Source organism: Anolis sagrei, chromosome 6, assembly GCF_037176765.1.
Source record: "Anolis sagrei isolate rAnoSag1 chromosome 6, rAnoSag1.mat, whole genome shotgun sequence".
In the NCBI taxonomy this organism is placed as follows: Eukaryota; Metazoa; Chordata; class Lepidosauria; order Squamata; family Dactyloidae; genus Anolis; species Anolis sagrei.
In genome coordinates this window covers 23,407,973-23,552,151 of record NC_090026.1, presented here as the reverse complement: position 1 = coordinate 23,552,151, position 144,179 = coordinate 23,407,973, and the positions used below count along the sequence as shown (strand labels likewise).

Genomic DNA, 144,179 nt, shown 5'->3' with positions numbered 1-144,179 from the left:
GTAGGTTAATAGGTACCGCTTCTGTGGGAAGGTAACAGTGCTCCATGCAGTCATGCTGGCCACCTGACCTTGGAGGCGTCTATGGACAATGCTGACTCTTTGGCTTAGAAATGGAGATGAGCACCAACACCCAGAGTTGGACGCAACTGGACTTAATTCAACACCTTTTACCTTTACCTTATAAGGCTGATGTGATCCTCAATTAAAATGAGTTTGACAGCCCTGCCTTATAGCGAACCCATGAATTTCATAGGGTTTTCTTAGACATGGAATTCTCAAAGGTGGTTTTGTGGGTTCCTGCTTCTGAAATCCAGCCAACAACACCTGGTATTGATGTTCAGAAGCTATAGTAAAAAACCACAAGCAATGGTGAATGGTGATCTGGGAGTCTCACAAGAGCTTAGGACTAGCCATGATGGCTGGGGATTCTGGAACATATAGTTCAAAAGTACTTTCCCCATCTCTCTTAATGGTTGATCCTTACCAGAACCGGAGTACTGAACTGAATGGCCTGAGGCCAGTCAGATCCAATATGGGAGCTGTTGCAAAAATAAATATATACAATGAGAATCCCGGAGGCTTTATGAAACCTACCCAGAGGGTTGTTCACAAAAGGTGCTGCATTTTGTGATAGTCACAAAGGACACCCTGTACTGCCAACTGTCTCAAAAGTCCCCTGGGGTGGAGAAAGAGTACTATAGTGAAACAGGGAGTTTCCCAGGGAGCAAATCAGGATGTCACCAGATAGGGCTGTCATTCTACCTGCTTAAAGCAATCAATACTTCAAGGTGTCATCTTCTCAAGAGGCCTTTTAGTTTGGGAGTCCAGATTCTGCTGATTTCACACTTCTGAGTCCTGGTGGATCCTTGTTTTCCAGGTCAACAAAGGTGTCCTTTGATTATTGTAGCATGCGTTCTTGCCACTGCCCTTTTGCATTCTTGCCATTCTCATTAAACACATTAATTGTGATAGCTAAACAAATCACCCAAACTTCTCCTTACTCCTCCAGCCCCGAAGTGCATATCCAGTTCCAGAAATGATTTGACACTTTCTATATCAGTTTTTCAAGGCTTGTGGAAATTCTCTTTTTGGACTCCAATTTCCATGATTTCCCAACCAAATGGTTTATGGGAGTTATAGTTCAGCCTAACTTTCCTAGTGTGGTTGTTGTGTGCCTTAAAGATATTTTTGACTTATGGGGACTCTAAAGCAAGCCTGACATTGAGTTCTTGGCAAGATGTTCCACTGTGCTTTGGATTAAACGATTCCCCAGAAATTCCAGCTTCCAGTTATGACCCAAAACTCAGTCCCTGCTCGTTACTACTGTACCTTACCCAGAAGTCTTAGTGTTCTACCTCATATTGCTCTTATCTCCATCTGGCACTTGCACTTAATCAGCCCTGCCCTCAATTAATTTCTACCACCACCACCACCCCCCCCCCCCCCCGCCACACACATACAGATACACAAGCCTGAGCCCAGAACTGTTTTACTATTTCAGGTTGTCTGTTTGATGGTTTTTTAATATTGTGTTATGCTGTTGTTTGTTTTATTTTGTTTTTGTAGCTGTTTTATGAATCTTAATGTGTTATATTTTAACTATGTTTGCTTGAGCTTGACCCCATGTAAGTTGCCCAGAGTCCCTTCGGGGAGATGGAGGCTGGGTACGAAAATTAAATTATTATTATTATTATTATTATTATTATTATTATTATTATTATTTGAAACACAACAAGATGAGTCCACAGCAGACAAGATCACTCTGCTGGCTGTTGTATTGGATCACATGACGGACACTTCCCAAGTGTCTAGTAGGCCTGGGTAAAAACGCAAAAATTTGTTTCTAAAATCGATTTGTAATTGGGGGTTTTTTTTGTTTCGATATTTAAAATAATTACAAAATTTTCCCTTAAAAAAGTTCGGTATTAACGAAATTTCGTTAATATTTACAAAACATTTTGTAAAGATGGCGCCCTTTTTTTTTCAATATTTTTTCAATATTTTTTTAATTTAATTATTAATTTAGTAGAATAGGGAGGAGAAATTAACATTATTATTAAGGAGGGAAGGCAGGCACTCACTCTGGCGGGCCCTCTCGCTCGCCGCTCGCCCTCTCGCTCGCCGCTCGCCCTCTCGCTCGCCGCTCGCCCCTCTCGCTCGCCGCTCGCCCCTCTCGCTCGCCGCTCGCCCCTCTCGCTCGCCGCTCGCCCCTCTCGCTCGCTTGCTCAGCCGGCGCCGAGAGAGGAGAGCTCCCAGCAAGCATCGCCAGGTGGCCATCTTATGTATTTCCGAAATGGACGGAAATACAAAAATTTTTGGCGCCTGCCGTTTCGATATTTAAAAACACTTCCGGGTTTAAAAATAAGTTTTGTAATCGTTTTGTAATTGCTAAAATTAACGAATATTTAACGAATTACAAAATTAACTAACGAAACCGCCCAGGCCTAGTGTCTAGGACTGTGTGATGTGCAGATCCCAATAGGGGGTGGCCTTTTGCAGCTGGCTGATGGTAATCTTGTCAGCAGCGATTGTGTTTAAGTGCAGGCCAAGGTCTTTAGGCACTTCATCCAGTGTGCTGATCACCACTGGGACCACCTATACTGATTATTATTATTATTATTATTATTATTATTATTATATTGCTTCAGAGGGGGTTGCATTTGTCTTTCTCTGAGGCTGGGAGTATTTGACTTGTCCAAGGTCACTCAGTGGTTTTCCATGGCAGTGCCCTCCAGGGTCCTAGTCCACTTTGCCATGCAGACTGTTATACCTTACAGTCAGTTCAGCATCGTGGAGCCCCCAGTGGTGCAGTGGGTTAAACCCTTGTGCCGGCAGGACTGAAGACCGACAGGTTGCAGGTTCGAATCCAGGGAGAGCGCAGATAAGCTCCCTCTGTCAGCTCCAGCTCCTTATGTGGGGACATGAGAGAAGCCTCCCACAAGGAAGGTAAAACATCAAAAACATCTGGGCGTTCCCTGGGCAAGATAGCCAACTCTCTCACACCAGAAGCGACTTGAAGTTTATCAAGCTGACACGAAAAAAAAGTTCAGCATCCTGAGAATCCCAAAATAACACAGGGAGATGACTTATAGCAAGTCAGATCCTTGATCTGTTTTGCCCAGTGTTGCTTGTTCAGATTGCCACAGGCTTTCTGGCTTTTGTGGCAGAGGTCTTTCCCATCTCCTGTAACTGAAGTCCTTCCAAACTGAGGCAGGATTAAACCTCAGGCATTGTGCAGGCAAAATGAGCTCTCCCTCTGTGTCATTACTTGTCTGTGGTCTTTTTAAAAAGCTTTCTAGGATTTTTAGCTACTTACTAAAGCTTCAAAGTGTATGGGCAACGTTTGCTGAGATTTCAGAAGCCAAGCACAAAGGGCAGGAGCAACTTGAGAAACTGCAAGTCACTTCTGGTGTGAGAGAATTGGCTGTCTGCTAGGATGTTTATTTATTTACTTACGATATTTCTACCCCAACTTTCTCAAACCTGAAGGTGCCTCAAGTGGCTTTACAACATAGGCAGCTATCTGATGCCATTAAAACAATGGAAAAATTATAATGAACATTTAAAACAGAATTATAAAATACATACATTAAAACCTTTAAAAACATATGAAGCCACTACTTTCGCTATTAGCCTAGTCGTCCAAAAACATTGTCTAAGCCATTCCAGTATTTGATTTCACATAGTTCCATGTCTATCTATTGTACTAGGTTCTCAAAGGCTAGTTCAAAAAGCCATGTTTTCACTTTTCTGCGGAAGCTCAGGAGGAAAGGGGCTGATCTAATATCCCTAGGGAGGGAATTCCACTGCCGAGGGGCTATCACTGAGAAGGCCCTAGGGGACGCCGGGATGTTTGATGTTTTACCCTCCTGTGGGAGCTGTCCCTCATGTCCCTGCATGGGAAGCAAGAGCTGAGACAGGAGCTCACCCCGCCCCTTGGATTGGAACTGCCAGTCTGTCGGTCTTCAGTCCTACCGGCACAAGGGTTTAACCCAGTGGTTCTCAACATTTCTAACACTGTGACCCCTAAATATTGTTCCTCATGTTGTGGTGACCTCCAACCATAAAATTATTTTCGTTGCTCCTTTATAACTGTAATTTTGCTACTGTTACGAATTGTAATGTAAATATCTGATATGCATGATATTTTTGCCGGAAGGCGGGACCGCGGCCTAGCCGAGGGAGCCTTTGTGTGAGGAGAGCCCTCGACTGGGTTGCGGCCTTGCCGGAAGGCGGGACCGCGGCCTAGCCGAGGGAGCCTTTGTGTGAGGAGAGCCCTCGACTGGGTTGCGGCCTTGCCGGAAGGCGGGACCGCAGCCTAGACGAGGGAGCCTTTGTGTGAGGAGAGCCCTCGACTGGGTTGCGGCCTTGCGGAAGGCAGGACCGTGGCCCAGTTGAGGGAGCCTTCGCACGAGAAGAGCCCTCAGCTGGGTTGTGGCCTTGTGGAAGGCTGGACCGCGGCCCAGCCGAGGGAGCCTTCGCGTGAGGAGAGCCCTCGGCTGGGTCGCGGCATTGGGGGTGGGGCCTAAGGAGGCGGTCGACCCCCCTGGGGGTTGCAACCCCCAGGTTGAGAACCGCTGGTTTAACCCATTGCGCCACTGGGGACTCCAGTACTGCTGCTAGACTGATACATGAGTATAAACAGCAAAGTGTTATATGTGAAACAGGGATGTGGTGGCAAACTGGGTTAAACCACTAAGGTGCAGAACTTGCTGACCCTAAGGTCAGACGTTCGAATCCACGGGAGGGGTGAGCTCCCATTGTTAGCCCCAGCTTCTGCCAACCTAGCAGTTTGAAATCATGCAAATGTGAGTAGATCAATAGGTACCGCTTCAGTGGGAGGGTAATAGCGCTCCATGCAGTCATGCTAGCCACATGACCTTGATCTTCGGCTTAGAAATGGAGATGAGCACCACCTCTCAGAGTCGGACTCGACTAGACTTAATGTCAAAGGGAAACCTTTACCTTTATTGCTTGCAAAGAAGGATAATAGTATCTTATGTGGAACTGCCCTTCATCATTCATGCCATTCCAACAATTGGGAATTAGAGAATGGAAAAGGGGAAAGGTCTGGGCTGGGTGGTGATTGCCAATTGTGGGGCAAGGGACTAATCTCTCTGCACTGAGGATTGAGCAAGGGTTTTCCCATTTTCTGCCAAACCACTACAGACAGAGCAAAGCCCTGAGGCAGCTAAAATGCCTTTCATGAGCCAGGGACCCTGGAGCAAGACTCGTGCAAGGCAAGCCTGATTTCGCATCCTTTAATGTGTATTCAACATCAATAAAAAAGAGTTCACATTTGCCTTGAGACCCGACACTGGAGAAATTTCCCATTACCCCTAAGGCACGTACCGCAGTGGTCGGCAACGCAATTACCAGTTTAGGACAGAACAGTGGCAGGGAGCCAAACCTCTTCCTCTTCTGTCTTCAATTCGCTGGCTGGTTCCAGAATAACTCTTGAGCTGCTTGAAACAAAGTGCTTCAGATCACTGTTTGTGAAGATCAAAAGCCTGCAAAAGACGGCACTTGGAGAAGTTACCTTTTTAGACAATTCCATTTTAAAAAACTATGTTGATCAGCTATTCTGTTAGTTGGTGTCCAAAAAGGAACATTCCCTAAAATTTGCTTAGTGCAAATGGACATGTATTGAACTGGATAAACACTATTTGTTCTCTCTTTGAACTTATTTGGGCCTTTTTTACATACATTGTCAGTCATATAATGCAACTTGAGGCCCCTTTTACACTGCCATGTAATCCAGATTATCAAAGCACATAATCCACATTATCACCTCTGAACTGGATTATATGAGTCTACACTGCAATATCATCCAGTTCAAAGCAGATAATCTGGTTTTTATATGGCAGTGTAGAAGGGGCCTGAAAGTGCTTTGGACTGTGCTCAATGTAGACTCTTATAATGCAGTTTAACAATACTGAACTGTGCTATATGAATCTACACTGATCATGGAATGCAGTTTCAAACTATATTACCTGGCAGTGTAGGTGAGGCCTCAGTTTTGAGCCCCTTCTACACTTCCATATAAAATCCAGATTATCTGATTTTAACTGGTTTATATGGCATGTAGATTGATATAATCCAGTTTAAAGCAGATAATGTGAATTATCTGCCTTCATAATCTGGATTATATGACAGTGTAGAAGGGGCTAACACTACTGAAAACTTTGGGTCCTTCCTCACAGCCACATAACCCAAAATATCAAGGAAGATAATCCACAATATATGTTTTGAACTGGACTATCTGAGTCCACACTGCCATATAATCCAGTTCAATGTGGATTTTATACAGCTGTGTGGAAGGGGACATTGAGGAAAGCCCAACAAATGTTCTTTTCCATTTTTTCTCAGAGGTTCTAGGATTGTCCTATGGTAGTTAAAGTGGCATCAGACTGCATTGACTTTACAATGCAGATGCACATAGTGGGAAAGATAAACTATCCCTTCATATTCATTTCATTTAGCTGCTAGCCCAGCTGTTAACTGTCAGCAAACTTGTCTATCAAAGATTTCTATGATCTTTTTGAAAACCATTCAAGTTGTGCCTATCGCTGTTACGTGTGGGAAGCTCAGTGTGTAAAGATGCCAGGAGTCCACAAAAATCCTTTAATGTAGCTGATTCTGGAATATCAAAACAGGAAATAGTGGGAGGGAGCAGAGAGAAAGTTTTTCCCCCTCAAAAATATGATACGTGGTGCGGAGAATGAGGATAAACAAATATAATTTGTTTTCTTCCCCTCTGCCACAAAAATTGGAATTTGGGACAAGTCAGTGAAACTGTTTGGCAAGAGGCTGGAGACAAAGGAAAGTATTTCTTTTCACACGACGTGTCGTTAATTTATGGAATTTGCTACACAGGATGTGGCCATGTCCAATGGCTTTGCAGAAGGATTAAGCAAATCCATGGAGAAACAAGGAAGGCTACCAGTCATGAGAGCGATGTGGGTCAGTTTCAATGTTCAAGGGCACAGCAAAATGGCCAGGAAGGACTTTTGGTCAGCGTTAGAGGATGTGCTCTCTATTAAATGTATAGTACACAGACAGGACGTATAAATTTGGCTGCCTGAGGCACATCAAATCAAAGTATAGCCAGCCCTTCACATTTGCTGGGGTTAAGGGCAAATGTGAAGGGCTGAAAGGGCTTCCCCATGAAAGTGAAAAGGGCTTCCCCATGAAAGTGAAAAACTGCATTTTTTCAACCTGAGGAAACACATCTCTAGGAATTTCTAAGTCTTCCACTAGCTTGTTACACTCCAGGCCAGGAAACACCTCAGTACTTAACCCCCACACTCCAGTCTAAGTTAAATCAGCAAAGCAGTTTATTGAAGATAATATAAAAAGCACTGTAGCAAAAATACATGAATGAAAAGTAATGCCTCCACCTTCGTAACTCCTCAACAGATGGCAGTACTGGTATGCGGCAGGTACTGGCTTGTTCAATAGACTCTTCTCTACAGTTCCATTTTGGCGGGAAGCCTTAGCATTGAACAGTTGTGTTGTTAAAGTGCAAAGTATGGAACCCTGTGCAGATGGTCATTCAATGCAACTTAAGCAACATGCAGTCATTGAATTTTGGACAGCAGATCGTGTCACCCCAAAGGAGATTCATCAGAGAATACAAGCTGTTTATGGTGATTGTGTTGATGTGTACTGTGCATTGTTGGGCGAGTAAGTTTAAAGATGTTGAGGTGGGAACATCTGACTTGCATGACAAACAAAGAGTTGGATATCCTGTGACAGCAACCACGGAGTTTCTCAAGAAAAAAGGTTGACAGATTGATTCAGGATGATCGTTGTATCACTCAGATAGAAATTTCAAGCATAATCGGCATTTCACAAGAACGTGTGGGTCACATTATTGCTTTGCTTGGCTATCGGAAGATCTGTGCACGATGGGTACCCAGGACGAGAGAACTGTGAGATGCTGATTATGGAAACAGAGTGTCAACTTCTTCCATGACGGCTTCAGAAAACTTGTTCCTTGTTGACAGAAATGTATCCAACTGTCTGGTGATTATGTGGAAAAGTGAATAGTGGTAGTTAAAGAGCACATTCTAAGGATTATTTCTGTGTTTGGTTTATTAAAATATTCCCATCCAAACCCAAGTAACAAAGGTGGAGGCATTACTTTTCATTCAACCCTCATAGTAAAAACTTCAAAATCTATATGTATAAAATAGTCCAAAAGTTTCAAGGTACAAGAGTAATCCAAAATCCCAAAGCAACAGGATATCCAGTACAGGAATGCAATAAAACCAGGAAGTATAAGGCAGCATAGAATCCAGAACAAAAATCCAGGAACAACCCTTCAAACTTGGGAGCATGAAACAAAACCAAAAACTTGGAACTAGAATTCCCTCAGAAAGCTTGACGAGGACTTAGCAAGAGCTGTTGCCTTCATTACCAACATTGACCAGACTGGCTGGAAAATCCCACCCCCCACCTCAGCCTCTCCAATACACACATGAAATCATGCCTCCTCCCATGACTTCCTGATGCGGGTCTCTTCTCTAACAAGCACTGTGACCTTCGGAGATTCTGTTGAACAGCACAAAGTTTACGAAACCCGAGTCTCCTATCAATGAGCTCATTATCTTGCAACTCATTATTCTCTGCATCTGGGCTTTCAGCCTCTGAACTCATTTTCCTAGAGAATGACTCTTCTGCACCATCTAGGCAACTCTTTGAAATGTGACCTTCACTAACTGCTGAAGACACAGAGTGATCGTTTTCAGGACTTAAAATCTCATGTTGGCTTGCAAGCCCAGAGTTCCCATGATCCACTTCACCATTTACATTGATATCAGCCACAACTGTGGGCTGAACTACAACACAGCTGGCCATAGAATCATATTAGAGGACCTAGAGATCCCTATCATAGAATCATAGAATCAAAGAGTTGGAAGAGACCTCATGGGCCATCCAGTCCAACCCCCTGCCAAGAAGCAGGAATATTGCATTCAAATCACCCCTGATAGATGGCCATCCGGCCTCTGTTTAAAAGCTTCCAAAGAAGGAGCCTCCACCACACTCCAAGGCAGAGAATTCCACTGCTGAACGGCTCTCACAGTCAGGAAGTTCTTCCTCATGTTCAGATGGAATCTCCTTTCTTGTAGTTTGAAGCCATTGTTCCGCGTCCTAGTCTCCAAGGAAGCAAAAAACAAGCTTGCTCCCTCCTCCCTGTGGCTTCCTCTCACATATTTATACATGGCTATCATATCTCCTCTCAGCCTTCTCTTCTTCAGGCTAAACATGCCTAGCTCCTTAAGCTGCTCCTCATAGGGCTTGTTCTCCAGACCCTTGATCATTTTAGTCGCCCTCCTCTGGACACATTCCAGCTTGTCAATATCTCTCTTCAATTGTGGTGCCCAGAATTGGACACAATATTCTACGTGTGGTCTAACCAAAGCGGAATAGAGGGGTAGCATTACTTCCCTAGATCTAGACACTATGCTCCTATTGATGCAGGCCAAAATCCCATTGGCTTTTTTGCTGCCACATCACATTGTTGGCTCATGTTTAACTTGTTGTCCACAAGAACTCCAAGATCTTTTTCGCATGTACTGCTCTCGAGCCAGGCGTCCCCCATTCTGTATCTTTCTAGAACACCTATATTGATTTTGTTATGGTTTTTATTGTATTGAAATTGTATTTTATGGTCTTGGCACCATTTGTAAACCGCCTCGAGTTGCCTGCGGGCTGAGAGGGACAGTATATAAATATAGTAAATAAATAAATAAATAAAATCTCTAAGTCCTCTAGTATGACTGATGTAAGTTGACCATTGAGTCACATTGGAGGAAGGATACATTCCTACAGAGAACATTTTAATCAAATCAAATCAAATTCGCAAAAATCAAAACCACAAATATGGAAGGATGGCTGCAATGCATAACTATTTGCTCCTTTGTCATGATATCTCAAATCCTGCATCTGCATTGAGGCAGCTGCCTCACTCCTTCTAATGGTAGGGTCAGCTTTGACACTTCTGTCCCCAATATCAGCCACCCGAGACAGCTGCCTTGCATTGCCTAAGACAGGGGTTCCCAATTTTTTTTTTACCAGGAACCACTTGAACAGGGATCACTTGAACAAGGACCATTTTGCAACATTAGTACCAAAAGGGTTACGAATCAGTTTTTGGTCAACTTTAGATTCAGCTTGGTTATTTGGGGTGCTGATTCAGAAAATTGCATTGGATAGACCACATCAGCTCTAGTTTCTGATACAAAACATATGTCATCCAGTAGTTGCCATCTGCTTGCCCACAGAAAACTGTATTTAATAATCTAGTGCTGATGTGGTAGTAGTAATCTTTCGTGGCTAGTCAGCCTCTCCCCTCCTGACATTCCCATTGCCTTGGCATTATAAGAGGGTTTCGCAAGACCCGTTGCTCTTGTTGCTGCGTGGTTTCGAGGCAATGTGGTAGTAATGGTGAGGCTGTGGACCATGTTTTCGTTCTTGCAGACCCTGGGAACCACTGGGAACCCTTCAAACTTGGGAACCAATAGCCTAAAAAACAAGTGGCCTACAATGCATTTACACTGTCGAAATAATGCAATTTGGCACCATTTTACTTGCCATGGCTCATCATTGTGGGATTCATTAATAATAATAATAATAATAATAATAATAATAATAATAACTTTATACTGCCCTATATCTCCTAGGGGACTTAGAGCGGTTTCCACATATGCAAAATAATACAAAAATATACAATATAAAACAAAAACATAGGCATAAACTGTTAACACAACATATACATTAAAATAAATTTAAAACCAGTTCCACTCTCTTCTTCATGCTAGGTAAGCTGCCAGGGCAAAGATTTCAATAAGAGCCCTGGAGTATTTGGAATGGTCTGGGTCACGGCTAGTGCAAGGAGAAGGGAAAAATGGGGCTGGCTGAATGCTATAGTGCAAGGATCAGTCTCAACAATGGCCCTACTTAGGGGACCGGGGCCACTCAATTCCAGGGCCAGTTAAAGGACTATAAAAAAAGGTCTGGGCCAGAAGAAAAGGTGCCCTCAAATGACAGGGAACTGGGGAATGGATGGGGTATGATGCAAAGTCCTAACTGTTGGACCAAGGGCTTGAGATTTGAGACTAGTCATTATCGAAGGCCTGATGAAACCACCAAGTTCTTACAGAAGGAGGTGAGAGATGGGGCCAGCCTTATCTCCTTGGGGAGGGCATTCCAGAGGCAGGGGGCCACCAACAAGAAGGCCCTCTCCCTCATCCCCACCAACTGGGCTTGATACAGCAGTGGGAGCGAGAGGAGGGCCTCCCCCGTGGATCTTAGTGTCCGTGCCGGTTCATAGAGGGAGATGCGATTGTGGAGATAGGCGGGGCCCAAACTGTTTAGGGCAGTGGTTCTCAACCTGGGGTCCCCAGATGCTTTTGGCCTACAACTCCCAGAAATCCTAGCCAGTTTACCAGCTGTTAGGATTTCTGGGTGTTGAAGGCCAAAAACATCTGGGGACCCCAGGTTGAGAACCACTGGTTTAGGGCTTTATAGGTCATCACCTGCACCTTGAATTTGGCTCGGCAACTTATTGGCAGCCAGTGGAGCTGTTTCAGTCGGGGCGTTCTGCGCTTCCTATAGCTAAGGGAGTTATTGTTCGGTGAGGCACCAGCCATCACTGGCAGAGAAAGCTAAAGACCTTGTAAAAGTACAACTCCCATGATTCCATATCACTGAGCCATGGCAGTTAAAATGATGTCAAACTGCATTAATTCTACAGCATAGATGCACCCTGAGTTGAGACACATGACAAGACATCGGGGAATTGGGAAACTGTGATTCCAGGCACAATCCTTGTCACTTCTGTATCCCATGTTGGATTCAGGGCACTGTCCTCGGTGGGGAGTTTGCAAAGCTGCCAGTGTGCTTCAAGCAGGTGGTTCCGGAGACTGGGGGTGTGTGGAGCGGGTGGCATTTTCTGCCTCTTCCTGTCCATTAATTAAAGATCGAGGAGGATGTAAATCAAAGGGGTGACAGTGTGACAGGCCTGGCCTTCATCTGGCTCCCAGCTGCAGGAACCGGCCTCAAAAACCTCCAGTCCCCACCCTCCCAAATGCCACATCCCTTTTGTTTTAATTTGCCTCTGATGGATTACAGAAGGGATGGAATAATAGGGGACAACCCCCCCCCTTCCCGAAGCGTAAATGAATCACAACTCCCAGAAACTCTCAGCAAGAATGGCCCTTGTCTGTACTGGAAGATTCTGGGAGCTGCAATCTGAAAAATAGTTACCCTATATACTCAAGTATAAGCCAAGTTTTTCAGTCTGTTTTTTAGGCTCTTGGCTTATACTTGAGTCAAGGTTATTTATTATTTTACTCTGTTGTTATTATTGTTGTTGTTATTGTTATTATTATTATTATTACATTTATTATTCTACCCTGTTTATTATTAGGTAAAGGTAAAAGTTTTCCCCTGACATTAAGTCCAGTCGTGTCCTATTCTGGGGGTTGGAGCTCACATCCATTTCTAAACCGAAGAGCCGGCATTGTCCGTAGACACCTCCAAGGTCATGTGGCTGGCATGACTGCACAGAGCGCCGTTACCTTCTCGCCGGAGTGGTACCTATTGATCTACTTACATTTGCATATTTTCAAAGTGCTAGGTTGGTATTATTATTATTATTACATTTACATTATTTTACTGTATTATTATTTTATTACATTTATTATTTCCCTATTTATTATTATTATTACATTTATTATTTTACTCTATTTACTACTGTTATTACATGTATTATTTTACTCTATTATTATTATTATTATTATTATTATTATTATTATTACTCAAGTCAATATGTTTTCCCAGTTTCTTGGGGGGCCTCAGCTTATATTCGGGTTGGCTTATACTCGAGTATATACGGTACTTGAACAAGAATATGTCTACATAGTAGAATTAATTCTGCTTGACACCACTTTAACTGCCATAGCTCAATGCTTGGGTATCCTGAGATCTGTAGTTTTGCAAGACCTTTAGTCTTCTCTATTAAAGAGCGCCAGTGCGTCACCAAACTGCAACTCTCATGATTCCATTGTTTTGAGCCATAGCAGTTAAATAGATGTCCAACTGCATTAATTTTACAGTGTATACATGTGCCATATGTCTCATAGAAACAAAGTTGGCTTTAGTTGAAAAGTCAACTTAAGCAAAGTGTGGGTGTATCCACGTAGTAGTTTAAATGCAGTGTGATACCTCTTTAGCTACTATGGCTACGAGTCCTGGGATTTGTAGCTTGGTGAAACTACAAGGCTAAAGTCGGTTACCTTTCTGAGCTAGGCTACAACTCCCAGGATTGTGTGTCAACTATAGAGATTGACGTTGCATCCCGAACTGTAAGGCTTCCATAGCATTGAGCCACAGCAATTAAATTGGGGTCAAAATGTACATGTGTACCATGTGTACAGAGATATTATCAGTTCTTGAACACAGCCTTGCAGAATGTGGCAACTATAGAGACGGATGATGCTTCTGGAGGAGTGACGTATAGTCCTGTGATGCACCAAAACTGGCATCCTTGCCACAGTCGGAGGCCATTGGGTGCCATCAAAAGGTCTTGGTATTGAGATTTCCAACCCAAACCACTGAGCTTTCTGCTTCTTTGCCCACTACAGGGGCCTCAAATTCCCCTTTCTGATCCTCGCTAGCCTCCACCCCCGCTCAGTCCTGAGTAACTCAATCCTGCAAGCAAATCTGGGAGGAATCGCTTTACCTCCTCCTCCTCCACCCGACTCGGAGCTGCCTTCAACTGCACCTGGCAGAGCCTGAGCCTACCCTGATCCCATCTCTGTTTGAAGCCGGGTGCCTGGGATGCCATGCATGGTGCCTTTTGTTCCGCAGCATCCCATAGTCTCCCTGGCAGGGCTATTTCTGTCCTTTCCTGCTGTCCCTTCCAGGCTCGAAAAGGGAATGCCGCTGCATGTGTTCAAAGGGATTGGAGGGATGTCTTTGAGATGAGGACTGAAACAGAGGTGACCCCAGAGAGGGTGACCTACAAGTGGGGAAGGGGAATACTAGGCCAAAGTTCAAGCTGCACAACGTACCTAGGAAAAGTCCCTGTTTAGGGGTGCAACTTTCCAATTTTCCCAGTGAAACTTCGAAAAGTAACTGCTTTGACACTCAGCTTCTAGAATCCCCTATTACTAGAGTTCTGAAAAGTTACTGTGTTGACTGCAATTGCCAGAATCCCTTAGTAGAGCTTGAAAAAGACACTGCTGTGGATTGCAATACCTAGAACTCCCCATACAGCTTGGAAAAGTCCCTGTTTTGGACTGAAACTTCCAGATTCCCTCAGTAGAAGTAGAAAAAAGTAGCTGTATTGGATTACAACTCCTAAAATCCCATAGTTGAGCTAGAAGTCACTTTTTTGGACTGCTACACCCAGAATTCCCTAGTACAGTATGATGTGCTGGTCAATGACCGTAATAAAGTTTTGTATTGTATTGTAGTACAGTATGGGAAAGCCACAGTTTTGGACTGCTACTCCCAGAATTCCCTAGTACAGTATGGGAAAGCCACAATTTTGGACTGCTACTCCCAAAATTCCCTAGTAGCTTATGGGAAAGCCACAGGTTTAGACTGCAACTCCCAGAATTCCCTAGTACCTTATGGGAAAGCCACAGGTTTAGACTGCAACTCCCAAAATTCCCTAGTACCTTATGGGAAAGCCACAGGTTTAGACTGCAACTCCCAAAATTCCCTAGTACCTTATGGGAAAGCCACAGGTTTAGACTGCAACTCCCAGAATTCCCTAGTACCTTATGGGAAAGCCACAGGTTTAGACTGCAACTCCCAGAATTCCCTAGTACAGTATGATGTGCTGGTCAGTGACCATAATAAAGTTTTGTATTGTTTTGTAGTACAGTATGGGAAAGCCACAGTTTTGGACTGCTACTCCCAGAATTCCCTAGTACAGGATGGGAAAGCCACAGTTTTGGACTGTAACTCCCAGAATTCCCTAGTACAGTATGGGAAAGCCACCGTTTTGGACTGCAACTCTCAGAATTCCCTAGCACAGTATGATGTGCTGGTCAGTGACTATAATAAAGTTTTGTATTGTTTTGTAGTACAGTATGGGAAAGCCACAGTTTTGGACTGTTACTCCCAGAATTCCCTAGTACAGTATGGGAAAGCCACAGTTTTGGGCAGCAACTCCTAGAATTCCCTAGTACAGTATAATGTGCTGGTCAGTGACCATAATAAAGTTTTGTATTGTATTGTAGTACATTATGGGAAAGCCACTGTTTTGGAGTGCTACTCCCAGAATTCCCTAGTACAGGATGGGAAAGCCATTGTTTTGGGCTGCTACTCCCAGAATCATTCAACTCAGCTTGGAAAGGTCCCTGTATTGGACTCCCAACTCCTAGAATACCCTAATAAAGTTTGAAAAGTTATTGCCTCACACTGCAACTCCCAGAAACTCCAGCTGAGCTGTAAAGAGTGCATGGGGTGGGGTGAGGATCACTGTTTTGAACTGTAATCCTTGGTAGAACTTGGGGAAATCACATTTTTAAACTGTAATTCCCAGAATCCCCCCATCCCCCCGCAGAGCTTGGGAAAATTGCTCTTTGGGTTGCAATTCCCAAAATCCCACAGCAGAGCATGGAAGAAATCAACATTTTTGGGCTGCAACTGCCCAAATACCCTCAACTGAAAGGGGCATTTCACAACAAACCCTGGAAAAGTCACTTTTGTCTGGGAGATACTGGTATTTGCAACCCCAAACTGTGACTTTCCTGAACTTTGCTGCAAAGAGCATCCACCACGAAGCTGTCTTCTGTGGCAGCGTCCTTGGGTGCAACTACACTGTAGAAATAATGCAGTTTGACTCTGATTTAACTGCCATGGTTCAGTGCTATGGAACCATAGCAGTTATTGTTTTACAAGGTGCCGTTGCCCTACCAGACTACCACTCCCATGATTCCATACCATTGAGGTAAGATATTTAAAGCAGTCTCAAACTGCATTAATTGTACAGTGTAGATGCATCCCACAAGGGTGTTGTTTTCATGACTCTGGAGCAGAGAGGCCTGCCTTGCCTCTCTTTCGAACCTCGTTTCCTCTGCGTCGTATTCAGATGTATACCTCCTTGCCACCCTGTTGCTAAGCCGCAAATGGATTGTTGTGGCAACCCAGTTGGCATTGCCCTTTGGGCACACGCACAAGTACATCTCCAAGTGTGATGGGCGTGGGAACAGCCAGTCCAGAGTGTGAGGAATGTGTTACACAACCCTCCAGATGGAGCAACACAGCCCTCCTGCCAGCTGTGTGTCAGACAATTGGAAGTGCCATTCATTTGGGGAGGGGGGGGGGGTCCATGTCAAGAGAATGCATACATGTGTGTGTGTGAAACACACACACCAGAAGACATTTATATGCTTCACACATACATCTGCTCTCATCTGGTGCTTCTTTGTCTAGTTCGGGCATGGGCAAACTTGGGCCCTTCAGGTGTTTTGGACTTCAACTCCCACAATTCCTAACAGCCGGTAGGAATTGTGGATTATCTGTTTTGACAATCTAGATTATATGGCAGCGTAGCAGGGGCCCCAGTTCAATGCGATCTATCTGCATTCTGAGGCCCCATCTACAGCTAGATATATACTGTTCTAACAGTTTGAAAACATGCAAATGTGAGTAGATCAAGAGGTACCGCTCCGGCGGGAAGGTAATGGCGCTCCATGCAGTCATGCCAGCCACATGACCTTGGAGGTGTCTACGGACAACGCCGGCTCTTCATCTTAGAAATGGAGATGAGCAGCAACCCCCACAGTTGGACACGACCGGACTTAAGGTCAGGGGACAATATTTACCTATATCTCAGGATCTGATCCAATATTATCTACTTTGAACTGGATTATATGAGTCTACACTACTAGATAATCTGGGATCCAATCCAGGGATATAGGGCCCCTTCTACACTGGCATATAAAATCCAGATTATCTGCTTTGAACTGGGTTATATGGCAGTGTAGACTCATATAATCCAGTTCAAAAATGTGGGTTATCTGGTTTGATTTTTAAAACATTTTTTTATTGTTTACCCCACTCCCACCCTCCACCCCTCCACCCTGGGCATATAATTTATATAATAAACTACAGAAATTACATTTGAAATATCAGTCTTAGTCTCAGTTTTTCCACTCCACATTTTAATACATTCTCTAAATAATTTCTAACTGGATCCCACATGTTCTTAATTATTGCAACATTTTCTATTTTGTCTATATTGTTCAATTTACAATTTGTTATTTCCACATTTAGCATATTTACTATATAGTTATATCAATTTGTCAGAGTCTGCTTTGTTTTATCATACCAACCCGTCACGCACAGACTATTAATTTGTCAACCACTTTTCCCTTTTGCACATTTAACATTCTATTAATTTCTCCTTCAATCGTTCTCCAGTACTCCTGTACTCTGTCACGTTCCCATTGGGAATGGGAATGAGGGTTATCTGATTTGATAATCTGGATTACCATATATGACAGTGTAGAAGGGCCCCCAGTTCAATGCAGTTAATCCGTATTCAGAGGCCCATCTACAGCTAGATCTATACTGCTCTATTTCTCAGGATCTGATCCAACATTATCTGCTTTGAACTGGATTATATGAATCTACATTGCCAGATAAACTAGGATAAGGAAATAATCTGAAATCTGATCCTGGGATATAGGGAACCTTCTACACTGGCATATAAAATCAGCTGATGCTGATTTTATATGCCAGTGTAGAAGGGACCCTAAAGCCAACCTTAAAAACTCTGGCATAGACACTGAGAACTGGGAAGCCCTGGCCCTTGAGCGCTCCAGCTGGAGGTCAGCTGTGACCAGCAGTGCTGTAGAATTTGAAGAGGCATGAATGGAGGGTGAAAGAGAGAAACATGCCAAGAGGAAAGCGCGTCAAGCCAATCCCAACCGAGACCACCTTCCACCTGGAAACCAATGCCCTCACTGAAGATGCAGATCAAGAATTGGGCTCCACAATCACCTACGAACCCACCAGTACACTGACCTTGGAAGACTATCTTACTCGGACAACGAGGGATCACTTAAGTAAGTAAGTAAGCATATAAAATCTAGATTATCTGCTTCGAAGTGGATTATATGGCAGTGTAGACTCATATACTCTAGTTCAAAAATGTGGATTATCTGTTTTGATAATATGCATTATATGGCAGTGTAGAAGGAGTACCAGCCTACAGTGCCATATAAGCCAGTTCAAAGCAGATAATCTAGATTCAGAAACTGGATTATATGGCACTGTAGAGGCAGAGCTGCATCATATAGCTTCACCCTGTATCTGTACTGCCATATAATGCAGTTTGAAATTGCATTATATGAGGCCCCATCTACATTACCATTATAATGCAGACTGAAATGCATTATATGGCTATATAATTTAGTTTAATGCAGTCTAACTGCATTATATGAGACTACACTAAACAGATAATGCTCTTCAATCTGCATTATATGGTAGTATAGATGAGGCCTCTTATAATTCAATTCCAAAGTGCATTATATGGCAGTATAGATTCAGGGTGGAGCTACAAGCTATATAATTCAGTTTTAGGCCATATAATATAAATATATAAATTTTGTACGTATGCATGTATAAAGTCTGATGTAAATATTCTTAACCAATCGTTCCTTTCATTGTGTTTCCGGTGTGTGTACATATATTTGTGTGCGTGTCTCTGGGTATGTGTGTGAGAAAGAAATTTTTAATAGACCTGATCCTTTATTTACACATTATCATTGATGAAATATTTGTGGGGTAAACAAGTTTTAAACAAGATACCATCAAGGTTCAACCCTTCCAACTCTTTCTTGCCAAGTTCTTTATCTCAGCCGTGTGGGAAATGCCTGCTGGTTACTCAATTCGGACAGGAAATCACTCTGCACATGCTCAGCAACACCCTCCTTGACCCTTACTTCTCGCATTTCTAGCATGCTAGCACCAAAGGCAGATTCGACCGCTGAGACGAGGCTTAAATTAAACACCAAGGCCAAATGTATGTGTGTGCGCACGTGTGTGTATTTATACGTGAAATATAATACGTGTGCGTGCAATATAATATATGTGTGTATATGCGAAGAAGCAGCGGCTTTTGTGCTAAAGGCAATTCAGGCAGCTGTTGCTGTTGAAGTTTGTGGGTTGGGGCGCAAGGGGGGAAGCCTGGCTTGGGAGGGAGACGCAATTGGCATGTGTATGTGTAGGAGGGAAGTGGGGGGCCCAATCCTTTGGTGTTGTATTAACCTTTGATGCGCTATGCATCCATAAATCTTTGTTTCAATAACCTCCATCTTGTGTGCTGGAGGATATGTTCTCTTAAAAGAGAGTGCTAAATCAGGATGGTGGCGGGGGGCTGATGAATGGGGGGGGGGGTGCAAATTGCTGACAATTTTGCCTGCAGCAGACGTTCCTTTGGAGCAGCTGCATACGTGTGTCTATCTGTTTGTGTTTGATTCTGTGTGTTTGATAGAATAGGAAACTATGTGGCGGTCAAAAACGTATCCTTTAAAAAGCCCAACATGTTTTGCCCTTGTCACAAACTAGGAGCTATTCAATTGTCAAAAATTTCTAGAATTTCAGTACAAACTCTATAAGTAAGACCATTAAGTGGTGAAAGACAAGCAGAAATGACGGTAGGCCTATTAGGTCAGAACTTTCGAAACTGTGGGTCCTTGCCTTAGGCGATCCCTCGTGATGGTCCTCCAAGTTCAGTGTCCTGGGGGTGGGTTCGTAGGTGGCTGTGGAGCCCTATTCTTGACCTGCATCTTCTCCCACAGTGAGGGCATTGGTTTCCAGGTAGAAGGCGGTCTCGGTCGGGGTTGGCTTGACGCGCCTTCCTCTTGGCACATTTCTCTCTTTCACATTCCATTCGTGCCTCCTCAAATTCGGCAGCACTGCTGGACACAGCTGATCTCCAGCTGGATCACTCAAGGGCCAGGGCTTCCCAGTTCTCAGTGTCTATGCCAGAGTTTTTAAGGTTGGCTTTGAGCCCATCTTTCAATCTCTTTTCCTGCCCACCAACATTCTGTTTTCCGTTCTTGAGTTCGGAGTAGAGCAACTGCTTTGGGAGACGGTGGTCGGGCATCCAGACAACATGGCCGGTCCAGCGGAGTTGATGGCCTAGGACCATTGCTTCGATGCTGGTGGTCTTTGCTTCTTCCAGCATGCTGACGTTTGTCCGCCTGTCTTACCAAGAGATTTGCATGATTTTCCAGAGGCAGGGCTGATGGAATCATTCCAGGAGTTGCATGTGACGCCTGTAGACAGTCCACGTTTCGCAGGCATATAGCAGGGTTGGGAGGACAATAGCTTTATAGACAAGCACCTTGGTATCCCTACAGATGTCCCAGTCCTCAAACACTCTCTGCTTCATTCGGAAGAATGCTGCACTCGCAGAGCTCAGGCGGTGTTGTATTTCGGTGTTGATGTTGACTTTGGTGGAGAGGTGGCTGCCAAGGTAGCGGAAATGATCAACATTTTCTAATGTTACACCATTAAGCTGTATCGCTGGCATTGGAGAGGGGTTGGCTGATGTCTGCTGGAACAGCACTCTGGGTCATGACACATTATTGCAGTGTTTCTGGCCCAACTTATCTGTCCGAACGCATCTCTCCTTATGAACCTTCCAGAACCTTAAGATCATCTGAGGAGGCCCTGCTCTCGGTCCCACCTTCAACACAAGCATGTTTGGCAGGGACAAGAGAAAGGGCCTTCTCAGTGGTGGCCCCTCGGCTATGGAACACCCTCCCTAAGGATATCAGATTGGCCCCCTCCATTTTGGCCTTTCAAAAAAGAGTCAAGACTTGGCTTTTTGTGCAGGCGTTCGCTAATACAGTGTAATAGACATAGGAAAACGGAATGGTTGACGATGTGACTGGACAATGTTTTAATAAGGAGACCCCAATGATATGTGTTTTTATTTGACTTTGCTATGGTTTTATATTCTCAGGTTGTTTTATGGTATTGAAATTGTATTTTATGATCTTGGTACCAACTGTACACCGCCCTGAGTCGCCTGCGGGATAAGAGGGATGGTATAAAATATAGTAAATAAATAAATAACTAATAAATTTCTCAACCTGGGGGTTGGGACCTCTGGGAGGGGTGCAGGGGGGGGGATTTGTAAAAAAGACACCATGATGTAACTGGGTTGACTGGAAAGACATGTATCAGCAGCTGATTAGCTGAGCATGCCAGGAATCAACAAAACAACAATGTATATGTGTGACTTGCAAACTCTGTCTCAGAGTAAGTTACTTCATGCTGTATTACTATGTCAAGAAGACTTCAAAATTATGAGAATTGTACTTTTATTTCTGTAATTTCGAAGTCAAAACAACAATGTATATGTGTGACTCATAAACTCTGTCTCAGAGTAAGTTACTTCATGCTGTATTGCTATGTTGAGTATTACTATGGAATCAGGGGCCAGGCCAGAACAGAAATGGGCCCATCCTCACTATGGTGTAATTTTAGATGCGGATTTTAGTGTACTTGTAGATGCATCTTAAAGGTTACCCTTTTGGAGGGGGGCACAGTACAGCCTGTGAGGGACAGGAAGGAAGGGGAGAAGGGCCCAGCCAGAGAGGGCCAAAGGCAAGACCTCCCTCAACCCACACACAGACCCAGCTCTGAGACCAGCCTTCTGTGCTGGGAGCCACTGGGAGGAAGGAAGGGTCCCACCACCAGGTCCATGGGCTCCATCATGCACCCCATCTGCCGGGAATGCCACCTTCTTCAGGAACGACAACACCCAGCACCCCCCAGAACCAGAATCCCATGGCTCTCTGCTTCCAAGGGTGAATTCCGTCAAGAAGAACTGGGCTCTTTGGGGTTCCCTATCTCTTGGGATGGAGTGAACATGGATGCAAGCAAAGTACAAAGTCTACGGAAACGGGAACCCACTCATATTATTTGATTATTGTTCACATTTTATTTGATGTTATTGTTTTTTGTATGTATTTTATTTTGCCTTATTGTAATCCTGGGCTTGGCCTCATGTTAGCCACCCTGAGTCCCTTTGGAGAGATGGTGGTTGGGTATAAATAATTATTATTATTTGAAACACAACAAGATGAGTCCACAGCAGACACTCTGCTGACTGTTGTATTGGATCATACCTCGGACCCTTCCTAAGTGTCTAGGACTGTGTGATGTATCAGCGAATAATGCATGCAGATCCTAGTAAGGTGGCCTTTTGCAGCTGGCAGATGGTAATTTTGTCAGCACCGATTGTGTTTACGTGCAGGTCAAGATCTTTAGGCACTGCACTCAGTGTGCCAATCACCACTGGGACCACCTTGACCGGCTTGTGCCAGAGTCTTTGCAGTTCGATCTCTAAATCTTCATATCATGTCAGCTTTTCCAGTTGTTTCTCTTCAATCCTGCTGTCACCTGGGATTGCGACATCGACAATCCATACTTTGTTTTTTAACACGTTCGTGAGGTCAGGAGTATTGCGCTCCAAAACTCTGTCTGTCTGAATCCAGAAGTCCCAGAGTAGCTTGACGTATTCATTCTCTGTAACTTTTTCTGGCTTGTGATCCCACCAGTTCTTTGTCGCAGGCAGATGGTATTTGTGACACAAGTTCCAATTATTATTATTATTATTATTATTATTATTATTATTACCCTGTAAAATGCATGCCCTCTTTTCTACTTTTGGAAGCGATAAGGTCTTCTGTAATAATACCTTCATTTTCATAAAGCCCAAGGGTCAATCTCAGTGTCATAATACCCTTCCGGTTGGGTGATAGATTTTTGGACTGACCTCAAGACTATGAGGACAACAAATGTTGGCTGTGCATGTTTGCGTGTGTGTGTGTGTGTCTGTGTGCCACTTCCACAGCCTGCAACCCTTACAGCTGCACCACCACACTCAGAATGCGCTCACAAGTTTCCAGAACTGTTGCTTAAAAACAGCCCTTTTCCGACCACAGACAACTGTTTGACATTACTGGGGAGTGAGGGGATGAAATCCAGGGGCTGGGCTGCAGGGAGGGATCACAACCACATGGGTAAGAGGAGGCAGAAGGAGGAGACGGGCCAAAGAGGGGGCCCTCCAGCTCTCCGTCTTGGCAACCTCCAAGCCAGATGCCACAGACTGGCCCTGTTGCCACAAGGAGGGAAGGAAAGGAAGGAGGGGGAGGCCTCAGGAGAGGAATTAGTCTTGGCAGGATCCCACTTTCGAAGGATTGGTTGTGCTGCAGAGTGCTTTCTTCTGCACACCCAGATGTCCCTGTTTTCCAGTGGCATTATTGCCACAGCCGTCACATAAACAAGAGCCCGCTCCCTCTTGTTCTAGACTCATTGTTTGGTTCCACACTCATAGCCTATTAAGTTTAGAAATGCTTTTTTGATTGATTCCAGACAGGAATAAATCAGGGCCAGCTAACACCTCCCAAGAAAGGATTCCCCCAGGCTTTGAAGCTGCAAGGCAAGTAAATGCTAATCAAGGTGGCCAATAGCAACATTCACACGTGCCTCAAGTAGACAAGAGTTCTTTCTCCCATCCTAGACATTCCAGCTAGAGAACATGTATAGATGATAAACCATATATAACAACAACAAGAGGAATACATTGGGTTGCTGTGACTTTTCCAGGCAGTATGCCCATGTTCCTGAAGCATTCTCTCCTGATGTTTCTCCAACATCTATAGCAGGCATCCTCAGAGGTTGAGGGGTCAGTTGGAAACTAGGCAAGTGAGATTTATATATCTGTGGAATGTCCAGGGTGGTAGAAAGAACTCTTGCCTTCTTGAGGCAAGTGTGAATGTTGCAATTCGCCACCTTGATTAGCATTTAATGGTCTTGCAGCTTCAAAGCCTGGCTGGGGGATTCCTTTGTTGGGAAGTGTTAGCTGGCCCTGATAGATTCTTGTCTGGAATTCAAGCAGACAAGAGTTCTTTCTCCCACCCTGGACATTCCACAGATATATAAACCTCGCCTAGTTTCCAACAGACCCCTCATCCCCTGAGGATGCCTGCCATAGATGTGGGCAAAAGGTCAGGAGAGAATGCTTCTGGAACATGGCTATACAGCCCGGAAAACTCACAGCAACTCTTTGTGAAAAATTGTTGATCAAAAGCTGGTATAGGGAACACAGGGAGGGTATACCACCCCCCACCCCCCATTTTAAGTCATCCAGGTTATAAACCCTGCCCGAGTGATTGTTGTGCCTATCTGTGTGTGGTGCTAATTTGCACAAAATTATCTAGAATTAATTCTCTCCCCAAGGAGAAGGTGACCTTGTTAATTCCTTCTTTTGAAATATAGCCTATAGCTCCTGTTGTTCGTTGGCGATCTCCTATTTCAAGTGTTGACTGCAAACTCCTTCTGCACTTTAAACCCAGTTTGCAGCAATTAAAGAGGGGAAGGGGAAGGAGGAGAGAGAAAATTGGCCATTTTAAAAGCAAATAAAAAAGTGGGAAAGCAAAGGATTGATTGGGAAACTGCTCTGCCAAGTAAGAGCTGTTGAATGGTATGTAGGAGGTTTTAAATATTTTTTTTTAAGTAGAGGGAATAGTTAGTCGGGTCTTGTAGCTTTACTGGAGGGCCATGTGCGTTGTAGATCAGCTAGAGGCTGATGGTTTTACTTATGATTTAGAGAGGATTGTGGGCTTTCCTGTGGCACAAAGTGATGAGGACTCAAGTCTGGGAAATTCAGGTCTGGGAAATGATGTTTCTCTCTGTGAGAAAACTGGCTCAGAAAGTGCAAGGCCTTAAGGTCAGTTCGAGGAGCCAGAAGTAGTAACAGCAGATAAGGAATAGGGTGAAGAGATGAGTGATAAGGAGGGTTCCCAGGACAAACTACCTGTAGTTACGGAGATCAACAAAAGTCTTTGTTTGCAGAGCAGAAGATAGATTATGCCAGGCTCAGAGATTACAGGGGAAAGTTGGGGGGAAAGTTCACGGGAACCTTAACGCTTTCATGGGTGGCCTATTAAACAAGAAGTTGTTTACCTTAAAGCAGTGCTTCTCAACCTTCCTAATGCTATGACCGCTTAATACAGTTCCTCATGTTGTGGTGACCTCCAAACAAAATTATTTCTGTTGCTACTTCATAACTGTAATTTTGCTACTGTTATGAATCATAATGTAAATATCTGATATGCAGGATGTATTTTCATTCACTGGACCAAATTTGGCGCAAATACCCAATATACATTTGAATACTGGTGGCATTGGGGGGGGGGAGGGGGTGTTGATTTTGTCATTTAGGAGTTGTAGTTGCTGGGATTTATAGTTCACCTACAATCAAAGAGCATTCTGAACTCCACCAATTATGGAATTGAACCAAACTTGGCACACAGAACTCCCATGACCAACAGAAAATACTGGAAGGGTTTGGTGAGCATTGACCTTGAGTCAATGTAGTTCCCCTACATCCAGAGAGCACTGTGGACTCAAACAAGTTATACCTTTTTTGTTTGTGGACTTATGCTGTACCTGTAATTTCTGGCTGTTCCTCAACCTTGTCACCTCTGGAACTTTATGAGATATTTGGATTATTGTTTGGTTACCACCTGTTGCTAAACCTTTTTGGAATATATACATTTCTTTCTTATTCCTGCTTTTTGATATGTTATTTATGTGATTTACAATAAACCGATTGCTTATATTCCTGGACTCTTGTGTGGTTCAATGGTCATACGTGTTTCCAGGCCTGGAGTGCAACAATGTGATACAGAAAACTCCAAATTAAAATCTGGGTGTGCTTTCCTTAGAAAAGTTACTTTTCTGAACTATAACTCCCAGAATTTGGGCAGCACTCATACCTACTCCTAACTGCATAGGGGATTCTGGGAATTGTCATTCAATTAAATAACTTTTTCCAACTTTCCCAACTTAGATAACACATGCATATGGGACATGACCTTGTAAATGCTACCCTAGTATATGCCGAGCGGTGAGTGGGTGGGCTTGTAATTGTAGGGGTGTATTGTGGCAATTGCGGTTCACTATTATTTCCCTTGCCCTGACTCAGGGACCTCTGTGTGCCCAAAATCAACCCTCAAACGGCTCAAAATTCCAATACATTTATGGGAGGAAATGATAGCACACCCTTCCATAAATCCAGCACGTTTATGGAAGCTTGGGTGGGATTCAAAACTGAAGCAATCCTAATATCCTAAGGTGATCTCCTCATACTTTCCGGTAATATATATTAGGCCATGGAAGATTTACTGCACAACGGTTTTAAGAGGATATAGATGTCATTTTCAAACGAGGGGTGCTTGCCAATCTGTCTCGATCCCCAGTTCACCCCCTTTCCACACAGCTGCTTCGGAGGAATGAAACCTCTCTTGTCTCCTTCCCCATATAAATCAGTCATCATTCATTCTTCGCTGCCAAATAAGTGTGCCTTGTTACGTCTAACTATTGAGGTCACTTTGTAGAGATTTGGGGTGCAGGGTGTGTGTGCGAATATTATAAATTGGGTGGGGGACCATTTCAGGTGTCCTATTTTCTCCTGGGGAGGACCATGCATGTTGTGGTGGGGGGTTATAGGGGAATGCTAGCCGGAGAGAGGCATCCCTCCCCTTCCATCATTCCTCTTCTTCTGGCAAAGGAACCGGTTGGTCTGCCCCAACCTGCTGAAATTGGCAGGAGAAAGACAGCCACTTAATGAGAAAGTGTGAAAGACGAAGGCCTGAGGGAGGGCAGGAGAAAGAGAGGTGGGAATTTGGGGGGGGGGGGGGGAGAGAAAGATTGAAATTGGGATGCCTGGGCTGTGAGGGAGGTGTGCGTGAGATCGGAATGGAGCTTGGGTTTGGTCAGAAAACAGCAGAAGGCGTTGGGCTTGGAAAAGGAATGAGGTTTTCAAGGTGGAAACTCACCGGGGGCAAGTCACTCTCTTTCAGCCTGACCACAGCCTTAATGGAAGAAGCCAGATACACATTAGGGATGCAACTCTTCACCTTAAGTCTATAATTGTTTTCATAATTTCCTCCCTGCTGTGGGAGAAAATGAAATTTATTTTGGACAGTATTCTCCTTGTATGCACACATTCTGCAATTTTGCAAGATATTGTGGAATGGGGTTTTCTATGGAGACAGAGAGTGCATCTACACGGCCGTACAACGCAGTTTGAAATGGCATTATATGGTAAGTGTAGACCAGTGGTTCCCAATCTTTTTTCGACCAGTGGCTCCCAATCTTTTTTTGACTAGGGATCACTTGACCAGGGACCACTTTGACCAGGGACCACTCTCCAACATTAGTACCAAAAGGTTTCCGAATCAGTTTTTGGTCAACTTTAGATTCGGTTTGGTTATTTGGGGTGCCGGTTCAGAAAATTGCATTGGATAAACCACATCAGCTCTAGTTTCTGATACAGAACATATGCCATCTAGTAGTCTCCATCTGATTGCCTACAGAAAACCATATTTAATAATCTAGAGCTGATGTGGTAGTAGTAACCTTTCGTGGGTAGTCAGCCTCTCCTCTCCCAACATCCCTGTTGCCTTGGCACTATAAGAGGGTTTCGTGAGACCAGTCACTCTTGTTGCCGCATGGATTTGAGGCAACAGTGTAGTAATGGTGAGGCTGCAGACCATATTTTCATTCTTGCAGACCACTGGTGGTGCATGGATCACAGGTTGGGAACCACTGGTCTATAGTCAACTGCAAATTCCGACCATTGAATTGCATTGGAAGACCTAGAGATTCCTTTTCTCGGCATTTGTATGTCCTCCAACATGATCCGCTGGAGTATTGGGCCACTAGATGTTCTATTTGAATCATGGTACTCTGTCCTTCACATGCTTCTCTCTTCCCTCTAAAACAGTGGTTCCCAACCTTTTTTTGACCAGGAACCACTTTGACCAGGGACCACTCTCCAACATTTGGTAAACTTTAGATTCGGTTTGGTTATTTGAGGTGCTGATTCCGAAAATTGCATTGGATAGACCACATTAGCTCTAGTTTCTGATAATTTATTTATTTATTTATTTATTTCATGCATTTATTAACCGCCATTCTCAGCCCTTTAGGGCGACTCATGGCGGTGTACACACATATAAAAGACAATTTACAAAGAGGCAATTACAACAACCTATAAACTACACAACAATTACAAAACTACACTAAAAATCCGCTTCGTCTCATAGTGGAATCGTAGCCAATCTCATATTCCTTGTTCCATTCCAGTCATCTTTACCACATTGTTATAGCACTAATTAAATGCCCTCTCGAACAGCCATGTCTTGAGGCTTTTTCGGAAGGACATGAGGGAGGGCGCCTGTCTGATGTCTGCAGGGAGAGTGTTCCACAGCCGGGGGGCCACCACCGAGAAGGCCCTCTCCCATGTCACCCAGGAGTCGCCATCTGCTCGCCCACAGAAAACCATATTTAATTAAAACTGTAAGAGGGTTTTCTGAGACCAGTCACTGTTGTTGCAACATTGTAGTGAGGTCGTGGACCATATTTTAGTTCTTGCGGACCACTGGTGGTCCACAGACCACAGGTTGGGAACCACTGGTGTCAGGCCCGTAGCCAGGATTTTGTTTCAGGGGTGGGGGGGGGGTGAGTTTGGTTCGGGGGGGGGGGGGCTGAGTCTGAGTGAAAGAAGGTCTACCCTAGCAAACCTTTTGTATCGTTACCCCAATACCTCCATGCATATGGGATATATTGAGCATAGTGATCAGATAATGATATGAATAAATGTAACAGTCTAAATAATGCACCAGTAAGGCCTTCTTGCGGACCACCATGAGAATTTGGGGGGGGGGGGGGGCTGAAGCCCCCCAACCCCCCCCCCCCCTTGGCTACATGCCTGACTGGTGTAGACTATATAGCAGTTTTAATTGCACTGAATTCCATTATATGAGTTCATACTGACCATATAATATAGTTTGATGAGATGCCAGCACTCTTTAGCAGAGAAGGCCCAAGACTTTTTCAAACTACATCTTCCAGGATTCCATAGCATTGAGCCATTGCAATTAAAGTGGTGTCAAGCTGCATCATTTCTATAGTGTAGATCAAGTATCCTCAAACTGTGGCCCTCCAGCTGTTTGGGCCTTCAACTCCCAGAATTCCTGACAATTGAACAAGCTTGTTGGGGCCTTTGGGAGTTGGAGGCCCAAACTGCTGGAGGGCCGCAGTTTGAGAATGCCTGGTGTAGATAGACCCAGACTGGGTTTTTCTGCAATGAATCATACAATCATAGAGTTGGAAGAGACCACATGAGCCACCAGGGGTTGAAGATCTATATAATACACTTTTAACTGCCTTGAATTGCATTATATAGCTCTAACTGCATTTTATGGCAGTGTGGATAAAGCCGAAGTCTCACTGCTGCTTATTCTTCTCAGTGGGTTCTTGAGTATTGAGAAACTGGATTAGTCAGGAAATTTATACAGGTGGAGCATCCTTTATATAACATTCCAAAATCCCAAATCCTCCAAAATCCAAAATTATCTATGTGGGTGGCTAAAATAGTGGGACCTTTGCTTTCTGGTGGTTCAGTGTAAACAAACTTTGTATCATGCCCCTAAAAATATTTAAAATATTGTATAAAATTACCTTTAGGCCATATGCATAAGAAGTATATGAAACATCAAAGTCGTTCGTGTTTAGACTTGGGTCTTATCTCCAAGGTATTTCATTATGTATATAAATGCAAATCTGAAATCCAAAACACTTCTGGTCCCAAGCAGTTTAGATAAGGGATACTCAACTTGTACCATTTCTCCCAACCCTGTAAATAGGGAAACATTTCCCCTGACATTAAGTCTAGCCGTGTCCAACTCTGGGGGGTGGTGCTCATCTCTATTTCTAAGCCAAAGAGCCGGCGTTGTCCATAGACACCTCCAAGGTCATGTGACCAGCATGACTGCATGGAGTGCCATTACTTTCCTGCAGAGCAGTACCTATGGATCTACTCATTTTTGCATGTTTTCGAACTATTAGGTTGGCAGAAGCTGTAGCTAACAGCAGGAGCTCACCCCACTCCCCAGATTCAAACCACCAACCTTTCAGTCAGCAAGTTCAGTAGCTCAGCGGTTTAATCTGTGTTGCCACCAACTTTGTAGCTAATTTATTATTTATTTACTTACTTATTTAAAAGATTTCTATCTCACCTAATACTGTGAAATTTCTCGATAGTATCCATGCAAAATCAATTTAAACTATTTTAAAACTATTAAAAGTACAACCCAAAGATAATTTAAACTGATTAAAAGCAGTTTAGCAAGTTGAAAAAGATTGAAGAGACTAAAATGGTTCAGTACTATGTACATTTTGGAAGAAATCGATTAGATCCCAAAGGCTTTAATAAAAATGCATGTTTTAATTAGGTACCAGAATTAGCTTTTTTTTTTTTTTTTTTTTTTGTAACAAGGGCACAAGAAGTCACCCAATCTAGTTATATGAATCTACGTTGACCATATAATGCAGTTCCAAACTTTATCGCATGGCGGTCTAGATTGGGCCCCAGCCAAAGAGCAGCAAAGAAAAACTGGGCCATTTTAAAAGCAACTGGAAAAGAAGGATGACAGATGAGTTGGGATTGCCTCTGCCAAATCAGGACAATTGGATGGTATGGAAGATGCATTTCAAAAGAAACACTGCAAATGGCCTAAATATGTCCAGGAACCACAAGTTAACTTTTTTTTGGTTACTTTTAAAAGTTGTGTTTCAAAGGCAACTTTTTGAGATTTTTTTTTCCAGGAATTTTTTTTTCTAATGGTGCAATTCTCTTAACAATCCTAAAACTTTTCCCCCACCTCTAAGTAATGGAAAGTATTTGAAAATTGAGCAATGCAATAAATTATTTATTAATGACAATGAAAGTACTCTGCAATCTTTCCAAAGGCTCATTATAAAATGGTACAAATTTTTAACAGCGAATTTATTTACAATTATTTTCAAAGAGTTACTTTCAAACTCTGACCTAGAATAGTTCTGAGGATAATATGGGAAAGAAATAAGAGTCATGGATGCCACCTTGAGCCTATCCAAGGAACTGCATAAAACAAGCATACCAGTATACAGTTTATCTCTATCTATCTATCTATCTATCTATCTATCTATCTATCTATCTATCTATCTATCTATGTACATAATAAAAGTGAAAATACATATGTGTGTATGGCTGGGCTGTCCACTTACACAGACAAGCTCCTGCCTCCACAAACAGCTCCAGCTCCCACTACTCAGGAGACACCAAAGGTCCTCCCTCTAATGACATTGCAGGTTATAGCGAGCCTCATGAATATCTGCAAGAGCCCTGCCCATGTCCCCCACAAACACAGTACTGCCCACCACCCAAGTGAATGCTTTCATACGGGGACAATTTAATCCTAGATTTTCTGTTTTTCCTCCATCACAAACATCCCAGTGTTTCTGACTCTCTCCATTGGTGTTGAATTTGCATGACCACGCCCACTGTCTCACCCTTAACACTTTACTATTCTTTTCTATGGCACACAGCTAACAGAGGTACCGATCAGCAATTGAACATGCTAGAGAAGTTTGGGAATAATTCACTATGATTTATAGGAGTTGTAGGTACTGGGATGTATAGCTCATCTGCAATTTAAGAGCACTCCGAACTCCAGCAATAGACCTGGAGCTAACTTGGAGGTCTTCGGAGGGATGTATAGGAGTTGTAATTCACCTACATTCACCTACATCCAGCTACGCCCAAATTTCAATACTGGTGGGTTTTGAGGGGAATTGGCCTGGACATTTTAGAATTCTAGGTACTGGGATTTATAGTTCACCTGCAATGAGCACTCTGAACGCCACCAAAGATGGAATTGGAACAAATTTGGCACACAGAGCTCCCATGGCCAGTAAAAATACAGAAGGCCTTTGGGGAAAATTCATCTTGATTTGAGGGAGTTGTAGTTCACCTACATCCAGCGAGCACTGTGAACACAAACACAGATAAATATGGACCAAACAAGAAACACATACCTGATATATTGTCGAAGGCTTTCATGGCCGGAATCACTGGGTTGTTGTAGGTTTTTCCGGGCTATATGGCCATGTTCTGGAGGCAATTTTTCTCCTGACGTTTCACCTGCATCTATGGCAAGCATCCTCAGAGGTAGTGAGGTCTGTTGGAAGTAGGAAAAATGGGTTTATATATCTGTGGAATGACTAGGGTGAGACAAAGGACTTTTGTCTGCTGGGGCTAGGTGTGAATGTTTTAGCTGATCGCCTTGATTAGCATTCTATGGCTTGGAAGTGCCTGGGGGGAATCTTTTGTTGAGAGTGATTTTATGTGACTGTTTGTTTCCCCTCTGTTGTTTTGCTGTTGTAATTTTTGAGTTTTTTTAATACTGGTAGCCAGATTTTGTTCATTTTCATGGTTTCTTCCTTTCTGTTGAAATTGTCCACATGCTTGTGGATTTCAATGGCTTCTCTGTGTAGTCTGACATGGTGGTTGTGAGAGTGGTCCAGCACTTCTGTGTTCTCAAATAATATGCTGTGTCCAGGTTGGTTCATCAGGTGCTCTGCTATGGCTGATTTCTCTGGTTGGAGTAGTTTGCAGTGCCTTTCATGTTCCTTGATGCGTATCTGGGCACTGCGTTTGGTGGTCCCTATGTAGACTTGTCCACAGCTGCATGGTATACGGTAGACTCCTGCAGAGGTGAGAGGATCCCCCTTGTCCTTTGCTAAACATACCTGATATGTTTAAATTTGATTACTGGAGGGGTTTGGGTGTAACTGACCTTCCTTTCTGAGAGTTGTAGTTCACCCACAACCAGAGAAACTGTGACCTCCATCGAGGATGGACCAAACTTGGCACAGAAAACCTCCATGACCAACTGAGCCTGCTGTAGGGGTTTGAGGGGACTGACTCACCATAGTGGGAGTTGTACTTTAGCCTATAGCCAGAGAGCACACTGAACCCCACCAATGATGCAAACTTGCCCACCATAACAAACTTTCAAGTACTGGTGGAGTTTCTCGGGGTTAACCTGGCATGATGTGAGTTGTAATTCACCCACAACCTTATGCATTTTGTATAATTTAAAAAACAACCTTTTCAAATAACCTGAGCCTTGCCAGGTCTCCAAGCTAGTAAATAATAAACATAAATAGCCACCAGCATAAATAAAAAGCTTTCATGTTCCATATCAACATTGCCGCCTACTTTCACAATACAATAAATAAGTAGCAAAACCATATATTTAATTGGCTTAATCTGGGGAGGCATCTGAAATGTTTTGAACAATAGAAAAGGATTGACTATCCCAAAAGATGCAGGCGAGAGGAAGAAAGGGAAAGATTTTAAAGTGCCAGATTGTAACAATGTCCCAGGTTTGCTGTCATCCGAAAACCTATCCAAGTTGATCTTGAATATGCAGATAAAGGCTGCCATTCTTACTTAAACTTTGTATTTTCCTTAATAAAAAGGTCACTTTGTCCATTTCAGCCATATCATACATCTTCAACATCCCGTCTTTAATTGACAGAATTATGGTTTCTTTTTCTCTGTTGAGCATAAAGTAATCTGGCAGCTGTAATCATATATTGCAGGATTCTTCCATATGTTTTCATATTGAGCATATAAAAACCCTAGCAAAGGTTGTTTAAAACTTTGTTTACTGAGGTAGACCTGTGGTTTGAAGAGCAAATTTTCTATTTTCTTAATTTTTAAATCCTTTTAAGAGTGCCATACCACTGATGCACTATATCATTATAATTCTAAAATGTCTTTTAAAAAAAGGTCTTCTTGCTGTTGAGTGCATTCATGTTGTTTCTGACTTACAATAGCCATAAGGCAAATCTATCACAGGATTTTCCTGGCAAAATTTCTTCAGTGGAGGTTTGCTTTTGCCTTCTTTTAAGGCTGAGGTTATATAACTTGTCCAAAGTCATCCAGTGCTGTTCCACTGCTACTCCAACACTCAAACTATTGTTTCCCAAAGAAGGAAAAGGGAACATATTGTTCTGATATGTCTCAGAATTGGAAAGACACCCGCCTAAGGGCTAGAATAAAACCTTGCATCTGCTGCCAGAAATTGCTTTAAAAATAGTCTGGAACAGCAGAAATGTTGTGTGGATAACTGCATCCTCTCCACTCCAATGAATAAAACAAATACTGCAATTGACCCAAACATTTTCCCTGTCTTAAGGAACCCCTCATATGACAGGTAATGAACCTGGTGATCAGCAAAACCCTATGTTACACTTACTTGAATATATCTACATTCAGAGGGATTGCCTTCTGAGTTCACCTAGGGCTCTTCTACACAGCACCTAAATTGCAGAAGTTACTGGGCTAAAAGGGTGTGAGTGGCTAAAGACGCTAGTGGTAAATCCGCACTGATTCCCAACAATGGATGAAAAACACATGTTGAAAAGGTGCGTGTATGTCCCAATTTCGTCCAGAAAATGCACATATTTGTATCACTGTATATCTCTGCCGTCATGCAAAACACCTGTTTTCATTCCCTTCCCCCTGTGGAAACTGCTCCAGCAAATGTGTGCTTTTTAATATCCCAAAACAGCTGATCGGGCTGTCTAACAGACACACAAGTAGCTCAAGGGAAGCACAATTGGAAAGCAATTAGAACTCTTTGAATATCTTTATTTAAAACTTTATTATATTAAACAGAGCTTGATTTAACAATTGGGGGAAAAGATAGATCTGGCAGAAGTTTTTTTTAAAAAAAAGAATTCACTCTGTTATGTGCTGAACCTCATATGCGCACATGAGAATCTGCTTAAATTTATATTAAGTTATTCGCATGTGTGCATATACAGTCCAGCACATAACAGAGTGAATTTCTTTTTAAATAAAACCTTTTTGTTGCTACTTCATAGCTGTAATTTTGCTACTGTTATGAATCGTAATGCAAATATCTGATGTGCAAGATGTATTTTCATTCACTAGGCCAAATTTGGCACAAATACCCAATACACCCAAATTTGAATACTAGTGGGGTTGGAGTGTGGAAATGATTTTGTCAATTGGGAGTTGTAGTTGCTGTCATTTATAGTTAACCTACAATCAAAAAGTATTCTGGATTTCACCAACAATGGAATTGAACCAAACTTGTCAAACAGAACTCCCATGACCAACAGAAAATACTGGTATGGTGAGCATTGACATTGAGCGTGGGAGTTGTAGTTCACCTACATCAAGAGAGCACTGTGGACTCAAACAATGATGGATCTGGACCAAATTTGATACGAATACTCAGTATGCCCAAATTCGAACACTGGTGGAGTTTGGGGAAAATAGACTTGACATTTGGGCGTTATAGTTACTGGGATTTATCGTTCACCTACATTCAAAGAGCATTCTGAACCCTTCCAATGATACAATTGGGTCAAACTTCCCACACCGAACCCCTGTGACCAACAGAAAATACTGTGTTTTCTGATGGTCCTTGGCAACCCCTCTGACATTCCCTTGAGAGCCCCCCAGTTGTCCTGACCCCCAGGTTGAGAAATGCTGCTCTAGACACTGTGCTCCTATTGATGCAGCCTAGTATTGCATTGTCTTTTTGAGCAACTGCATCACACTGTTGACCCAAGTTCATATCGTGGTCTACTAAGGCTCCTAGATCCCTTTCATATGTCCTGTTCTCAAGCCAATGTAGAATACTGATGCATGTTTATGCGCATTTGTGTAGGAAAATCACAATTATTCTCAAGAAAATCCATCCCTTCCTTTCTTGTGGTTACCTGCCTTGATCCACAGGAAGAGCTTGGAGGGGAGGAGGAGAAAGAAGGAGAAGGAGAAGGAAGAGAAGAAAAAGAAGGGAAGAAGGAGGAAGGGGAAAATATCTATGAAAGAGGCGAATCAACGGGAACCAGAATCAAACAGCAGATGTCTGCCTTTGCCAGATCATAAAATTGTATATTCTACACAACCTGACCTTCACCCTCTAAATGAGCCAGCTGCCCTCGGGAGAATGCTATCCCATTGCGTGTTTTGAACTAAGATCAGAGGTATAGCTCTTGGGGGGTAGGTGTTAAACATTGTGGGCACTGTATTTCCAAATGAGAATTCTGCCCCCCCCCCCCCAAACCCGGTGACATTTTTCTTTGGTTCCCAAATTGCTGGCATTGCAAAGAGGGAGACAATGAATACGAGTCATATCTAAAATTCTTATTTGCTGAGTCTGCATTCCCTTGATAGCTTTGTGTGTCACTTTTCTTTAGATGCCTATTTCTAAACATGCCACTGGAGTTTTAGGTTACTGCAATGCTAGACATCTGGGGACTGAAGGAACGCTTCATGGGGGGGGGGGGGGGGGTTGTGTTCTAATTTGGGGGACAATGCCCTTATTTTCCCATAACCCCCCCAACCCCACAATATGTACATTAAGATTCAACTATCTGTCATATCTGTCTTAGTAAGAGAGTGGATATAATACCAACCATTCTCAATAATGTTTCCAAACGCTGCCTTTAAATAGCATCATAGTATTTATTTGTGCATTGAGCATATTGGGATAAGCTTAGTTTACACTGAAGCAAGTCAAGTGTTAGGGAAGAGGAAGAAAAGGCTCCTTTTTATCTACATCTTCTGCACCATGTAACATTTTATTAACTTCCATCATGCATTCTCCTTTTAAAGTAAAAGACCTCTTGACACTTTAAACTCATTTTTCTCCAACCTGATCTTGTCCTAAGCAGGCTTCTGTCTGCTGAATAAATAAATAAATGTATTGTCGAAGGCTTTCATGGCCAGAATCTATGGGTTGTTGTAGGTTTTTTCGGGCTATATGGTCATGTTCTAGAGGCATTCTCTCCTGACGTTTCGCCTGCATCTATGGCAAGCATCCTCAGAGGTAGTGAGGTCTGGCACCATAAAGGCACCAGATCCTGTGGGTTCTTGGAAGCTAAACAGGGTCAGCCTTGGTTAGTATTATGATGGAAGACCACTATAGGCTATATTTCAGAAGAAATAACTGACAAGATCACCCCTAAATATCCATCACCTAAGAAAAGCCTATGAAATTAATGGGGTCAACAGGCAACTTGAATGCACATACACACACTCAAGGAACAAATATTATATAGTAATACTAAATCTGTTGCAATCAGCAATCTATTCAAAACAATCATAACAAATTAGAGAGATGGGCCAATACTAACAAAATGAAGCTCAACAAGGACAAATGCAAGATATTCCACTTAGGCAGAAAAAATGAAATGCAAAGATACAGAATGGGGACAATGCCTGGCTCGACAGCAGTATGCGTGGGGAGGAAGGTGAACATGAGCCAACAATGTCATGCGGTGGCAAAAAAACCCTCCACTGTGCTGGCAGGACGGAAGACCGACAGGTCGCAGGTTAAAATCCGGGAAGAGGCGGATGAGCTCCCTCTATCAGCTCTATCATGCGGGGACATGAGAGAAGCCTCCCACAAGGTTCATAAAAACATCAAATCATCCAGGCATCCCTTGGGCAACGTCCTTGCAGACGGCCAATTCTCTCACACCAGAAGCGACTTGTAGTCTCTCAAGTCGCACCTGACACGACAAAAAAAAAAAAAAGCCAATGGGAGTTTGGCCTGCATCAATAGGAGTCTAGTGTCTAGATCCAGGGAAGTCATGCTACCCCTCTATTCCTCCTTGATCAAACCACACCTGGAATCACACTGTGTCCAGTTCTGGGCACAGCAATTGAAGGGAGATATTGACAAGCTGGAATGTGTCCAGAGGAAGACAACTGAAATGATCAAGGGTCTGGAGAACAAGCCCTATGAGGAGCAGCTTAAAGAGCTGGGCATGTTTAGCCTGCAGAAGAGAAGGTCGAGTGGAGACATGATAGCCATGTATAAGTATCTGAGAGGAAGTCATAGGAAGGAGGGAGCAAGCTTGTTTTCTGCTGCCTTGGAGACTAGAACGCGGAACAATGGCTTCAAACTGCAGGAAAGGAGATCCACCTGAACATTAGGAAGAACTTCCTAATTGTGAGAGCTGTTCAGCAGTGGAACTCCCTGCCCTGAAGTGTGGTGGAGGTTCCTTCTATGGAGGCTTTGAAACAGAGGCTGGATGCCCATCTATCGGGGGTGCTTTGAATGTGATTTTCCTGCTTCTTGGCAAGGAGTTGGACTGGATGGCCCATGAGGTCTCTTCCAACTCTATGATTATATTCTATGTATGAAAAAGACATGGTCCAAATAAAGCAAGAGTCTATGATTGGAGAAAGATTGGTAACCACAGGATTTTAACAATCTTTCAATAAAACAAGGATCACACAAGTTTCAAATTCATCTTCTTCTTTGGTGGTCAATATTATTTTTTTTACAGTCTTCCCGTTTTTCCATCAGACCGAGTAAAGCACAACATACCTCCAACTGTCCCTATTTGGCAGAGAAAGTCCCCATTCAATCTTTGCTGTCCTACTTTTTCAGCTGCTTTCAAAATGCCCCATTTTCAGATTTGCTTCATTATTTTTATGAATATGTAAAATTAAAAATAATAAACATATATACTAAAAATAAAGAAAATAAAAATGTTCATGCCTTTGCTCTCTCTTCTCGTGTACTTAATTTATATCAGTTGATCTAAGTACAGAAATCATTTGCCCACAGTTAACTCAGTAAGAGGGGAAAGCAAGGAAGGACACAATCTTATTTACTTATTTACCATATTTATGCCCTTCTCACCCTCTATGGGATTCAAGGTAGCTTACATATATAGGCAGGAATTCAATGTCATATGGACATAGATAGTAAAAAAAAACACACATATATATTAAAACAATAATTAAAAACATATCAAACCTTAAAACCAATTTAAAATCACATAATGCAATATCATAGTCCGAGGCCATTCCAAGTTGTCACTGCACTGAAATGTCAGGAGAGAATGCCTCTAGTCTAGACCATGGCCATATAGCCCGAAAAAAATCTACAACAACCCACTGTCACTGCACTAATCCATTCTCTTATTGCACAGTTATTGTTTTTTTCCATGTCAGGAGTGACTTGAGAAACTGCAAGACGCTTCTGGTGTGAGAGAATTGGCCGTCTGCAAGGACGTTGCCTGGGGACACCCGGACATTTTGATGTTTTACCATTCCTGAGGCTTTTCTCATGTCCCCACATGGGGAGCTAGAGCTAACAGAGAGAGCTCATCTACACTTTCCCTGAATTCGAACCACCAACTTGTTGATCTTCAGTCCTGCTGGGACAAGGATTTAACCCACTGCACCACCAAGGGCTCATTGCAAAGGTACATTACTAACAAAATGCTTGGTCCCACAGCCACGTATTTAGCCACATCTAAAGACATCTTGCCCTTCCCAATAGGTTCAAGCAAATGCAAACTGCTGCAACCTCTCCTAGCTTGTCTGTCCTTCCTCATTAATAACTTTTGCCACTTGAACCTCACTCTGATGTTACTTGGCCACACATAATTCAATGATAATCTGAGAATGGAAGGTTTACAGCCACTTCAGCATTTCTGATGGCTATGTGATATTTTTTATAACTGAATGCACTATGGAAAGCCAAAGTGGATTATATCTTGCATATGGCATCAAGGGACACACAGTGGGCATGGCCACCATACTACAGGGCTTGAATGCAGCCAAGATACTTCATAGTCCTTCCAACCAACAGCTGGGTTTCAGTGTTGAGCAAAGAAAAAAATACCCTATTTATTGCATGTTTGGTGGAAATGGGACAGACCTTTCTCTGCCTGTATTGAGTGCACCATCTTGTGGCTGACGTTATGCAGTGTTGCCCACAGTAACATCCCAAAGTAAAATACAGCAATCCACCAATTGGTTTAGTTTTCCAAGAAGGACTGTTGGCCCTTCACATTTGCAGATTTCACTTGTGATTATTCAGATTTGACTAAAATGTTTTCTCTAGGAATATCTAGGTTCTCTAGCACAACCCTATGGTGAACGTCTGCCATTGGATCATGTTGGAGGACCTAGAGCAGGAATGGGCAAACTTTGGCCCTCCAAGTGTTTTCGATTTAACTCCCATAATTCCTAACAACCTGGTGGCTAATTGGAATTGTGAGAGTTGAAGTCCAAAACACCTGGAGGGCCGAAGTTTGCCCATGCCTGATCTAGAGATTCCTAGACCATACTTCTCTAGCCATTTACATACACTACAATATACCATTTGGATGCCACTTTAACTACTATCACTGTTTTTTTTTTTTTTTTTTTTTTTTTGCTGGATCCTGGGATTTGTAGTTTGATGAAGTCTCAAGGCTGAGAATTCTAAATACTAATCCCTAACCCACAAAACATATGATTCCACTGGATGTTGCTATGGCAGTTAAAATGGAATGATCACACAACAATTGTGCAGTAGGAAAGAGACCCAAGGCCAGAAGTTTCCAATCTGCTACCAAAATAAATAAATAAATGGGAATCAGTATTGGGCCTGTGTTGTCCTGTAGCAACTACCAATTTCCTGACTTCAGTTGCTTCCCAAGTTCATCTCCTTGGCATACCACAAAGAGGTGTGTGAAAAGAAATACCACAGATGTGACCGCATGTCTGTTGCCTTTGGCTATGCACAGATTAGTATTTCAGCAGAGCATGGCACTAGTTCTGCAATTTTACAAATGTGTCTGAAGGGGCTAACAGAACTCAGAAATGTTGAAATTCTAAAATGCAAACCTAGAGAGGGGTTTGTGCCTCTCCTCTGGCCTGCAGAAGACCAGAAGCTAAGAGGAGATAATGTATCTAGAAGACACAAGATGCTGTATTGTCAAGTACACCCAGGGTGGGTTACTACGCCCAGGGAGTACCCAAGGGTGGGTTAACACCCAAAATGCTTATCTGTAACAATAATGTGTGTGTTTACGTAGTTTGTAGAAGGTTAGCAGTGAAAGACATTGGAGTGGCAAAATATGAGAAAAACATGTTTTTGAATGGTTGATCCGATAAGAGAGGTGTGTGCCCATGACACAGTGAAAAGACATGTATATAAGGAGACTGAAATATCCAAATATCAGAGACAGCTCTCTTTGAAGACACTGGTCTGTCTGGGCTGTTTCTCCCTGTGTGGCCACACTTGAAATAAAGAGATTTCTGCTTTACCTCTGGAGACTAGACTCTCTTCATTTTGCTGCCCTCTGTGACGGACTCAGCAAGGACCCCAAGCAGGGGGTCCCCTACATTTCTGGAGGTTCCACCGAGATCTAGCAGAGGTGCCGGTTTGATGAGATTCTAGAGGTTGTTGGCAACCCATTCCTGAAGGCGAAGGCTGCCCAATTGGGATGTATCAACAGAGATCGAGAAGGGATCCCAAAACAACAGACCGATCCTTTTGTTCATCTTTGTTGGGTGCCCTCGTCAGCAGGAACGCTCCACTTGAGAGGAAAGTTGGAAATCTCGTCCCCAGGAACGTCAGGGAACGCAAGTCATCGTGACCAGGCGAGTAGAGGTTTTCTTGGGGAAAGGGAAAGTCTAGACTAGTAAACAGGCGCCAGAAGGGTGGAAGGTTGGAAAGTATTGTCTGTTCGGGAGTGTGATACAACTGAATAGGCACCACCCTTAGGAAAATGGGGCAAAAAGGGAGTAAGAAATGCTCAAGCCCATTGGAATGTATGGTTAAGAATTTCTCTAAGTTTAGGCAACAGATGCCAGGATGTAACAATGCCCAGAAATTGCAATTTCTGTGTCAGGTGGAATGGCCGAAATTTAATTTAAATCCCAGATGGCCAGAAACCGGAACTTATGATTTGAAAATAGTAAGGCAGTACCTTCGTTACATAGCTGCCAACCATCTAGATTAGCTTTGCTATATAAATGCATGGAGTGTTGTGTTGCAAACCTGATCTCCTTGGCTTTTAAAATGTTGCAAAGAAACTCCCTCTTGCATGCCCTTACTTGCCAATCCAACAGCACCATTTAATGGTGAAAGGAAGAAGGTCATATACCTTGATTCTGCAGAAGGACAATTAGAGCTGGAATCCCAGCCCCCACCATATGTGTCATAAGTACTTTTAAAAACATTAGATAGGTTCTGCTTTTAGTGAGACAGGTTGCATTAGGCACTTTCAGAGAAAAAATAGACACAGACTCCAGTACTTCCACCCGCCATGCTCTGCTCCATGGGAAGGACAGAGGTTGTGTATTCAGAGAGTGTCAGATATGCTATGGGAAAGCATCATTCTGGACACTTTGGGGCTTCTTTCTCAAGGGAAAAGGAAGAAGTGCGCTTTTGGAGTCTTAGATTTTGTGCAGGGAGTCAGGTTCTGCTGTATGGAAAACAGAGGTCTGGTCCTTGGCATTGTGCTTAGGGAAAGAAGTTTTGGCATTTCAGTGTTTTGAAGTTATGGCATTATGGAAGTTATGGAACTGTGCATTGGCAGGCTGCAGGAAAGCAGGGTCTGGCCTTACAGGTGCTTCTCCAAGGAGGGAGAAAAGGATATGGTAATATTTGGATGCATGTGGATGAATGCGTGTACATTTGTGTGAATGTTGAGTGAAAATGTAATTCCCCTATGTTTAATGTATTGTCGAAGGCTTTCATGGCTGGAATCACTAGGTTCTTGTGGTTTTTTTTCGGGCTATAGAGCCATGTTCTAGAGGCATTTCTCCTGACGTTTCGCCTGCATCTATGGCAAGCATCCTCAGAGGTGTGAGGTCTGTTGGAATTAGGACAATGGGTTTATATATCTGTGGAATGGCTGGAGTGGAGCAAGGAGCTCTTCCCTGCTGCAGTTAGGTGTGAATGTTTAACTGATCACCTTCATTAGCATTAGAAGGCCTGCCTGAGCCTGGGAAAATCTGTTGCTGGGAGGTGTTAATCTGTGCCTGGTTTTTTCCCTCTCTGTTGTTTAGCTGTTATAATTTTAGAGTTTTTTTAATACTGGTAGCCAGATTTTGTTCATTTTCATGGTCTCTTCCTTTCTGTTGAAATTGTCCACATGCTTGTAGTCTGTGTAGTCTGACATGGTGGTTGTTGGTGTGGTCCAGCATTTCTGTGTTCTCAAATAATATGCTGTGTCCAGGCTGGTTCATCAGGTGCTCTGCTATGGCTGACTTCTCTGGTTGAAGTAGTCTGCGGTGCCTTTCATGTTCCTTGATTCGTGTCTGGGCAATGCTGCGTTTGGTGGTCCCTATGTAGACTTGTCCACAGCTGCATGGTATACGGTAGACTCCTGCAGAGGTGAGAGGATCCCTCTTTTCCTTTGCTGAACGTAGCATTTGTTGGATTTTCTTGGTGGGTTTGTAGATTGTTTGTATGTTGTGTTTCCTCATCAGCTTCCCTATGCGGTCAGTGGTTCCCTTGATGTATGGCAGGAACACTTTTCCTCTGGGTGGATCTTCATCTTGACTCTCGTGGCTTGTTCTTGGTCTTGCTGCTCTTCTGATGTCTGAGGTGGAGTATCCATTGGCCTGTAGAGCCCAGTTGAGGTGGTTCAGTTCATCTTGGAGGAGGTGGGCTTCGCAGATTCTTTTTGCACGGTCTGCCAAGGCTTTAATGGTGCTTCTTTTTTGACTTGGGTGATGCTTGGAGTTTTTATGTGGATATCTATCTGTGTGTGTGGGTTTTCTGTAGACGGTGTGACCCAATTGTTGATCTGGTTTGCGGATGACTAGGACATCTAGAAAAGGCAGTCTTCCTTCATTTTCTTTTTCCATGGTGAACTGGATGTTTGGGTGGATGCTGTTAAGATGGTCCAGGAACCCGTTTGAGTTCTTCTTCTCTATGGCTCCAAATGGTGAAGGTGTCATCCACATATCTGAACCATATCGTGGGCTTTTTGGTTGCTGTCTCCAGGGCTTGTTTTTCAAAGTGTTCCATGTAGAAGTTAGCTATGACCGGGCTGAGAGGGCTCCCTATAGCTACTCCATCTTTCTGTTCGTAGAATTCATTGTCCCACTGAAAGTAACTGGTGGTGAGGCAATGGTGAAACAGAGCCGTGATGTCTTTTGGGAACCTCTGGTTTGTTTGTTAACCAATGTAATTGTGAATCCAATGTAGTTACATAGAATCTGTATGTCTGTATGTCCAATGTCCAATGTCATTCTTTGCCTAAATGTTTTCTGTAATCTTACATACCTTCTCACACTGGAAATTGCACTAAAAAAGAACCTCTGCTTTAAAATCATTGAAAAGTCATTCATGACATATGTAATTTTAGATTTTATTTAGCCTCACTCTTATTGATGATACTTTTCATAAAGTGTTTGCAGTTTTGAGCAGAAGATCCTCATCCTTATTGATTACAGGCTAATGATAAATAGAAGTGGGTTCATCCGAACCAGGAAAAACTTGGAAAGCTGTGCAAGTTAATTAACAGTTTTATTTGGTTTCTAAACAGGAATGCAACTGGCCACCAATTAAAAGGATGCAAAGCTTATGGAAAAAAATTGCAATTGGACTATTAATTGGAACAGTAAATATATGTATTGTTTGTGTTTTATAGTTTTTAAGGAGTGCAATAATAATAATAATAATAATGGTGACTCATATTATTATCTGGTACCAGAACCTATTGGCAGTTGTTTTTTCAGAGGCCAGAGCTATTCAGCATCAGACCTCTTTGAAAAACAAAGCAAATGAGATATCAAAAGTGCAGGATTTGCTAAGATTGGTTTACATGATTGGTAAAGAACAATTGCTCTAACACAAATGAAAGCAATATATGGTATAAAGTGTAAGATTTATTGTATAAAGGGTATAGAAAAAAATAAGGATGAAATGATGTTTTGAATCAGATCAACCAAGTGATAGAAGGAAAGACACAGAATACAACGGATGAAGAATATTGAGCTTCAAATAGAGAAGTACAGCTTTGGTATATGGGATTACTGCCGGATTGCAATTAAGTATATTTGACCAGCTGAATCATTCCTTGGTTGCTTTAATGAAAGCTAAAAATGAAACCTTACAACAAATAAGTAAGTCTATGAGTTGTTTGACTATGGAAATAAATTTGAGAGATTGGAGAGAAAAATGTTGATGTTAATAATGGGAGGACACTCAGAAGCCTTCCTGAATTAACAAAATTACATTATTGGTTAAGAACAGATTATAAAGGATGGAGTAAGCTTGTCAAATATTCTTGGGAAGATGATATACTAAGATTGAAACTGGAAACCTTGGGAAAAATGGTCAATATTGGAAAAAAATTTGGTTTGTGATATAGTTCCTATGCCTATGCATGTGGGAAAATGGTTCTGGGTTCCATATTTGTTATCCAAGAAAACCATATGCACAAGGTCCAAATATACAAATTTGAATGAAATAATTGATATTGATAGATGCAATAAATGGGATATGTATGTCCTTTAACAGTAAAACAAGTTGAACCATGTGCATTGGAAATGGCAGATGCAATCTGCAGGTTACAAAAGCTAAAGCCCAAAACCATGGTATATGACAATGGAATGTAATGCCTATGTGCTATATCACCTAATGATTTATATTGGTGGAAACACAGAACACCACTGGTATGATATCTTCATAGGATACATTTAATAGTATGGATAGGGATACTTATATTGCTGCCAATCATTTGGATCTTATGGCCTCTTAGACGAATGACAGGATTGACAAATCGATTATCTATATTTGAAAACAAGTTAACGTGTTTAGAAACACAATTATGAACTATGATGTTTGATTAATCATACAAGTTCAATATTAACCTAAAGATATATACTCTACACTTAATCAAGTTTGATTATAAGTATAACCAACACTGAATTGCTTATCATGTATGGATCATGTATGTGATACGATAAATTAGCATTTATGTATCAAGGGGAGGAATATGTGAGGAATGAATGTTTGAATGCATGGAAAAGAGAAGAAACAGGCCTGAAGAAAAATCAACATGGAGTTATGATATGGGACGAACTTGGCAGTCGAAGCGAGGAGACAGTAAGGCATAACTGAACAACAATGGACAATGAGGTATGCGGCTGAGCATGTAAGGAGTGCAGGAGGTACCCCATAAGTCATGAGGCCTGGAATGCGAATGTCTTGAACTTTGGAGAGAACAAAGACATATTGTCCTTTAGTAAGAGGACAGAGCAACCTGCTGTTGAAATGAAGAAAAATGGATTTTGGCCTATAAATGCAGGGGACCCCTGACAATCTCCATGCTTCCTGAACTGCAGCAATGGAGTGTCCACGCTTCCTCAGAAAAGACTGATCATCTTTGCCGGAGAAGGCCTGTGTGTGCATGAGTATGAATGAATGTGTGTGTGCACGAGAGCCCTCCTTGATGTATTTTCCTATCATCATGAAGATGTGTGATAAGTTCACCACAAGTGCGGTTCCCACTTCGTGGCAATTGGTGGTGATTACAAGAATGCTGGGGTATCATAAAAATGTTATAACTAGATATTGATCTTGCTTCAGCTTCTGTATGATCAGCTTTCGCAAAAAAAAAAAAAAATGGAGGAGTGAAGGGGCTAACAGAACTCAGAAATGTTGAAATTCTAAAATGCAAACCTAGAGAGGGGTTTGTGCCTCTCCTCTGGCCTGCAGAAGACCAGAAGCTAAGAGGAGATAATGTATCTAGAAGACACAAGATGCTGTATTGTCAAGTACACCCAGGGTGGGTTACTACACCCAGGGAGTACCCAAGGGTGGGTTAACACCCAAAATGCTTATCTGTAACAATAATGTGTGTGTTTACGTAGTTTGTAGAAGGTTAGCAGTGAAAGACATTGGAGTGGCAAAATATGAGAAAAACATGTTTTTGAATGGTTGATCCGATAAGAGAGGTGTGTGCCCATGACACAGTGAAAAGACATGTATATAAGGAGACTGAAATATCCAAATATCAGAGACAGCTCTCTTTGAAGACACTGGTCTGTCTGGGCTGTTTCTCCCTGTGTGGCCACACTTGAAATAAAGAGATTTCTGCTTTACCTCTGGAGACTAGACTCTCTTCATTTTGCTGCCCTCTGTGACGGACTCAGCAAGGACCCCAAGCAGGGGGTCCCCTACATTTCAAAGGAAGAGAAGAACAGCCTTCCCCAGGACTTCTTATTTTTGTTGTTATTGGAATCCACCCTGAGTCTCCTCAGGGTGATAAGGCGGGTTATAAATAAATTATTATTATCATTATCATTATTATTATTTTACTGACACAAAAACACAGTATGTCACAGCAAACGAGATCCATATGCTGGATTTCATATCACAAAATCACAAGTCGAACACTTCCCAAGCGTCTAGGACTGTGTGATGTATTTTCGAATAGTGCATGCAGATCCAAGTAAGATGGCCTTTTGCAGTTGACAGATGGTGATTTTGTTGATGTTTATTGTTTCCAAATGCCGGCTGAGATCTTTTTGGCACGGCACCCAGTGCGCCAATGACCACTGGGACCACCTGTACTGGTTTATGCCAGAGCCTTTGCAGTTCGATTTTGAGGTCTTGATAGCAGCTGAGTTTTTCCTGTTGTTTTTCCTCAATGCGACTGTCACCTGGTATGGCGACATCAATAATCCACCTGGTATGGCGACGCCAATAATTCGGCTGTTAACCGAAAGGTTGGTGGTTTGTGCCCACCCAGGAATACCACCCCCTGATGGGTGCCACCTTGTCGTGGTGGGGAGCTTAACTGCTCCAAGGATGGTGAGAGCTGTGCTGGCAGTAGTGTAACTACCTGCAGGTCCAACCAAGCCAGAGAGGTCTCACCTGAGGAGTGGAACCAAGAGCACCTAACCCATTAGCACTATGGAGAAGCAAACCAAAACAAAATCTATACTGGCTTGCTTGACGCCCAGGATAAAAAGGACCACGGTGAATGCTGCCGATTCTGGACATCCATCGACAAGTGGGCTACAGAATCAAAATACAAATGAACCATCACAGAAGCGGCAGAAATATACAATGCCAGAAAACCGCACAATTATTATTATTACTATTATTACTACTATTATTATTTTAAAGATGGGAGAAGCAGAGTGTATTTTTGCAAGTGTGTTGTTTCCTCTGCTTAATTTAATGGGCTTAATAAATAAACTTTCTCATTTTTTGCAGTGTTGTTAAAATATGTATCACAGTTAATGGTGTTGAAATTTTAATTTGAAGCCATTGCAATTACTACAATAGGCTTGTTCACACTGCGCAGCTATAGCACTATGATTCTACTTTAACTGACACTGTTCCATCATATGGACATTTTCTGCAATAGTTCCTGTCTCTGAAAAACGACCCCCAAGGTAGGGTGCAACTGCACCGTAGAATTAGTGCAGGTTGTCAACACTTGAATTGCCATGGCTCAATGCTTGGATTCTTGGGAGTTTTAGTTTTACAAGGTCTTTAGCCCCCCTGGTGGCGCAGGGGGTTAAACCGCTGAGCTGCTGAACTTGCCAACTACAAAGTCGGCAGTTCGAATCCAGGGTGAGGGGTGAGGTCCCGCTGTTAGGCCCTGCTTCTGCCAACCTAGCTGTTCAAAAACAAGCAAATATGAGCAGCTCAATCAGTAGGTACCGCTTCTGCGGGAAGGTAACAGCGCTCCATGCAGTCATGCCAGCCACATGACCTTGGAGGCATCTATGGACAACACCGGCTTTTTGGCATAGAAATGGAGATGAGCACCAACCTTCAGAGTCAGACACGACTAGACTTAATGACAGGGGAAACCTTTACCTTTACCTAGGCCGCTCTGTCGAAGATTGCTGGTGCCTCATCCAAATGCAGCTCCCAAGTTTTCAAAGCATAGAGTCATGGCAGCTAAAGGCACATCAAACTGCATAAATCCTACAGTTCAGATGCATCCTAAGGCCATGCACACTTTGAACAAACTCTGAGGTGATGCCATTGAATCAAAGAGGCCACCGAAGGAGGGCAATTGTGACTTTTCCGCCACTGAAAACCAAAAGTGGGAACATGATAGAGAAGAAATAAAAAGGTTGGTAAAAAAAAAAAAAGAGTTAAGAAGCGAGCAATTTAGAAGAAACTGCTCTTTCTGTGCCTGGGAAGGTGAGGGCACAACTGAGTTGAAGATGCCATCAAAGGAGGGCAGTAGTGCCTTTGAAATCCTTGAAAATCAAAAAGTGGGAAGGGTGTGAAGGAGAAATAAAGAAAGGGGGAGGAAGAAAGAGAGAAAGCAAGCAAGCAAGAAAGAAAGGTTAAGAGAGAGGCTCTTTCTGTGCCTGGGAGAGCAAGAGTGGAATTGGCCGAAAGAGTCCAAACAGGAACTGAGTGAAAGAATCATAGGATCATAGAGTTGGGAGGGACCTCATGGGCCATCCAGTCCAACCCCTGCCAAGAAGCAGGAATATTGTATTAAATGAAATAACAATAGTGACTTTCTCTCCCCCCCCCCCCCCCCCATGGACTGTCTCCTTGTCGTGGTGAGGGGGCTTGAAACAGCAGTGTATTGAAACAGAAGTGGATCCAGGCAGGAGGCAGAGTGCGTTGGATAATACAGAACATTGGATGAGTGAAGGTTGGATAAGCGAAACTCCACTGTAGGTGTTTTGGACTTCAGCTCAATTGTGGGAGCTGAAGTCCAAAACACCTGGAGGGAGGGCCGAAGTTTGCCCATTCCTGGTGTAGACTCAGATCATCCAGTTCAAAATAGATAGCTATGGGAGAAATGCCTTCATAATCTGGATTATTTTACCTAGGTGATCCCTCATTGTCCAGGTAAGATTGTCCTCCAAGGTTGGTGTACTGGTGGTGAGTACACAGGTGACTGTGGAGCCCTATTCTTGACCTGCATGTTCTCCCGCAGAGAGGGCGTACGTTTCCAGGTGGAAGGCGGTCCCAGTCAAGGTTGGCTTGACATGCCTTCCTCTTGGCATGTTTCTCTCTTTCACCCTCCATTCGTACCTCTTCAAATTCTACAGCACTGCTGGTCACAGCTGACCTCCAGCTGGAGTGCTCAAGGGCCAGAGCTTCACAGTTCTCAGTGTCAATGCCACAGTTTTTAAGGCTGGATTTGAGGCCATCTTTAAATCTCTTTTCCTGCCCACCAACATTCTGTTTTCCGTTCTTGAGTTAGGAGTAGAGCAACTGCTTTGGGAGACAGTGGATGGGCATTCAGACAATGTGGCCGGTCCAGCAGAGTTGATGGTGGAGGACCATCGCTTCAATGCTGGTGGTCTTTGCTTCTTCCAGCACGCTGACATTTATCCGCCTGTCCTCCCAAGAGATTTGCAGGATTTTTCAGAGGCAGCGCTGATGGAATCATTCCAGGAGTTACGTATAACGTTTTAGATAGTCCACGTTTTGCAGGCGTAGAGCAGGGTTGGAAGGACAATGGCTTTATAAACAAGCCCCTTGGTATCCCTACGGATGTCCTCAAATACTCTGTGCTTTATTCAGAAAAATGCTGCACTCGCAGAGCTCAGGCAGTGTTGTATTTCAGTGTCAATGTTGACTTTTGTGGAGAGGTGGCTGCCATGGTAGCAGAAATGGTCAACATTTTCTAATGTTACACCATTAAGCTGTATTTCGGCATTGGAGAGGGATTAGCTGGTGACTGCTGGAACAGCACTTTGGTTTTCTTGATGTTCAATGACAGGCCGAGCTTTTCGTACACTTCTGCGAAGGTGTTAAGAGTAGCTTGTAGGTCTTCTTCTGAATGTGCACAGATGACATTATCATCAGCATAGTGGAATTCTATAATAGATGTTGTTGTGACCTTGGTTTTGCCTTTCAGTCTACTGTGGTCCGATAGATGATTTCCACTCTGGTGGGAAGCTTCCCATCAACAAGGTGAAGTATCATAGCGATGAAGATGGAGAATAAAGTTGGGGCAATAAGACATCCCTGTTTAACGCCTGATTCCACCTTAAATGGGTCACTGTCCAAGACTGTTGCCACCATGTCATCATGGAGGAGCCGTAGGATGTTCACAAATTTGTCAGGGCACCCGATTTTTTGGAGGATGGTCCAGAGAGCGCTGTGATTCACTGTGTCAAATGCCTTTGCAAGGTCAATGGACTATATGGCAATGTAGACCAGCCAAGGGCAAACTTCGGCCATCCCCCCAGATGTTTTAGACTTCAACTCCCACAATTCCTAACAACTAGTAGGAGCTCAAGTAGCCCAAGCAGCAATTGAATTCAAGATTTATTTATTTATCGTGTCAGGAGCAAACCAAACGGTTGCATTGCATTTTTTAACAAACAAACAAACAGAATACAAAGTTTGCAAGCTTGGTAGTTGATTAAATGTCCTTTGATCAGTAGCTGGCCACATGAAGTGCCTCTGGTGTTGCCGCAAGAAGGTCCTTCTTTGTGCATGTGGCAGGGCTCAGGTTGCATTACAGTAGGTGGTCTATGGTTTGCTCTTCTCCACACTCGCATGTCATGGATTCTACTTTGTGACCCCATTTCTTAAGGTTGGCTCTGCATCTCGTGGTGCCAGAGCGCAATCTGTTCAGCACCTTCTAAGTCGCCCAATCTGCTATGTGACCAGGGGGGAGTCTCTCATTGGGTATCAGCCATTGATTGAGATTCTGGGTTTGAGCCTGCTACTTTTGGACTCTCACTTGCTGAGGTGTTCCAGTGAGTGTCTCTCTAGATCTTAGAAAACTATTTCTTGATTTAAATCATTTACATGCTGGTTTAGTATCCAAACAGGGGATAAGCTGGAGATGTCACTGCCTTGGTCCTTTCACTATTGGCTGCTACTTCCCGGTGGATGTCAGGTGGTGCAATACCAGCTAAACAGTGTAATTTCTCCAGTGGTGTAGGGCACAGACACCCCATGATAATGTGGGGGAGATGCCATGAAAGGGCAATAGTGACTTTTCTAACCTTGGGAAGCAAAAAGTGGGTGGAGGAGATATCAAGAAAGAGGGGAAGGAAGGAAGGAAGGAAGGAAGGAAGGAAGGAAGGAAGGAAGGAAGGAAGGAAGGAAGGAAGGAAGGAAGGACCATTGAGGAGAGGCCTAGGAAGGCGAGGGCCCAACCTGGTCAAGGATGCGGTTCAGTTGAAAATGCTGTGAAAGGGCAATAGTTAACTTTTCTGCCCTTGGAAATCAAAACTAGGAAGGTGGTGGAGGAGAAATCAAGAGAGAGGGAAAGGAAGGGAGGGAGGGAAGGCAACTGTGGAGAGACTGCTCCTTCTGTTCCTGAGGACACTGCCATGCTCAAGGAGCCCAAGCAACACCTGAGTTCAACATGCCACCAAAAGAGGACTATAGTGACTTTCTGCCTTGAAAATCAAAAAGTGGGAAGAGGATGAAGGAGAACTAAGGAGGTGGGGGAAAGAAATAAAGAATTACAGCGGAGGCTGCTCTTTTTGTCCCTGGAAGGACGAGGGCGCAATCTGGCCAGGGTGCAATCTACTTGAAAATGCCATCAAAGGGGAAAACAGTGACTTCCCTGCTCAAAAAAGTGGGAGAGGGGTAGAGGAGTTGAATGTGACGTCTGTAGATAGTCCATGTCTTGCAGGCATATAGCAAGATTGGGAGTGCACGACTCCAATCATGGTGCCCACAGACTCATTGGAACATGCAAGCCCCTCACCATGACAAGGAGATAGTCCATAGAGGGTGGAGGGGGGAGGGGAGAGAGAAAGTCACTATTGTGATTTTATGGCATTTTCAACTCCCACAATTCCTAACAACCAGTAGAAGCACAAGGAGCCCAAGCAGCAGTTGAGTTCAAGATAATAAATAATAATAATAAAACTTTATTTGTACCCCACTACCATCTCCCCAAGGGACTTGGTGCAGCTTACATGAGGCTGAGCCCACAATACAACAATAAACAATAGCAACAATAATACAAAACAATAAATAAACTCATAAGCAAAAAATAAGCAATAAACATTAACAATAACACAACGCATTAAAAAACTTATGGCTGGGCCAAATGTAATAATAATTAAAAAAATGCTTGTTATATGACAACGTGACTTCTAACTGGGATAGAAGTTTTGGAGAGGGATGAAATGTGCAGACAATCTTAGATCACTAATAAAGTGCGTTTAGGGACATGTTGCTGGGAGTTTCCTTATTCTGGGAAGGCACACTGAAACAACCACGTTTTCAGGCTCCTCCTAAAGACTGTCAGCGTTGGGGCATGCCTGATGTCCGTGGGGAGTGAGTTCCTGAGTCGAGGGGCCACCACCAAGAAGGCTCTCTCCCTCGTCCCCACCAATCTCGCTTGCGATGGAGGCGGGAGTGCGAGCAGGGCCTCTCCAGATGATCGAAGAGATCGTGTGGGTTTGTAAACAGAGATGCGGTCACGCAGGTAGGCAGGTCCCAAACCGTTCAGGGCTTTGTAGGTAAGAACCTGCAGCTTGAATTGGGACCGGAAAATGAACGGCAGCCAGTGGAGCTCCTTAAACAGGAGGGTTGACCACTCCCTGTAAGGAGCACCAGTTAACAACCTGGCCACTGCCCGTTGGACCAACTGAAATTTTTAATGTACCAAACATACCAAGTTTGTATGAAAATGTGACTATTTCCTGTGCTGGTCAATGACCGAAATAAATGATTTGATTGACTGGCCACTGCCTGTTGGACCAACTGAAATTTCCGAGCCGTTTTCAAGGGCAGCCCCAGGTAGAGCGCATTACAGTAATCCAATCTGGAGGTGACTAAAGCATTGACCACCTTCATGAGGTATGGTCGCAGTTGGCGCACGAGTCTTAATTGTGCAAACGCCCTCCCGGCCACTGCTGACGCCTGAGCCTCAAACATAAGTGATGAATCCAGGAGGACACCCAAACTGCGGACCTGTGACTTCAGGGGAGGTGCAGCCCCATCCAACACAGGTTGCCACCCTATACCCCGATGAGGTTTACGCTTGACCAGGAGGACCTCTGTCTTGTTGTGATTGATCTTCAGATTATTATTATTATTGATCTTCAACACATTATCACAGGGTGTCTGTGCCCTACACCACTGGAGAAATTACACTGTCTAGCCGGTATTGCACCACCTGACATCCGCCGGGAAGTAGCAGCCAATAGTGAAAGGACCAAGGCAGAGACATCTCCAGCTCATCCCTTGTTTGGGTATCAGCCAGCATGTCAACGACTTAAATCTAGAAATAGTTTTCTAAGATCTACAGAGACACTCGCTGGGACACCTCAGCAAGTGAGAGTCCAAAAGTGGCAGGCCCAAACCCAGCACCTCAATCCATGGGTGATACCAGATGAGAGACTCTCCCCTGGGCACACAGAGGACTGGGTGACTTGGAAGGCGCTGAACAGACTGCGCTCTGCCACCACGAGATGCAGAGCCAACCTCAAGAAATCGGGCCACAAAGTGGAATCCTCAACATGCAAGTGTGGAGAAGAGCAAACTACAGACCACCTGCTGCAATGCACCCTGAGCCCTGCCACATGCACAATGGAGGACCTTCTTGTGGCAACACCAGAGGCACCCCAAGTGGCCAGATACTGCTCAAAGGACATTTAAACAACTACCAAGTTTGCGAAATCTGTGTTTTTTGGGTTTTTTTTAAATCTGTGTGTTTGATTTGTTCTGTTAGAAATGTAATACAATGGTATGGTTGCTGATGACACGATAAATTCAGCTTATTCCTCTTCACCTAGACAGCCACAGCGGTCAGACACTCGTCCAGCACCCGAGGGGCTTCCTCAACACAAGCATATAGAGCACTTTCTCGTGACTTTATTTTCCAGGTCATCAGACTGGGCCACAGCAACGCGTGGCAGGGGATGGCTAGTGCTTTGCTAACCATGATGATAGGGCGGTGCAGAAGGGGCCTGAGTTGGGGATGCTCTGCAAGGGTGGCCCTGACTTCCCTGCCCTTGGAAACCCAACCAAGAGAGAGGTGGAGTTCCAAAGAGAGAGGCTGCTGCTCCTGTGCCATGCGCGGGGATAGAGGGAGAGGAGGAGGAGGAGGAGGAGGAGGCGCAGGAGGAGCCTCCCTGGCCCGGGCTGCCCCCTCCCAACTCATCCCTCCATCTATCCATCCCTCCTGCCTTCCCTTCCCCTCCCCTCCGGGGCCAAGGGGGCCGTCCCAAGCCGGCTTCCCCTTCCTTTCGGCGCTGAGTGACAGGGAGCGCAGCCAGTGCCTGCCCTGCGGAGGGGGGACTAACCCCAGCCTCTCCGGCGCGCAGCCCGGGAGCCAGCAACCTGGGCGAGAGAGAGGCCACCTCCAGGGCAGGGCAAGGCAAGGCAGGGCGGGATGGGCGCCGCGGGAAGCAAGGCGGAGACGCCGCCGCCGCCGCCTCCTCCTCCGGCGGGATCTTCCCTTCTTCTTCCTCCTTGCCCTCCTCCTCCGGCGCCGGAGCCCTGAAAAGAGCAGCCCAAGGCAGGTAGGGCGGGAGGCAGGCAGGCAGGCAAGGAAGGAGGCGCCGGGCCCGGGCTGGATGGCTGGCTGGCTCCTGCAGGCGGGGCGGGAACAATGGAGGCGGAGGGGAAAGAGTTGGGGAGGGAATCCTTTGGCCCGGGAAGACCCCGCGGGGAAGAGGGGCGCCTTGCCAGCATGGAGGGAGCCCCCTCCTCCCAACAAGAGTTGCAAGAGAGTCCTTGGATAGATAGAGAGAGAAAGAGAGAGAGAGAGAGAGCTACAGAGAGAGCTACAGAGAGAGATAGATCTCCCCCCAAAAAAGATAAACAAAAAAGGATTCCAAAAAATGAATGCTGCTATTTGAGATCAAGGGGAAAGAAGATGATGGAGGAGGGAGGGAGAGGAGGATGCTCTTGGAAGCAGCAAAGAGACCCACTCGGCCCAAGGAGGGTAGCATCTCTGCACTGAACAGATAGTACAGTTTCAAACCGCATTGTATGGTGATGTAGATAAGGCCCTAAGGTTGGAAGAGAGTCTGGAACCACTTATAACCCTTCCAAGGATGCTCTTGCAAGCAGCAAAGAGACCCACTCGACCCAAGGAGTGTAGCATCTCTTCACTGAGCAGATAATGCTGTTTCAAACTGCTTTAGATGGCGATGTAGATGAGGCCCCAGGGATGGAAGAGAGTCTGGAACCACTTATAATCCTTCCAAGGATGCTCTTAGAAGCAACAAAAAGACCCACTCAACCTCAAGGAGTGTAGCCGAACCTGCACTGAGCAGATAATGCAGTTTCAAACCGCATTATATGATGATGTAGATGAGGCCCAAGGGTCAGAAGAGAGTCTGGAACCGCTTATAACCCTTCCAAGGATGCTCTTGCAAGCAGCAAAGAGGCCCATTCAACCCAAGAAGCTTACCATCTTCACTGAGCAGATAACGCAGTTTCAAACTGCATTACATGGCAATGTAGATGAGGCCCTGGGGTTGGAGGAGAGCCTCAAACCTCTTATAACCCATCCAGTTTCAAACTGCATTACATAGCGATGTAGATGAGGCCCTAGGGTTGGAAGAAGGTTTGGAACTCTGAATGGTTTTTATAACCCTTCCAAGGATCCTGCTTCCACACATTGCAACATCTCAGCCTTGGAAATCTATTCCCAAAATAATAATAATAATAATAATACCTTAGGAGCAGCAAAGAGACCCACTCAACCCAAGGAGTGTGGCATCTCTGCACTGAGCAGATAATACAGTTTCAAACTGCATTATATGGTGATGTAGATGAGGCCCCAGGGTTGGAAGAGAGTCTGGAACCGCTTATAATCCTTCCAAGGATGCTCTTAGAAGCAACAAAAAGACCCACTCAACCCCAAGGAGTGTAGCCAAACCTGCACTGAGCAGATAATGCAGTTTCAAACCGCATTATATGGTGATGTAGATTAGGTCCAAGGGTCAGAAGAGAGTCTGGAACTGCTTATAACCCTTCCAAGGATGCTCTTGGAAGCAGTAAAGAGACCCACTCAACCCAAATATCGTAGCATCTTCACTGAGCAGATAATGCAGTTTCAAACTGCGTTACATGGCAATGTAGATGAGGCCCTAGGGTTGGAAGAGGGTTTGGAACTCTGAATGGTTTTTATAACCCTTCCAAGGATCCTGCTTCCACATATTGCAACATCTCAAGCTTGGAAATCTATTCCCAAAATAATAATAACACCTTAGGAGCAGCAAAGAGACCCACTCAACCCAAGGAGTGTAGCATCTCTTCACTGAGCAGATAATGCAGTTTCAAACCGCATTGCATGGTGATGTGGATGAGGCCTTAGGGTTGGAAGAGAGTTTGGAACCCCTTATAACCCTTCCAAGGATGCTCTTATAAGCAGCAAAGAGACCCATTTGACCCAAGGAGCATAGCCTCTCTGCACTGAGCACATAATGTAGTTTCAAACCACATTATATGGTGATGTAGATGAGGCTCTAGGGTTGGAAGGGGGTCTTGAAGCGCTTATAACCCTCCCAGGAATCATACTTCCACACATTGCAAACATCTCAGGCTGGGAAATATATTCCCAAATTAATTCTAACACCTTGGAAGCAGCAGAGAGAACCACTCGACCCAGGGAGCGTAGCATCTCTGCACTGAACAGATAATGCAGTTTCAAACCGCATTATATGGTGATGTAGATGAGGCCCAAGGGTCGGAAAAGAGTCTGGAACTGCTTATAACCCTTCAAAGGATGCTCTTGGAAGCAGCAAAGAGACCCATTCAACTTAAGAAGCTTAGCATCTTCACTGAACAGATAATGCAGTTTCAAACTGCGTTACATGGCAATGTAGATAAGGCCCTAGGGTTGGAAGAGGGTCTGGAACAGATGGTTTTTATAACCCTTCCAAGAATCCTGCATCCAAACATTGCAACATCTCAAACTTGGAAATATATTCCCAAAATAATAATAATACCTTGGAAGCAGCAAAGAGATCCACTCGACCCAAGAAGTGTAGCATCTCTGCACTCAGCAGATAATGCAGTTTCAAACCACATTATATGGTGATGCGGATGATGCCCTAAGGTTGGAAGAGAGTCTGGAATCTCTTATAACCCTTCCAGTGATCCCGCTTCCATAGATTGCAAACATCCCAGGCTTGGAAATCTATTCCCAAAATAATAATGTCTTGGAAGCAGCAAAGAGACCCACTTGACCCAAGGAACATAGCATCTCTGCACTGAGCAGATAATGCAGTTTCAAACCACATTATATGGCGACATAGATGAGGCCCTAGGGTTGGAAGAAGAGAGGCTGCTCTTATAAATCCTGCTTCCACAGATGGCAACATCTCAGGCTTGAAAATCTATTCCCAAAATAATAATAATCCACAAAGAATTTGCCCTTTGATCTCATGGGCATGGCTTTGCCTCACCATTGTGGCACTGGAGCATCCGCAGATGTGGTTATCCACAGGGGTCCGGGAACCAAATCCCTGTATTGAGAGCGAAAGAGAAAGGGATTGGAGTCTTAAGGAGGCAGCAGAGTTCCGGCCTTTGGGATGAGATCAATTGGGTTGCCTCAAAAACAAGAGTTACTTGGGATCCGGGACTCTTTGGGGGAGGAGATCAGTGAGAATGTATTGTCAAAGGCTTTCATGGCCGCCTGGTTGGAATCACTGGGTTGCTGAGAGTTTTCCAGGCTGTATGGCTGTGTTCCAGGAGCATTCTCTCATGTTTCACCTGTATCTATGGCAGGCATCCTCAGAGGTTGTGAGGTCTGATTGAAACTAATAAAGTGAGGTTTATATATCTGTGGAATGTCCAGGGTGGGAGAAAGAACTCTTGTCTGCTTGAGGCAAGTGTGAATGTTGCAATTGGCCACCTTGATTAGCATTTAATGCTCTTGCAGCTTCAAAGACTGGTTGGTTGCTGCTTAGGGGGAATACTTTGTTGGGAGGTGTTAGCTGCCCTGATTGTTTCCTGTCTGGAATTCCCCCAGGCAGGAAACAGTCAGGCTTTGAAGCTGCAAGGCTATTCAGTGCTAATCAAGGTAGCCAATTGCAACATTCGTACTTGCCTCAAACAGACAAGAGTTCTTTTTCCCACCCTGGACATTCCACAGATATATAAAACCCACTTGCCTAGTTTCCAACTGAGGATGCCTGCCATAGATGAAGGCGAAACATAAGGAGTGAGTGAATGAGTGAGTGAGAGAAAGAGAAGTGGTCAGCTAAAGAGAGAGAGGAGTCCTGGGTTCTCTTTAGGAAGGCAGAACTTTTGGGATGAGTCTAGCAGGATTTTCTTTAAAAGGGAAACAAAGTCTTGGCTAGTTATTGGGAAGTCAGGACTCATTGGAAGGAGAGGTAAGTGGGGATCTGTGATGGGGAGGAAGGACACTTCAGTTCACAGAAGAAGGGTGGGATTCATCACTGGAGAAGCCCTGGATTGTGGCTTTTTGTCTTCTGGGTCAACTAGGTTCCAGCTGACTAGAAGGCAACATCAAAATGTGGAGAAAATGGGGTGACTACTTACAAAAGCAGTCCAAGAGCAGGCATGGGCAAACTTGAGCCCTTTGAGCGTTTTGGTCTTCAACTCCCACAATTCCTAACATCCTTAGGCCCCTTCCTTTCCCTCATCAGCCGCTTAAGCTTTGAACTGGATTATATGAATCTGCTTTGAGGACCCTATATCCCAGAATATCGAGGCAGAAAATTCCACAATATCTGCTTTGAACTGGGTTATCTGAGTCCACATCAGATAATGTGGGATTTTCTGCCTTGATATTCTGGAATATAGGGCTGTCTGGAAGGGCCCTGAGTCTCCACTGCCATATAATCTGAGACAAGCAGATAATCTGGGACTCCTTCCACACAGCTGAATAAAATGCCACATTTTCTTCTTTGAACTGGAATATATGGCAGTGTGGACTCAGATAACCCACTTCAAAGCAGATATTGTGGGATCTTCTACCTTGGTATTCTGGGTTATATGCCTGTGTGGAAGGGCCCTGGGATCCAATCCTGGGATATAAGGACAGCGTAGAAGGGGCACGAGGTATGCCTATACTGCAACCCTGGTTGACATTAGATTGGTGATCTATATAAATAAAAAAGTAATGTTCATTTGTGGGATTAATATAACTCAAAAATCACTGGACGAATTGACACCAAATTTGGACACAATATGCCTATTAGGCCAACGAGTGATCATCACTCGTTAAAACACTGAAAAACACAGCAGAAGATACTTAAAAAGCAAAAAACAACAACATTACAACACAAAACCACATATATACACAAACTCTCTCTCACACACATATATACACATATACACAAACACACACACACACACATATATACACATATACACAGACTGGGCCACAGCAATGTGTGGTGGGATGGCTAGTATATTATAAACCAATGTGCCAAAGTAGCAGATTTGGGAAAAAAGAAAATTAGTTTGGAAGAGTTACTTGAACAACTCTCAGGGCTCTTCCACCCAGCCCTATATCCCAGAATATCAAGACAGAAAATCTCAATATCTGCTTTGAACAGGGTTATCTGAATCCACACTCAGATAGTGAGGGATTTTCTGCCTTGATATTCTTGGATATAGGGTTGTGTGGAAGGGCCCCCAGTGGCTGCCAGTCAGCATGGCCAGTCATCCTGTAGGCTGAAAATTCTATCAATTGTAGTCCAGAAAGTGACTTTTCCAGACTCTTTGTTATAGATGTCCATGTAAACATCTTATATTTTAATTGCCTGTCCATGCAAACAGTACTTTCAACAGCACCCAAGGCTTTTGAGGGACAGTAATGTCAACCAGGAAAAGTTCCAAGTTATGGAACATTGAGGGATGAGCTCATCTTTTCTCCAGAACGTGACCTGACCTAAATGGTAGCTCTTACAAAGCCTTGCCTCCAGAATGAAGCACCCACCATCCAACTCTTTGAGAAGAAAAATCAGTTTTAGGCAACCTGTCCCCTTCCAGGTAGCTCAAAGGCTGGGGATGCACTTTGCTCAATCTTGATTCAAATGCTCTTCTTGCTTGTGTGAGATTCTGGAATTTGCTAATCAGATTCTTGAGGCAGTAAAAGCTGCTTGGTATATGAAAAATCACCACTGTTAGCTGCTGGGTAACTTACAAAGACCAGATGTTCATCCGTCTCTAAGAGACCTCAGATTGAACTAAGAATCTTTAGCATGACTCTGTTATCATCTCCTGCCAGAGGTTGGTCATAGAATCACACTCAGAACAGGAAACAGTGGAGTCAGGTTTGGAATGCAATTGTGTGACTGGAGTCCTGCGTGGCAAGTAATTCTCCACATATTGTAGTCATAATTTCATTTTGGACAGAATTTTTCTATACAAAGGCAGTGTATCACTGAATATCATACACTGCTGTTTGTTATCAGGGGAGAGTTCACGTCACTTTGTGATTTTTCTTGTAGGCTTCTGGGCTTGGCCTCATGTAAGCCGCTCCGAGTACCCATCGGGGAGATTGTGGCGGGGTATAAATACATTTATTATTATTATTATTATTATTATTATTATTATTGACTATGTTGATCTGATCCAGTGTGGCTCTTATATTTCCTTCAGTTCAGAACATTTATTTATTTATTTATGTATATTTAAGTTCAGCTTCACTGTTTTGAAACTCAGTATCTTTTGTACCACAACTCCCGTCCCAACTAGGATGAACTTCAAAAACCTTTTTAAAGAAGTCTTTCTGCTCTTTTCAGCCTTCCTATTTTTTCTTTCAAGCTCTTTCTTTCAGCACACATACAGTCTCGGCACGCAGACTGGGCCCATAACTCTTTCTGTTAGGGAAAACTACCCTAAAATAAAGCAGAGCACCCAAAAACAAACAGGATACAAAAATTGAACATCAGCTCATTAGCGAGCAGAGCATGAAGTGCCGTGTGATGTGGCTGTAAAGAATTCAAAGCTTAGGAGGCAAACATGTAGAGTCCAATCTTTAAAAAAATCACAAAAGGTTTATTTACAATAATAAGAAATACAGTAGAGTCTCACTTATTCAACATAAATGGGCCGGCAGAACGTTGGACAACCGAAAGTGTTGGGTAATAAAGAGAGATTAAGAAAAATCTCCTATACATATCAGGCCCTAGGGAGGTACGCCTAGAAACTACAAGGCGTAGAGCTTTTTCGATCTATGCTCCAATTCTGGGGAACTCATTGCCTCCATATGTTAGAGCAATGTCGGAGTTGCAACCTTTTGTAAAAGCGCTCAAGACATGGCTGTTTGATTGTGCATTTAAGTAATCAGATCTAATTTGCCAAATAGTCACTGTTGAATGTTTTTATGTTGAATGTTTTTATATTGTGAAATGCTATTTTAAATTGTAAGTCACTCGGAGCACCTTGGTGGAGAGCAACTAATTAAGAAATAAAGTGAAGTGAAGTGAAAAAGCCTATTAAACATCAAATTACGTTATTTTACAAATTAAGCACCAAAGCATCATGCTTTACAAAAAAATGGATAGAGAAAGCAGTTCAATACACAGTAACGTTATGTAGTAATTACTGTCTTTACTAATATTTCTGGTTATTTAATATTTAATGTTTATTTTACTTAAGTGATATTTGTCTTTACTGTTCTAATGTAGCAAAAATCCTATGTAAAATCATACTACATATTTTTGACATTAATATTGAAATCTGAACTATATACAGAAAGTCTTTATATATTTCAGAACAGAAAAGGGTTCTTTATTTCTCCCACCCTGGTCATTATTCATAGTGGGAGGCAGACTGTGTTGGATAATACATAATGTTGAATGAGTGAAGGTTGGATAAGTGAGACTCTACTATAACTGCATTTATTTGTGGTAATCAAGAACTGAGTCTGAGCTACTCTAACGCCCTTCTAAGGTTTCAAGAGAGGGAAAAACTCAGTCACTACATCTCTCCTGACATACAAGCAGAGAGAGATCTCAAAGCACACAGCACATACTCTCCATAGTAAAGTGCAAGAAGGCAGAAGGCAGATTCAGAAAGCTTGCAGTAGAAAACTATCCATTTTAAACAACCAATCTGAATGAGAACAGAAAGAGAAAAGAGATGAAGAAGATGCATTCCCAACTGTCATACAAAAGACATGGGGAAAGGGAAACCCCCAGACTATTCCAATACTAACTAACTTCTCTTCATTGAGTTGCCTGCGGGCTGAGAAAGGCGGTATACAAATACAGTAAATCAATAATAAATAATAAACAATAAATTGAGGACTGCAGACTTGAGCAGTGTGGAGTTGACTGAGTTGGTGCACACTGCTTTGCATCTATGCTAATTGAAATTTCAGAAAAAAGCAATATCTCTTAAGCCGCAATTTTAACACTCAAACTACCAAAGATCTTGCACAAGCCCCATAGGATAGATAGTTGTGAACCATGGGGAATTTTGGAAAGAGCATAAATCTCATTGTTTTTTTTTTCCTTTCTGTGTCAGCAATCCTTTTGTTGACAGGAGGATTGGCAGGTGATCCAACCTCTTCTCTCGGGCCATCTCACCCCCTGTCTGGCTGACTGTGAGCATCTTTCAATCAGTCTGAGTCTCCACGGGCCATTTCGCTTATTCCTGACAAGACGGTTGTGAAGCCTGAATTTCTTTCCCTGAGAGGGGGAAGAATGGCTGCCACTCAAGAAGTGCCTCCACCAGCATTGGGCCTCCATTTTTTGTACCCTCTAGAAGAAACAATGCCGCCCAGGGTGAAAATGGAGGACCCTGGACCGCCATGCCCTGAGGCCGGGTGGGAGTGGGACGCTCCAGGGAAACCCCCCCTCGTCGTCCAGGCCGGCACCATCAGCGACCTGCTGCGGTGGGCCACTCCTCCTCAGGTGAGGAGTGACCCAATACCACAATTGTGGGAGGTTCAGTGTCAGGAGATGGTACAATCCCTGCGGACACCTGCCGATGTTGTGCCACCGCCTGTGCCCGTCCCTGTCCCCGTCCCGCCCCCGGCTCCTGGCTGGGGGAACCTCCAGCTACCTGAGCTGGCGCCCGTCGATGACATTGAGGCCTATTTGTCATCCTTTGAGCGAGCGGCGGAAACCTGTCAGTGGCCGAGAGGTGAGTGGATGAGCCGTCTCATGCCTGCACTCAGCGGAAAAGCCCACCAACCTCATAATGGCTTGGATGCCCGGAGCAGTAGGAGTGAGCACCGAAAGTCCAAATCCTCTAGCCTGCGAGGGGAGACTGGCGCCAGTGTGGAGATGCAGCGCCAGCGTTTCCGTCAGTTCCGTTACCAGGACTCGGAGGGGCCCCGGGAGGCCTGCCGGAGACTGCGGGAGCTCTGCCGACGCTGGCTAAAGCCTGAGAGTCGCACCAAGGAGCAGATCTTGGAGTTGCTGATCCTCGAACAGTTCTTGACCATCTTGCCCCAGGAGATCCAGAGCTGGGTATGGGAACGAGGGCCAGAAACATGTGCTCAGGCAGTGGCCTTGGTGGAAGGCTACCAGATGGGCCGTCGAGAAGCGGGGATGTGGGAGCAACAGGTGAGAGTGTCTTTCACTATAGGAGGTACTAACCACGGTTGAGTTCATTTAAATCAAATAGATTAAAATCATGGTATAATTACTTTCCAGAAGGACTTGATATTAATGATTTAGATTGCAGTTTAAATAACTAGTGTTGAAGAGTCAATTGAATCATGACTTTAGCACATTAATATCAACTTAATGCATATTCAGATATGGTGGTTTTGGTAGATAGTAGATAGGAGCCCCCGGTGGCTGCTGAATTTGCTGACTGAAAGGTTGGCGGTTCGAATCCGGGGAGCAGAATGAGCTCCTGCTGTTAGGCCCAGCTTCTGCCAACCTAACACTTTGAAAACATGCAAATGTGAGTAGATCAATAGGTACTGCTTTGGCGGGAAGGTAACGGCGCTACATGCAGTCATGCCGACCATATGACCTTGGAGACTTCTACGGACAAGGCCAGCTTTTCAGCCCAGAAATCGAGATGAGCACCATCCCCCAGAGTCAAACACGACTACTAGACTCAATGTCAAGGGGAAACCTTTACCTTTACTTAGATAAAAATTAGGGAATTATTCTAAATTGTTTTCAGATTGACTTTCAGTTCATTAAACTGAAATTTACATCCTGTAAACTGTATTTACATCCAAAGTCCTCTTCCTTCTTCAGATCTCCTGTCTCCCCAAATTTTCTCTTAATTGATTTTTCTATCCTTTCATTTAGAGAGCTCATAGAGTTTAATGTTCACCAACTACTGAATATTATGCATGATGGAAGCATCCCATCCCTGCTTCTCCATGCTTTTCAGAATGAGATCCAGTTGTCTTTCCTTGCCAGGTTACAGTACGGGTCAAAGTTGAACAGGTCAGCCCTCAAGAGATGGTTGTGCCCAGTGTGCCATGGGAGCCTTCTGTCCCACTCATGCCCCATCCTGAATGCGTATCCTCAGGAGAAGTGACACTACACCAGCCTCCCCCAGGACCGCTTCTCAAGATGCCCTGCATTCCTAAACAAGAGCCTCACGTCCTTCACGAAGCAGGTGAGATACTGGAAAGGAAGCTCTTTAATTGAATAGGGCTGCAAGGCATTCATTGGTATGGGGATGTTTGTCTTCCTCAGGGAAATCAATCATAAATTCCTATTGATCCACAGCGTGGTCTTCTTTGAGGCTGGACCAAGAAATTGAGCCTTTTTTCCCTTTTATTTCTGATTTTTAAGAAGTTTACAGGAAATTGTTCTGGGACTCATGAAAATATTTGGTTGAACAGACTTTATTTAAAATGGAGTTAAATAGTTGCCAGTCTGTGGTTTGGTTACACACCATGTGCTTTGCAGCTATGGTCATGAATGCCTTTAAAAACTGCTGCCTGATTATATAATATCATTCCTGGAGGATGGTTGTGAAGAGGAGCTGGATAATTCCACTGGATTTTTAGAACACTCCTTCCCCAATGCACAACCTTACCCATTTGCAAGTAAAATGAAATAAATTTTCAAAAGTCACACCGCTCCTCTGCTTATCCAAATGTCCTACCTAAGATTTGGTGAAGGTGAGATAGGGCTATAATACAAACTGTGTTATAAAGCATTTCTCTCCACCAAAGACGCTCTCAAACATTTGGCTTCATTAAAATGACTCTAGGCATACAGTCGAGAGATGAGTTGGAAGAGCACAACAAACAGATTCAGGCATCAGTTCGTACAATTACATGGTGGCCCTGGTAGTAATTGGCACAACCCAACCTTAGTTCCATTGTCACTCAAAGTCTTATAGGTATATATTTTTTATTTATTTCGTATCAAAAGCATTGCATAAATTAGTGTAAAACCAATAAAAATAGAAGGAGCGCAGGTGACTAAATATCTTTTGATCAAAAACAGGCAACAGCAATGGCATTGTCTGTAGCCTCCAACAATTCTTCCTCTGTACTTGAGGCAGGGCACAATGGACAAGCATACAGATGTGGAGTTGTCTGTTCTCCCGAGTCTGAACATGCCAATTTTTCCTGGCTACTGGTTGTTGTTGTCAGTTGATATATTTTAATTATATTGTTATTTTTCTGATTTTAATTGTTTTAATTATGCTGTTTATCAGTTAAGTGTTTTTAATAGTGTTTACTTTGTAATTTTGTCTATATTGGGCTTGGTCCCGACGTAAGCCACTCCGAGTCTCTTCAGGGAGATAGTGTGGGATATAAGAATAAAGTTGTTGTTGTTGTTGTTGTTGTTGTTGTTATTATTATTATTATTATTATTATTATTATGGACTTTAGCTCCCAAAAATCCCAGCCATCTTACCAGCTGTTTGGAATTGTGGGAGCTGAAGTCCAAAACATCTGGAGGAGCACAGTTTGAGAAACTCTGCACTAATGGAATGACTTTTTTCAGTGTTGTCTAAGGACATACCAGCACTTCCTTATGCAACTCTCTAGACCAGGGGTCCTCAAACTAAGGCCCGGGGGTCGGATAAGGCCCTCCAAGGTCATTTACCCAGCCCTCGCACAGGGTCAACCTAAGTCTGAAACGACTTGAAAGCACACAATAACAACAATCCTATCACATCAGCCAAAAACAGGTCCACACTTCCCACTGAAATACTAATAAATTTATATTTGTTAAAATTATTCATCATTTTAATTATAGTATTGTTTTTAAGTGTTTTTGCACTACAAATAATATGTGCAGTGTGCATAGGAATTCATTCATTTTTTTTTTTCAAATTATAATCCGGCCCTCCCAACAGTTTGAGGGACTGTGACCTGGCCCTCTGTTTAAAAAGTTTGTGGATCCCTGTTCTAGACAGAGGAATGGTTGCCAGATAGTATCTGTAGCTGTGTCCTGCGTTAATACAAATGGCCAGAGATGGTCACAGGAGTGTTCCATGAAAGTTCCATCATGCCACTGTCCTATTGACTTCTCCCATCCTCCACTCAGCACCTCTGTCCAAGTACATTGTTGAAAGTATATTATGTTTACCTGTATTTTGTCCTTAAGCACTCTTCATTTTCAATCCACTGCAGGTCCTCTGATGGTCAATGGAAGCCGAGAGGAGAACCCTCTGCAGAATGGTTCTATGCCCCTTGGAATCCTGCCTGTGAATTCCCAGGAAAACCCGTTAGCTGAGAATCATGGCGAGCATGCAGGTCAGCAATGTCAGAGCCAGGTGGTGAGACAGAGATGTGGCGAGACAGGAGAGAGCCCAGCTGCACTCTCCAACCCCATCGGTAGCCTCCACCCACAAGGGAAGACCCTTCACCGGTGTTCAGAATGCGGGAAAACATTTAGCCGTAACTCCCACCTGCTCACCCACCAGAGGATCCACACTGGGGAAAAACCCCATCAGTGTCCCCAGTGCGGCAAGCGTTTCAGTCACACCTCCCAGCTGACGCGGCACCAGAGGACCCACGCCTCGGAAAGACCCTTCCGGTGTTCCCAGTGCAGCCGGAGTTTTTACCAGAGCTCTGAGCTGACCAGGCACCGGTTGTCCCACGCAAGGGATCGCCCCTATGGGTGCAGCCAGTGTGGGAAGAAATTCCGATGGAGCTCCGATCTCATCCGACACCAGATCACTCACACGGGAGAAAGACCCTATAAGTGTCCCGAGTGTGGGAAGAAATTTGGGCAGAACTCACACCTGGTCCGACACCGGAGAACCCACACAACTTAGTTGAGACATTCTCCGACGTTTCCTAGCCCCCAGTATTCAACCGGGGCCAAAGCGTGATGACCAAGATTGGTGCCATAATGGGCCGGATGAAAGATGTCCTTTCAGCTGAAGATCAGCAGAGAAGTGATCTGCTGGGGAAGGCTTAGATAGAATAAATCCTATTTTATGTGTGAAGCGAGTTGGACAACGTGGCAGATTCCAGGTTCCATTTTAGGTTGTGTCTGGAAATCCACTGCAGAAGGTAGAATGGCCTACTCAAAGAAGAAGCCAAGTCCCACTTGAGTTGACTTTCTTGAACAACACTGAACCGATAACATTGTGATAGCACCAGTTGGATGTCTCTCTCTTTCTCTCTTTCTCTCTCTTTGTCTCTTTCCTCTTTTGTAATAGAAAAGGAGATAGATCTTCTAGTCCTCTAGGCAGGTTTATTGTTGCATAACACAGCCTGTATTCCCTGACCCCAAACAGTATCTTTTTAGTGAAACAAAAGCAATGTATTTTTAGAAATGATTGACCAGTCTGTATTGACGGAGAAAGGAGTGTGTGACTCTACGGAACGATGGAGATCCCTCTTGGGAAAGCTGCTCTCATGCTTTTTTGAGAAAAAAAATATTTTGGAAATCACAGCTTTGATAAAACAACCGAGTGGACAACCAAGGGCTGCATTGCTATAGAAATATGCAAATTGGAGTGTGGAAGGGGAAGAGTGGGTGGCAGTAACACTGTGGATCAAGAAGTGTGGTTGAACTTCGTAGTTCAATAGGAGCTTTGCCAACACGTCTGTGCTAGAAATTGGCACCTAGCATTCAAAAGGATTATTGACTGAGCCCCAAGGCCTTCCAACTTTTGCCTGGCTGCCTACTCCCTGCCCTTTGCGCACTGTAACTCCTTTCACCCATATGGATCAAGACACTAGTAAAGAGTTTTTTTAAAATTTCACACAACAGATGACTTCTCTCCCAAGTTGTTTCTTTGTACACCTCAGACATTTGATTGCTTGCGCAAGCCAAGACGTGGACAAATGTCTTAATAGTTGATGCTCAAGCAGGACATAATTTGTGGGAAGTGACTTTATTGGACTACAACTCCCACTTGAGTGGTTGGGATTTTGGGAGTTGCAGTCCAAAAGTAACTTCTTCAAGCTGTAGTCCAGTGGTTCTCAATCTGTGGGTCCCCAGGTGTTTTGGCCTACAACTCCCAGAAATCCCAGCATCTATGCAAAAGTTGCATCTATGCAAACCACTCTTGAGTAAACTGGAAGGTCAGAGGGAACGAAACTCTTGACAGCAATGTTTCCATTCAGAACCCTCAAGGCTCTCTAAGGCAGTGGTTCTCAACCTTCCTAATGCCATGACCCCTTAATACAGTTCCTCAAGTTGTGGTGACCCCCAACCGTAACATTATTTTCATCATAACTGTAATTTTGCTACTGTTATGTCAATATCTGATGCACAGGGATGTATTTTAATTCACTGGACAAAATTTGGCACAAAAGTCCAAGACGCCCAAATCTGAATACTGATGGGGTTGGCGGGGGGTGGGGGTGGATTTTGTTATTTGGGAGTTGTAGTTGCCAGGATTTATAGTTCACCTACAATCAAAGAACATTCTGAACTCTACCAACGATGGAACTGAACCAAACATGGCACACAGAACTTCCATGACAAACAGAAAATACTGGAAGAGTGTGGTGGGCATTGACCTTGAGTTTTGGAGTTGTAGTTCACCTACATCCAGAGAGCACTGTGGACTCAAAACAATGATGGATCTTGACCAAACCTGGCATGAATATTCAATATGCCCAACTATGAACACTGGTGGAGTTTGGGGAAAACAGACCTTGACATTTGGGAGTTGTAGTTATGGGCTTTATAGTTCACGTACAATCAAAGAGCATTCTGAACCCCACCAATGATAGAATTGGGCCAAACTTCCCACACAGAACCCCCATGACCAACAGACAATAGTGATGGTCTTTGGAGACTCCTCTGACACCCCCTCACGACCCCCCCCCCCCCCCCGGTCATGACTCCCAGATTGAGAAACACAGCTCTAAGGGCACATCTTCACTGACTACTTAAGTCGGTTTCAAACTGGTATTGAAGAAAACAGTTTAGCTGTGCTGATGACTATACAGGAAATTCTGGAAGCGGTTTGAGACCTGGATGGCGATTACACAAACCACTAAGCACTGGTGCGCATTACATTCTCTTTCATACACTTTTGTGGATGCTTGTTGAGCCGCCGTTAAATGGTCGGTGTTGTTGGGACATAACTGGGAGGGACCAGCGATATACAGCATGGCACATCTGCTTCCTTCTGGACACACTTAATCCTTTGCCACCATATATTTACGGTCAATGACCAGCGCCAAAAAATGTACAAATGTCAGAATAAGAACATACACATTTAGGCATTAAGAAACAATGTCAAAAGCAAAGTTAGAACCCAGTATTGAATATAGTAGTTGCTACATAAGCTGCCCGTCTCAATGTGATGCGTATAAATGAAACATTTATATTCTAAAATGACAATGGTCAAAACTGAAGTAAACATTAAAACCTTTTAAGAGTGTGACAGCATCTTGCACCGGCAAGCTATTGCTGCTACACAAAAGCTAGCAACTTTAGCAGTAATTTTGCTACATAAGCTGCCTGTCTCAATGTGATGCGTATTTCAAGTACAGTAGAGTCTTGCTTATCCAACATAAATGGGCCAGCAGAGTGTTGGATAAGCAAAAATGTTGGATAATAAGGAGGAATTAAGGAAAAGCCTGTTAAACATCAAATTACATTATGATTTTACAAATTCAGCACAAAAACATGTTTTACAATAAATCAACAGAGAAAGCAGTTCAATACACAGTAACATTATGTAGTAATTACTGTATTTACGAATTTAGCACCAAAACATCACAATGTATTGAAACAGCTGTGGATCTGGATGGAAGGCAGACTGCATTGGATAATACAGAACGTTGGATGAGCGAAGGTTGGATAAGCGAGACTCTACTGTTTTCATGTAATCGTTTCTGGAAGAAGTAAAAAATTAACCAGCAACCAACTCTGGCTAATAAAGGCCAGTTAAAAGCTCGCTTGAGTCAATCTTAGTGGTAAATATTCACTAGTATTCATGCAAAAAGAGTCCCCGTTGGCGCAGTGGATTAAACTGCTAAGCTGTTAGACTTGTTGACAGAAAGGTCGCAGGTTTTAATCTGGGGGATGGTGTGCGCTTCCACTGTCAGCCCCAGCTTCTGCCAACCTAGGAGTTCGAAAACATGCAAATGTGAGTAGATCAATAGATACCGCTCCAACGGGAAGATAACGGCGCTTCATGCAGTCATGCTGGCCACATGACCTTGGAGGTGTTTACGGAGAACACCGGCTCTTCAGCTTAGAAATGGAGATGATGTTAATCTATAAGGTTCATCTCAAAAAGGATTAATATGTAAAAGAAAACAATCCTCATGGTGGTGAGAACTATAAATGTTGTGTATGTATTAAAATAAATATATAATAATATTAATAATAATAATAATAAGAAGAAGAAGAAACACTTAAGAAATGGAGATGAGCATCAACCCCCAGAGTTGGACACAAGTGGACTTAATGTCAGCGGAAAACCTTTACCTATTCATGCAAGGCAATTTAGGTTTCTCAGCTGTTAGACTGATATTCCTGGTTATTTCTTTAAACGGTTAAGAACAAGGATAGGCCAATGCATAAAATACATAGCAGATCTTCAGAAGTGTTATTTTCAGTTGTCCCAAAATATATCATCTACTCTCCCATAAAATATACTGGTTTTGTAGGGGAGAATCGTGCTCTTAAGAGACCAAAAATAAGTAGGCTTTGTTAAAGTTAACTAACAAAAATAAAGTTAAAGACCTCATAACCTCTGAGGATGCTTGCCATAGATGCAGGCAAAACATCAGGGGAGAATGCTTCTGGAACATGGCCATATAGCCCGAAAAAACTGCAACAATCCAAAGTTTACTTAGTTGATTTGCTTACAAACGTTGAGTATTTAACATACAGGTACATTACTTTTTGGTTTCATGTTAACTGAATAATACAGCTTCTGTACCATACTGTACTTTACTTCTGATGCAAACAGACTTCTACTAACTGACATCTCACTCCTGCCCTGACATCAACTGACTTCTAACTGACTTAACTGACTCCAACTGACTTCTGATTCAAATGCATTCTAAAATGGAGTCTCACTCGAAACATTCTAAGATCAGGGTCACGTAGTATGTAGTTCCTCCCACAATCTCTAACAACATAGAGTTAAGGGAAAATACACACCAATATATACATGCAGCATAATAAGCAATCACAATTATATATATAACAAATAACTAGTATGGGAGGCTTGCAGAAGGTTGGTATTTCCAATAAGTGTAGGGTGCATCTACACTGTAGAATTAATGCAGTTTGATACCACTTCTAATTGCCACTGCACAATCCTATGGAATCACAGGAAGTGTAGGGTGCATTTACACTGTAGAATTAATGCAGTTTGATGCCACTTTAGTTGTCGTGGCTCTATGCTATGGAATGATGGGTAGTGTAGTGTACATCTACAGTGTAGAATTAATTCAGTTTGATGCCACTTTAGTTGTCATGGCTCAATGCTATGGAATCATGGGAAGTGCATGATGCATCTACATTGTAGAATTGATTCAGTTTGATGCCACTTTAGTTGTCATGGTCCAATTCTATAGAATCATGGGAAGTGCACAGTGCATCTACATTGTACAATTAGTCCAGTTTGATACCACTTTAATTATGGCTCAATGGAATGGAATCATGGGACGTGCAGGGTGCATGTATACTGTAGAATTAATCCAGTTTGATGCCACTTTAATTGTCATGGCTCAATGCTATGGAATCATGGGATGTGTAGGGTGCATCTACATTGTAGAATTAATTCAGTTTTATATCACTTTAATTGTCATGGCTCAATCCTATAAAATCATAGCTCAATGCTACGGAATCACAGGAAGTGTAAGGTGCATCTACACTGTAGAATTAATTCATTTTAATTGTCATGGCTGAATCCTATAGAATCATAGCTCAATGCTATGGAATCACAGGAAGTGTAAGGTGCATCTACACTGTAGAATTAATTCATTTTAATTGTCATGGCTGAATCCTATAGAATCATAGCTCAATGCTATGGAATCACAGGAAGTGTAAGGTGCATCTACACTGTAGAATTAACCCAGTTTGATACCACTTTAGTTGTCATGGCTCTATGCTATGGAATCATGCGAAGTGTAGGGTGCATCAACACCAGGCATGGGCAAATTTGGGCCCTCCAGATGTTTTGGACTTCAACTCCCACAATTCCTTGCAGCCTACCAGCTCATGCCTTATCTACACTGTAGAATTAATGCACTTTAACGGGCTGAATGTTATGGAATCCTGGGAATTGTAGTTTGGTTAGGCATTAGCACGCTTTGGCAGAAAAGGATGAGATCATGGGAGTCACAGGGTGCATCTACACTACAGAATGAATGCAGTTTGACCCCACTCAATGCTGTGGGATTCTGGGTTATGTAGTTTGTGCAGCAAAGGATTTGTGAAATGACAGCATGAGCCATGTCAGTTCAAAGTGGGCTCAAACTGTATTGATTCTACATTGTGTAGAGCAGGCCTGGGCAAACTTTGGCCTTCCTCCAGGTGTTTTGGACTCCAACTCCCACAATTCCTAACAGCCGGTAGGCTGTTAGGAATTGTGGGAGTTGGAGTCCAAAACACCTGGAGGAAGGCCAAAGTTTGCCCAGGCCTGGTCTTTTTGTTCCAATGGAAACTTTGCTATCTTCTTCTGTGCCCACTTTCCTATTTCCAAGGACCTGTAGAGCAAAGGCAAGTTTGCAAAGGGAGGAAAACACATATGAATGAATGCTAGATGGCATTGATGCTGCAAAAGGGGAGAGAGAAGCAAGAGCAGCCTTGCACTGACCATTCATCTGAGCCTAAGGAAGGGTTAATTCTGCCCCGTCCACGTGGGAGAAAGGAGGAAGAGGAGGAGGCGCCTTCCTGCTCCGCCTTTGGGGGTTTAAGGGGGGGAGGGAGGAGGGCTGGGTTTGTGAGAGAGCCCCCCCCAAGAAGAGCCTGCCTGTGGTGCCCAGAAAGGGGGGCGTCTGAGCAGAACCAGCTCTGCTTTGCAAAGGGTGAGTGAGTGAGTGGCAAAAGAAAGGCCTCCTTGGTTTGCAAAGCCAGGGAAATTGAGATGGGGGGCGGAATAAAGGGGGGGCTGCATTGTGCATTGAGGGGAAACCAGTGCCCCCCATTTAAGGTGGGAGATTGGGGTCTGCAAGGGAGAGGGAGCCCTCTTTGCCCCTCCCACCCCCAGCCACATCAAAAGAGGCAAAATGGCTGCATTCCCCTTGTCTTGGTGTCAAATGGGGAGGGGGGGAGGGAAAAAAGAGGGGGCTTGCAATGCCCAGAAGCCTCCTTTGCTTGCAAAAAAAAAGGGGGGGGGGTTGTGTAGACACCCAGATTAATGGGGAGGGGGACATGGATGTCCAAAGCTCTGCTCTCCCCTTATATTCATTTGCAAATTGTGTTGGTAGCTTGGATGTAATGGAGGAAGGGAGATCTTTTATTTGGGGGGTCTAGGAAGGAGACAGCTTTCCTTTAAGGGGGGTGTTGGTCTAGGAATGAGTTATTTTTCCTATATGGGGGTCTTCCAAGGAGAAATCTTCACTTTAAGGGACTGGGGAGACCCTCCCTCCCCTTGAAATGGTAGCTGAAAGGAAGGAAGGTGTGGAGTGGAAATTTGAGACCTCTTTGCTGGAGGAGAAGCTCTGTTTACATTCAGGATTTCTCAATTTTTATGGGGTTTTTTGGGGAGTTTCAGGAAATGTTTCCACTGTTGCCTTGCACAGGTGTTGGATGATAGCAATATTTAAGTTTCCTGCTTTAGCAAAAAAAAGGTGTGAGGGTGACCCAGCCCACTTTGAGGAGTGGGGGGCAGCTTAAATATGTCTGGGGCCTTAAGTACCCCCAAGTTCAGCCCTTTTTTCTAGCTTTGTTTACTAACCCGTTTGTATATTTAATGAGCGGATTGATCTCAGTTTTCTACAGTTCTTCATTAATTGCTTACAGGTAATAATTAGCAAGGACTTCCAGTAGGGCAAGCCATGGGCAAACTTGAGCCCTCCAGGTGTTTTGGACTTCAACTCCCACAATTCCTAACAGCCGGTAGGCTGTTAGGAATTGTGGGAGTTGAAGTCCAAAACACCTGGAGGGCCCAAGTTTGCCCATGGCTACAGTAGGGTATCTAAGGAAGTGGGCTATGGTATAGCTTTTATGGGCTATGGTCCATAAAAGCTTGTTTTTATAGTAGGCTCTTAGGAATTATGGGAATTGAAGTCCAAAACACCTGGACGGCCCAAGTTTGCCCATGTCTGCAGTAGGGTATCTAAGGAAGTGGGCTACGATCCATAAAAGCTTGTTTCTAATCAAACTTTCAAGCTGTTCAATTGCCTTATTGTAATTAGAGAGGAAATGCGAAAACCAACAAAAATTGAAATTAATGTATTTTAATTGGTATCCCTCGTTGGACACTCTTCTGTTGACACTTTTGTGTATTTCCGGGATGCTATTAGCACTCACAACTGGATTGTTTGGGAAACCTAATGATGAGATTTGAGGATCTTTCCGGCATATATTTTGGCTCTATATTAAACTTAATGCAATAATAGATGCCAGTGAAGCTAGTTTTGATCCCTCTCCAAACATCTAAAAGCTTTGAGATAGATAGATAGAAAGATATGAGATACATTCCTCACAATTTTTGGGGAGTGCAGATCTATATCTTTGGAAAAAAAAATAATTGCAATTGAAACAGACGAACTTTGACAGTGGGGAAATCTTCCCCTTATATGTAAATTGATTTATCTGCCTTTGCAAAAACGTTCTCCTGCTGCTAGGTTTATTTGTTTTCATAAGGATCTTCATTCATTATCATCTTGTTCCCGTTCATTCATATTTTTCAAAGAAAGAAAGGGATATCCCCATTTTTTTTGGAAGTACTTAAGTGGGTGGAGAAAAACTTTCTCAGATTAATATTAATATTTTGTCGAAGGCTTTCATGGCCGGAATCCACTAGGTTGCTGTGAGTTTTCCGGGCTGTATGGCCATGTTCCAGAAGCATTCTCTCCTGATGTTTTGCCTGCATCTTTGGCAGGCATCCTCACAATCTCTGGGGATGCCTGCCATAGATGCAGGCGAAACGTCAGGAGAGAATGCTTCTAGAACATGGCAATACAGCCTGGAAAACTCACAGCAACTCAATATTAATATATTCTGTCTGTTTGAAACTTGATTCTAATCTCTCAAAGATCAAGACTTTTGCTGAGTGTCAGAAGCGTTTATGTTTGAGTTTTAATTGTGTCTCAGTAGAAAGGAAAGGGTATATATTCAATCAAATAAAAAATATTATACAGGAAATTTGCATTTTCTCCCTCTTAATTATTAGCTGTCAATTAATTATAAATTTGGAAAGTCTCAATTTCCCTAGCCTTTTTGTTTTGGGAGAAAGACTGCTAATGATGCATTTGTTATTAATATAAAGATGTTTAGATTTCTATCCAACTTTATTATTGTCACTAAGCAATTGTTTTATTAATGCGCTGTGAGATCAAATACAGTTGGGAGCAGAGATGTGGCAATGGGGGGATACTGGTGCAATGCCTTTCCTCTGAAAGGTGGTGGTATTTGTAGTGGTTTTCAAATGCCAAGCACTGACCTCATCGTAGTCTCTTTCAGTGAAGCAAAAATGAGAAAAAAGGGCCAATTCAAATATATGATCACATCTTTAAGGACTTTTCAGCAGAATTGCAAAGACATTTTGCAGAATGGGACAAATCCACTATTTTGAGTTCCAGAGTCCCCTTGGAGGGTCGATCTCAAAAGATGTTATTGGGGGACACCCGCTTGGCTCCGCAGCCATTGACTTGCAGAGTCCTGCAAGGCTCATTATTGTCCCCCATGTTGTTTAACATATACATGAAGCTGCTAAGGGAGTTCATCCATAGTATTGAAGTTCGATGCCATCTGTACACAGATGACGTCCAACTCTACCACTTCTTTCCACCTACATCTGAGAAGGCTGTACAGGTCCTGAATCGGTGCTTGGCAGCTGTGATGGTCTGGATGAGGTCAAACAAATTGAAATTGAATCCAGACAATACGGAGGGACTCCTAGTCAGTTGGAAGGCTGAACAGGGTATAGGGTTACAGCCTGTGTTGGATGGTGTTGCATCCACCTGAAGATCTTGGATTCAGCACTGAGCCTGGAACTCTAGGTTTTGGTGGTCAGGGGAGCTTTTGCACAATTAAAACTTTGTGCCCGTTGCGCACGTATCCTGAGAAGTCAGTCTTGACTATGGTAGTCCATGCTCTTGTTACATCTTGCATAGATTACTGCAACACGCTCTACGTGGGGTTGCCTTTGAAGATGACCCGGAAACTTCAATTAGTCTAATAATCCCTAAACGATTCTGGTCCAACTTACCTATCCAAACACATCTCCTCTTATGAGCCTACTAGAACTTTAAAATCACCTGCTCTCAGTCCCACCCTCCTCGCAAGCACGATTGATGGAAAACGAGAGACAGGGCCTTCTCAGTGGTGGCTCCTTGGCTGTGGAACGCCCTCCCCAGTGACATCAGGCAGGCCCCATCCCTTCTGGTTTTCAGAAAAGGTGCTGGTATCTCACCAAATTACAGATCCCATGATTCCATAGTATTAGTTAACATGGTGTCCAACTGCATTTATTCTTCAGTGTGGCTGCACCCATGGTTAGTTGGCTACTTGCTTAAGGCAAATAGCTAAGCCACAAATTAGCTGCATTTGTTCATTCTAGTAGTATCCTCCATGTAATACTGCATTACTCTTTTGAGCCATGCTTTGTGTTGACAATAATGTCCTTGAAGATCTCTCTGCCATCTGGGCAGAAGACAGAAATATGTGGGGCAACCATTCATGGCTATACTATTTCCAAATGCAAGGAGGGGATTGCATGCTTGAGTACACAGTGTAATTGGAAACTCCTGAGTACAAAAAAAAAAAAAAATTAAGAAGGAGAAGCTTGGAGAAATCACTCCACCATGTGACTCCTCTTTTTGTATTCCAAAGTGGTTCAGTCCTTGGAAGGTTGTACTTCATGGTTGTTGGCTCAGAGGGGGAGAAATGGGAAGGATGCAGTGATAGCACGGCTGTGGGGTTTCCCAGGGCTGGATTAACCATTAAGCAAAATAAGCACATGCTTGGGGCACCAAGGGAAGTGGGGCGCCACAGAAACTTTCCATTGCTAAATTAATCATAGGGTGCCAAACTGCAAATGGTGTGGCTGAACCAGGTTCCACAAAAAGTCCCCCCTTATTAAAAAAAGAAAAGAAAAGGTGGGAGAGATGTTTACAAATGTAAATACAATGGAAGTATTATTATTTTCCATCTTACATTTTGTTTCATTTCAGAATTTTTTTTTATTTCACAGTTTATTATAGTTTAGATTTTAAATTATATAGAGACAAAGAGAAACATATGTAATATTTTTTGTGGAGTCCCCTGTGGTGCAGTAGTTTAAACTGCTGAGCTGCTGAACTTGCTGACCGGATGGTTGCCCGTTCAAATCCAAGGAGCGAGGTGAGCTCCTGCTAGCCCGAGCTTCTACCAACCTAGTAGTTCAAAAACATTCAAATGTGAATAGATCAATAGGTACCGCTCTGGTGGTAAGGTGATGGTTCTCCATGCAATCATGCTGGCCACATGACCTTGGAGGTGTCTACGGACAACTCCGGCTCTGAGAAATGGAGATGAGCACCAACCCCCAGAGTTGGACACAACTAAACTTAACGTCCATTGAAGACCTTTACCTTTACCTTAATAGACTTTAGTGCCCTCTTATATATTACATGTCTCACAAGATCTGTTTCTATCTTTGTCTCTTCTCAACAGTCAGACTGGAAGTACCAGTAAATCGAAAGTACATTGGTTTTGTGCTCCACCTCCTTGTCCATTGTGAAGGGATTGTTGGCTATTGTGGGGCAGATTTCTCTCTAAATATTTAACCTCATCTCCATAGTTTTTCACTGCTGCGGATGGTGGGGCTGCTATCAAGGCATCAGAAGTCAACAAAGCAGCTTGAAGGCACATATACAAACATACAATGCTTTTTTTTTTAAAATAATCTTTATTCACATTTTCAATAATATAACAACCACATTAACACACGTACTGTAGCTAAGACATTTTACAAAGACAATTATATAAAAAAGGATATTATGGGGAGGGGGGTTGGGGGGGAAAGGGCAGGGGGAGACATGAGGGAGGGAAACATGGGGGGGGGGGAATAGTTAAAAGGGATATTGTGACTTCCTAAATAGTCTGCAGGATCATGCATCAATCTTTAAATTTCTAAACTTTTCCTCCTCTACGTAGAATCCACTGTCTTGCTCACCGACGAGTTAACGTGGTATTCATTTTTCCTTTAGGAAAGTCTTTACTGGTTTCCAGTCTATTTTCCTTTTTGGACTTGTGTCATATATCAAGTTTGCAAGCGCGTCCATTTCCATTAGATCACTAATTTTTAGGAGCCATTCGTCTGTGGTTGGGAGGTTTGCGTTTTTCCACTTACAGGCTAGGACAATGCGAGCCGCTGCCGCCATATGGTATAGTATCTTTTCTTTATTGGAGTCAATATTAAAATCCAATAGGTGGAGCAAATAATAGTCAGGTTTTTGTTCGAATTTTGTCTGAATTATTTGCTGGGTCAGTCTGTGGACCTCGGACCAGAATCTTTTGACTTCTTTACACTTCCACCAGGTGTGGAAAAAGGATCCTAGCTGCTTGCCGCATTTCCAGCACTTGCTGCTTGCCCCCTTGTAGAATTTTGCTATCTTTTGGGGCGTCAGATGCCATCGGAAAAACATCTTGCGCCAGTTCTCTGATATTGTAGCAGATTTGGCAAATCTGATTTTCTCCTTCCAGATGTATTCCCATTCTTGAAGTAAGATGGTGTGTCCTAGGTCTGTTGCCCATGCTATCATGTTTTCCTTGACCAGCTCTTTTTCGGTATCCCATTCGAGCAGCTTGCTGTAGAGTACTTTAATCAGCTTCTTTTCTTTTACCATTATTCGGTCCCAGAAATTGGATAATTTCTGGGACCAAACATACAATGCTAAGTGGTTGAATGGATTAGATTTATCTTTTGTCATCTTGGCCAATAAGAAAAAAATGTTCCAATTTGATAAAGACTTAAGGTTGAATTTTTAAAATAGTTTACCCTCTTCTTTCACTAAGCAAAATATGTCCACATATTTGCTAAGATTATATGTGCCTTCAAGATGCTTGTCAATATATGGCAACTTTGTGAATTTCAAGAGGTTTTCTTAGGTAAAGAATACTCAGGTGGATTTGCCAGTTCTTTCCTTTGAAATATCCAAGTACTATTCGGATATGTATTTGCTTAGGGTTTATTACTATTGATTTATTAATTTACTATATTTATATCCCGCCTTTCTCGACCCAAAGCGGCTTACAGCATAGGCAATGATTCAATGCCTTAAAAACAATATACATCCAATGTACAATTAAATAAACATTTCAATTAAAATTTAAAACCAGATTCGAAACATTAAAACATGTGAAACATAACAAATATTACTATAAACCTCATTATCCGCAATCATGGTCCAGGCCATTCCGGTAATCATTACAAATAATTCCAAATCAATCTATTGCAGTGCATTGTTCACCAAAGGCTTGATCCCAAAGCCATGTTTTCACCCTCTTTTTGAAGGTCAGGAAGGAAGGGGCTGATCTAATATTGATGTGGAGGGAGTTCCACAACTGAGGGGCCACCACTGAGAAGGCCCTGTCTCTCGTTCCCACCAATTGCACCTGCGAAAGAGGTGGGACTGAGAGCAGGGTCACTCCGAATGATCTTAATCTCCGAGATGGTTCATAAAGGGCAATACGTTCGGACAGGTAAACTAGGCTGGAACTGTTTATTTATTTATTTATGACATTTATATGCTGCCCTTCTCACCCCAAAGCGAACTCAGAGAGGCTTAAAAGACATATGTACGTACAATAGATTATATTATTAGTATAGTACAATATCAGTATTATATATTACTATATTGTACTATACCATTATATTGTTATATTATTAGTAACATAACATGTGACATAAAATATATAATAATATATTATTATTATTAGTATTATATTGTATTACATTATAATATTGTAAATATTATATGGTTATGTATATTATATTATATTATTAGGAGGAGCTGTCTTCTGGCCCCCTCTCTCTTCACTCTGGCCCAGATGAGCAGTTAGTGTTGAGGGGAGGGGTCTCAAACTGATGACATGCGGGAGACAAGATGGAACGGTCCCCTGGCCCCCCCTCTTCACTCTGGCCCAGACTGGCAGCTGGTGCTGGGGCGGGGGGAAGGTTCCCCAACTGATGACATATGCAGGAGACAAGATGGAACTGTCCTCCTCTCTCTTCACTCTGGCCCAGAGTGGCAGTTGGTGCTGGGGGGAGGGGACCCCAACTGATGACATGTAGGAGACAAGATGGAACTGTCCCTTGGCCCCCTCTCTCTTCACTCTGGCCCAGAGTGGCAGGAGGTACTGGGGGGGGGGGTCCCCGACTGATGACACATGCAGGAGACAAGATGGAACTGTCCCTTGGCTCCCTCTCTCTTCACTCTGGCCCAGAGCGGCAGTTGGTGCTGGGGGGGGGGGGGAGGGTCCCCAACTGATGACATATGCAGGAGACAAGATGGAACTGTCCCCCTCTCTCTTCACTCTGGCCCAGACTGGAAGTTGGTGCTGGCGGGGAAGGGTCCCCAACTGATGACATATGCAGGAGACAAGATGGAACTGTTCCCTGGCCCCCTCTCTCTTCACTGTGGCCCAGAGCGGCAGTTGGTGCTGGGGGGTCCCCAACTGATGACATAGGGCTTTAGGGCTTTATAGGTTAAAGCCAGCACTTTGAATTGTGATCAGTTGCAGACTGGCAGCCAGTGGAGCTGACATACCAGGGGAGTTCCAATATCACACAGGATCTGGTGCTTACGCTGGGTTAATTTCCTACAAAGAAAAGAAATGTATGATTATTTTATTTTCAGAAGTATTGTTTTGTCTTGAAAAGCATGCTTACTTGGTTAATTCACGGGACTTCTAATTGATTGATTGGCTTGGGTTTCTTTAATTGGGTTACAGCCTTTCTCTTTCCTCCCTCAGACAGGAAACGCAGCTGTAAACGCTTATTTGTAGTGGCATCTGCTCAGTGTATGGAGGGACCCGGCTGTGCCGCAGACTCTCTGACAAAGTTCTCTCCATCCGTGGTGATCTGCTGGCTGACTTTAGCCTAATCTTGCAGTTAAATCCTGTGGCTAAAGACTCATTTCCTACCATGTTTGCCTGTGAGACTTGGGGTCTTGCAGGCCAGACCTCAGTCTATAATTGGGACAAGTCCATCTACATCTTGGAAGACAAAACGGAACCAGAACAAGGATCTGGAGAACTAGATCTTCATTTCAAAGTCCTGCTTGAGCAGGAGATGTATCCAGAAATTACAATTGAGGAGGAGGAAGAGGGGGCACACGGGAATGAAATAGTTGTTGATGCTGAAGGAGCAGCAGAGGAAGAGGAGGAAGAAGAAGTAGAGGTGGATCCAGATGGAGCAGAAGAGGAAGAGGAGGAAGAAGAAGAGGAGGAGGAGGAGGAAGAAGGAGGAGAGGATGAGGATGATGATGATGATGACGACGACGAAGACATATCTGTGGTAACTCCATCACTCCCCAAACGACGGGAAGTAGTGGGAGAATCAGAGGGAGATGACTCATTGATGGTGGTATGCACAGGGACCGTCGAAGAACTTTTGGGGTTGGAGGTATCTCCAACAGTTGAACCCGAGCAACTTGAGGAGCCACTACAACCTCAGCGCTGGGAGGTCCAGTGGGAGGCAGTATCACAGGCACCAGAGGCTCCAGGTCCAGTTACAGTTCCAGTTTCAGTTCCAGATCCAGTTCCAGCTTCAGCTCCAACTACAACTCCAGCTCCTGATCCAGTTCCTGCATCAGCTCCAAGTCCAGCTCCTGAAATAGTGCAACCAACCCCATCAAAACCACCACCACCACAACCACCACCGCCGCCAGAGGTTCCTCCAGTGGTGGAGATGGTGCCGATAGACTTAGAATCAGAGGTCTTCTCCACTTCTTTGGAGCAAGCAGGGAACTCTACCTCCCCATGGGGAATGACATTTCCTGACGAGAGCCACCAAGAAACCCATGCCAGCCCAGCCAGTGCAGACCGAGCGAGCATCGGAAAGCCTCGGACACCTGTCTCAGGAGGGGGTGGCTTCTCCCTGGAGTCGGCCCGCCGGCGTTTCCGGCAGTTCTGCTACAAAGAGGCCGAGGGGCCACGGAAGGCTTGTGGACAGCTCTGGGAGCTCTGCAATCACTGGTTGAAGCCGAAGAACCGCACCAAGGAGCAGATCCTGGACGTACTAATCCTGGAGCAGTTCCTGGCCGTCTTGCCTCCTGGGATTCGGACCCAAGTTTGGGAACGCAGTCCTGACACGTGCGCACGGGCCGTGGCCCTGGCTGAGGAGCTCCTGGCCAAACAAAACGAAGCAGAGCGACCAGAGGAGGAGGTGAGAGATGATTTCAGTCCCTCTTTCCCCTTTAAGAAAGTTAGGATGCATTTTCAGTACACAGTTATAGTTCTTCACTTGGATTTGCATGCTAGTGACAAACATTTAGAATGGAACTTTCCAAACATTGTATGTCAATGACAGACTTTTAAGACTTGTATCATTTTGCAACACAGTAATTAAGTTTTAGTAGCAGTCCAGAGATTAAACGAACTTCTTAGAAGTGATACAGTACCATACATAAACAACTGTAATAACTAAATGTATGTAACCTCAACTTATCTCATGAAAACCTTTCTCATATATATATGAATGAGTTATTGTTTATTTAACATACACTCAGAGGTTTCTCATAATGTTTGAGTGACACATATAGACACTGGGTTGTTGTGAGTTTTCCAGGCTGTATGGAAGCATTCCAGAAGCATTCTCTCCTGCATCTATGTCAGGGGAGGTTGTGAGGTCTGTTGGAAACTAGAAAGTCTGTGGAATGTCCAGGGTGGGAGAAAGAACTCTCGTCTGTTTGAGGTAGGAATCTCAACAAAGCATTCCCCCTGGCAGTAAGAAGCCAGACCTTGAAACTGCTAGGCCATTGAATGCTAATCAAGGTGGTCAATTGAAACATTTACATCTACCTCAAACAAACAAGTTCTTTCTCCTACCCTGGACATTCCACATATATAAACCCCATCTTCCTAGTTTCCAAGAGACCTCACAATCTCTGAATATGCCTGCCATAGATGCAGGTGAAACATTAGAAGAGAATGCTTCTGGAACATGGCCATACAGCATGGAAAACTCACAGCAACCCAATGATTCTGACCATGAAAGTCTTCGACAAAACATCTAGACACTGCAAACAACATACCAATGTTTTAAAGTGCTGATTTAGAGAAAGAGACAGCTGTAGTTCATTGTGAAACTATAAATTGAATAATTCCAATGGAGGCAGCTTCTTCATAGATATGGGGTGATAGCAAAGGTGATCCATCGTACTCTCTGGACAATAGCTGCTGAAAATTAGGTGGACACAAACTGCATGAATCTCATTTTGTTTTGTTTTGTTTTCACGAATGATGACATTTCTATATCACTTTTCACCTATCTGTCCCAAGCAGTGCACAGTTAATCTTACTTAAATATTAAAACTTGAATAAAAATGACATAGAATGACTCAAGAATATAAAGTACCCCTAAAAGAATGAATGGATAGATGGATGGCTGTATTATAAAAGGGGTGGTTCGGTTTAAATCAAAGCAGATTGAAATCATGATACAAAATAAATTGATTCTCCAAAAGACTCAGTTTTAATTAATCAAAACATAGTTCAAATAACTTGTGAGTAAGCACTCTTTTGTCATCATTTCTAGTTGAAGTCTGTTATTTTTTAATGCAATCTTAATGCATATTCAGAAGATATAGGCGCACTATGCAATTCTGAATTGTTTTCAAATTAATTCAGGCTTCTTTTGAAATGAGATCTCTTATATTTTTCTCTGGATGTTTTTCTCTGGAGATGTCAGTGGCACAGTGGGTTAAACTGCTGAGCTGCTGAACCTGCTGACCAAAAGGTCACTGGTTCAAATCCGGGGAGCAGGGTGAGCCCCTGCTGTTAGCCCCAGCTTCTGCCAACCTAGCAGCTTGAAAGCATGAACATTCAAAGAACAGAAAGGGGTTGCTCTTGTTGTTGTTGTTATTGTCGGTGTTACATGTTACATTTCTTAGTTGTATGTGTCAAAACAATGTTGAATTTCAACTTCTGAATGAAATAATAATAATAATAATAATACATTTCTAACATACCTCTCTCCCCGAAGGGTGAAATTTTGGATTACCTACTAGATCAGTGGTTCCCAACCTTTTTTTACCAGGAACCACTTTCACCAGGGGTCACTCTCCAACATTAATACCAAAAGGGTTATAAATCAGTTTTTGGTCAACTTTATGGTTATTTGGGGTGCTGATTCACAAATTTGCATTGGATAGACCATATCAGCTCTAGTTTCTGATACAGAACATATGCCATCCAGTAGTTGCCATCTGTTTGCCCACAGAAAACCATATTTGATCATCTAGAGCTAATGTGGTCCATCCAATGCAGTTTTCTGAATCAGCACCCAAATAACCCCAGGAACATAGAATCATAGAGTTGGAAGAGACCTCGTGGGCCATCCAGTTCAACCCCCTGCCAAGAAGCAGGACAATTGTGTTCAAAGCACCCCAACAGATGGCCATCCAGTCTCTGTTTAAAAGCATCCATAGAAGGAGCTTCCACCACATTTCAGGGCAGAGAGTTCCACTGCTGAACAGCTCTGATAGTCAGAAAGTTCTTCCTAATGTTCAGGGGGAATCTTCTTTCCTGTAGTCTGAAGCCATTACTCCACATCCTAGTCTCCAGGGCAGCAGAAAAGAGGCTTACTCCCTCCTCCCTATGACTTCCCCTCACATATTTATACATGGCTATACAAGCTTAAAAACAGCACGAAAAAAATAATGTTGGGTTTTTTTGTTTTCATTTTTTGGGCTGTGTAATTATCCATGGATTTTGTTGACGTCTGGCACTATAAGAGGGTTTTGTGAGACCAGTTGGTCTCATTGCAACAGTGTAGTAACGGTGAAGCTGTGGACAATATTTTAGTTCTTGAGGATCACTGGTGTTCCACGGACCACAGGTTGGGAACCACCGAACTCGATGGATACAGTTATAATAACACACAATGGAAGTGATTGAAAAATACAGTTGTGAAGTTGTGAAGGATTTCACAGAATTATTTTTTTAACAGTATATTATGATCGTGGGAAGGACTTGGAAAGACATGGGTGCATTTGGAGCCAAAGGGAAAACTTGTTGCAATGGTGATTATTATTGTTAAAGATTATTTAATTAAACATTGATTAAATAATGAAAAACAAAGGGCAGCACAGATTCACAACACAGAGTTCAGGGAGTTAGTTACACTCACAAAAGAATCCCCCCAAAAAACAAACAAAGAAAGAAAGCAGCCAAGAAAAAGTGGCAGCAAAGGGATGACAGAAGAGAACCAGCCTTAGCAAGAATGAAGCAAATTAGAAGGGATGAAGCAAATGAGTAGAGATTAGAAGGAATGGGGGAAATAGAAGTAAGAAGTAAATAGGTGATGTCCAACTCTTACACTCCTTTCCACATTATTATTATTATTATTATTATTATTATTATTATTATTATTTCCACATTCAGAGTCCTTTGTTTTGGGATTCCTTAAGACTAGAGGGTGAAAGAGATTAATGATGTATATGATGTATCAAAATCAGATCGTATCTTTATTTAGGGTCAGCGACTATTATAGAATCTCAATCAAAATTAAATCAAATATTTATTTATGGTTAACAACCAGTATAGAATCCCACTATGCAATCATCCATCCACATCAGTGCAGTGTTTACATTAGATTAAAATATAAATTAAAAATTAACATCATTACCAAAGATACATATTAGATCCTATTTTGACATATTGATAATTATTTTTGAGGCATGCCTTGTCTCTTCTGTGAAGCACAACTGCAAAACCAGCCCCCTATCTCCAGTACGGAATATACCTAAATTTATTAATTTCTAGTATCTAATCAATCCATTCCATCAAAACATCCGGGCATCCCCTGGGCAACGTCCTCGCAGATGGCCAATTTTCTCACACTAGAAGCGACTTGCAGTTTCTCAAGTCACTCCTGACACACACACAAAAAATCCATTCCTGTATCTTGTATTCTTTCTCCCCAAAATTATGCAAAATGAAACAGTCCTGGCCAGAGGCAAACTTACAACTGTGCAATTGTTCTTCAGAAAGGCACACAGTTCTTAGTAAATGCACTGTGTAAATTTCGTACACACATGCAGTTTTTAAATGTTGTGGTGCATTTTTCGTCCTTTGTGAAAGAAAAATCCTCATTGTTTGTTACTACGCTAAGATAGTGTGTTTTTCCTCAATATCTGTCAAGGAGAGGGAAAATCAAGACAAACAAACAAACAAAACACAAAATTTGCAGACGTTGTATTCTGTTAAATGCCCTTTGACCAGGAGCTGGCCACTTGGAGTGCCTCTGGTATTGCCACAAGAAGGTCCTCCATTGTGCACGTGGCAGGGCTCAGGTTGCATTGCAGCAGGTGGTCAGTGGTTTGCTCTTCTCCACACTCGCACTTTGTAGCCCCATTTCTTAAGATTGACTCTGCATCTCGTGGTGCCAGAGCGCAGTCTGTTCAGCGCATTCCAAGTTGCCCAGTTTTCTGTGTGTCCAGGGGGGAGTCTCTCATTTGGTATCAGCCATTGATTGAGGTTTTGGGTTTGAGCCTGCCATTTTTGGACTCTCGCTTGCTGAGGTGTTCCAGCGAGTGTCTCTCTGGATCTTAGATTTAAGTCATTGTCGTACTGGCTGATACCCAAACAGAGGATGGGTCGGAGATGTGACTGCCTTGGTCCTTTCATTATTGGTTGCTACTCCCTGGCGGATGTCAGGTGGTGCAGTACCGGCTAAACAGAGCTTCTGGTGGCATGGCGGGTTAAACCGCTGAGCTGCTGAACTTGCTGATCGAAAGGTTGTAGGTTTGAATCTGGGGAGCGGGGTGAGCGCCTGCTGTTAGCCCCAGGTTCTGCCAGCCTAGCAGTTTGAAAAAATGCAAATGTGATTAGATCAATAGGTTCCACTTTGGCGAGAAGGTAATGGTGCTCCATGCAGCCATGCTGGCCACATGACCTTGGAGATGTCTGTGGACAACACCTGCTCTTCAGCTTAAAAATGGAGATGAGCACCAACTCCCAGAGTCGGACATGACTGGACTTAATGTCAGGGAAAAACCTTTACCTTCACCTATCGGTGACACAATCGTGTGTGTGAATGACATTATGGAAGATGGCTACCTTGAATAGAGGATTCTAGGGGAGCGGGACTTTTCTAAACCCTGGTGTAGTAATACGAAATGGTGGACCCGGTGTTGCCATGTTCCAAGTCTCTCCTTCCTTGGAAAGCAACCTCCAGTGAAGCGAAATGAAGTTTTCAGGGACAGCTGTGTATCTTCCTTAAATCTGAGTAATTAGAAATAACTGGGATTCCAGGAGTCAAGAATCTAGGTCAGTGGGCTGTGTGTGTGGCCTTGGGCAGGGTTGGACATTTTTTGTTTTGCTCTTTTGAACTCCGCTTGCAATTTCGCCTCTGTTGCCCTCCCGCACTATCTCATGACTCCGGCATGCTGCCACCGGTTGTGCCACAAGTTTGGGATCGTTCTTTAAAAGTCAATGATTTACAAGGGTGACCCAAGACATTTTGTTGTGTGAGGCAGAGTGGCTTCATTTATCTAGATCAAGGTGCCAAGTATATAAAGCTTGACAAAACCAAATGACTTAATTGATTAATAATATTTGTTATGTCCTTCCGAATTATGTTGCCTCTAAGGCAAACCTGTCAGGGCTTTTCTTGGCAAGGTTTATTCAGGAAGGAGTTTGTTTTTACTTCTTCTGAGGCTGAGAAAATGTGATTTGGCTAAGATCATCCAGTGGATTTCCAGAGCTGAGCAGGGATTCAAATACCGGTCTATGAAGTCATAATCAATAATTACAATAACTTCATTTCTTATGCTCCTCTCATGGCTTGATGCAGGTTACAGCATAATTAAAACATATCATAGATTGGGTTGCTGTGAGTTTTCCAGGCTGTATGGTCATGTTCCAGAAGCATTCTCTCCTGACATTTCACCCACATCTATGGCAGGCATCCTCAGAAGTTGTGAGGTCTGTTGGAAACTAGGCAAGTGAGATTTATATACCTGTGGAATGATGTCCAGACAGAACTCTTGCCTGTTGGAGGCAAGTTTGAATGTTTCAATTGGCCACTTTGATTAGCATTGAATGGCCTTGCAGCTTCAAAGTCTGACTGCCTCCTTCCTGGAGGCATCCTTTGTTGGGAGGTGTTAGCTGGCTCTCATTATTTCTTTAAAAACATTTAAAAACAGGAAATCCAGACAAGAAACAATCAGAGCCAGTTGACACCTCCCAACAAAGGATGCCTCCAGGCAGAAAGCACCCAGGTTTGAAGCTGAAAGGCTATTCACATTGAATATCATAGATTAATATTCTAACCACTATACTACACCATTTCTAATAGTATGTGTGCATGCCTTCAAGTTGCATATTGACTTATTGCAACCCTACATATATCATAAGGAATCCTCAGAAGTATTTTTGCTAGTTCCATCCTCTGACATACAGGTTACAGCACTTGGTGTTCATTGGTGGATTCCCAGCCAAGCATTAACCGGGGATGATGATGATGATGATGATAATACAACTTTATACCCTGCCACCATCTCCCCAAAGGGACTCGGGGTGGCTTACATGAGACCAAGCCCAACATTACAACAATGCAAATAAACAACATACAACAGTAATAAAATATAAATATAAATACAAAAATAAAATACAAGAGACAATATAAATAAGTAAGGATGACCCAGCATGGCTTCCAAGATCAGACAGGATCTGGTTCCTTTCTGGTATTTAGTCCCGTGTGTCTGTGTGTGTGTATATATATACACACAGAGAGACATATATATATATACACATACACAGACAGACATATATTCGGAGCACAAACTCATATATATCCTACATCAAAAGTTATTTTATTTCGCTCAAATCAATGTAAACAATTTAAGCCAATAAAATAATTTCAACATTGTGAAAACATAACAAACTGTTGAAAAATGTAAAACTATATATATTTATAGAGGTCTATTAAGCCTCATTGTTGACCGCAGTGTCGACCTCAATCAGGTCTCCAAGGAAAAGGCATGCCACAACCAGGAAAGGCCTTTTCTCAGGTTCCCACGCAATTATTTTGCCACTTGAGGCAGGAAATCCACCAAGCATCCCTCCTCCTCCTCACCCCAACCTTGCCGCCCCAGGCTATGAAAATGGGGCAGCACTTGGTGGGCTTTCCTTTGTTCCTATGTGCTGAAATGCTTTAGTCTCTGCTGCCAATTGTCTCTTGTTTTGATATCCTTACTTTGCTTATGTTAGAGACAGCTTGGACAGTGAGTACTAGTTAGTAGGTAGATTGAAATCAGTTGAATGAATTAATGATTGAATAGTATCAAATCCAGTAAATCTGTGAAATATTGTGGTGTCTTGAAATGACTGTCTTACACTGCTTCATGCTAGGGATAACTGGCTTTATTGGTTTATAGAGTGGGCCAAAAGTCACAAAGGGCCCATATATAATAATAATAATGATAATAGTAATAATAGTAATAATAATAAAACTTTATTTATATACCGTTCCATCTCCCTGAGGGGACTCAGAGTGGTTCCCAAGTAACATCACATGATTCTATGGCACTGAACATCTTTTATAGAAATTTATTTTTCACATGTCGTGTAAATTTGTGTCATGTTTATGATGCTAAGGAGCCCCGGTGGCGCAGTAGGTTAAACCACTGAGCTGCCAAACTTGCTGACTGAAAGGTAGGTGGTTTGAATATGAGGAGCGGGGTTAGCTCCCACTGTTAGCACCAACTTCCGCCAACCTAGCAGTTGGAAAACATGCAAATGGGAGTAGATCAGTAGGTAATGCTCTGGTGGGAAAGTAATGGCGTTTCATGTAGTCATGCCAGCCACATGATCTTAGAGGTGTCTATGGACAGCGCCAGCTCTTTGGTTTAGATGAGCACCAACCCCCAGAGTTGGACACGATTAGACTTAAAGGGGAAACCTTTACCTTTACCTATATAATGCTATATTATTGCATTTTTTAAAAAAAGAAGTGATTAAGTATTGAAATCCCTTTGTGATTCTTCCCCACCATACTTGTACATGCAATATCTGCTGATATTTGGTTCCAGAATCCCCCCCCCCCCCCCCCCCATGGATAACAAAATCTGTGGGTGCTCAAATCCCATTGTATACAATTGTGTAATAAAATGGTGTCCCTTATATCAAATGTCACGGCCTGTATGGAATGGCAAAATCCAGGTTTGATTTGGGATTTTAAAAAAATGTTTTCAAGCTGCGGATGGTTGAATCCGAGGGTACTGACAATATTTCGCTTCATTTTTGCCTAAGGTGCTTAGACTCTGATACTGTTTCTGTGGAGTCAAGGCAAGTACCACAACCACAGTCTTTTACTGTATATTGGCAACAGCTTTCCTGTATCTTGCAGATCCCTTTCTCTTATTGCATTCCCATTCTTCCCTGTCCATCCTCTTCCAAAAGATGATTATGGTTGCCTGCAAACCCTGGAAGGACCTTTGCACCTGTTGTGTGCTTCAAATTCACAGAAACCAGCGCAGTGCCTTTTGGGAATGGGAGTCCTGCAACCTAGGAAACAAAGGGTTTGCTCCTCTCTCTTACCAGCTGGCTGCCTCGCGTTTTCCACAAGCCTACGAGACAGACAAAATGTCCACTCTTGTCTGCTCGAGGCATATAAAGCAATCCTATGTTAGAGACCCAGCTTTTGAAAAAAATGCATATATCAAGACAGCAACCCTTGCTAAGAAAACAAAATGCGTAACCTACATCTTGCAGTCAGAAAACGGTGTGTCATTTGTAGGGTTTGTCAGAAGGCCATAAGTGGCGTGAATTTATTGGAGGCTTCTAGCAGCAGATGGAGAAGTGGATGGGAGGGAGCCAGCGTTACAGGTCTGCTTCCATTTCCCCGACTGTCGAGCAGAGTTGTGGATTCTGCTTGGCCGTGACACAAAGAATACAGACTTGAATGCAGAATCTAGCTATAATATTAGCTCTAGCAAATTTCCAAGCGTTCTTCTCCTTTTTCTTTTGGTTGTTCTTTTTTTTTTTTTTTTTTTACTAATCTATATAAATAAAAATGTAATGTTTGTTTGTGGGATTAACAGAACTCAAAAACCACTGGGCGAATTAACACCAAATTTGGACACGACACCTAACAACCCAATGTATGTCCTTCACTCATAAAACACTGAAAAACACAGCAGAAGGGACTTAAAAAGCCCCACAAAGCTAAATGACGAAAAATTAAATGACAGTACAGAAAAAAGGGAAGGAAGGGGAGAAAAGAAAGAAAGAGGGAGGGAGCGAAAGAAAGAAGGAAACAGAAGGAAGGAAGGAAAGAGGCAGAGAAGGAAGAAAGGAGAGAAAGGGGGGTGGAAAGAAAAGAGGGGAAGGAAGGAAAGTTAGAAGGAAGGAGAGAAGGAAAGAAAAAAGGAAACAAGGAAGGAAAGAGGGAGAGAAGGAAGGGGGGACGATGTAGAGAAAGAGGGAGGGAAGGAAAGAAGGAAAGAGAGAAGGAAGAAAAGAGACAGCAGAAATGAAAGAAAAAGGGAGAAGAAAGGAAAGAGATAGAGAAGGAAGGAAGAAGAGAAGGAAAGACGGGAAGGAAGGAAGGAGATGAAGGAAGGAGGGAAAGAAGGAGAGAAAAGGGGAAGGTTGGGCCACAGCAAAGTGTGTAATGTTCGTTTGTGGGATTAATATAACTCAAAAACGGATTGACACCAAATTTGGACACAGTACACTTATCAGGCCAACAAGTGACCATCTATATATATAAATTTGTTAGGGGCATCCAACGAGGAAACAAAACTCAAAAACCCCCCAACGAAACTGTACCAAAATTGCCATGCCCATAACACAACCCACAAGGTACAAACATATCTACTCAAAATGAAAAACAACACAACAACACACTCACAAAACGGCAAAACAACAAAACTCAAAAAACCCCAACGAAACTTAACCAAAATTGCCATGCCCATAACACAACCCACAAGGTACAAACATATCTACTCAAAATGAAAAACAACACAACAACACACTCACAAAACGGCAAAACAACAAAACTCAAAAAACCCCAACGAAACTTAACCAAAATTGCCATGCCCATAACACAACCCACAAGGTACAAACATATCTACTCAAAATGAAAAACAACACAATAACACACTCACAAAACGGCAAATCAACAAAACTCACAAACCCCCCAACGAAACTTAACCAAAATTCCCATGCCCATAACACAACCCATAAGGTACAAACATATCTACTCAAAATGAAAAACAACACAACAACACACTCACAAAACGGCAAAACAACTGAGCATGCGCATTGGTGCCCAGCCGCAAGTTCCCTGGCGTGCGCACACAGTTCCCTCTGCGGAAGCCATGCCCACTCCAAGCCCCGCCGCGCCGCTTCCCGCACACACACCCCCCCGCCGCGCGCACACACACAACCCCACGCTCCATCACTCCCCCCGCCGCACACACACACACGCAACCCCACGCTCCATCACTCCCCCACCGCCACACACACATGCGCAACCCCACTCCCCCCCGCTGCCGCACACACACACGCAACCCCACGCTCCATCACTCCCCCCGCTGCCGCACACACACACACAACCTCACGCTCCATCACTCGCCTGCCCCAATCTTACCTCCTTTTACTTCACGCCACCTCCAAACCCCACCGCACCCCTTCCCGCCCTGTCAAAATCCAGGAAAGACAGGAAGGAAGGAAAGAAGGAAGAAAGAGAAAGGGAGATAAAGAAAAGGGGGAAGGAAGGAAAGTTAGAGAAAGAAGGAAGAAGAAAAGGAAAGAAAAGGAAAGATGGAAGGAAAGAAAAGAGAGACAGCAGAAGAGAAAGAAAAAGGGGGAAGGAAGGAAAGAGGTAGAGAAGGAAGAAATGAGAGACAGAGGGAGGGAAAGAAAAAGGGGGAAGGAAGGAAGGAGAGAAGGAAAGAAAAAAGGGAATGAAAGAAGGAAAGAGGGAGTGAAGGAAGGGGGAAGATGTAGAGAAAGAGGGAGGGAAGGAAAGAAGGAAAGAGAGAAGGAAGAGAAGAGACCAGAAGAGAAAGAAAAAGGGGGAAGGAAGGAAGGAGAGAAGGAAAGAAAAAAGGGAATGAAGGAAGGAAAGAGGGAGGGAAGGAAGGGGGAAGATGTAGAGAAAGAGGGAGGGAAGGAAAGAAGGAAAGAGAGAAGGAAGGAAAGAGGCCAGAAGAGAAAGAAAAAGGGGGAAGGAAGGAGATAGAGAAGGAAGAGGAGAAGGAAAGATGGGAGGGAAGGAAGGAAGGAGGGAAAGAAGGAGAGAAAGAGGGAAGGTTGGTCACAGCAATGCGTGGCGGGTAAAGGTTGTTATTTCTATGATTATTATGATGCTATTATTCCTATGAGACCCTTTTAGGGGGAATGGGAGAGGTGTCAGGTCCCGGAGGCAATGCATTGCATTATTGTTATTGTTATGATGGTGGTGAAATAAAAGGAAATAAAAAGCGAAAGAAGGAAGCAAACAGGGAGGGAAGAAAGGCAAAGGAAGAAAGGGGGATGGAATGAAGGAAAGAGAGAAGGATGAAACCAAGTAGTGAAAGAAGGAAAGAAAGAAAGAGGTAGAGAAGGAAGAAAGGAGAGAAAGGGGGAAGGAATAGGCAGGTACCTCTCTTTCATAATAGTCCAGATATCTACCTCAACTTTGATAAGTTTCACTATAGGCCACAGCAACGCGTGGCAGGGCACAGCTAGTCACTCATAAAAACACTGAAAAACACATCAGAAGAGACTTGAAAAGCCAAAAAAAATGAAAAATACATTACAACGCATGCAAAAAACCACATATTTACACAAACACACGGGAGTTTTATTATTATTTTATTATATACACAAATATATATAAACACAAAACACATATACACAGACTGGGCCACAGCAATGTGTGGCAAGGGACAGCTAGTCTATATAAATAAAAATGTAATGTTAGTTTGTGGGATTAACATAATTCAAAAACCACTGGGTGAATTGACACCAGATTTGGACGCAATACACCTATCAGGTCAACAAGTGACCATCACACATAAAAACACTAAAAAACACAATGGAAGGGACTTAAAAAGCCAAAATTTTAAAATGCATTACAATGCATGCACAAAATCACATATATACAAATATATACATACACACATATATAGACACACAAAACACATATACACAGACTGGGCCACAGCAATGCGTGGCAGGGGATGTCTGGTTCTATACACACACACACACACACACATATTCTAGTTGTACCTACCACGCGTTGCTGTGTCCAAACTTCCCTCCCACTTTCTCTCTTTTCTTTCTCTCCTTCCTTTCTTACTTCCCTTTTTTTCTTTCCTTCTCCCCTTCCTTCCCTCTCTTCCTCTTTCCTCCCCTCCATTTTCTTTCCCTTCCTCTTTCTCCCCTTTCTTCCTTCTCTACCTATTGTTGGACTTCAACTCCCAGCAGTCCTCCTGATCAATCTACCTATCTATCTTACCTATCTGGAGGATTGCTGGGAGTTGCAGTCCAGGAATAGGAAATTGGAAATATGCAGGGATTGAGATGCTCTCAACGAAATCCAAAGAGAAGAAAGCTTGCAGCTTGGAAGCAGTGCATTTGGATCATCCTCCTCTCCTAAAGGGCTTGGTCTAGGGGGTGCTGGGAGCTGTAGTCCAGAAGAGAGTATGTGTGTTTTGTTTGCTGGGGGGAGTCATTTTGCGCATGCGCTTTAGTGTCTTTTGGCCTTTTTTGGAATTTTAAGTCCCTTCCACTGTGTTTTTCAATGTTTTTATGAGTGATGGTCACACGTTGGCCTGATAAGTGTATTGTGTCCAAATTTCGTGTCAATTCGTGCAATGGTTCTTGAGTTATGTTAATCCCACAAATGAACATTACATTTTTATTTATATAGATTGTGTATCTTCTCGCATGCATCTCACATCTATTGTAGATTTGCTGTAGTATAAAACCTCAGATCCTCTTTGCTCAGGTTTGAAAAGTTACTGGTTTTGGACTCCAGCACACAAAAAATATCTGAAGGTAGAGGCAGTATCATCAATGATCCATTCAAGGCCTTTGAATTGTCACCATTTAATAATATGAGACTCCATTTCTTTGTACCTGTGTGGGATCCCAGACCGACGGTTTAAGAAGCTAGAGAATAATGACAAATAAGTTGGTTGTCACTTCTAGAAATCCCTTTGATGTAGTTGTGTATTGCCTATGTATAAAGAGGTAAAGATTTCCCCCTTGATATTAAATCTAGTCATATCCGACTCTGGGGGGTGGGGCTCATCTCCATTTCTAAGTTGAAGAGCGGGCATTGTCCGTAGATGCCTCCGAGGTCATGTGGTCTGCATGACTGAATGGAACACTGTTACCTTCCCGCCGAAGCAGTACCTATTAATCTACTCACATTTGCATGTTTTCAAAATGTTAGGTTGGCAGAAGTTGATCCTAACAGCAGGAGCTCACCCTGCTCCCTGGATTTGAACTGGTGACCTTTTGGCCAGCAAATTCAGCAACTCAGCAGTTTAACCCGCTGCACCATTGGCGGTTCCTGCTTCTGTATGCATGTTAGTAAATCTAGGACCAGATCTTATTATCCTCACTGTAAATTTAGTCAATTAAACATAGAGTTTGGGATAAGTTGTGTGTTTTTTTGTTTTTGAAATCCCTGCAGAATTCTTGGAGTTGTACTTTATTGTTGGCAAGCTTCTCTGGGCTCCACACTAGAAGGAACGTGGCATAAATAAATAATATTAATACAATAAATAAATAAGTAGTCCAGACTTTTGCAAACTCTGGTTAAACTTTAGCCAATAATGAATTGGTTTCCTTGATTCATGCGTTTCTTGGCTTCCTATTTTAGGATTCAGATCTATTTGAAGAAGTGGTTGTGAACTTTCCTGATGACGACCAGGTCCTATCAGATGCTGAGCAGGGAGAAATGTACACTGAAGCAGAACAGAGGGGTGACGTGGATATTTGTTTGCTAGGTAAGTATTTTTCATCCCTTATTTGGGCTGCTTCTTCTTCAGCACCTTGAGGACTTAATTCCTTATTTTCTATTGTATACGTTGTTGGGCGAGTGGGATTATTAACAAAAGACCCTCCTCATAAATGTACAGTAGAGTAACTTATCAGCAGCCGCATGAGGCTTTTCTTTATGAAAAAAATAATATGGTTGCAATATTTACAAGAACAAGGCTTCCATGACACAAATAAAATTCAACCTTCACCCTGGAGCGTCACACACGAGGCCTTCTCATAACGAGGTCTATCTCACACTCTGAGGCCTTTCTCCCATAGTGAAGCCTATTATCACAGATCTGTTCTCCCACTGAGGCGTTCTCTCACACAGAGAGGCTTCTCTCAGACTGAGGTATTACTTAGCAACAAGCACATCTGAACTACAGTTCAACCTTCACACTGGAGCTTCACACATGAGGCCTTCTCATAATGAGGCCTACCTCACACTCTGAGGTCTTTCTCCCACAGTGAGGCCTACTATCACTGAGATCTGTTCTCCCACTGAGGTGTTCTCTCACAGAGAGGCTTCTCTCAGACTGAAGTGTTACTTAGCAACAAGCACACCTGAACTACAGTTCAACCTTCTCCACTGCAGCTTCACACATGAGGCCTTCTCATAATGAGGCCTACCTCACACTCTGAGGCCTTTCTCCCATAGTGAGGCCTACTACCACTGAGATCTATTCTCCCACTGAAGCGTTCTCTCACACAGAGAGGCTTCTCTCAGATTGAGGTGTTATTTAGCAACAAGCACACCTGAACTACAGTTCAACCTTCACACTGGAGCTTCACACACGAGGCCTTCTCATAATGAGGCCTGCCTCACACTCTGAGGTCTTTCTCCCACAGTGAGGCCTATTATCACTGAGATCTATTCTCTCACTGAGATCTATTCTCCCACTGAGGCGTTCTCTCACACAGAGGGGCTTCTCTCACAGACTGAGGTGTTACTTAGCAACAAGCACACCTGAACTACAGTTCAACCTTCACACTGGAGCTTCACGCACGAGGTCTTCTCATAATGAGGCCTACCTTCCCACAGGAAGGCCTACTACCACTGAGACCTACTTTCCCACTGAAAGCGTTCTCTTACACAGAGAGGCTTCTCTCACAGACTGAAGTGTTACTTAGCAACAAGCACACCTGAATTATAGTTCAACCTTCACACTGGAGCTTCACACATGAGGCCTTCTCATAATGAGGCTTACTTCACGCTCTGAGGTCTTTCTTTCACAGTGAGGTCTATTATCACTGAGGTCTATTCTCCCATTGAAGCCCTCTCACACAGAGAGGCTTCTCTCAGACTGAGGTGTTATTTAGCAACAAGCACACCTGAACTACAGTTCAACCTTCACACTGGAGCTTCACACATGAGGCCTACCTCACACTCTGACACCTTTTACCCACAGTGAGGCCTACTATCACTGAGATCTGTTCTCCCACTGAGGCGTTCTTTCACACAAAGAAGCTTCTCTCACAGACTGAGGTGTTACTTAGCAACAAGCACACCTGAACTACAGTTTTGGCTAAGTCATTGCATCCATTTAACCCTCACAGTGGTTGAATCACATTTTTGTAATTAAAAAGACATGACATCTGTAATACAGAATACAAGTGGCATCTTAGAAGCACACACTGCCATGAATCATATGATCCTTGACAAAACGAATTGGGCTGCAATAAGCCAATTCAAGGCATCTGGAGGCCAATCCTACCAATTTTCCAACCCCTCGTTCCGCTTTCCACCATGAAGACTCAGCCAAAGTTTAAACCCTCTTTCTGCCTCTTCAACTTACTCTTTCTTCTGCCAAATTTTAAACTCCTTTCCTACCGATCCACCTCCTTGGTTTGTTTTGTCTGCTGCCAGATTCTAAGCCTCTTTCCCAGACAGCCAAGAGACAGCAGAAGGAATGGTGTGAGAAGGTGGATCAGTGGGAATGGAGTTTAAAATCTGGCCAAAGTGAACTAAGTGTTGTCTATATCTCAAGTAACGTCAGAAGCATTACAGTATTCGTAGCAAAACCACTCAGGGCCCTTCACAGCCATATAACCCAAATTATCAAGGCAGAAAATCCCACAATATCTGCTTTGAACTTGGTTATCTGAGTCCTCACTACCACATATTCCAGTTCAAAGCAGAAAATGTGGGATGTTATTCAGTTGTGTGGAAGGGGCCTCAATGGGCAGGAGACGGCTGCCTCAGCCAGTCAATTTATTTATTGACTACAGACTACACAGAGAAGCCATTGAAATCCACAAGCATGTGGACAATTTCAACAGAAAGGAGGAAACTATGAAAATGAACAAAATCTGGCTACCAGTATTTAAAAAACTCTAAAATTACAACAGCAAAACAACAGAAAGGAAACAAACAAGGATATCTAATCACCGCTCAACAAAAGATTGACCCGGGCACTGCCAAGCCATCAAATGCTAATACAGATGTATCAGTTGAAACATTCACATCTAGCTCCAACAGACAAGAGTCCTTTGTCCCATCCTGGTCATTCCACAGATATATAAACCCTTTTTTCCTAGTTCCAACAGACCTCACTACCTCTGAGGATGCTTGCCATAGATGCAGGTGAAACGTCAGGAGCGAATGCCTCTAGAACATGGCCATATAGCCCGAAAAAAACGACAACCCAATTTATTTATTTATTAACGACATTTATATGCCGCCCTTCTCACCCCAAATGGGACTCAGAGCGGCTTACAAGATATATATAGATACAATATATTATATTATTAGCATAGTACAATATCAGTATTACATATTACTATATTTTACTATACCATTATATTGTAATATTATTAGTAATATTTCATGTAATATAAAATATACAATAATAATAATTCATTATTATTATATTGTATTATTGCAAGGGAGACAGATATGAAAGGGCAGCAGTTTTTACTGCAGATATAGAAAGTGTATATAGAGCTTTCGGCTCGACTGGTATGAGAATACAACAATGCACCTTGACTTACAGATCGAGGGTGTGTTTTCATCTCTGGCACTGATTTTTGGGTTGGTTCTGATTAGTGAAGCACTGCTACCCATTGTTATTTTGGAGTTGGAGCTTGTGCTCCCCAGGAGAACATATTATGTTGTATAAATATTTGGGGAGGGAAAAAGATTACCTTTGTGTGTTGCAAGAGATGTCTTAACTTAGCTACCACATTGGCTAATTTCTCCTTTTATATAGGTTCTTCTGACACAGAAGCAACATGGGATTCTTCAGCGGAGGAAGGAGAAGGAGGCTCAGGTATGTACAATAATCTGTGCATGGTAGCAGGAAACACAGCTTGGAAAAGTTGGGGGGTTTTTTGTTTTGTTTTTTGGACTCCTGTGGAGTTTTATTCCAAAAGTAATTTTTCCCATCCATCCTATAAACAAGGGGAAGCAGCTCACATTATATTATATTTGGGGTTATTAAAAATCAGCAGGCATTTAGTTATTTCGCTAATTAAGCTTCACTAGAAGGCTCCACTTGAGTTTCCTGCAGGAGCCGCGGTGGGTGCAATGAAGCCTTGTTCCGACTTGTTTGAATCCGTGAGATGGGGTGAGCTCCCGTCTGTCAGCTCTAGTTTGTGGGGACATGAGAGAAGTCTCCCAGCAGGATGGTAACACATCCAGGCATCTCCTGGGCGACATCTCTGTAGACGGCCAACTTGCTCACACCAGAAGCAACTTGCAGGAAACTTTTTTTTATCATGCTAGAAGCAACTTGAGAACAAATCACAAATCGCTTCCGAAATGATAAAATAAAAGTTTCCTGCCTCAGGCATGAAAATATTTGGAGGCATATTGAATGTTCCATCCTGGGCCAAAAGTTTGGAGAAATCTTTCCACAGCCTAATCTTAAGGATTCCACCTTTTTTATTGCAAGTGTGTATATAGATATTAGGCTTGCATATTACATTTTAAACCTTTGATATTTGAAGTAGATTACAATAATTGATAAAACACAGTATTACCCACCCACCTATACACATATTTATGTACAAGCACTCATACCATTTCCATCTACTTTACTTCTCATGAGCACAATTTCATCTGTGCTTTTTAATATAATGATATTAAATTTAATGATATTCGTATTCTGTAATTTAATGATATTCGTATTCTGTTTTCCTTCAAGGATACTACTGTTTATCTCCCCAGTTTTGTCTCAGAGCCCTTCTACAGTGCAATATAATCCAGATTATCAAAGTGGATAATCTACATTATTTGCTTTGAACTGGGTTATATGAGTCTACATTGCCATATAGTCCAGTTTAAAGCAGACTATCTGGATTATACATGGCAGTGTAGAAGGGGCCTCAGTGACAGCCTTATGTTTGCATTTTTTTTTTACCATTTTGCAACCCATGGGTAGAAAATCAAAGGCAGTTGACTCCAGTTCAGAGATCCTTCAGTTCAGTATCATAATATCTCTTCCTTTTATATCTTAAAAAAGAAATACCTATAGTTCTAACCCTCCAAAAGAGAACAGTGGCAACTGAGAATTTCTAGTATGTATGGAATGCTAATTGTTGAGTGGTCAGTGTGAAAAAACCTGTATAGCGTAGAGTGAAGTTCTTTGAACACAAAGAAGTTCTTAATGCAGCATGTTGTCTAGGTCCCATTGGTTCTATTTACAATGCAACTACTTTTTGAAAGCTGCAGATGATTTGTTCTGTTTTGGAAGAGGCAATCTCTTTACCTTGCAGGAGATATTCACTGCAGAGAACAGAAAGGGGAATGTCTCTATCAAAGCATGGCCTGCTGCAGCACTTTATCTCAAAACAGAGGAAAGAAATAGTTGATTATGTTGGGCAAGTGGGCTTATTAACAAAATACCCTCCTTATAAATGTATAACAGAGTAACATATCAGCACCAGTAGCCCAGAGTAAGAAAAAGAACAAAAACACACAGACCAATGTTATTTCTTCCATAGGAGCCTTTTCTTTGTAGTAACATAATATGGTTGAAGTATTTACAATAACTAGGTTTCTATAACACAAATAAAGTTCTTTATACTTCCTTCTTTGCTTCCACGCTGGACGTCTTTCTTATGCAGATAATCAGCTTTTAGCTTCGCTCTCATAGAGCTCCCTCTCACACCAAGCTTCGACCAGTAACTTTACACACAGCAGCTTTACACACGAGACCTTCAACCTGGGGCTTCTCTCACCAAAGCTTCTAACACCCGGCTTTCTCACACTGTGAGGCCTTCTCACAGACTGAGACCTTTCTCCCACTGAGGTTTACCTTAGACTGAGACTTTTCTGAAGGCTCCTAACCTGCAGCCACACCTGCTTATATTCCATCTGAACATTAGGAAGAACTTCCTGACTGTGAGAGCCGTTCAGCAGTGGAACTCTCTGCCCCGGAGTGTGGTGGAGGCTCCTTCTTTGGAAGCTTTTAAGCAGAGGCTGGATGGCCATTTGTCAGGGGTGATTTGAATGCAATATTCCTGCTTCTTGGCAGGGGGTTGGACTGGATGGCCCATGAGGTCTCTTCCAACTCTTTGATTCTATGATTCTATGATTCTATAGAACTGCAGCTTTTTCTGAGTCACTGCATTCATTTAACCCTTTCAGTGCTTGACTCACATTTTTGTAATTAAAAATACCTAGTTATTTTATAATACTTTTGACAGATTTAACCTTGATGCACAGGATGCACACTATGGCTCGTTACCAGAACCATACTCCTGTCAATCTGTGTACAATCAAAAATGTTGGTTATAACCTATCAAGTCATATACAGTGTAGGTTCAGGTTGTCCAACAAACTGTATCTCTCCTTATAAGCCTCCCCGGACCCAGAAGTCCTTCTCTCAGTCTCACCACCTTCCCAAGGAATAACTGGTTGGGTTGCAAGTCAGGGTCTTTTGAGTGACTGGTTCTGAGCTCTGGAATTCCCTTCCCATTGAGACCAGAAAGGCCTTCTCCTTGTTGTGATTCCCTCAGCAGGAAAATACTTGTTTATTTTAGCAGTTTTGATAACTGAATCATTACTTTAACTAAGTGAACACTTTCGAATTCATTGTGGTGAAACTTGTGAACTCTCTCCTGCCCCCTTCTTTTTAAAGCAGGTGCCAGGACACCCAGCAGAGCAGATGTCCAGTTTGAATTTGGGGAAAGACTCAACGGAGCAGTGCCACACTTGCCCCCCAAAAGGATCCGTGTGAGAGAGAAACGCCATCCTTGCATGGAATGTGGGAAGCGGTTCCGGTGTCAGTCAGAATTGGCCCTGCACCAGAAAGTCCACACAAGGCCCAAATCATATAACTGTGCTGAGTGTGGGAAACAGTTTGGCCGATCCTCGCATCTCACCAGGCACCAGAAAACCCACATGGTTGAGGAATGCCATGTTTGTACAGAATGCGGCAAAAGGTTCCGCTGGTCAACAGAGCTTGCCATCCACCAGCGGATCCATTCGGGCGAACAGTCGCAGTATAACCTTGATTCTGATATGTTGTTCCAGTGGCCCCCAGAGTTCCCGATAAACCCAAGCCTTTACACAGGAGAGAAAACCCCTCCGGCGGCCAACTTCACCAAGGCCCCCACGGTCAAGAAACCCCACCTCTGTCCAGAATGTGGGAAAGGTTTCCGGTGGCCATCGGAGCTAGCAGCACACCAGAAAACCCACAACAAAAACAAACACTACCTCTGTTCGGAGTGTGGGAAAGGATTCCAATGGCCTTCGGAGCTGCTTGCGCACCAGAAAACCCACACCGGGGACAGCTCACCTGTCGTTAACAACTGCAGCAACAGCAACGGTCACCTTACTACATACCTTGGAGCTGCTACGCCTGAGAAGCGCCATCTTTGCGGCGAGTGCGGCAAGGCCTTCCGGTGGCCCTCGGAGCTCGCCACCCACCAGAGAATCCACACGGGAGAGAAGCGTTATTTTTGCACCGAGTGCGGAAAAGGATTCATCTGGCCCTCGGAGCTGGCTGCTCACCAGCGAACCCACACTGAAAAGCAAGCCTATCAGTGCATGGAATGTGGGAAGATTTTCCATGACCTCTATGCCCTCACAAGGCACCAGAAGACTCACCTGGGGAACAAGGTCTACCCCTGTGCGGAGTGCGGGAAGACTTTTAGCCGCCAGTCTCACCTGACCCGGCACCGGATCACCCACACCGGAGAGAGACCCTACCCTTGCATAGAGTGTGGGAAAAGGTTTGGTCGGCAGTCTCACCTCACCCGGCACCTGAGAATCCATACGGGAGAGAGACCGTACGAGTGCGGGGAGTGTGGGGTGAGGTTCAGGAGGAGGCACAGCATGATCTACCACCAGAGGATCCACATGAGAGACGGGGCTGGAGGAACGGACATGGCAAACCTTCCTGATATGGAAAACCTTCCTGAAATGGAAAACCTTCCAGACGGTTTCCAGAGCCCCATCCATGTAACGATCTGAAACTTTGGTGTGGGTGGCTGAGGGTGGGGACGGGGAGGAGAGGAACATTGGGTCGTTGTGTGATGGGACTAAATCATCAGCAAACTTACCTACAAAGCAGACCCAAAACACAAGGCTGTCCAGAAGGGCAACACTATCTGATCTGATGGTTAGGTGCCTCAACTTTCCTGAAGGCCCCAGCCTATGCTACATAGGGACACCTACACAATCTTTGTGATCACATGCTGCTTTGTTGTCACTAGAGAAAATCCAGATTCCCCTCACTTCCTCACTGTTGGGGAATTTGTGCAGCCCGATTAGCCCCACTGCTATAACTCTGTAGATTTTGCCCCTTGTAGCAAAGAGAGAAAACACTGGAAGGATGTCTCCCCTGCTCCTTTTGAACCAACTAGAACGAACACCCTGTTCTCTGGAACGTGTGTATTGGAGTCCAGAAATCAGCCTTTCTGCCTCCCCAACTTTCTTTGTAGCCCGTTTGTTGTTTTTTCCCCCTCCTTGTCGTAGAGCTGGGGCCAGCAGAATCGTATGGAAAGAGAACTGTGGATTTCCCAGTGTCCGACTCTGTGGGGATACAGGTTGGCTGGGTTGCATGTGGTGCAGGACACCCTTTGCTCTCAAATTGTTCGTATATCGAAGGGAGAATTCAAACAAGTGCCACTTTTCTCACAGTCGCTCTGCAGCAGTGGGGAGAAACAAATATATATATGACTTTCCAAAGGGCATAAAGCAACCCTTCTCTATCTCTAAAGCAGACATGGGCAAACTTGGACACTCCAAGAGTTTTGGACTTCAACTCCCACAATTCCTCACAGCCTCAGGCCTCTTTCTTTTCCCCTTCAGCCGCTTAAGCGGCTGAAGGGGAAAAGGAAGAGGCCCGAGACTGTGAGGAATTGTGGGAGTTGAAGTCCAAACCTCTGGAGGGTCCAAGTTTTGCCCATATCTGCTCTAAAGGGAACACATTCTGAGAAGCACTTCTCTTTAATACCAAGGCATCAGGGGCCTTACAATCCTATAAGAAAAATAGAGGCAACTTTTGGTGTGTTCATGGGAAATCAAATTATGTCATCCACCCAACTTGGGCCAGAGCAGTCTTTCCCAGTCTGGCATCCTCTAGATCAGGGGTCCTCAAACTAAGACCGGATATGGCCCTCCAAGGTCATTTGCCTGGCCCTCGCTCAGTGTCAACCTAATTCTGAAACGACCTGAAAGCACCCAACAATAATAACAATCTTATCTCATCAGCCAAAAGCAGGACCACGCTTCCCATTGAAATATTAATAAGTTTATATTTGTTAAAATTGTTCATTTTAATTAGTGAATTGTTTTTAAGTGGGTTTTTTTGCACTACAAATAAGATATGTGCAGCGTTCATAGGAATTCATTCATGTTTTTTTTTCCAAATTATAATCTGGCCCTCCAACAGTTTGAGGGACTGTGATCTGGCCCTCTGTTTAAAAAGGTTGAGGACCCCTGCTCTAGATAAGTTGGCCTATACTTTCCTTCATGCATCCCATGCATGGCCATGCAAGTTGGGGATGATGGGAGTAGTAGTCAAATACAGCTTGAAGACTGCCTCGGAGAGGTGAAAAAAAGGGTGTTTCTGTGTGCAGTAACGGTGCCTTCTTGACCCTCCGACCACTACCATATTCCTCTGAAGAGTCTGCCTCTTTCCTTTGGAGTAAGTGCCACTGCCATTAATGGGCTTACTAAGTGCATTTATAATTGCAGTGCGCAAAAAAACAGATCATTGGGTGGGATGTTGTGAGCTTTCCGGGCTGTATGGTCATGTTCCAGAAGCATTCTCTCTTGATGTTTCGCTTGCATCTATGGAAGGCATCCTCAGAGGTTGTGAGGTCTGTTGGAAACTAGGAAAATGGGGTTTCTATATCTGTGGAGTGTCCAGGGCAGGAAAAAGAACTCTTATCTGTTTGAGGTAGATTGGCCACCTTGGTTAGCATTTAATGGCCTAGCTCAGTGGTTCTCAACCTGGGGTCCCCAGATGTTTTTGGCCTTCAACTTCCAGAAATCCTAATAGCTGGTAAAGTGGCTGGGATTTCTGGGAGTTGTATTTCAAAAACATCTGGGGACCCCAGGTTGAGAACCACTAGCCTAGCAGTTTCAAGGTCTGGACTCTTACTGCCTGGGGAATCCTTTGTTAGGAGGTGATTAGCTGGCCCTGATTGTTTCTTGTCTCAAATCCCGTTTTTTTAATGCTATTCTTTATTTACTGTTATGATTTTAGAGTTTTTAAAATAGTGGTAGCCAGATTTTGCTCATTTTCAGAAGAAGCTAGACTTTGAAACTGCTAGGCCATAAAATGCTAATCAAGGTGGCCAATTGCAGCATTCACACCAAGAGTTCTTTCTCCCACCCTGGACATTCCACAGATGTAAAACCCCATTTTCCTAGTTTCCAACTGTTAAGATTTTAGAGTTTTTTAAATACTGGTAGCCAGATTTTGTTCATTTTCAGAAGAAGCTAGACTTTGAAACTGCTAGGCCATAAAATGCTTATCAGGGTGGCCAATTGCAGCATTCACACCAAAAGTTTTTTCTCCCACCCTGGACATTCCACAGATATAAAAACCCAATTTTCCTAGTATCCAACAGACCTCACAACCTCTGAGAATGCCTGCTATAGATGTGGGTGAAACGTCAGGAGAGAATGCTTCTGGAACATGGATATACAGCCCAGAAAACTCACAACAACCCAGTGATTCCAGCCATGAAAGCCTACAACAATATATCATTGGGTCTTTGGACAAGAAGAAAGGAAGGGGCTTTGTCGACGCAGAATTGGGAAGGGTATCTGAACCGAATTTGGGCTCCGCTTTGGTGATAAGAACCCCAGTAGGGCTGGAGTTTGGGATAATGGGACTTGGAAATGCTCCCATTCAGAGCTCTTGTTTCTCCTTTGTTTCTCTCTCTTTTCTATCTGATGGATGATGAGAAAAATGTAAACCCCCCCCCCCCCCCAGGACTTTTATCTGAATTTCTTATTTTATTATATTATTATTATTGCTCTCTTGCCTTTTTTTGGATCCCCCCCTTGACACTATTGGAACTTGTTAAAGATAAAAGAATGAACTTGTTTTGGGAAATAACTTAATAAAACAAAAAGCTTTCTACAAAATAGTCCTTTGTGTAGCGTGTATTATGCGGGGTGAAGCAAGGTGAGTAGAGGTAGGTCTAGACCAGTGTTTCTCAATCTGGGGGTCGGGACCCCTGGGAGGGGTCACAAGGGGGTATCAGAGGAGTCGCCAAAGACCATCACAAAACACAGTCATGGGTGTTCTGTGGGAAGTTCTGTGGGCCCAATTCTATCATTGGTGGAGTTCAGAATCTCTTTGATTGTAGGTGAACTATAAATCTCAGCAACTACAACTCCCAAATAACAAAATCAACCCCCCCCCCAAAAAAAAACCCCTATTTTCCCCAAACTCCACCAGTGTTCACATATGGGCATATTATTTATTCGTGCCAAGTCCAGCTCCATCATTGTTTGAGTCCACAGTGCTCTCTGGATGTAAGTGAACTACAGCTCCAAAACTCAAGTTCTGTGCCCACTAAACCCTTCCAGTATTTTCTGTTTGTTATGGGAGTTCTGTGTGCCAAGTTTGGTTCAATTCCATCATTGGTGGAGTTGGAATGCTCTTTGATTGTATGTGAACTATAAATCCCAGTAGCTACAACTCCCAAATGTCAAGTCTATTTTCACCAAACTCTTGACAAACTTGTATTTTGTTTTTATTTTATTTTTACCAAAATCACCGATTGATACTTACCAAATATCTTCTCCCAACATATTTTATTAATTCAAATATGGAGCTATTTGGTTTCTTTAGAAACAATACAATTCCCACTGATGAAAAACAAGTCAGATCTCCCTACTCATGAGTAATTGTGAACTATAAATGAAGTTAAAATTGACTTTATTAAATATATTGACTGGTGAATCTGATTCCAAGAACTAAGTATTACAGCCACTGAGACAGTTAATATTCTAGCATATAAGGGTTATCAATGCCATGTTACTTACGTAGGCGATCACTTGTTATCTGAGGATGATGGTCCTCCAAGTGTAGTGTCATGGTGGTGGGTGCATAGGTGGCTGTGGAGACCTATTCTCGACCCACTTTTTCTTCCACAATGAGGACACTGGTTTCCAGGGGGAAGGCGGTCCCAGTCAGGGTTGGTTTGACACGCCTTCTTCTTGGCAAGTTTCCCCCTTTCACCCTCCAATCATGGCTCTTTGAATTCTGCAGCACTGCTAGTCACAGCTGACCTCCAGTTAAAGCACTCAAGTGCCAGGGCTTCCCAGTTCTCTGTGTCTATGCAACAGTTTTTAAATTTGGCTTTAAACCTATCTTTAAATCGCTTTTCCTGTCCACCAACATTATGTTTTCTGTTCTTGAGTTCAGAGTATAGTAACTGCTTTGGGAGACAGTGCTCGGGCATTCGGACAACGTAGCTAGTTCAGCAGAGTTGATGAAGTAGGAGCATCACTTCAATGCTGGTGGTCTTTCCTTCTTCCAGCACACTGGCATTTGTCTGCCTGTTTTCCCAAGAGATTTGCTGGGTTTTCCAGAGACAACACTGATGGAATTGTCCCAGGAGTTGAGTGTGACATCTGTAGACAGTCCACGTTTCGCAGACGTATAGCAGGGCAAGGGCAAGGCAAGGCTTGATGCGCCTTCCTCTTGGCACGTCTATCCTGTTCGCCCCCCAATCATGCCTCTTCGGATTCTCCAGTTAGAGCACTCAAGTGCCAGGGCTTTCCAGTTCTCGGTGTCTATGCAACTGTTTTTAAGGTTGGCTTTAAGCCTATCTTTACATTGCTTTTCCTGTCCACCAACATTACATTTTCCGTTCTTGAATTGGGAGTATACTAACTGCTTTGGGAGACAGTGATCGGGCATTCGGACAACATAGCCAGTTCAGCAGAGTTGATGAAGTTGGAGCATTGCTTCAGTGCTGGTGGTCTTTACTTCTTCCAGCATACTGACACTTGTCCTTTCTTCCCAAGAAATTTGCAGGATTTTCCGGAAGCAACAATGATGGAATTGTCCCAGGAGTGTGACATCTGTAGACAGTCCACATTTCACAGGCATATAGCAGGGTTACATCAAGAGAGTAAATATTCTAGCATATAAGAGTTATCAATACTGTGTTACCAATCACTAGCAATTAGCAACATATGGGAAAACCAATAAAATGTAGACTAGATTCATAAATAATTCTAGTCACCTTGACAATAATAATTCTAGTTGACACAGCAAATACTAACATTTCATTTTACCTCTCTCTTGTTTCTCTTTGCAGTACAGTTTTCTTGTGGATTTGGGTCTTTTTTAAAGGATAGCTCATTTGCTTGCCTTTCATTATACGCACTCGTGAAGGAAGTGGGCCACAAGGGGGTGCCCAAAGTTTAGAAACCAAAACGGAACTGTCCACGTAATTTAAATGTTTTTCAAGCTTAGAACTGTGTAAATATATGTGTATATTTAAATGTTTTATCCCCTGGTTTCCTTTTCCGAACAAAGGCAAGGGCACCTTTTAAAACAGCAATAACATACTCTTGAACTTCAAATAAACAGATGTAAAACGTAATATGTAAACATTTCATGCTAACAGGGCACTTTTTAGCCAGTTTCCCCAGCCAAATCCAGAGAGAGGAAGGAAGGAAGGGGAAGGGAAGGAATGGAGAGAAGGAAGGAAGGAAGGAAGGAAATTTCATGACACCTACCCTTCCAATATAATAGTATACAGTATAAAAACTGCAGATTTTTTATCATGTTGGTAGCAAATTGAGAATATACTGCAAATTGCTTCTGGTGTGAAAGAATCAACCATCTACAGAGATGTCATCCAGAGTATTCCTAGATGTGTTACCATCCCGTGAGAGGCATCTCTCATGTCCCTGTATGGGAAGCTGTGTCTGAGAGATAGGAGCTCACCCCGTCTCATGGATTTGAACTGCTGACCTTCAAGTCTTCAGGTCAGCAGTTCAGTCGGCACAAGGGTTTAACCCATTGCACCATGGTTTTCCCAAATATGGACCAAGAAATAATGAGCTGTTTAAGGTAGAGCTTGGTAACAGTACCTTTTCAGTCCAGAATACCCAATGAATATATGATATATATAAATATGACAGAAGAACCTTCAGCAACATATTACAGAGATCAATGAGGTTCAGGGCTGTAATGAGATTTTTTCCCACAACACAAATACATATACACAATATATTTATATCCATTCAACAAAAACAGGAGCCAAAGTGGGTTTCTAGGTACAACAAAGTATGTCTGTCCAAGGGTCTACTGTACAGATTAAACAGGAAAAGAAATCCAAGATAGCCTGAGTTGAGGAGTAGTATGGCTCTCCACCATCCACGGTTTGAAGCTGATCAGTTCGACAGTTTGAGTTGAGACCCCTTCTACACTATCACATAAAATCCAGATTGTCTGTTTGGAACTGGATTATATGGCAGAGTAGACTAATATAATCCAATTCAAAGCAGATAATTTGGATTTTACATGGCAGTGTAGATGCGACCTGACTTCAGCGCTGCCTGTGGTCTAGCATTTTCCATTCAAGTTTCTGAGGGGGTTTCAGGGCAGGTATACAAAGAACACAATTATATCTTCCCACATCTTGGCAGTATATTTAGTTTGCCTTGTGTATTTTACATTTTGATGTGTCTTTTTTAATAGACTCTGGCAGGGGTTGGGTGAATGCGGAACTAATTGTTCAGCTTCTGCCTTGTCAATTGATTACTCTGCTTAGAGAGATTTGTGACTATCTCTCCTGTTTCAAGACAGACATACCCAAAATGAAGATGTGATTGGGGCAAGAAATCACTGGAGAAGAGGAAAACACTATTTTCAGATGTATTTTACCTTTAAATCTTTCTCAAATAGCTTCATTTAATATTCCTAGAGTCCCTGAGGCCACGCAAGATGTGCACCCAATTTACACCACACGTAAGTTTTGCAATAATTACAGAACTGGCTGCTCCCCTCATTTTGGTACCATCAAATTGGGAACAAGAGAGAAATAAGCTATCTTAGGTAAAGGTTTTCCCCTGACATTAAGTCCAGTCGTGTCCAGGTCTGAGGGTTGGTGCACATCTACATTTCTAAGTCAAAGAGTCGGCATTATCCGTAGACATCTCCAAGATCATGTGGCCGGCATGACTGCATGGAGCGTGGTTACCTTTCCACCGGAGCAGTACCTATTGATCTACTCATATTTGCATGTTTTCGAACTGTTAAGTTAGCAGAAGCTGATGCTAACAGCGGGAGCTCACCCTGCTCCCTGGATTCAAACCTGCAGCCTTTTGGTCAACAAGTTCAGCAACTCAGTGGTTTAACTGAAACTTATTTGAAAAAAAGGAAATTTCATTTGAAAAAAGGGAAAGAGCTTCAAAAAGGATATTTTAATATCTACAAAAAGTTCTGTAGTGAATTGCAGCTGAATTGGCTTCATCTTGCAACAACCTTATGAATAGTCATGCTCATGTCTTGCCAACTCATTGCTTGGCCTCTTTGACTGAGTCTATCTACATGTACAGTGACTTTTCTCCTTTGCTACTGTCTTCAACATTTCTAAACAATATTATCTTTGGGTTGCTGTGAGTTTTCCAGGCTGTATGGCCATGACCCCTCAACCTCAGAGGATGCCTGCCATAGATGGGGGCAAAACGTCAGGAGAGAATGCTTCTGGAACATGGCCACGCATCCTGGAAAGCTCCCAGCAACCCAGTGATTCCGGCCATGAAAGCCTTTGACAACACAGGATCACTTTTTCCTGTCTTCTCCTGTGTCCAAAGTATTATTGCCTCAGTTTAATTGTTTTGGCTTTTAGAGAGAGTTCACGTTTGTTTTGCACTCTATTTATTTGTCTTTTCAACAGTCTACAGTATCTATACAATTCTCCTCCAGCACACTTCAAATGAGTTGACTGTGTCATCAGGATCTTAACTACATATTGTAAACCACATAAAATCAACACAGTGAGCATATTTGTGTTAGCCTTATAAGGAAACATAGAGGTGTGTTTATACATGGATGCTGAAGGTCAGGCTACTCAACCCTCTCCTTTAGTGGACACTGATGCCATCCAATTCTTCATTTTTGACTTCAGTGAAGTGTTCCTTTGAGCATGCTGTGGATGAAGTTGGAAATCCAACTTTAAAACAAAATAAAACAAAACATATATCACTCAGGTTTCTCAAATTCCTTTTATTTATTTTTCCTCATGCAATTGATTCCAGATATTCCATCATCTCCAAAGAACCCAGTGCTCCACACCTTCCTTTCCCTGCTCTTTCAATCAGTTCAATCATCTTGTCTTTTAGGGAGAGTTGTACTAGGATGTATTTGTCTTTTTAGCAGTCTGTGTGGAGCCGCGGTGGCACAATGGGTTAAACCAGTGGTTCTCAACCTGTGGGTCCCCAGGTGTTTTGGCCTACAACTCCCAGAAATCCCAGCCAGTTTACCAGCTGTTAGGATTTCTGGGAGTTAGAGACCAAAACATCTGGGGACCCACAGGTTGAGAACCACTGGGTTAAACCTTTGTGCCAGCTAAACTGCTGACCTGAAGATTTCAAGGTTGGTAATTTGAATCCACGAGTCGGGGTGAGATCCCGTCTGTCAGCCCCAGCTTCCCATGCAGGAACATGAGAAAAGCTTCCCACAGGATGGTATCACATCCGGGCATCCCTTGGGCAACGTCTCTATAGACGGCCAATTCGCTCACACCAGAAGTGACTTGCTTGCTACTGAGACAATTAAAAAAAAAAAAACATCTGTGTTATCAATACAGTTCTTTTCCAGAACCACATCTCAAATTCTTGATTTTTTTCTATCTTTTTGTATTGTCTAGTTTTCACAACCATACATTGAACCATACTTTACTATTATGTTTCAGGATATTGTCTAGTTTCTTGTCTATGGGGAATACCATTGCTTTAACTATGCGGATCTTCTTGTGAGGTAAAGTTAATAAGAACATCAGCCCTGGCCTTGTCCTACACAACTTATGAGTATGCTTGCCCTGTTTGGCATAAGTCTGTCCACGCGAAGCAGGTGAATATAGCACTGAACGAAACATGCAGAATAATCACGATGCCTCAAACCTATTCCAGTTGATAGACTCTATAAGGAAGCTTGCATTGCCCACTCCCATCCCACCCCCGATGTGCAACTGGGAAGTTTCTGCTAACTGCAAGTGAAATAAGGTTGAACACCGTGAAAGCCATCCACTGCATGGCTATCAGCCTCCTCCCAATAGACTCAAATCAAGGAAAAGTTTCATGAGAACCAACACTCCTCTTAATGTTCCCCCAACAACATCAAGAGCATCCCTCTGTGACAGCTAAACCAGGAAATCCCAAATGGGTGGCCTCTCATGAGGGTCTGCGTTCAAGAGCAAATAAAGAATGGGCAACTTGGAAGTCCATGAACAAACTCAGAAGTGGAGTGAGCATGCCATGAATGACTTTTCAATGACTTTGAAGCATAGGTTCTTTTTATTGGAATTTCCAGTGTGAGAAGGTATATCAGATTACAGAAAACATTTAGACAAAGAATGACATTGGACATACAGATTCTATGCAACTACATTGGATTCACAATCACATTGGTTAACAAACAAACAAAGGGGAATTACTAGGTTCTTGTGGGTTTTTTCGGGCTATAGAGCCATGTTCTAGAGGCATTTCTCCTGACGTTTCGCCTGCATTTTTTACATTTTTACTCAACATTCACACCACATGGACAAGCATTCATTCTCAGGCACTCAAATATTGCCATATCCTTTTCTCCCTCCTTGGAGAAGCACCTGTTAGGCCAGACTGCAGCCTGACAATGTATAGTTCCATAACTTCCATAACGCCAAAACTTCAAAATGCCAAAATGCCAAAACTTCTTTCCCTAAGAACAATGCCAAGGACCAGATCTCTGTTTTCCTTACAGCAGAACCTGACTCCCTGCACAAAATCCAAGACTCCAAAAGTGCACTTCTTCCTCTTCCCTTGAGAAAGAAGCCCCAAAGTGTCCAGAATCATGCTTTCCCATAGCATGTCTGACACTCTCCGAATACACCATCTGTCTCCTTTCCACGGAGCAGAGCATGGCGGATGAAACAGACTCCTCAGGACTGCCACACTTTGAGCATTATTAGACTGAGTCTTTTATAGGAATATTCTGTTGATGTAGTCCCAAAGTTGTAAATGAATGATAGACATCTTCCATCCTGGATCCATCTCAGTTACCTGGCCAGATGTTGACTCTTCTTGATTGGTGTTGACAAACACAAGGCTTGTGTTGACTTCCTTCTTAACATAAGGGATGTTGCAAACATTTCTGTTATCACTGTCCCAGTTCTTATCAGGATTTCTCATTAGCAAGTCCAGCAAGCAGGTAGCTAGTCATTGCAGGTCTTAATATTATACTTGTGTTTCCAAAATTATTAACTCCAACCACGCATTATTATTATTATTATTATTATTATTATTATTATTATCCTTCCATTCATTCCCACACATCATATTAAATTCATATTTGTCAAATCTGCACATTGAATTTCTTGTGACAAGCAGATCAAAAGACAACCTGGCAAAATGGCACTACCTAAAAGAATCCTCCACCTTGTGCCACCGTGGAGCAGCACAAACAACTCTGCACCTGTATGCTTGCCCACAATGCCTTGCCTCATGCACAGAGGAAGAATTATTTAAAGCTACAGACAATGCGGTCGCTGTTGCTCGTTTTTGGTCTAAAATTATTTAGCCACTTGTGCTCCCTCTATTTTATCAGTTGTGTACTTATTTATGCAATGCATTTGGCACAAAATAAATAAATAAATAAATAAATAAACCACAGATTAACATGATGTGCGTTTATGGTCATGGGATGAAATCTTTCTATTTGTGAATGGGGCCACAAATGAGAGATCATAGAATCATAGAATCCTAGAGTTGGAAGAGGCCATCCAGTCCAACCCCCTGCCAAGAAGCAGGAAAATCGCATTCAAAGCACCCCTGACAGATGGCCACCCAGCCTCCGTCCAAAGAAGGAGCCTCCACCACACTCCGGGGCAGAGAGTTCCAGTGCTGAACAGCTCTTACAGTCAGGAATTTCTTCCTAATGTTCAGATGGAATCTCCTTTCAAGCAGATAGACTCTGGTGTTATCACCCAGTTGGAATAGTCACGCTCACAGAGAAAGAACCAGTAAAAACATGCTCAGTCTTTGCCCAAGAGACATGAAATCATTAAAATAATACTTTTGGTCATGCACAGTTGTTGAGCAATTTCTGTTGTGCAAGTGATCCGTGTTTGTCCTATAAAACTCAGTAACAGGACCTAAGATCTTTATTTTGAGAACTCTTGTCCTTGGTGTTACAGTCTAAACTGAAGACGCAACTCCTACGAGATCCATTTGAACCACAGGTAAGGAATTGCTGTCTCCATCCATTCCTGAACCATGTCTTATAAACCGAATTAGTGTGCATTTTATTTCTCAAATTGGAGTCAGATAGAAAGCCATCCTGGACTTTAGAAAGGTAAATGCTGCATTTGGATGGTCTCCCCTTCCCCATGCTCTGCAAATGGGAATCCCCATTTGATGAAATAGGGAGGGAAGAGTTATAGGACAAAGGATGTGTGCCAGAATTCCTATCCTTGAGATTTGTATGTGTCTGTATCTGGGTGTGTCTGGTGCTTTGATTTCTCTGTTGACTTATGTTGAAATACAAAGCAGACTGCATATTGAGGACATTTTTAATTAGAAACTGGAGTGCAGTCTTGTTCTTTTAAACTATTCTGTTTAACTCTGTCCCTCTCTGCATGCATCCCACCTGAAAATACCAAATGCAATAAATATTTTCTCATGTTTGCTTATAATTGTTAATCTCTACTTCAGTCTAAGTTCAGTTTATACGTACCCTGAATACGTACTGTTTCATATATAACTTCTGTGTGTGTATAAATAGAATAATTAGGGGTGTTTATCTTGTTCAGATTATAGATTTCCAGTTACATAATGTTTTATATACAAATAATTACAAATAATTACACTGGGGAGCTCCCGGTGGCACAGTAGGTTAAACCGCTGAGCTGCTGAATTTGCTGATTGAAAGGTCGGTGATTCAAATCCAAGGAGCGGGATGAGCACCCGCTGTTAGCCCCAGCCAACCTAGCAGTTCAAAAACATGCAAATGTGAGTAGATCAACGGGTACCGCTTTGGTGGGAAGGTAACAGCGCTCCATGGAGTCATGCCGGCTACATGACCTTGGAAGTGTCAATGGACAATTCCGGCTCTTCAGTTTAAAAATTGAGATGAGCACCACCCCTCAGAGTTGGACATGACTGGAGTTAATTGTCACGGATAAACCTTTACCTTTACTTAATTACTCTTTTGGATGATAAGGATGCAACAATATTACATTTTAAAATCAATAAGAATGTCCAACAAGTAATTGGTTCTAGTCCACCAACACCTCCTAAATGTTACTGAGTCTTAATGCCATTCTTATATTAATTCTAAGATGTTCTTTTTAATGTTAACTGTTTTAGAAAGTAATAGAAAAGGAAAGAGATAAGCAACAGATTAGCTTTTTCACTATTTCAACAAGTAAAAGAAATGGGTTATTTTTTAAACTCCATAATGAGGAACAGCATGTATTACTTTTGAAAAGCTCTGAGCTTGCTCATAGGCCACCCCTTAAACCTCTTCTCTATCAAGATGAAGCCAGAAGGAGAACTGGAGCGCCCGCCAACGATCCCTGTCAAGGGGATTCCCCTGATAAAGTACTTTGCTGAAGTTATGGGAGAGGTGGACAAGTTTCAAGCACATCCAGATGACCTGCTGATCTCCACATACCCCAAATGTGGTGAGTGATATCTCAGACTGTGCTTGCATCAATGGCTGGAAAGTGTTTTAGGCACCTGTTTTCTCTATTTCTCCTCGACAGCCAAGGAGTACCAGGATAATTTAAAATATGTGCCTTACTTTAGGAGGGAAACAATGCCATTGACTTGTGAACAGTGGTGTAGGCATAACTATACCACTCAGACCTAGCAGAATTTGACCAGAGTGCCCTTAGAAATATAGGCAAGCTAGGTCCATCTTAAGTTTTGGTTTTCTTTAGGTCAATGCATAGATCCGTATACTCTTCCTAACTCCACAAAGTCCAACATGCCCACAAGAATCACTATAGCTCTGTCATAGCCTCTCTTTTTCACTACAATAATTTTGCTGGTGGAGGGTGAAGGGGACTGAGGAAGTGCCCAGCTCAATATACATTAGGTGTTGTATCTATACAGGTTGTTGATCAGGCTACTGACATTCCAGTTCCTTTCTGTCATTGAGTTACAACATAGAGAGTGGTTCTTGCTTCTGCTGCTTGCACACAGAGAATCCAGCCAGAGAAAGGCTAGCCAGAGAAAGGCTGATCTAGCCAGAGAAAGGCTAGATCAGGAGCCCCCAGTGGTGCAGTGGGTTAAAGCCCTGTGCCGGCAGGATTGAAGACTGACAGGTTGCAGGTTCGAATCCGGGGAGAGGCGGATGAGCTCCCTCTATCAGCTCCAGCTCCTCATGCGGGGACATGAGAGAAGCCTCCCACAAGGATGATAAAACATCAAAATCATCCGGGTGTCCCCTGGGCAATGTCCTTGCAGACAGCCAATTCTCTCACAACAGGAGCAACTTGCAGTTTCTCAGGTCGCTCCTGACACGACAAAAAAAAAAGTGCTTCCCAACATGTTGAGTGTGGACCACAAGTAGTCTGCAAGAGCAAAAATGTGTTCCGCAGCCTCACTGTTACTACACCATTGCAACAAGAGCGACTCATCTCGCAAAACCCTCTTATAGTGCCAAGGCTTATTAAATATGGCTTTTTTTTTTTTTTGCTAAACAGATGCAGGTGGATGGCATATGTTCTGTATCACAAACTAGAGCTGATGTGGTCTATCCAATGCAATTTTCTGAATCAGCACCCCAAATAACCAAACCGAATCTAAAGTTGACCCAAAACAGATTTGTAACTCTTTTGGTACTAATGTTAGAGAGTGGTCCCTGGTCAAAAAAAGGTTGGGAACCACTGGGCTAAATGAATCTTCCTTCCACACCCTATTTGCCTTAGTTGCTGGATTCTTTACGGTATTATTTATTTATTGTATAAGGAGCGAACCAATGTATTTGAGAAAATACAAAGTTTCAAAACCTGTCATTCTATTAAATGTCCTTTGACCAGTAGCTGGCCACTTGGAGTGCCTCTGGTGTTGCTATAAGAAAATCCTCCATTGTCCATGTGGCATTGCTCAGGCTGCATTATAATAGGTGGTCTGTGATTTGCTCTTCTCCACACTCGCATGTGGTGGACATCTTAAAGGTGGGTTTCAGGGATTGGAAGAGAAGGCAGTCTGCATCCACAACACCTGGTCACAGTATCTAAGCCAGGGGTCTTCAAACTTTTTTAACAGAGGGCTAGGTCACAGTCCCTCAAATTGTTGGGGGGCCAGATTATAATGTGAAAAAAACACGAATGAATGCCTATGCACACTGCACATACCTTATTTGTAGTGCAAAAAAAAAACACACTTAAAAACAATACAATAATTAAAATGAAGAACAATTTTAACAAATATACACTTATTAGTATTTCAATGGGAAGTATGGGCCTGTTTTTGGCCAATGAGAGGGTTGTTATTGTCAAAGGCTTTCATGGCTGGAATCACTGGGTTGTTGTAGGTTTTTTCGGGCTATATGGCCATGTTCTAGAGGCATTCTCTCCTGACATTTCACCTGCATCTATGGCAAGCATCCTCAGAGGTTGTGAGACCTCACAACTTATATTTATTGTATATATATTGTATTTATTTATTTGTTGTTTTTCATGTTTATAAGTAATAAGATGCAAAAGAGTAAGAAGAAGAATTCAAGATACTTTAGAGTTCTGGAGTGAGCCCTGGTTTGGGTCAATACAAGACGAGAGAACCTATGGCCTCTACTTGTTGCTATACTCCACCTTCCCTCATCCATACTCCAGTGTGATGGGAGGGATAATATTTGTGGAGGCACCTAGGATCTGCAGTCATCTTATTCATGAATAGTTAAGGGATAATAACAACTCTTTCAAGAGAAAGCAGTGTTTCTGACCACTCCTTTTCGTACTGAAAAAAGCACCTTGTAAAGTAAAGAATGGTCACTATGGCCTGCTTGTTGTTCACTCTTTTCTCACTATGTCTTTTCAGGAACTACCTGGATCAGCGAGGTCATAGACATGATCTATAAAGAAGGCAATGTGAAGGAATGTGGACAAAAGCCCATCGACAAGCGAGTCCCTTTCTTGGAATTAGCTGCTCCTGGAGTAGAGTCGGGTAAAACACATATTTATTCATTATTTATTTACAGCATATATATTCTGCCCTTCTCACCACGCAGGGGACTCTGGGCGGATCACAATGCACACATACATGGCAAACATTCAATGCCATAGACACACAACATATATAGACAGAGACACAGAGGCTATTTAACTTTCCAGCTTCATGACGGTATGCTTTTTGAATTCTGGCCACATGGGGAGCTGTCGCTTCACCATCCACTTGTGATGCCGATGGAGTACTTCCTCATTCTTTGTACGCTGCTGGAGAGTTTTATGGCGCCGTAAATTAGTTAAATTAGCCTTCTCACATAAGCGGTACCTAAATTTCCTACTTGACAGATGCAACTGTCTTTTGAGCTGCAAAGGTCAACAGCAAGCTAGACAAATAGCTGGAAGTTCACTCTGACCCAGGCTGGATTCGAACTCATGACCTCTCAGTCAGTAGTGATTTTAATGCAGCTGACTCCCAACCAGCTGCGCCACAAGCCAGTATGTTCTCCAAACCAGTCTACAAGTTCTGTGGGTTGGGGGAATGCCAACTGAGTGAGATGGCAGATCTTCTTGGAGTCACAATCCCATGGACAATTTCATTTGTGACCATATTTACAGAGGATGGTGGGAGTTGTAGTCCAATGCATCTGTAGAACATAGGGTTCGGGAAGGCTAATGCAGTCAGCCCTCCAAATGTGTAGGTTTATCTTTTGTGTAAAATAAAATGAAGCTTTTTAAAAATCTTTGGTTTTCCCACTTTCAAGGGCTCCTGTATCCCTAACCCTAGAGAATGTAGAACACTTGTGGTAAAGATTATTTGAAATGGAACACATGATGGGAAAATACCTTTAATTTACTCTTGCTTGTCCTTCTAGGCCCTGAGCTGCTAAAAAGGGTACCCCGTCCAACTGCAATTAAGACCCATCTTCCTGTCCAGTTGCTCCCAAAATCATTCTGGGAAAAGAACTGTAAGGTGAGAGGCTATCTTGAATATATATATCACACAATAGCTGTATAATAAATTGCTTTGTTTGCAAAAATGATGTATTTAGTCCTTATGAAAGCAAGCTTGAAAGTGTAACAGCAAAGTACAATTTGAGAAACCTGTGGGGAGACCTGAAGAGGACTTCTAGTGCTTCAGAGAAGACCTTCAGAATTGGGAACACCCAAGTATTGATCGATTTAAATAATATACTGCTGTTCATGATCTCTATTTTATTATTTATTTACTAGCTTGGTTATTTGAAACCAAATATCACCTGTTTGTGGAGGCAGGAGGCTGTCTGTGTAAGTGGACACCTCTGCCACATACACATATTATTATTTATTATTATTATTAACTTTATTTGTACCCCGCTAGCATCTCCCGAAGGATTCGATGCGGCTTACAAAGGCCAAGGCCTCAATACACTTTTTTCGCGTTTATTATGTGTATAGATTTATTCATTTATTCATTCGTTCATATGTAACAGATTATATATATGGCCAGAAATGCCAAAGATGTAGCAGTCTCCTATTATTTCTTCTATCAAATGGCGAAAATTCATCCTGAACCTGGAACATGGGATGAATTCCTACAGAAATTTATGGCTGGAGATGGTAAGGATGGTGAAGTGGAAAATTAATCCTAGTACGCATTGATACAGTAGACCAACTTCTCCCAACTTGGAAATTTTGAGTTGTGTTGTACTGTCTGAGCCATGAATTCACAGATAGCAGTGGATTTTTTTCCCCTGAATCCTATCTGGAAATTCCTGGTATATTCTTGTGGTCTTCCAACTAAGTCAGTGGCTCCCAAACTTTGATCCTCCAGGTGTTTTGGACTTCAATAACCAGAAATCCCAGCCAGATTGCCAACTGTTAGGAATCATAGGACAGAAGTCCAAAACACCTGGAGGACCAAAGGTTGGGAACCATTGATCTAAGTACTAGAAAGTTCTATCTCTGCGGAGCTTCCAACATCAGATGGCATCATATATTCATTGTTGTTGTATGCCTTCAAGTCAGTTCCGATTTATGTCATCCTGAAAGCGACCCTATCACAGGGTTTACTTGGTAAGATTTGAATTGGGGCGGGGAGCTTTTGTTTTCCTCTGAATGTGTCTTATTCAAGGTCACCAGTGGGTCTCTCCATGGCTCATGGAGATTCAAATCCAGGACTATGAACCTGGTTTCTAGAGTCATATCAAATGCTCAAACTACTACACCATAATGGCACCTATGCAATATTGAGATGTCAGGTCTATTGAACCTTGATTGTTGGGAAGCTGAATTCAGAAACACTTGTAGGATCCCCAGTTATCCACCCTGAATGAGAACTTGAAGCAAAAAGACAATGCTCTTCTTGTCCACGCTCACAGTATTGTCCACGCTCACATTAGCCCTTTGGAGCTTTCTGGAAGTTTTTTTTCCACTGAGATGCAACTGTTTCTCTCTTTAGTTGCTTATGGATCTTGGTATGACCACGTCAAAGGCTGGTGGGACAAGAGAAAAGAACAAAGGATACTCTACCTCTTCTATGAAGACCTGAAAGAGGCAAGATTTAGCCCCCTTCAAAAGTGTTCATTCTTTGCCCCTCTGGAAACTAACCCCTTTCCGTGCCAAATCTGATCCATAGCCAGTATAACATCACCTTTCTTCACCTCTCACATATATCTCCTGAATATTTATTCTAACATGTAATGTAGAGAAACCAGTTCTATCTTCTATTTTTCCTTTCTGCTTCCTCTTCTTTTTCATCCTCTTTCAATATTCCATGCTCTTTGTATCCCACAGATCCCGGAAACTCAAACGTTCATGTCAGTGCCTGCACTCAATTATTTTCGTTTAATATATGTGAGCATGGCATGCATGAGCAAAGGGAGGCTGAAGGGAAATCCCCTTCTTTCTTTCTCCTTGATATTCTTTTGTGTTTCTCTGACTCTCCAGCTTGTATGTGTCAACTGCTCTGTATCTTCCATAGATTGAGGAAACTCACAGGTTCTTCTCATTTAAAAAAATGCATTTAAAATAATTATATATGGGAGGCAGGGTGGGAAAGTGTGTCTTTTATACTCCCCTCTAATCCTATTTGGTAGCTTTATACAATACATAATGGAAAAGAGGTAATTGTCCAGATCTGTAGGTTTCTGGTGAAGAAATAACCTCATGAACAGAGTGGGAAGGCTTTATTTCTAAAAGCATACATTGTGGTACAAAAACAAAATTCCAACCGACAACTTCTTTCCTTCATACCTCCTGTCCCTCACTCTGGCCCCTCCCCTGCATTGCTTCCGTTTCGGTGGAAACCCTCTCCCTTGTTTCAAATATACACAGGCCAGGTCTAAGGCGTAGTCTAATTTCCTGGCTTCACCAAAAACAAACAAACAAAAAAACAGGAAATAAGGTCATGACAGTAATACTGTCCCATGGTGGGGCTCTATGTACACATCAGGAATAAACATTATAGAGTTATGAATTCGCAAGAAGTATTATAAAGAAAGATAAGGATTCAGGATTGGAATATGATGGTCCTCTCCAAGAAGTTTCCTGACAACAGATGTTGGGCCACCACATGTACTGTTTGAATCTTGGTACTCTGTCCTTCGCATCCTTTTCTCTCCTTCTAATGGTCTGATTCATCCTCTGTCACCCTGCTTTCTATGCTGATTTCATTAATAACACAACCCAAAAAAAATAGTCTTTTTTTAAAGCGTGTTCCTTGGTTATTTGGGGTGCTGATTCAGAAAATTGCATTGGATAGACTACATCAGCTCCAGTTTCTTAGCTTTAGTTGTCTTATGGGTTAGCAGATGCTAACTGCTTTATTACATGTGTTCTGTATCTCAAACAATGAGCTGATAGGGGGAAATTGGTGGCAGTTTTGGAGGCAGCAAGGAAAATATACCCAGAAAAAGGGCTAACATTTGAGGCACCAAAATGTATGTTGGCCAGTGTAATTTCTGTCATCTTGACCACATTCTGCTAATGCTTGACCACATAGGGTTTTCACCTTGGAAATGTTGAAGGGATGCCTCGTCTTCCTAACCAACACAGTCCTGTTGCTTTTCTCAGGATTCACGCCGAGAGATCCGTAAAATATTGGAATTCCTGGAGAGGCCCATGGATGAACAACTGGTGGAAAAGATCGCACATCACACATCTTTCCAAGAGATGCGCCAGAACCCTATGGCCAATTATACAAACATCCCCAAATCAATTATGGACCACTCCGTCTCCCCCTTCATGAGGAAAGGTGAGTGACCAGACATTTTTTAAAAAAGGTCTGTATTTGTATCTATATTTTCAGAACAAGACATGAGGTAGTTATGATTATTATCTCAGAGTTTGGAGAAACATAGATGGGTTAAAGGACAAAGGAAAAGCCATCTCTAGGTGTTTTGGTCACTACCACCATTACCACCTCCAACATTAATCTGCCTTTGAACAAATTGTTGCAATGTGGGGTTGACTGCTGTTAACAGTGTGGCGTGATGTAAAAATAAACCATGTGTAGTTCACATTTGATCAGCCCACACATTGCCTTGCCAGAGAAAGAAAATATGCCACGCAGTAAAGAACAAGTAGTTTACTCTTCATAGTTCAGAACAACATATGTACAATGTGATCAGTTACATCAACTCACATAATATCCTTTTATGAGAGATTTAAAATAGTCTTTCTTTGTCCATGTTGGATAAACTCCTTCAGCAGCTCATGAAGCGAGAGCACACTGCAAACTCGGTCTTTCTCTGCTTCTCTCTTCTAAACTCTCTCTCTCTAAGCACCTGCATAGCTCAAGCCTGAACACAAATGTAACAGTAATCAAAAGTCCCAGGCTCAGCCTACACCCCAGGCATTACCCAACCAATCAGCTTTGTGCATATTATTTTATGGTAAACACACACTAACTGATTTCTTTACATTCTCCAACAAACAGTGCTTTGACTACTGTTTCTTCCCCTGCACCCAGGAATCACCGGTGACTGGAAGAACTATTTCACAGTGGCCCAAAATGAATCCTTTGATGCCCATTATAAGAGACAAATGGAAGGATCGACCCTGCAGTTCCGGACAGAGATCTGATTGCTCTCACCTCTCTCTCCTTTCAGTGAGAGGTTTCTTTAAAAAAAATCTATAGATACTATTTGGTGGGGGGGGGGGGGGGTTTACATTAAGATTGGTGGTAGGCTTAGATTCTTCACAATGAATCAACTTATGCTGATTTCTGTTTTGATAAATACAGTTTCAAATAAGAAACTGGAAGAAGGAGTAAGGATGGAAGTCATGGATCCGCATGGAAATGGCTCTGAGTTGTAGTGATGAACAATTTCTCTTTGGCAGCCTTTCTTGGTTTCCCAGCATGTGGATATATGTACATGTTACATGTTTAACACTAATAATAATAATAATAATAATAACAATAATAATAATAATAATATTTCTAACCCGCACCTCTCTCCCCGAAGGGACTCGAGGAAGCTTCCAAATAAAACACAAAAACATAACAAATATTCAATGCTGTACAAAATCAACCCCCTCCCCAATTTTAACACACACAAAACTAATAGAAGTTTTGCAGTTGTGGAAATTCAATGGCTCAGCCTTGCACAATTGTTCTTTTCTGAAGCTCAGAGATTCCTGAGAAGACTAAATCAATTATCTGCCAAGCCAACAGCCTGAGAAGGGGGAAAGGAAATGTACCTGGAACAATGAAATAATCCCTAATCGTCCTCACCCAGAAAGTTCCATAATAACTAAACCCACTGAATTTTCCCTTGTCTAATAACTACTTCATTGTTGTAGGTTTGTAAGAGGTTTGTGCCAGAGGTTGTGAGGTCCTCTGAGGATGCCTGCCATAGATGTAGGCGAAACATCAGGAGAGAATGCTTCTAGAACACGGCCATATAGCCCGAAAAACCTACAACCCAGTGATTCTAGTCTTGAAAGCCTTCGACAATAATTACTACTATATGCATGGATGTTTTCATCACACTAGAGAATAAATCTACTTTAAATCCGCTTGCTGTCTCCTGTAGAATTCTGGGGTTTGTAGTTTAGGGAGGAGCCTTTAACAGCCTCACTAAACTACAAACCGAAGAATTCTGCAGGGGGCAGAAAGCGGATTTAAAGTAGATTTATTCTCTAGGGTGATGAAAACATCCATGCATATGGTTAATTAGTAACATGTGAGCAAGAGGAAACACACACACAATATTAAACTGGAAATGGGGGGCATTGGTAGAGGCAATGATCCAGCATAACCAGAAGAATGTAAAAACCATATGTTACGTATGTATATGGTTTTACATAAACCTCTTCATTGTTTCTAAGACAAGCTTCTTTTGTGGACTTGCATAATCCTATCACCGATTCTTTGCATTGTCTGAAACCATATGATTAAGCCCAAGCCTGGGCGGGCACTCTGAATGGACGAATAGGAACAATTCTTCCCATCATAGAGGAAGCTCCATCCATCTCTGGTGTCAGCAGGAGTCCCCAGCCAGCAAAAGCTTGGATCCTGGCTTGGCCCGTTCTTAGCCAATCAGGGGAGGGAACAGGTATTTGAATGGCTGTCAAAGGAAATAAAATGTTTACACTGTATGTTCGACTCTTTTGAGCAGCAACTCTATATCAGACATCCTGAATGTTATTAAAACATCTTTTTGTTGACTTCCAACCCGGTCTGCATTTTTTCTTCTGGCTGCCAAGGTAGCATGGCTCACTGGGCGATTGATTCATTCCACTCCTTTAAGAACAGCTGATTTGGACTTCATCCTGGCTCTCTTGTTCCTTCCTTTATAAACTTATTTTGTGACCATCTCTTGCCATTTTTGTTTGCTTCCCTCACACCTGAAATTCCCAGGTGGAATTGAGTGAAGAATGCCTCCACATTTTATTCAGTTTAGCTAGGCCAGGGAGCTACTTCAAAAAAATAATTAAACCCTATAAGCTGGTTCAAATGATGGTTCAAAAGGGCACTGGGTGACATGACTAAAATCCATGTAAACCTGGCTATCCAGGTGGCATGGCAACCTTAGTTGTTACTGTTTGTTTCTGCCTTTCAAGCATCACACCCTGCCCTTAAGTCAAACATCTGCCGATTAGTATGATTGCTCATGTCTACAGAATTACAATCCAAACTAACATTCATCCATCCGCATTTCTGGATATTGATTATTCGTGAATTTGATTTATAATGTTTTCTGTCAGAATCTCAAGATCCAACAGTATGATTCTATGGTCCACTTTCTCCAGACATGTTGCCTTCACCTCTCAAAATCTCTATGTCCTCCATAAAATCATAGAACCAGCATTGAAGCGATGTTCCTATGCCATCAACTCCACTGCAATGGCCACGTTGTCCAAATGCCCAATCACCATCTCCCAAAGCGGTTACTATACTCCCAACTCAAGAGCGCAAAACATAGTTGTTGGACAGAAAAAAGAGATTTAAAGATGGGCTTAAAGCCAATCTTAAAAACTTTGGCATAGACACCAAGAACTGTCACTAGCAGTACTGCAGAATTTGAAGAGGCCCAAATGGCGGACAAAAGGGAGAGACGTGCCATGAGAAAGGTGCATCAAGCCAACCCTGACTGGGATGGCCTTCTACCTGGAAACCAATGTCCTCACTGTGGGAGAACATGCGGATCAAGAATAGGGCCCCACAGCCACCTACAGAACAACTGCCTAGTCCAGGGGTCCTCAAACTAAGGCCTGAGGGCTGGATACGGCCCTCCAAGGTCATTTACCCGGCCCTCGCTCAGGGTCAACCTAAGTCTGAAACAACTTGAAAGCACACAACAACAACAACAACAACAACAACAACAACAACAACACTATCTCATCAGCCAAAAGCAAGCCACCCTTCCTATTGAAATACTAATACATTTATATTTGTTAAAATTGTTCTTCATTTTAATTATTGTATTGTTTTAAAGTATTTTTTGAACTACAAATAAGATATGTGCCATTTGCATAGGAATTCATTCATTATTTTTTCAAATTATAATCTGGCCCTCCAACAGTTTCAGGAACTGTGACCTGGCCCTCTGTTTAAAAAACTTTGAGGACCCCTGGCCTAGACACTACACTTGGAGGACCATAATCCTTGGACTACGAGGGATTGCCTAAGTAAGTACTGTATATACTCGAGGATAAGCCTAGTTTTTCAGCCCCTTTTTTAGGTTGAAAAAGCTCCCCTCGGCTTATACTCGAGCCAAGTTTATTTATTCTTTTACTCTGTTATTAGTATTATTTTATTACATTTATTATTTTACTCTATTATTATTATTATATTTACATTATTTTGCTCTATTATTTTATTTATTATTTTGCTCTATTATTATTATTACATTTACAGTATTTTACCCTATTATTATTGTTATTACATTTATTATTTAATCTATTTATTATCATTATCATTATCATTATCATTATTATTACATTTACAGTATTTTACCCTATTATTACTACATTTATTATTTTACTCTATTATTACTGTTTTTATTGCATTTTCATTATTTTACTCTATTATTTTTATTATTTTTATTATTTAAATAAGTACATTTACATTGAAGGAGGTTAAAATAATGGTTTAATAAGAGTTGGACAGTGTTCACTTCCCACACAGATCCCCAATGCCTTGAAGGGACTCACTGACACGAGCCTCCCTCCAGCCTCGCACACTCTCCCTTGGCCATGAATGCGCGCCACACTGCCATGCACCAAGCACACCTGCTCTCCTCTTCCCTTCTTGGAGTATCAGAAACAGCCCTCCTCTTGGCTTGAGAGGCTGGCTGAGAGTCTGGCTGAGAGGCCGGTCAATCACAGAGAAGGACAGTTTTTGGTGGGAGCACTCATAGTATGGGTTGTTGTAGGTTTTTCGGGCTATATGGCCATGTTCTAGAGGCATTTTCTCCTGACGTTTCGCCTGCATCTATGGCAAGCATCCTCACCTCACTACCTCTGAGGATGCTTTCCATAGATGCAGGAGAAACATCAGGAGAAAATGCCTCTTGAACATGGCCATATAGCCCGAAAAAACCTACAACAACCCAGTGATTCTGGCCATGAAAGCCTTCGACGATACACTCAGAGTATGTTTCCAAAAAGGAAGAGAAGGACAGGCAGAGGGATCTTCAGCCTTCTCTGCCAAAGGGGTTCCTAAGACCAACAGAAATATGTTTTCTGATGGTCTTTAGCAGCCCCTTTGAAACCCCTTAATGACTCCCTCAGGGGTGCCAACCTCCAATTTGAGAACTGCTGTACTAAAGGCATACGAGGTCTTTGCCTGATTGAGATTGAAAAGTGATACTAGATAGAATTGTGCAACTTGATTATGTGCCACTGTATTCCTGTTATGCAATTATATACTATAATATTTTTATACACTTGTGGAATACAACCACTCCAATTGATGCTGATGTTTGAGTCATAAATAAGGAATTCTTGTTCCGCTGTGGTGGTAAGTTATATAACTCGGTTATTTACCAGGGCTGTGAACACCTCCCCAGTATAAATAAAGATCTGGAGCAGGGTTTCGTTCCTAAAGGGAGAAAGAGGACAGGGAAATCTGGAATCCGGCTTCTGAAGAAGCATTTTCAGTTCACAATAAAAGCCACAGTAGCAGGCAGACTTCCAAGGTCATAAAGGATTAATTGCAGCATTTCTTCTGTTTTCCACAAACTGGGTCCAACTCTTGCCAGCTGGGTTTCAAAGATGGTCACAAAGTGTTTTATAACACATTGACTTCCATTGGTTTGTGTATTCAAGAAGGGTTAAGAAAGGTTCAGTGACACCTCTTCAGCTTCACCGCCTCTTTCTCCACCCGTTCCTGGTCCATATCCAACTGGATGACTGTTCACTTCACTTCTCAATCCGAAGTCCGACACAAAGCCAGCAGGAACTTCAAGAGCAAGGTAAATGATGATTATGGAAATTGCTTCCTTTCCCTCGTTTCCCTCCCCAGTTAGGAGAGGAAAGAGCTCCCCGAGCCTGTCCTAGGGTGTATCTACACTGAAACATTATTCCAATTTGATACCACTTTAACTAGCATAATGTTATGCCAGTTAAAGTGGTATGAAATCATGGGAGTTGTAGTTTTACAAGGTCTTCTCTGCCAAAGATTGCTGGTGCCTCACCAAACTACAAATCCCAGGATTCCATAACATTGAGCCATGCCAGTTGAAAGTGGCACCAAACTGCATTTATTCTGCAGTGTATATGCAGCCCTAGATTTCTTTCTTGGGGAGGGGTATTGCCAGACTTTAAAGCATATATTTGGATTTTTTTCTCAAACTCTGGAGGAGCTAGAACTTAGGAAAGTTACTTACAAAGGCCATACTGCATGGACAATTCTGGGAGGTGTAGTTCCAAAAAGTAAATATTTCTACTTCTAGGAAGGATTGATCCACAAAATGTACCCTAGTTTATATTATCCCATATTCAGGGCTGCAAACCTATGTTCACTTTTTCATAAAATACAGAAAATGTTTTCTAACACTTTCTATACTTGTTAGTTTCCACTTTAATCTCAGCCTCTCCTTGCATATACTCTTCCATGCATATTTGTGTATGTGTAAGAATTTTTGTGTGTGCGTGTGTGTCAGGAGCGACTTGAAAAACTACAAGTTGCTTTTGGTGTGAGAGAATTGGCCGTCTGCAAGGACGTTGCCCAGAGGACACCCGAATGTTTTACCATCCTTGTGGAAGGCTTCTCTCATGTCCTCGCATGGGGAGCTGGAGCTGACAGAGGGAGCTCATCCACACTCCAGTCTTCAGTCCTGCTGGCACAAGGGTTTAACCCATTGTGCCACCGGGGGCTCCTATGTGTAAGAATTATTATTGTTGTTATTATTATCATTATTATTGGAGAGAGGACGGTCTAGAAATAAAGTATTATTATTATCTATATAAATAAAAATGTAATGTTCATTTGTGCAACTACAACTTCCAAATGTCAAGTCTATTTAGCCCGAATTCCACCAGTACTCACATTTGGGCATATTGAGGATTTGTACCAAGTTTGGTCCAGATCCATCATTTTTTGAGTCCACAGTGCTCCCTGGATATAGGTGAACTACAACTCAAACACTCAAGGTCAACACCCACCAAACACTTCCAGTATTTTCTGTTGGTCATGGGAGTTCTGTATGCCAAGCTTGGTTCAATTCCATTGTTGGTGGAGTTAAAAATGCTCTTTGATTGTAGGTGAACTATAAATCCCAGCAACTACAACTCCCAAATGCTGAGGTCTATTTTCCCCAAACTCCACTGGTGTACACATTTGGGCATATTGAGGATTCGTGCCAAGTTTGCTCCTGATCCATCATTGTTTGAGTCCACAGTGCTCTCTGGATGTAGGTGAACTACAACTCCAAAACTCAAGGTCAATGCCCATCAAACCCTTCCAGTATTTTCAGTTGGTCATGGGAGTTCTGTAGTGAATTATAAATCACAGCAACTACAACTCCCAAATGACTAAATCAACCCCCACCCCCACCCCACCAGTATTCAGATTTGGGCGTACTAGGTATTTGTGCCAAATTTTGTCCAGTGGATGAAAATGCATCCTGCATATCAGATATTTACATTACGACTCATAACAGTAGCAAAATGACAGTTATGAAGTAGCAATGAAAATAATTCTATGGTTGGGGGTCACCACAACATGAGGGACTGTATTGAGGGGTCGTGGCATTAGGAAAGCTGAGAAACTGCTTTAATCTGTCCTCAGAATGACTTTTTCTCAAAAAAGAAAAAAAAGCAACAGAAACTGTAGAAAAGGAAGGGAAAGAAAAGTTTTCATTACTACAACAAGAGAAATGAATTAGTCTTATGAGAAACAGAATCCATTACTTTTTTAAAAAGTAACTTCCCACGCTTGTTCATAGGCTACCCTTTAAACCGCTTCTCTATCAAGATGAAGCCAGAAGGACGAGTGGAGCGCCCGCCACTGATCTCTGTCAAGGGGGTCCCCATGATAAAGTACTTTGCTGAAGTCATGGAGGAAGTTGACAAGTTTCAAGCACATCCAGGCGACTTGCTGATCTCTACATACCCCAAATGTGGTAAGAGATGCTTCGGGCTGCATTTGTAGAAATATAGGAAAGGTGTCTTAGCTTATGTTCTTCCCGCTTGGCAGTTCAGGTTTCCAGGAGAATGTAAAACGTGTTATCGAAGGCTTTCATGGGTTGCTGTGAGTTTTCTGGGCTGTATAGCCATGCTCCAGAAGGATTCTCTCCTGACGTTTTGCCCACATCTATAGCAGCCATCCTCAGAGGTTGTGAGGTCTGTTGGGAACTAGGCAAGTGGGGTTTATATATCTGTGGAAAGTCCAGGGTGGGAGAAAGAACTCTTGTCAGCTTGGGGCAAGTGTGAATGTTGCAATTGGACACCCTGATTAGCATTGAATAGCCTTGCAGCCATGTCAGATTAATTGGGATCTTCCCTGCTAAAATTGGACAGTTGGAATGTATGAACTTTGTCCAAGATATGTGTCATAATACTAGGAATTGTTGGATTTCCAGGAAGAATTTCATCATCTCTCCTTTCCAGTTTTTGTTCCTTTCTGAACTGAGTTGCACACACAATGGGAAATGGGTAGGTGGATAGCCACAGCCATAACAAAATATTGCATAAACTAGCCCTGATATAATGGGGAAGATTTGTGGCTGCATCTATCACCACAGTAGAGAGCCAGAGTGTTCTAGTGGGTTGAGAAGGATTCCCTGTTTGGCCAGGGAAACCTACAACTTCATCAGATGGGCCACTGGAATCACTACACAATCGTTGTGATACTGGCAGTGCCTGTCAGGGGGTGTGGGGCCCATGTCTCACATCGCCCAAGTTACCCATCACCTCATCCAATGAGGGGAAGAATTGGCTACCTCTGATAATAATAATAATAACTACTACTACAACAACAACCCAAATGACGACTCTGCAAGGAAGCAGATGAAACACTAGATTATATCCTAGATTATATCCTCAGCTGTTGCAAGAAGATCGCACAGACAGAGTACAAGACAGACTACAAGCAGAGGCATAACACCGTTGCTCAGATGATTCGTTGGAACTTGTGCCACAAATACCGTCTGCCTGCAACAAAGAACTGGTGGGATCACAAGCCTGAAAAAGTTACAGAAAATGAACTCTGGGATTTCCTAATTCAATCAGAGTTTTGGAGCGCAATACTCCTGACCTCACGATCATGTTAAAAAAACAAAGTATGGATTGTCGATGTTGCAATCCCAGGTGACAGCAAGATTGAAGAGAAACAACTGGAAAAACTGACACGATATGAGGATTTGAAAATCGAACTGCAAAGACTCTGGCACAAACCAGTAAAGGTGGTCCCAGTGGTGATTGGCCTACATCAGTGGTTCTCAACCTGTGGGCCATGAGATCTAAAATAAGGTCCACGGCTCTAGATTATTAAATATGGTTTTCTGTGGGCGAGCAGATGGCTACTACTGGATGGCATATGTTCTGTATCAGGAACTAGAGCCTATGTGGTCTACCCAATGCAATGTTCTGAATCAGCACACCAAATAACCAAACTGAATCTAAACTTGACCAAAAATGGATTTGTAACCCTTTTGGTACTAATGTTGGAGAGTGGTCCCTGGTCAAATGGTCCCTGGTCAAAAAAGCCAGCGGGCTCTGTCCCAAAAGTATAGACAAATTGGCGCATGCTGCCGAAAAGTACCCCATATAATGGGGTTGTCAGTGGATATCTTTAGGCAAGTTACATTCTCTCATCCTCAGATGAAACGAAAAACAATTTTCCTTTGAACAGATCTTGTCCCATGATGGGTTTATCTTAGGGTTGACGTAAGTTGGAAATGACTAGAAGACACACCCAATAACAACACAACAACAGCATGCTTCTGTCTAAGGGAGTTATTGCATAATGCTTTTATACTGCCATAGCAATCCATTAGTTCCACTTTTGCCTAGGCAGTGTCACACAACTCTTAAGGGTCTACCCAAGGGTTGTAATCCCATCCACACATAGCTTCTGCATAGAATAATAGAATATAGAGCTGGAAGAGATCACACAGGACATCCAGTCCAACCCCTCTGCCATGCAAGAAAAGCACAATGAAAGTACCTACAATAGATGGCCATCCAGGCTCTGTTTTAAAGTCTCCAAAGTAGGGACTTCCACCACACTCTGAGGCAGAGTTCCACTATTGAACAGCTCTTACAGTAATCTCTTGCAGCATCTTAGATAGTTTGAAAGTCAGACTAAAACCCAGAGTGGAATCAAAGCCACACTGTTAACCAGCTGCTACTGCCAGAATGGGCTCCCTGGTGGCACAGTGGATTAAACTGCTGAGCTGCTGAACTTGCTGATTGAAAGGTTGACGGTTCGAATCTGGGGAGTGGGGTGAGCTCTCACTGTTAGCCCCAGCTTGAAGCTGCAAGGGAATTCAATGCTAATCAAGGTGGCTAATTTCAACATTCACACTTGCCTCCAACAGACAAGAGTTTTTTCTCCCACCCTGGACACTCCACAGATAGATAAATCCCACTTGCCTAGTTTCCAACAGACCTCACAACCTCTGAGGATGCCTGCCATAGATGTGGGCAAAACGCCAGGAGAGAATGCTTCTGGAACATGGCCATACAGCCCGGAAAACTCACAGCAACCCAATGATTCTGGCCATGAAAGCCTTTGACAACACAATGAGTGAATGGTTTGTAGATTAGCTTTCCTGTCTGTTAGTTTTTTTCTTATTGTGTAAGTGTGTGTCCTTGTTCCTTTCATGTTTGTTAAGTAGTTCCCCCATTTTTAAAAAATATCAAATTGTAATTTGTGTAAAAGTGATTTTGTTTGTTTTTCTTTTTTGATCTTTGAATACAATTTTTCAAAGGAACGACGTGGATCAGTGAAGTCATAGACTTGATCTACAAAGAAGGCAATGTGGAGGCATGCAGAGAGAAACCCATCTATATGCGAGTCCCTTTCTTGGAGTTTTCTGTTCCTGATGTATTGTCAGGTAAACACATACGTTCTCCAATCTGGGCAACAAGACATGTGTGGTGTGGGGAAATATCATCTACATGAGACAGGAGAACTGCCAGGAGACACTTTTTCAAATGTGACTCCGTTAGCTGATGATGATGGGAGTTGTAATCCAAAGCACCTGTAGGACAAATGGTTTGAGAAGACTGTTTTGGGTTGGAATAGCGTACACTTAAAGCTGAGCACCTGACGTGTGAATCTCTTTCATTGGTTCTTCCCCCCCCCCCCCCCATCTAGGCATTGAACAGCTTAAAAAAGCACCCCGCCCATGTCTAATCAAAACCCATCTTCCTGTCCAATTGCTTCCCAAATCATTCTGGGAAAAGAACTGTAAGGTAAGAGGCTATAGTGTCATATATTGCACATATATTGCGTGTATATGCTCGATCTATCTATCTATCTATCTATCTATCTATCTATCTCCATATCCATATCCATATCCATCTATATAAATAAAAATGTAATGTTCCTTTGTAGGGTTAACATAACTCGAAAACCACTGGATGAATTGACACCAAATTTGGACACAATACACCTATCAGGCCAACGAGTGACCACCACTCATAGAAACACTGAAAAACACAGCAGAAGGGACTTAAAAAGCCAGAAAATAAAAATAAAAAATACATTACAATGCATGTGCAAAACCACACACACATATATGCAAACACACATATATACACATATACACAGACTGGGCCATGCCATTGTGTGGCACGGGGCGGCTAGTAGAATATGTAGGTAGTTAATTTAGTTACAATAAGTGAAGCCTAAACAAGAGAAGAACAAAGCTAGGGAATCATGTAGGTTTTGCACATTTTATTAGTTAATAAAGATATCAGGTTTTTAACATTTTGTTTTATGGAATGTATTTTTTTTGTCTTCAAAAATAAATTTCGAGTTCTTAAGAAAGCAGGCTTAAAGGTGTAGCAACAGAGTAAAGGCTGAAAAACCAGTGAGGTCTAAGGAGAAATTGCAGTTGTCAAGGAGAAGACTTTCAATGTTATTTCCACCCCCTTTGTAACTGGCTTAATTTGTGTGCTATTCTCCATACAACAGATGATCTATGTGGCCAGAAATGCCAAAGATGTGGCTGTCTCCTATTACTTCTTCCATCAAATGGCAGTAGTTCATCCTGATCCTGGAACATGGGAAGAATTCCTGGAGAAATTTATGGCTGGAGATAGTAAGCATTGTAAAATGGGAAAGAAACCATAACAGGGCAATGGTGGTGGTGATGGTGGTGGTGGTGGTGATGATGAAGATGATGATGATGATGATGATGATTATGATGATGATGATAGTGTGATTCACTAGACTAGCTTATCCCACCTTGCTGATCTGAAGTTGTGTTGCAACCACAAGACTCCACCATGAAAACATGGATTTGTTGAGTTAGAATTGGCGGATTTTGTCCTCTGACACACTTCAGGGGAATGAAATTGATGCAGATGCCAGAGAGAGGACTGTTGTAGGCTTCCAACTCAATACCAGTGATGAAATGGTTTCTTGGCCCTGTTTTTCCAGGAGCATTATCTTGCTTTTTCCCAAACTTGAAGGTTTGCAGAGCAGAGAAACATTTGGAATCCCTTCTTGTCTCTCCACATTTCTATTCCCTTTGACACTGTGGGCATACATGACACATGTCTGCTAAACAGGGAATGGGGTTGTATGTATGCATAGGCGACCATTTCCAAGACCGTTACAAGTTAAGATATGAGTTTGTCTTCTTCATGTCTTTGTGCATACATGTGACACATTTTGGAAAAGCATTCATAACCTTTTGGGAAGGCATGACTTTTTATATATCATAACCTTTTGGAAAACCAGAAATCTTTATAGCTTTTTTGGGATTAATTGGCATTCACATCATTTGGAATAATCATAACCTTTTGTAAAGTATGGTCTTCCTTTGAGTGAATCTTCTCTTTAGTGGTAAATATCCACTTGTATTCATGCAAGGCAATTTGGCTTGCAGCTGTTAGACTGATAACCTAGTTATCTCTTTGAACTGTTAGGAACAAAGATATGCCAATGCACAAAAATAGAGTTTTAGAAGTGTTATTCCAGTTGCCCCAAAACACCTATTCTCCCATAAAATATATTTGGTTTAAAATCATGCTTTCAAGAGACAAAAATAAGTAGTCTTTGTTAAAAGCAACATATCTGGTCTACTCACAACCTTCGTGTATTCATCATATAGGTACATTGCTTAGAATCAACAGTCCCAAGTCTAAAGCATCTCTCTTAGGATCAACAGCAACATCTTTACATTCTGAGAGTTTAATGGAATCTGAAGTCTAAAATGGAGTCTGAGATCTGAATAGTCCCTGATCTGGTCACATGGTCTGTAGTCCCGCCCATAACATAGAGTTAAGGAAAAACTGCATACCAATACATACATATACATATACCTTGGACAGCGAGAAGATCCAACCAGTCCATATTTCAAGAAATAAAGCCTGACTGATCATTGGAGGGAAGAATAGTAGAGGCAAAGATGAAGTACTTTGGCCACATCATGAGAAGAAAGGAAAGCTTAGAGAAGACAATTATGCTGGAAAAATGGAAGGAAAAGGGAAGAGGGGCCGACCAAGGGCAAGATGGATGGATGGTATCCTTGAAGTGACTGGATTGACCTTGAAGGAGCTGGGGTGGTGACAACCGACAGGGAGCTCTGGCCTGGGCTGGTCCATGAAGTCACAAAGAGTCGGAAACGACTGAACGAATGAACAACAAAAAGCAATCTGAATTATATACATAACAAATAACTAGTATAGGAGGCTTGTAGAAGGTTGCTATTTCCAACAGACAAGAACAGGCAAATAGGACGGCATTGTTAGGAGAATAATGTGCCTGACATTTGCTGTTCTAGATGTATTGGAACAAACCAGCAAATCTGTGATCTTTGACTGTACTGGTTGGATCTTACACAGCCTGAACTTCAAAATATAGGGAGGCCAAACCCTGGATGTGGCTGGGATACAGAACAATATTCTTCCATCAGATGCAATAGATACTACGAATCATTAAGAGATCTACTAGGAGATTACCTTCTCTCCACCTATGAACATATGAAGCCATATGTTCCATTTATACTAGTTCTGCAATCTCACTAACAGCAGATCCCCAAGGTTTCAGGCAGGATTCTGCCTCAGCTTTACTTGGACATTCCTTGACATGGTCTGGTGGTCTTCCATCTAGGTATTGATAAGCTCCAATTTTGCTTAATTCCCAACATGAGATGAAATCACATTTTCAGGGTGACACTATGTGTATTTCTGGAAGTGGCTTTACATTTCCATGCTCTCTGATAAAGTTTTCCCACCAACACACCTTGCCCTCTATCCTGAAGATTGAACTTAGCTGGCAGGAGCTGCTGGGAAGCCAAGTCTGGTAACATGTGGAAGATCACCGGTACCCTACCACGTATGAAGACCCTTAGGCCAATAAACACATGGCATACTACTGGTTTCCATTTTCTTCCCACTGTTTCTCTCTGGGGGTTCTGTAGTCTAGGAAAATTCTCACTAAAGCCACTTTGAGTTTCCTTGTGAAGAACAAAAGTGGTGGTGGTGTTGAGGGGGAGATAATAATAATAATAATAATAATAATAATAATAATATACATCTGTTTCTCTCCTCAGTCTCTTTTGGATCCTGGTATGACCATGTCAAGGGCTGGTGGGACAAGAGGAAAGAACAAAGGATGCTTTACCTCTTCTATGAAGACCTGAAAGAGGTATGGTTTTCTTCTCCTTAGAAAAGTTCATCGTCTGCTCTTCCCTGGTTTACTCTTCTTCAGTACCTGTTTGAGCCCTTTCACACTATGCATTATAGAACTATGATTCCACCTATGGAATCTCAGATTTCTAGTTTGAGGAGGCACTAGAGAAGTGGTCCTCAACCTGTGTGTTGAGATGTTTTGGCCTTCAACTCCCAGAAATCCTAACATCTGGTAAACTGGCTCCGATTTCTGGGAGTTGTAGGCCAAAACATCTGGGGACCCACAGATTGGGAACCACTGCATAGAGTATTCAGACTACAGCCCCTGATTGTGGCTTCTCTTTCAGGATCCACGACGGGAGATCCGTAAAGTATTGGAGTTCTTGGAGAGGCCCATCGATGAAAAAGTGGTGGAAAAGATTGCTCATCTTACGTCCTTCAAAGAAATGAGTCAGAATCCCATGGCCAATTATACAAGCATCCCCAAGGAGGTTATGGACCACTCCATCTCCCCTTTCATGAGGAAAGGTGAGCGGCACTAGACAAAACTTCAAAGGATTACTTGAGAAACCAACTCCTAAAATTTCCCAAGCTTTTCCTTCAGACAGCAGATGTTTCAAGATGGCAGAACACTGTTAGGTGGCAGAACCGTATGTTAAAGGACCTAATCCATTCTCTCAAAATTAACATGCTTCCTTCAAGTACAATACAGGATATTATCTGGTGCTGAAAAAAGATTCCACTGCCTACCAATCTTATATCAGGGTGCATCTACACCAGGTATGGGAAAACTTTCTAACTTGGGGGCCACATACTAGTACTTCCTGCTAGGAGGACTGGCTTCCTGGTGAAGGAAGGAAGCAAGGGAAGGAGGACGAAAAGAGAGAAGGAAGGAAGGAAGGAAGGAAGGAAGGAAGGAAGGCCAAAAGGGAGGAAGGAAAGGATGGAAAGAGAAAAAAAGGAAGAAAGGGAAGGAGGGAGGAAAGAGGGAAGGAAGGAAAGAAAAAAGGGAAGGAAGGATGAAAGGGAAGGATGGAAGGAAGGAAGGGAAGGAAAAGGAGAGAAGGAAAGAAAGACAAAAGGGAAGGAAAGAAAGAAGGGAGGAGAAAGAGAGAGAGAGGGAGAAAAGAGGGAAGCAAGGAAGGACGAAAGAGTGGAAGGGAAGGATGGAAGGAAGGAAAGACAAAAAGGAAGGAAGGAAGGAGAAAGAAAGAGAGCGGGAGGAAAGAGAGAAGGAAGGAGGGACGAAAGGGTGGAAGGGAAGGATAAGGGAAGGAGGAAGGAAAGAGAGAAGGAAGGAAGGACAAAAGGGTTGAAGGGAATGGAGGGAAGGAGAAAGAGGAAGGAAAGGAAGGGTGGGAGAGACGAAAGAGAAGGAAATACAAAAGGGAAGGAAGGAGAAAGAGGGAGAGAGGGAGGAAAGAGGGAAGGAAGGACAAAAGGGTGGAAGGGAAGGATGGATGGATGGATGGATGGATGGATGGATGGATGGATGCAAGGAAGGAAGGAAGGAAAGAGAGAAGGAAGGAAAGAGAGAAGGAAGGAAAGAGAGAAGGAAGGAAGGACGAAAGTGTGGAAGTGAAGAAAGGAGGAAGGCAGAAAGAGGGAGGTAAGGAAGGGAGGGAGGAAAGGAAGAAGGAAGGAAAGTGGAAGGAAGGAAGGATGGAAGTGAAGGGAAGGAGAAAGAGGGAGGGAAGGAGGAAGGAAAGAGAGAAGGAAGGAAAGACAGAATAATGAGAGAGAAGAGGGCCTGCATTTGCCCATCCCTGATCTACACTGTAGAATTAATGCAATTTGACACCAATTTAACTGCCATTGTTCAATGCTATGGAATCATGGAAACTGTAGTTTTACAAGGTCTTTCACATTTTCTGCCAAAGTGCTTGTGCCCCACCAAATTACAATTAATTCTACAATGCTGATGTACCTCATGTCAGGAAGGGATACGAACTCTCCTCCTCTTCCACTCAGCATATTTGACAGGTTTTAGTTTTACTGCCCTCTCCTCTGTCTTATGTGCCATTACTCATCACAGTGCTATAACCACTGTCTTTCCCCTTTTCATCAGGAATCACCGGTGACTGGAAGAACTATTTCACAGTGGCCCAAAATGAGCGCTTTGATGCTGATTATAAGAGGCAAATGGAAGGATCGACACTGCATTTCCGGACGGAGATTTGATTGCTCTCACTTGCACTTACTTGTTTAGGTCCCCCTTTCAGATTTTTTTTCTTTTGTGTGTAAAGGTGCTATAGGTGTTATTAGATCAGGCATGAGCAAACTTGGGCCCTCCAGGTGTTCTGGACTTCAACTCCCACAATTCCTAACAGCCTACCGGCTGTTAGGAATTGTGGGAGTTGAAGTCCAAAACACCTGGAGGGCCCAAGTTTGCCCACGCCTATATTAGATGCTGCTGTGCATACTCATATATAAGTCAACCTCATGTACGGTATACATTGAAAGCAAAATTATGGTTTTTATTACGATTCGTAGATACATAGAAATGGACCAGCAACCATTTTCCCACGCTGGCATCCAAAAAGCCGGAAATGATTCCACAGCAAAGAAAATAGGAGTTTGTGTTTTGTTTAGGTTCTCCTAGGGCAGACTAATCTTGCGTCTTTCACCACTATTCAGAGAAGGGAATGGTTCCTTTTTAAAATCAGAGTTAAGGTACACTTAAGGTAATATTAACTCATGGATCCACTGAACCAGTTTTAGTTTTACTAAAATGTCTAGATTTATACATGAATATATGCAACACATAGCAGCAGGCATGTAGCCAGGGGGGGGGGGCTCGGGGGGCTTCAGCCCCCCCCGAAATTCTCATGGTGGTTCGCGAAAAGGCCTTACTGGTGCATTATTTAAACTGTTATGTTTATTAATATCATGATTTGATCACCATTCTCAATATATCCCATATGTATGGGGGTATTGGGGTAATGATACAAAAGGTTTGCTAGGTTAGACCCTCTTTCACTCAGACTCAGCCCCCCCCGAAACTCAGCCCCCCCCCGAAACCCCCCCTGAAATTTTTTTAGCCCCCCCCGAAACGAAATCCTGGCTACGGGCCTGCATAGCAGGCATTCTATGGGACACACAGAACCCTTTCCAAGGGTCATAGCCTGTAAGCCACATAGTTCCCACTTTTCCTGGAGAAGGTACGAAAATTAAGATTTTTTTTCATGTCAGGAGTGACTTGAGAAACTGCAAGTCGCTTCTGGTGTGCGAGAATTGACCATCTGCAAGGATGTTGCCTAGATACCTGGATGTTTGATGTTTTACCATCCTTGTGGGAGCATTCTCTTATGTCCCTGCATGGGGAGCTGGAGCTAACAGAGGGAGCTCAACCCTCTCTCCCTGGATTCAAACCGCAGACGTGTCAGTCAGCAGTCCTGCCGGCACAAGGGTTTAACCCATTGCACCACTGAAGGCCCCTAAAAATTAAGATGAAATCAAGATATTTTACTAATTCCTTCAGGATGAAGGTGCGATTACAAAATTGCAAAAGTCGAAGAGCCATCTTCTCATAAAGCTTTCAAACCACCCAGGTCTGAACTCAATTGCAGTTCACTTCCTAGATTTCTCACACCTTGTTACCTGTTGGCTTCCTCACTTCGGCAACAGATGCAAGAAATAATTCAAACAGTATGTGAATGTTACAATACTGAAGGATGATATGTTAGCTCTTCTTTCCATTTTTTTGGAAGTATAGCACTTTTTTTTCTTGGAGATCCTACTCGAAATGAAATATGCTCAATAAAAAGATAATTGTAACTTTTTGATACATTTTATACTTAACTAGCTGTGCCCTGCCACGCGTTGCTGTGGCCTATAGTAAAACTTATCAAAGTTGAGGTAGATATCTGGACTATTATGAAAGAGAGGTACCTACCTATTCCTTCCCCCTTTTCCTCCCCCTTTCTCTCCTTTCTTCCTTCTCTACCTCTTTCTTTCTTTCCTTCTTTCACTACTTGGTTTCATCCTTCTCTCTTTCCTTCATTCCCTCCCCCTTTCTTCCTTTGCCTTTCTTCCCTCCCTGTTTGCTTCCTTCTTTCTCTTTTTATTTCCTTTTATTTCACCACCATCATAACAATAACAATAATGCAATGCATTGCCTCTGGCACCTGGGACCTCTCCCTTTCCCCCTAAAAGGGTCTCATAGGAAGAATAGCATCATAATAATAATAATAGAAATAACAACCTTTACCCGCCACGTGTTGCTGTGGCCAATCTTCCCTCTTTCTCTCCTTCTTTCCCTCCCTCCCTCCTTCCTTCCTTCCTTCCTTCCTTCCCATCTTTCCTTCTCCTCTTCTTTCTCTATCTCTTTCCTTCCTTCCCCCTTTTTCTTTCTCTTCTGCTGTCTCTCTTTCCTTTCCTTCCATCTTTCCTTTTCTTTCCTTTTATTCTTCCTCTAACTTTCCTTCCTTCCCCCTTTTTCTTTACCTCCCTTTCTCTTTCTTCCTTCTTTCCTTCCTTCCTGTCTTTCCTAGATTTTGACAGGGCGGGAAGGGGCGGGGTGGAGTTTGGAGGGGGCGTGAAGTAAAAGGAGGTAAGATTGGGGTGGGGGAGTGATGGAAGGTGGGGTTGCGTGTGTGTGTGCGGCAGCGGGGGGAGTGATGGAGCGTGGGGTTGCGTGTGTGTGTGCGGTGGCGGGAGGAGTGTGGTTGCGTGTGTGTGTGCGGCGGCGGGGGGAGTGGGGTTGCGTGTGTGTGCGGCGGTGGGGGGAGTGATGGAGCGTGGGGTTGCGTGTGTGTGTGTGGCGGCGGGGGGAGTGGGGTTGCGTGTGTGTATGCGACGGCGGGGGGAGTGATGGAGCATGGGGTTGCGTGTGTGTGTGCGGCAGGGTGTGTGTGTGTGCGGGAAGCAGCGCGGTGGGGCTTGGAGTGGGCATGGTTTCCGCAGAGGGAACGTTGGCCGGAAGGCCATGTGCGCGCGCCAGGGAACTTGCGGCTGGGCGCCAATGCGCATGCTCAGTTGTTTTGCTGTTTTGTGAGTGTGTTGTTGTGTTGTTTTTCATTTTGAGTAGATATGTTTGTACCTTGTGGGTTGTGTTATGGGCATGGGAATTTTGGTTAAGTTTCGTTGGGTTTTTTTTGAGTTTTGTTCTTTTGCCGTTTTGTGAGTGTGTTGCTGTGTTGTTTTTCATTTTGAGTAGATATGTTTGTACCTTGTGGGTTGTGTTATGGGCACGGGGATTTTAGTTAAGTTTCGTTGGGGGATTTTTGAGTTTTGTTGTTTTGCCGTTTTGTGAGTGTGTTGTTGTGTTGTTTTTCATTTTGAGTAGATATGTTTG

The 144,179-nt window shown here is 42.9% G+C and overlaps 4 protein-coding genes across 9 annotated transcripts; all 4 read left to right on the top strand.

The window, feature by feature from the left end:
- Positions 1-54,941: 54,941 nt before the first annotated feature.
- On the top strand, positions 54,942-68,764 carry LOC132777990 (zinc finger and SCAN domain-containing protein 31-like). Of its 2 annotated transcripts, none has more exons than XM_067469929.1 (4): positions 54,942-55,182; positions 63,126-64,171; positions 64,991-65,192; positions 67,174-68,764. In XM_067469929.1, exons 2-4 carry the CDS (start codon positions 63,305-63,307, stop codon positions 67,818-67,820), a joined length of 1,716 nt encoding a protein of 571 aa, XP_067326030.1. In that variant the 5' UTR covers positions 54,942-55,182; positions 63,126-63,304; the 3' UTR covers positions 67,821-68,764. The 2 variants fall into 2 exon arrangements, with proteins under 2 accessions (XP_067326030.1, XP_060636559.2); XM_060780576.2 differs by having other exon boundaries at positions 54,942-55,186.
- A 5,076-nt stretch (positions 68,765-73,840) lies between these two features.
- On the top strand, positions 73,841-107,893 carry LOC132777988 (zinc finger and SCAN domain-containing protein 2-like). 3 transcript variants are annotated; one of them, XM_060780575.2, is made up of 5 exons: positions 73,841-74,004; positions 82,103-83,516; positions 97,179-97,305; positions 100,549-100,608; positions 103,426-107,893. In XM_060780575.2, exons 2-5 carry the CDS (start codon positions 82,275-82,277, stop codon positions 104,757-104,759), a joined length of 2,763 nt encoding a protein of 920 aa, XP_060636558.2. In that variant the 5' UTR covers positions 73,841-74,004; positions 82,103-82,274; the 3' UTR covers positions 104,760-107,893. The 3 variants fall into 3 exon arrangements, with proteins under 3 accessions (XP_060636558.2, XP_060636557.2, XP_060636556.2); XM_060780574.2 differs by having other exon boundaries at positions 73,842-74,004; positions 82,107-83,516; positions 103,423-107,893; XM_060780573.2 differs by having other exon boundaries at positions 73,842-74,004; positions 103,423-107,893.
- An 8,165-nt stretch (positions 107,894-116,058) lies between these two features.
- Positions 116,059-125,272, top strand: LOC132777987 (sulfotransferase 1A1-like). Of its 3 annotated transcripts, none has more exons than XM_067469928.1 (8): positions 116,059-116,212; positions 117,479-117,655; positions 120,018-120,143; positions 121,018-121,115; positions 121,615-121,741; positions 122,583-122,677; positions 124,196-124,376; positions 125,094-125,272. In XM_067469928.1, the coding sequence occupies exons 2-8, from the start codon at positions 117,508-117,510 to the stop codon at positions 125,204-125,206; spliced, it is 888 nt and encodes a 295-aa protein (XP_067326029.1). In that variant the 5' UTR covers positions 116,059-116,212; positions 117,479-117,507; the 3' UTR covers positions 125,207-125,272. The 3 variants fall into 3 exon arrangements, with proteins under 3 accessions (XP_067326029.1, XP_060636555.2, XP_060636554.2); XM_060780572.2 differs by having other exon boundaries at positions 117,461-117,655; XM_060780571.2 differs by having other exon boundaries at positions 116,060-116,212; positions 117,508-117,655.
- Positions 125,273-129,881: 4,609 nt separating this feature from the next.
- On the top strand, positions 129,882-141,169 carry LOC132777986 (sulfotransferase 1 family member D1-like). Its single transcript, XM_060780570.2, has 8 exons — positions 129,882-130,044; positions 132,019-132,195; positions 135,007-135,132; positions 135,396-135,493; positions 136,218-136,344; positions 138,805-138,899; positions 139,231-139,411; positions 140,952-141,169. The coding sequence occupies exons 2-8, from the start codon at positions 132,048-132,050 to the stop codon at positions 141,062-141,064; spliced, it is 888 nt and encodes a 295-aa protein (XP_060636553.2). The 5' UTR covers positions 129,882-130,044; positions 132,019-132,047; the 3' UTR covers positions 141,065-141,169.
- Positions 141,170-144,179: the final 3,010 nt, after the last annotated feature.

Bases quoted from the DNA above. Each gene is read 5' to 3' on its own strand.
- LOC132777988 (XM_060780574.2), top strand. From the start codon at position 82,275: ATGTTTGCCTGTGAGACTTGGGGTCTTGCAGGCCAGACCTCAGTCTAT. The intron at 83,517-97,178 runs GTGAGAGATGAT...TTCCTATTTTAG, and splicing joins CAGAGCGACCAGAGGAGGAG to GATTCAGATCTATTTGAAGA. The intron at 100,609-103,422 runs GTATGTACAATA...TTCTTTTTAAAG, and splicing joins GGAAGGAGAAGGAGGCTCAG to CAGGTGCCAGGACACCCAGC.
- LOC132777987 (XM_067469928.1), top strand. From the start codon at position 117,508: ATGAAGCCAGAAGGAGAACTGGAGCGCCCGCCAACGATCCCTGTCAAG. The intron at 117,656-120,017 runs GTGAGTGATATC...ATGTCTTTTCAG, and splicing joins CTCCACATACCCCAAATGTG to GAACTACCTGGATCAGCGAG. The intron at 120,144-121,017 runs GTAAAACACATA...TTGTCCTTCTAG, and splicing joins TGCTCCTGGAGTAGAGTCGG to GCCCTGAGCTGCTAAAAAGG.
- LOC132777990 (XM_067469929.1), top strand. From the start codon at position 63,305: ATGGCTGCCACTCAAGAAGTGCCTCCACCAGCATTGGGCCTCCATTTT. The intron at 64,172-64,990 runs GTGAGAGTGTCT...TTTCCTTGCCAG, and splicing joins CGGGGATGTGGGAGCAACAG to GTTACAGTACGGGTCAAAGT. The intron at 65,193-67,173 runs GTGAGATACTGG...AATCCACTGCAG, and splicing joins TCACGTCCTTCACGAAGCAG to GTCCTCTGATGGTCAATGGA.
- LOC132777986 (XM_060780570.2), top strand. From the start codon at position 132,048: ATGAAGCCAGAAGGACGAGTGGAGCGCCCGCCACTGATCTCTGTCAAG. The intron at 135,494-136,217 runs GTAAGAGGCTAT...TCCATACAACAG, and splicing joins TCTGGGAAAAGAACTGTAAG to ATGATCTATGTGGCCAGAAA. The intron at 136,345-138,804 runs GTAAGCATTGTA...TTCTCTCCTCAG, and splicing joins GAAATTTATGGCTGGAGATA to TCTCTTTTGGATCCTGGTAT.